The sequence below is a fragment of the Rhodamnia argentea genome, chromosome 4, assembly GCF_020921035.1.
Source record: "Rhodamnia argentea isolate NSW1041297 chromosome 4, ASM2092103v1, whole genome shotgun sequence".
NCBI classification, from domain to species: Eukaryota; Viridiplantae; Streptophyta; class Magnoliopsida; order Myrtales; family Myrtaceae; genus Rhodamnia; species Rhodamnia argentea.
In genome coordinates, this window is record NC_063153.1 from 15135062 (window position 1) to 15270849 (window position 135788).

Consider the following 135788-nt stretch of genomic DNA (forward strand, 5'->3'; position numbering starts at 1 on the left):
ATTCTCAATCCGGTCTAATTCTATCTAGAAATTGAAAACCAGGCCACTTGATCTTAGAACTAAATCGACTAGTCCAACAGAACCTATAGACGCCGAGCTCGCTAGCCAAGTCGAGGGCCCAACCCGTTAAAATATGTCTCAAGTTTGAGCCCAAAGCAAAAATCTAAATATTGTAAATTAAATATTTTCTATTTTGTCTTGATATCAAGTTAGACTCGTCCAAGCAAAATAGAGAAGGAATATATTGTCGGATTAATATTCGGATTCTGTAGATTTTGAATGGGACTAAATCTGCTTTTGAAATCCATCAATATCTATCCTTTTGAGTTGTTGGAGCCGGTCAACGAAAGTAAAAAAAGCAAAGTTGACTTCGTTGGCCGAATTCTGATGGGACTCCTTGGCCAAGTGGGACTCCATGCATTTATAAATATATTTCTTGAGGATAGTGAGGTAAGCCTTGCAGAGAAGTTGCAAGTGATGCCGTGAGCGCTTAAAAGCCAAAATGGAAGCACCGCATACGTGAGTGCTTGGAGCGCTGCTGTTGATTTGCAGAAAGACTTCATCGTGGGCTTTCGAAGTTTCAAGAATTACATCGGAAACAATTGGTGTTAAAGCTGATTAAATCTTGAAGTTAGATTTGTGTAATTTCTTTGCAAGATTGAAAGATTATTTCATTAGAAATTGAGGACTAAACATTATGTGTCTTATTGGATGTAATTGGGACTAGAAAATATTGAGATTTTTTGAGTAACTCGAGTGTGGTTTGTAATTTTCGTGTATCGATTGATCTATAGTGGAATTCATTGCTGCTCTCCTCGTGGACGTAGGTCTCTACGATCAAACCACGTACATCCGGTATCCGATTTATTTTCTTGTTCTGTCTATTTATTGTTCGATCGCTTGTTCCGTGCAACACAACCGATGAAGAAGTAGAGGAGAATGGCCACATGAGGGTTGGGGTGGGAGGTGAACTACCGGGCGAGTGGGAGGCGGACGCAGAGGGTGGGGATGATGGGGACGTTGCTGAAGTGACTAATGTTGCGAACATTCTCAACACTCTGCGGGAGTTTGGGGTGGGGAGGGGAAGGGTCTGGCCAAAGGGGTGGGCGGAGAGGAGAGGGTTAAGGAGGGGGAGGTCCTTGAGAGTGACCAACACGGTGAGGGCGAGTCTACGAAGGGAGAGCTGGTAGGTCCAGGTGCGGAATAGTAGCAAGCGTGGAGGTGGAGACTCCATACACTTCTCCAGTATAGAGCTTCAGCTTTTTCATCTCTCTCTCTCTCTCCCACACCAACATTAGCGGAGATCACCGAATCCTTGGAAGCTTGCCGAGCCGCCCGAATCGTAATCCGAACAACGAGAAGAGAGTTCGATCCCGTGACGTGACCATGGGAACTCTTCGACTCGTTCACTGGTCTTTGCTCTCGAGCGTGGATTTGCATCAGTGGATGCTTGCTTTTGGCATATCTGTCCTCATCCGCCGGCCCGCATAGCTTCGAGCGCCATCCCCGTGGCGCCACGATCGCTTGGATCGAGACTTGTTTGAGGCAGTCCATGGTTGTTTGTACAAAAATGGTACATCTTCCTTATCCCACGTCAAAAAGATGGGACGGAGCACGAGAACTTATGAGTGAAAGGCTTTTCTAGTCTTTTAATTGAAGATAACAGGTTAAGTGAGTTGGGCGTGCGATAATGCATTAAAACCGGCACTAATTCAACGATCATTAATATTTTTTATTAAATTTTGAAAGTATGGTAATAAATTAATTGTTGTGTCTTAGCGAAGCAATGCGACTATTACTTAATTAATTGTTATATCCTAATGAAGCAAGGCGACTATTCACAAAGGAGTTACAGTTTTTTTTCATTATTTTTAATTTTTAATTTTTAATTATGTCTAATGGTTATTATGGGATCTTTGAGCTTATGAAGATGTGTCCGAATTTATGGTTTTTTGATATGAAGAGTTGTGTCCAAATCTTAGTTTTTTCCAACACGAAAAATTCTATTCTTTTCCCTTACCAAAAAAAAAAAATTCTATTCTTTTCGGAATAGCACGAAACATTGTGTTCTTTTCGCTGTTATATATTCAACGATTTTGTTCAATATTCAACAACTTCGACTTCTATTTTCGTTTCTCTAAAAAGAAATACAGCCATTGTTTCTAATTATTTCACTTGAGAGTTCATATGATGTTCTCATTCCTAGACTTTGTTGTATCCTAGGCAATTTTTACCGATAATCTTTAACAACGTTGTGGGGTCTAATGATTCCTCAAAAAGAGTATTATCACGTTTCAATGTCTAATTCTATTTTTTTATTCCTGGAAATATCTCCCAACAATCGACGGGATCAATCTCGATCTAAGGCTGTGAGGACTCAGGGATAGCCTCCATTGCCAATCACGAGGAGGTGGCAGCAAAGAGAAGAGATGGATGAGAGAGAGAGAGAGAGCTCCCTCAAGTTGACCCCAAATTATACTCATACACCAAAAATTATATTTATATCCGTGTGACACACTTATCATTGAGCACCATTAAAAATCCGACTAAACAGACGCCGAAAAGCAAACCGGATCGATATAACTCCCACATAGCTTAAGTGAGATAAAAGCGACGTTATTTTGACCAAAAAATCATATGATTGAACTTTGACAGAGGATCAATGTGTCACATAGACACAAGTTCGGGATTTTTTTTGTCAAAAAAAAAAAGTTAAAGGCAAATGCGTCACAATAAGCATACTTTGGGGTTTATGATGTCACAAAAATGCTCATGATAAATGTATTATAACGAGTATATATGAAATTTTTGACGACTCTCGGAATAGTTTGGGTATTTCCGTCAATTCTAACTTTCAAGTCGTGTGTGGAATCAATATAGGAATCTATATTGATGCAGCGCCGGCCGTCCTATATATAATGGGAATAAATAGGAAGAGTCGTTCAAACATTACCCAGTGAGGGCCTATGCCTCATAAGATAAAAAAGCAGAAATTAATAATTCCACTAAAACTCGTCTAACAAACCTCGCTCGCCGTCTCTCCATTCGTTGACCGATAACGAACACGTGGCAGGCCCATTCCCCTGTTTCCGCCCGCACACGATAATACCTCCTCCGAGAGCCCGGACTCCAACCTACTCTATCAAATTCGACTCAATCCCCTATATATCCGGATAGCGGATACGGACATCACTCCATATTTGCAGGCGCTCCACTTGGGAACCTTCGCTCGCCCGCTCTTCCACAGCCAGTCTCCGACCGCCACGCCCGATCATGGCTCCGATCGCTGTTGGCAACACCATTCCCGACGGCACGCTGGCCTACTTCGACGAGCAGGACCAGCTCCAGAAGGTCTCCGTGCACTCCCTCGCCGCCGGCAAGAAGGTCGTCCTCTTCGCCGTCCCCGGCGCCTTCACTCCGACTTGCAGGTGAGACCGCGGGTGTTTCCTTCGTCTCCTCCGGTTCTTTCCCGGTCGCCTGTCTGATTTTGCCATTTCCCCGTGCCGTCGCCCGTTTGCGGTTGTGTTCGGAGGGAAGGACAAAAAGGGGTAAATCGCAGAGTGAATGGTTGAATATTTTAGCTGAATCAACAATATCATCTTTCGGTTTCTAGAATTTTCTACGATTCTCGAGTAGTGGAACGGGTATTTGATGCGACTAACTTTGTACGATCATTGCGAGCCTGTTGGATGTTTGGACTGAAGCAAGTCATACTTCGTCAGGACTTCAATTTGTTTGGAAAATATTGCATTATGATACTATAATTTTTTTTTGTTTTGGTCGGAATACTATAATTTTGTTGACCTGTTCAATTAACGATGATTTTTTCGGAGTAAGTGACGCTGGGATTGTAACTAGCGATTTGAAACTCAGACTATACTCTCTTTTTGTCGTATTTGTTTTACGCTCAATGGTTGTAGTAGGTAGGGGATATTCCGCCCCGTGATAGTCGAAGAAGCAATTGTCATGTAGCTTCGATTTTTGCAGTTTGAAGCACGTGCCGGGCTTCGTTGAGAAGGCAGAGCTGCTAAAATCCAAGGGTGTGGATGAGATTCTGTGTCTCAGCGGTATATTCTTCATCTTTTTTGTCTCTTTGCCATTTCTTTCAATTTTTTTTCGGAGTATCTAGATGATCATTCCTCGTATTTGTCGTCTAATATCGTCATTTCTTGCTATAACGACCGATGCTCCGTTTAAAGGTTAAGCATAATTGGTTTGGCATGTTTTCGTCCTTATGATTGAGTAAATGGAGTGCAGTGCATCTGCTGGTCATTGACGGGGTAAAGAAGCTTATCTTCAAAGACTCGTCAACTATAGTGGCTTCAGCAAATATCAAGAATCATAATCTAATGATAAAGGGGATCAGGGGACTGTACTGGTTTCTGGAGATTACAGGGAAATGGGAAAGGGACTCTGGTGTGTTTTCCAGTAGTTGGAGTGTTAATGTGTTGACTTTGAGTGGTAGGTATGAGGCATAGTTGACCATTTCTTTTGGCATCGCTTTCTTCGCCCAATGGCTTGTCAAATTATTAGTTGGCAGTATTACCGATTTGACTATGAGCGGTTGTTACAAGGCATCAGTGAGTAGATGACCATTTCGATCCCATTGCATAAGATCCGCATGCCGCCCGTGACAATCCATTAAATAGTTAGAATTTGCCCTGGATAACTAAACCCATTTGCCTTGTGGTCAAAAGAGATGCTCACTATCTTCAGGATCATCTTGGCCCGGAGTCTTCTTAGCAATTTTTAAAATAGATTACTGATTGTGCACCCTCTCTCTGAGTGGGCCATGTGGTTTTACATTTCACTTGAACGTTTATGCTTATGAATTAGATGCTGTATTGCTAATGACATGGTCAGTTCAATATCCTGCTTGGGGAACAACTATAGAAAGATAGTCCAAAAAAGAAAGTTTCTGGGTCCTAGGTCAATTCAAGATCCTGCTTGGGGAACAACTATAGAAAGCTAATCCAAAAAGAAGAAAGTTTCTGGGTCCTAATGCTATCGTATCAGTTTCTCTTTACTGCACTTCTGAATCTGCACCCCCTACCAAGGATATGTGGCTGTGTGAATTCCATAGTTGATTTCATAGTTCAGTGGCTAGATGTCGTATGGAGTCTATCAAAGAGCTTGCGCATTGTCTAGTTAATAAATTATGTTGGATTTAGAGCAGATGGCAGTCTTAGGTAGTTCAGTCCTACTGGTTTTTTTCCCCTGAAACCCGTGATGCTCATTTTGGTCCTACTTTTCAGTGAATGACTCATTTGTGATGAAGGCGTGGGCAAAAACTTACCCCGAGAACAAGCATGTCAAGTTCTTGGCAGATGGTGCAGCGAAATACACCCACGCCCTTGGCCTCGAGCTTGACCTAAGTGATAAAGGGCTTGGTATTCGCTCCAAGAGATATGCTCTCTTGGTCGAGGATCTCAAGGTGAAGGCAGCCAACATCGAATCCGGGGGAGAGTTCACTGTCTCCGGTGCTGATGAAATCCTCAAAGCACTCTGAGTGTTTTGCATCTCTCGGCATCACGGCTTCAGCATCTTTGAGCTTTGTGTTTATTGTGGCACGGTTGTTTGATTACACCAAACCCGGGATATAGCCGGTTTATATGTCTTGACTCTTGTGTTACGTGGTTGTATGGACGCTATGGAATAATGATCCAGTTCTCATCCTCTCGTCTTCTAGTTTGTTTTCCTCCCTTCTGGATTGAGTTAGGTGGGAAGTTGGACGCTATGGAATAATGATCTGGTTCTCATCCTCTCGTCTTCTAGTTTGTTTTCCTCCCTTCTGGAATGAGTTATAGGTGGGAAGTTTTATGTCAGACATGAGCTAGGGCCAACACGCATGACGTCGGTTGAGAAAATTATAGAATATCAAATAATGCATATAAGACATCAATGATATTAAAGGAAGTGTCGAGTAGAATTATTTTAATTTTAGTACGAGGGTGGGATCTTCTATTTTGAGGGTGGCGAAATTAACCCTTTCTAAAAGGGAAACTTTAAAAAAAAAACTTGAAGTGTTTTTATTTTTTCAAATAAGGGCATGAACTGGATATTATTTTAAATAATGGCTTGAACCGCCCTCATTATATTAAAAAAGGACTTAAAGTGTATATTATTTCAAATGAAGGCTTGCAATGATTATATTAATCTCAAAATGAGGGCTTAAGCTACTTTGATTAAGGGTATTTTGGTCATTTATTATTTTTAATTTATTCTTCCTTTTTTGTTTTTTTAAAGATTTTGAAAAAAAAGTAAAAAAAGAAAAGAAAAGGAAACACACAGAAGTCCTCCCGCCTGTGGCCGGGTGGTGGGTCGCCGACGCCTCGACAGAGGCCGGCAACCCCATCGACCATCGGCGAGAGCCACAACCCTCTCCCGGATCTAGGTGAGGGTCGATGGCCATCGGCCGTGATCGAATCGGGATAGACGGCACCCTTCGACCTACCCTCGGTCCTAGTCGTTGGCCGTAGCCCTTATAGATGGTCGGCGGGGTCGCCGACGACCCTACGGCCGGTGGGGCGGTGGCCATAGGTGGGAGGTCAATCTACCCACTTGTGTTTTTACCTTTTTTTTTAAAAAAAAATTAATTTTTTGTTTTAATTTAATTTAACAAAAAAATAGATTAAATTTACAATTTTAAAAAAATACTCTTGATCGGTCAAAAAAATTTAACTAGCCAGCCGGCCGACAAGATGAGGCCCTTATTTGAAATAACCATACCACTTTAGGCTCTTTTTTGAGATAATAATAGTTCTTGAGATCTTTATTTAAAATAAAATTCACTTCAGGCCTTTATTTAAGAAAATAAAGACACTTAGGGTCCTTTTTTTTAATTTTTCCCCTTTCTAAAATTGTTAAATTGGGGCACGGCTCCTCATTCTCTATGACTCATATTTATCTTGATTTTTTTTTTTATATTTTGTTTTGCCCTTTTCGATTTTCCCCGCTTCTTTTCCTCGTTTTCTTCTTCCTCACGACAGCCGTGCAACACTTTGCCAATCGCCGATGATGTCCAACCCCACCCATTTGCCTTCAGACTTCACTCGCCCTCCTCTCTCTTCTCCCTCCTTCACTAGTTTTTTTTTTTTTTTTAAGTTTGACTAATCTCGTCTAACGTGGCAGTCTCCTCATCCGACAGGACCGCTGCACATTCGAGGCACGCAAATATTTTGGTCTTCAAGATAGTAGTAATAGAATACCCAAAGTATGATGCAATTGGATTCGAGTCTTTAGCAAAAAAAGTGACAAAGATGCTTGTCATTGAGCGACCCCCTATGGGCTCAAAAAAAGGGGCTACATGACAACGATTTTGTTTTAAAAATAAATTTCTGATTAGAAATAGATTTTTCTATTTTTATTTTTGAATGCGTTTTTGAGCAAAAAAAAACGTGTTTGATAACGATGTAAAATTTCTGATCCTAGAATAGAAGTTCGTTTGACAACGGTTGAAAATTTCTATTTTTAGAAATTATTATTTACTATTTAAAAATAAAAAAATATATATTATTTATATTTTACTTCGGAGGCCGGCGGTAGTGGGTAGCGGCCATCGGCGGAGGTCAACAATGATTGGCGGCGGCCGGCGATGGGTGGTGGTGGACGGCAGAGGTTGGTCGTAGGCGGTGATTAGCGGCGGACGGTGGTCGATGGCAACAGGATCGGCGACGACGGGTGGTGGGTGGTGGTGACGGTCCGTGGGGGGCGACGACAGACGGCAATGAGTGGCGATCGACGGCGGTCGAGCGAGGACAATGGTTGGCGGTAGCAAAGGTCGGTGGTGGGCAATGGTTGGCGACGGTGGCCAACGATGGTCAGAGTTGTGGGTGGAGGTCGGCCGCAATGGTTGGCGGGGGCCGACGTTGAGGCGGGGGCTAATGGGTGGTGGTCGGCGATGGGAGTTCGAGGGCAATGGTTGGTAGTGGCGAAGGTTGGTAGTGGGTGATGGTTGGCGTAGCGGGAGGAGGTTAATAGAGGCCGGCGATGGTTGAGGCGATCGGCGAAGGGTGGTGGTCAACGGTGGCGCGGTCGGCAGCCGGTGGTAGGTGGCGGCGGGGGGTGGTGGTCAGCGGCGGCGAGTACTTAAAAAAAAGTGAGGGATTATTATTTTTTAGTTCTGTTTTTTGAAGAAGCTAAAAATTTTTGTTTTCGATTTTCCTTTTAAATTTATTTTTGAAATAAAATTTTGTTTTAGAAATAAAAAATAGAAATAATTTATCAAACAAGTTTCTATTTCAAATCTATTTTAAAAATAAATTTAGAATAGAAATAGAGAAGTGAAATGGTTATTATCCGTGACCTTGCTCGGTTTATACAGGTACTCGATGAATTTACCAAATGCGAGAATGGGCACTAGAGCCGTTTGAGAGAGGGACCCACTCACTCACTCCATTTTGAAAAAAGAAGATTTTTCTGTTGGATTTTCAAATTCATCGAGAGGGACCAGAAAAAGTGCCAGCGACAGCACTCTCTCTCTCTCTCTCTCTCTCTCTCTCTCAACATGGCCGCATTGTTAATGCATTTTTCTTGAGACTACAAGACGAACACTCTGCAGCACTGTAGCTGCCTATTTTCTCCTACCTCCTCTTACAACCTTTTCTGTCGTTCCCTCTTTCCTGTCTGTCTTCTTCATTCGGCTGGATTTGGGACCTCTTCTTGCACAGCTCCAGTGGGGGTTTTTCTTGTGGGGAAGAAAGATGAGCGCCTCCAAGTTCATCAAGTGCGTCACTGTTGGGGATGGAGCTGTGGGCAAGACTTGCATGCTCATTTGCTACACCAGCAACAGGTTCCCTAGTGTAAGTCCTCCTTTCTTCCATTTCTTCAAGGAGAAAAAAGAAGAGATTTTGGAAGGATTTTGCATGTGGGTTTTAGGTGTTTTCAATGTGCACGGGAACTTTCAGTTGATTTTCCTTTCTTTTCGTTTTCTTCTCAGCTCTAGGTTTTCTGATTGAGAGGGAAAAAGAAAGAAGCTATTGAGTGCAGATTGCAGAGGGAGATTCATACTTTGAATAGATTTTTATTGGGTTTCTTTCTTGTTTCTTTTGATGACAGGATTACATACCCACAGTGTTTGATAACTTCAGTGCAAATGTGGCTGTGGATGGGAACGTTGTGAACTTGGGATTGTGGGATACTGCAGGTGCTCACAGTTTACTTCTTTCTTCTCTGTTTATTTTTTTGGATTCTTATTTGAGTGTTGCTCAAAATGGGTTCATCTCTGTTGGGTTCTTGAAATTTTTCCAGGTCAGGAAGATTATAGCCGGTTGAGACCGTTGAGCTACAGAGGAGCAGATGTCTTCGTGTTGGCTTTTTCACTAATTAGTAGAGCAAGCTATGAAAATGTTCTAAAGAAGGTAGTAATTCGCACGCTTATGCCTTTATGCTACTTTCTTTTCTTTCCCTTTCCCACTTTTTCTCTTTTGGAGTTTGCTTTGGTGCATACTGCTTTCTAGATGGTGCTCTACAGAAGAAAAGGCTTTTCTTTCCCTTTCCCAGTGGCAATATATTCTTCTCTCCATGTTTAATCAGCTTTGTTTAGTAAGTTTGCGTGAGCCTGACCATTTACTTTATTGTTTACTTATGAGTTTGCTTGCTCATTCTTACAGTGGATGCCTGAGCTAAGAAGATTCGCACCAAATGTTCCTGTTGTTCTTGTGGGAACAAAACTCGGTAGGCCTCACCTGAGAGATCACGGGCTCCACAATTCCAGCTGAACAAAAAAACGTTGATCTTTTCTGGCTCATGATTGTTCCAATTTAAAACAAGCTAAAGGTTCTTTCCCATTTTTCCATCAGATCTTCGCGATGACAGAGGATATGTAGCTGATAACATGGGATATAATTTTATTACAACTGCTCAGGTGAAAAGCTATGGCATTTACATTAAGCAATGTATGATTTTCTTTAATTGACGAAGCTCATGAGGCTTTTGATATACAGGGTGAAGAGCTCCGGAGGCAAATTGGCGCCGCGGCTTATATTGAGTGCAGCTCTAAGACTCAACAGGTCCTTGTTATTGACAAGAATTGGAAACATCTGTCACTTGGAAGATAAAATGATCTCCGGTCTTTTGGTTCATAATACTGCCCGTAACTAACAACAATTACTGTTTCCATGTTCAGAATGTCAAAGCAGTCTTCGACACTGCAATCAAGGTGGTGCTTCAGCCTCCTCGGAGGAAGGAAGTGACAAGAACTGAAAGCCGCAGGAGGTCGGGCTCTGTGATAGCGTACGCACTCTACAACTCTTTTTATTGCTTCAATCTGTGAGCTATCGCCTTGCAGTGAGAAGTTCTCAGTTTGTGATGCTATGTTTTAATCGAGAAGCATACTTTGTCACCTAGATGACAATTCATATTACTCAGTGAAGCCAGTTTAGTGCATTTGGACATGCAATATTTTGTGGTGAGAAACAGATATTTTCAACAGCAGTCTTTCCTTTGTTGTAAGTTTTGTTAGAACTGATTGAAAGAATCACATAAAAGTGCCTTGACCGCTAATCTTATTCATAGTCAAGATGTGTGCTTTAGTAGAGCCAATGAAGAAAAACAACCATTGTCGTCTATGGATCATGAACTGAGAGATGTTATTTCTGCCTGAAAGCACAGTGACAAAGAAATTTCAGTGTTTTGGGCATCTTCAGTTATATACCACTGGTCCATTACCAGTTTGAGTCAAAAAATCGGTATGTAATCTTCTCAAGACCACTGTTACATTGCAGCGAGCCTTGAATTTTTGTATAATGCTAAATGCGAAGATGACGATGCAAGCTACCTCTTTGATCGACAGTTCTTAATTTTCTGCCGTTGGCATTGACAGAAAATGTTCTTAAGCTTCTGTCACTAAGATGTGAATCTGTTTCTGCTTACCTCGTCATTTCACGTGACCAGACGCATTCCATCCAGCACAACTTTGCTCGCTCAATGCCTTCACAAAATTTGCAGACAGTGATTGTTCTGTTGAACGCTCGCTTTCTTTTTGCTGCAGGAGTATTATGTGTGGAGGCTGTGTTGCATAATGTGTTCCTAGAGGAGGTCAACGTCCTACAAATGCTTTTTGGGGGCTGCTGAGGAGGTCGGATTCTTAGAGGTTCAACCTCAGCATATTTAAGTACATGCGCCAACTGTGTTTCTTTATAGCTGCACCCTTTGCTGTAGGCCTCAGCTCGAAGCATCAATCTTATTTGAATCTTGGAGGTCACTGTTGATTCTTCATGTGCCTTGGCTTCCAACTGCTGTTCCTAGTGTAATCTCAATTAGCAAAGTGTCTGAAAATATATCCTGGAATTCTGATCCACTGATAACTATTAGATCTATTGTGTTTTGGTTCTTCCAATTTTATTAGTGTCAACATATTTCTGGCCCTTCGCATGCTGTTTGTTCTCTGGGGGCTACCGTGAACTGTTATTTAACAACATTTACGTAAAGATTGACTCGGAACAAAGCTAACCGACCATTACAGATAGGACTTTTGCCCCTCGGGTTGCAGTTCTTTTGCTGAAACGCAGAGAGCCGTGACGGGGTGGGGAGACATTGTTTAAGAAGTGCAAGCACCTTCAATCCACGCCCATGCAAACCTCCGTTCAGACCTTTTCCTGCCTCAGCGCCGAAAGGAAGATTCGCGATCGTAGATCAATGTCCGGTAAGAATGCGTAAAAATTTGCAGCCTCAACTACACATGATCCCATCCCAAACACCAGCACAGAAGGTCAGTGTGTTCTTGATCATGTTGGTCCAACCTCTTCAATCTCTAGCTTCATGTCTACGAGGCCCATGAAAGGAAGCATCATGGAGGAAATTGCTTCGCCTACTTACATTTTACAGACAATAATGCACTAGCCGACCAATTAATATGTACATTTATCTCTGTAAGGTTCAATTTCAATATGAGTTTCGAATATTTGAATCAATGAGCGACGGCACCATGGACTTCTTAATGGATTTGCTCGAATGTGTAGGTCGAACCAGGTTGGGCTAGGCTCCATATCGGCTCCAATTCTAATTTGATGTATAACACTTTCAATTTCAAAGGCCTAATTCCCTAAAAATAACCCTAACTTTGGATCTAGTCTCAAATCTGTTTCTGAATTTTTTTATCTAAATTTTTTTTTTCAAACTTTAGGTCTAATATCAAATTTTTCCAAATTATTTTTTTTCTTTGAAAAGACCTTAATCTTTAGGTCCATACCCAAATCTACCCCGAATTTTCTTTTTGTCTAAGAGAAAAATCACTATTTTTACTCTAATCTTGAATCCGCCCCATTCAACACTCTGTTCAAAATCGCCACTAGTCATCCCTAATTTTCATATACTAGAACAGTTTTATTTTAGAGAACTTTGACAATTTTTATTAGGGTGGATTTGTTATCCACGTGAAATGCCACGTTGATACACACTTATCCCCCAATCACTTCGTTGATGTGGATTTGTTATGGTCGTGAAAATGTCACGTCAAGTTGAGATTAAACCACGAGGAAGATTTGAGAATAAATTGAAAGTTGGTGATATTTTTTAGACAAAACAAAATTCGTGGTAGATTTGAGATTGAACCTAAAATTTGATAATTTTTTTTCGAGACAAAAAAGAAAATTGGGATGAATTTGAGACTGAATCTAAAATTTGATTTTTTTTTAAAGGAATTAGACCCAATTCCAAAGCGTAGAAGATACATTAACTTTCATTTCAAATGAGTGAACAACATAACCGAGCCGGCGGCAGACTCATAAGCAGATCGATCAATCAATTAAGGGGAAAAAAGGGCAAAAGAATTCCACGACTACCATTGGTCAGTGACGCATAGAACATACAAAGATCAGTAACTCTAGCAAACCGTCCCGAAGCATCAACCCTCTCGAAGAGATCACAGGGAAAAAGAACCAAAGCCCTCCAAAAACCTTCAGCAATGGCGTCTTCGAAGGTCGTCTCCAGGTTATCCTCTCGATTACGCCCTCTGTCTCTCAAGCTCAACCACTCCCCGCCCTCTCCCCCAGCTCCGCTCCAGTCCTCCGTTTCCCCTTCTTCCAGGCGCTTTTCTCGCGCCTTCTCACGGTAAAATGCCTCAAATCTGCACTCGCTGCACGAGCATTCGCGTCCATTTTTGACGCAGGAGAGGCAAAGCATCCGTCTTTTCGCTACTCCTGTACCGAGCATTCGTGTTGATTTCCGGGGTCGTCTCCAGATTCACCGTTTGTTTGTTTGTGATGATTTGTGGTGTTAGGTTGCCCCTGGAGTTGAGCGGCGGCGTCGAATCCTTGATGCCTCTCCACAGCGCTATCGCCTCGGCGAGGCTCCAGTCGAGCTTGGCAATGGAGTCCCAGAGTTGGGGATTAGTGCCTCAAGGTGCAGTTACACTATCGTACTATACGTTCTTAAGTGATGTTTCGGTTGTGTGGTAACTGGTGAATTTTGGATTTTGATTGCCCGTGTGAGACGAATGGTGAAAACACTGAGTTGCTCTGAGCTAAGCAATTTTGATGTATGTCTTGTGGTTTTGGTTCTCTAGGCATTGTCCAATTAGATAGTTTAGATTGTTACAGTAACCAGATAGCATGTCATCTCTTTAGAACTTATTTTTCGGTGTTGGCAATGTCTATAAGGACCGCAAAAGTTCATTTGGGATGAGAAAGGATCTAGTTGCATGGTGTGGTTGTGATAGAGTCAAACATGATCCGCCTTGTCCATAGAGTGCTTTGCCTCTTCAGTTGTAAATGGGGCGTATTGTTGAAAAAATAAAGGTTTCCATCTTTTGAAATGAATGATATTGATGGTGACAAATCAAATCTGAAGTAAATGTTTACATCTGACTATAAGCAATAGTGCACTTGATAATCTAGAAATGGCTTGTGGATGTGCAAGTTTTTTGGAAATACTGAGCAGCGTGCTGAGCTTCTTCATCTACTTAAAATAGATGTACGATTCAGTCACTTTGGCTACTTGTTTCCTTCAATGTACTTAGCCCCCTTTTGTTCTGTCTTTTGAATTTCTCTTACTTTGTTTGCTGCTTTCACATGGTGCCCAAGGCTTCTGGATGATATAGATAATTGGAATGACACTATTTAGTGTTTTACTGGGTGATATTCATCTTTTAATAACAGTTTTAAATTTTGAAAACTTCAAAGTCTGTTTTGAAAGAAGTCCAGGCAGGCCGTATTGCATGATATGGAGATGTCTTTGTGACTGTTAAACTTAAGTAGCTTGTTTAGGCAAATTATTTAATAGTTCCTCTCTGGCCAAAGGAAAAACATTTGTAGTTTCTCGGCATTGGCCTTGCACTTTCCTAACCTGGTGGGAGATGGCATTTGATCCATACTCTTTTCAACAGCATCAAGTTTACTCTGTTTATGGTTAAAGCTTTTGTTCTCTGCCTTTGAGTATCCTCGCTGGAGCTTTGCTCATCTGATCCATAAAAAGAGATGAATCTGTTTGACTGTGATTTTAGGCTTTTTTTTTTTCACCATAACCTGAAAGTCTTTCTAATATTGATCAGATATCTTGTCCAACTAGAGGCACATGCATCACTCATTTTAGTGCAGAGCATCTAGAAATTTATTATGAAGGGTTACATTAACCTGGTGGAGATAGAATTTGATCTATACTCGTTTCAGTAACATCAAGTTTCCTTGGTATATAGTTAGGCTTTTGCTCAATTTCATTGATAGATAAAGTTTTGCCGCTCGTTGAAATGATGTTAGAACTGCCAATGGAATCATCTCTGCTCTTTTCTACGAGTTATTGGAACCAGGAGAGTTTGATATGGTTCAAGATTAATCATACATAAAAAAATAATTCTAGTATATTGATCGTTGGAACTATTGTTTTGCATGCATGCTTGTTTAAAATGTCAACTCAGTCAGGCTATGTGAAAAAAAATCTTGATAGTTTCTTGTAACTGATCAGAGAAAACAAGAGCAACTTATGTTGTTATGAGATGTTCTCTGCCTCTGTATGTCCTGGCTGGAGCTTGCTTTTCTGGCCAATGGAAGAGATAAATCTGTTAAAATGTAATTTTTAGGCTGTTCTTTTTCTTGCATTCCTTTTAATCCGAAAACTATAATATAATCTTGCCCTCTAGACGTAAATTGATCAGATATCTTGTCTAACTAGAGGCACATGCTTCTGTCATTTTTGTGCAGAGCATTTGGAAATGATTATGTGGTTATTTGTATCATGTAATTGAAATAGAGTTGGCCATTCTCGTAGAACATGAATCATTCTTAACAATACTTTTCTCTGTCCATCTTGCAGGAATTTCAATGCCTTTATGACAGTCTATGAGAGCAGCAACTCTTTGAGGCAGCCAGTTTTTCTTGGTTAGGGACTCAGATTGCATGTTGAGGCTTTTTATTGAGTTTAGTTTAAACAGTTCGAACTAATGAACCGTGCCGGTAACTTCTACGAAGATCTGTGTCTCTTCCTCACCATCAATCATCATGCTCCTTCAAGTCCTATGCAGAAATGATGCATGAGGATCTGGTTTGGCTTTGATAAGGAATGAGCATAACTTTATCCGAACTGCCAAATCATTATTGTAGAATTTTGTCTTTCTTTTCCTTCCATTACGGGAATATCTGTCATTTTCCAATAGCTCAATTTGTATGGTCACTGGTTATTTTTTTTTTTTGCTCACTGGTCATTGAACATATAGGTTTCGGCACAATTTTAGGTGACATATTTTAGCAGAGTTGAATATTATACGTAATCGGATGGGCGCAGAAATATTCGTTAAAGAGAACCTGTCCGAACTTCTCTGCTGTAAAGCTAGATAGTTCAAGGTAACTCATCTTACTCTACTTGGCAATGAATAGTTCATATAATGCTCTCAAATAGAATTCATGCTACTGCTCCCTTTCCCCTTTCTTTTTCCATTGTAAGAGGTTGCATCTCCATATAATCATGTTTCTTTCGGTGAAAAATAATTTGTCATTATTTCAGTTAATTAAGTCCTATGCCAATTCATTTTTTTGGCTAGCTAGATCATTATGTCATTCATTTTATATCCTGTTTTTCTTATTCAAGAAAGAACGTCTCATTGCCATTTGAAAGAAGTCTGCTAAAAATTTCTTTTGGTGAAAAGTAACTTATCTTACTTCAGTTAATTAAGTCCTATGGCAATACATCTTTTTAGCTAGATCATCAGTATGTCATTACCATTTTATATTCTGTTTTCTTTTTCAAAAAAGAACATCTCATTGCCATTTGAGAAAAGACTGCTAAAACTTTCTTTGGAATTACTGTATCTAAGCTGCCAAGATTGGGAAATGCTTGCCCAAGCATACAGGAGTCTCTCTCTCTCTCTCTCTCTCTGGGCACCGATGGTTGTCTCATAACTAAGAAATCTTCCTTATATTTGTATTTTAACCATCTTAGTTATTGACTCGGATTTTTGAAATTGCAATTGTTAAACAGTCTCTGAAAATTAACTAATGCAGTGAAGATAAATGCGTGGTTACTGCTATCTATATCCCCCTCCTACACAAAAATTAGGATTTCGCATACTCATTAGCCAATCACTAATAAAGTTCTCCAGCTAATCAGTTACATCGATAGCTTTCAGTCCAATAAGGAGACCGAGAAGAGGGAGAACAGAAGTACAGACACTATAAAGAATGAATTGGACATCAAGACTTCCCTTGGGGGATGTACCAGTCCCTAAAAATTCTACACAATCTGCATATTTACATTTGATATGCTGTCGCTGTATTCTACACATTCAAAATCTGAATCGCTCTCGGTTGCCTTTTCCTCTTTTTCATCTCTCCTTGTTCTCATCAGTGCCGATCTGTCGGGCTTCTTAGGCCACTCAAGTTCTCAAGCTTCTCTAAATAGGAAACCTTCTTTACATTAGGACCATGTGGTGATCTACTCACAATATGTCCCTCACCATCTACAACAAAACTTTCTAAATTGCTTATTGAGTTTTCCCTCTTCATTATGCTCCCTTCCTTCCCGAATTTCCAGCCCATGAAGTCAGACAGTGTCTTCGAATTCGGTGTTTCTGCAGTTTGCAAGGCCTCTACCTCTTCCTCGTCATTTAAGGGTGACTGGTCAGGTTCTGCTAGTGATGGATTTTGAGCCACAGAGTCTGCGTAAAGGACATCCTCTATTCTCGAAATTACTGTGAATGCCAAGCTCTCTATGACTCTTGAGTAACTCTCTAGGATTGACTGTCCCACATCCTGTCGATATTAGATGGTTTTAGCAAGGAGAAGGTAATGCAAGAGCTTTAAACAAAAGTATTGGCCTGAAAACATAGTTTCTAGTTGTAATGTGAGCGAATGTATGGATAAACTTGCAGAGCCAGAGGTACTGGTGAACCAATGAGAGTATGTGTGATGGTACAATAAGTGGGTCTTAGTAATTTTTCCTAAGACGGTGTAGTTTCTGTTAAGGAAATCTCTTTCGATGATGGCGCTGCCCTGTGGATTGTCTCTAGTGATTTTACTGCTCAGGAGATTTTGTCCTTTACCTTGTTAAATTGGATTTTTGAGGTGTCGAGAGACGACTGAGGTATCCCAGGGAACCGCTGTTTGAGGAGGAGGAGGATGGTCTCAGCTCGCTCTTCAAAGAGTTCCCTCTTCTCCAAGCTTATAGCTGATCCCCATGTTGACTTCCCATCCTTCTGGTGCATCTTCCGCATCCAGATCACAATGGAGGCCTCGATCTTGTCCTTGAGGTCCAGGACTTTGTGTTCTGTTGATAAGTCCATGGTGGACAAGAATTGATCAGGATCAAAGTACTCCACTGTGATGCACTTGTAGATTGAATCACCAAGGCTTGCTCTCCCATTCTGCCAAAAAATAGTTGCGATTTCTTAGTTTAGATCATTTGAACCGGAGAAGATGCTTGCACAATGTAGCCAATAGGATCAGCATGTTGATCTTTTGCCTTCTGATAACGAATTACTAATCTTATGCACTGCGAGGTGATATACTACTACGTGTCTGTTGTACCTTAGGAAGGGATTCGATGTAGTCCTCGGGAATTGACATTTCTGATAATACTTGAGCATTGATGGCCATTGCTGCTTTTAGAACTTGGTTCACTGATTCCTTCTGGAACAGCAGCCATTTCCGCGAGCCATCAGATAAGCCATTTGGAGGAACTTCGACAGTCGGTAGCCACCATTTTTCGTCTTCCCTCTGTGCTTTCCCTTTCTCAGATTCATTGGCATTTCTAGAGACATACGAGAACTCATTCTGACCTCCAAAATTGTCCAGATAGCCCTGTTCAGGAACATAAGAAACCGTGTTAATACAGCTTTGAAGATATTTTTCTTCCTCCTTTCTTAGCAAGTCAAGCCATTGCAGGAACTGACTAGTAGCATGGCATCGAGCTTGCGCAGCGCTGGGATGTTCATGTGCAGATCGTTTCTTTGTCGCGTTATCATTACCTGCAAATTGGGATTGCACTAGTCAGGATTGTTTGACAAAGAGATCTTTGTTCGTTTTTCAAACAATGCATTTCCGAGAGAGAGAGATGACCTCCATGTTGGTTCCATCTTGGGACTTTTGCGTGGAGGGAACAAATTCGACAATGTGATCGGTCACGGACAAAAGCCAGTCGATTTCTTTTCTCCATCTAGCCTTCCTCTCTGGAGACATCGGCTCTAACCGACGTTGCTCTCCGAAAATGGAAGCTGCATTACCACAAAACAAAGCATGAATTGCCATGTATTTCACCTCTTATCGCCCGATTGTGATGAATTTCCGATGCTTTAGGTCTCCTTGTAGCAGGTGCCATTTCCCAATTTTAAAAGCAGAAGCCCAAAATTGAAAATCTGTCAGAGAAAGAATTGAAAATACCAGCAAGATTCGTGATTGCATTTGACAGAGCCAAAGCCGAAGAAACACCCTTTCCACCACCAGACATGTCCTCACCCAGGAGCAGCTTGGCGAATCTTTCCTTCATCAGCTCCATGTCTGCAAGAAAAAATAACCAAAAGTTTATCCAAATCACTAGTTTTTCATTTTTACCTTGGTTTATCATTTACCCTGATATTTCAGACTGAATTTGTCGAGAAGTCAATGATATAGGCCAATTCAGATTGGTCAATAGAGGGAAGAAGTTAAATTGTGGGCATGTCTATATTCTGTGCTTATATGTTTTATATACCTGATGGTGATGCCTTGGAGGGTGAGCTAGCTGTTCTTGCCTCATCTCCTTCAAGGCCCGAAACAGGATCGTTACTCCGATCGAAAACCCAACCAATGTCTTGGTTCTCCATCAGTTCCGCGACTCTCGAGCCTTGGCTTCTGAATTGAAGCCCGTCCGCTACTCCGCTGTCGAGAACCGCATTGCCTTGGTTGTGTCGGTCGAATATGCGCTTGAAATGGAAGGACTTTGACTTCTGCATGCTACGCTCGTGTTCGAGGGCCCGAACCATTGATGACTCGATCTAAGGAAAGAATTGAAAGGACCCGCAGAATCCAAAAGAGATGGGGGATGATAGAAAGTGGAGAGAATGGAGGGGAAACACAGGAGGTGGAAAGGAGGAACAAGTATGGAGATGTGGTCTTGTTTTTGCTGATCTCTTGCAGAGAGTTGTGGATTAGAGAACTGAATTGGTTGTCTGAATGTGGATGAAAATGGACGTGGGGTGCATGTTTTTTTTCTTTTGATGGTCTTTCAGGAGGGACACTGACTTTGTGGGAGGGTTGGTTTTGGGAATGGATGGATGGGAGGGTCAATGCTTACCAAGAAGCCCGGCAAAGACATTCATCCACAACTAAAATAAGAAACCTCTTCCCAGCGTTTACCTCTTCGTGCTTATCTTGTCGTCACTAAGTAAATTCTCACTATTAGTCTTGTCTGAATTTTTATGTAGCATTTATATATTTTGCTCTCTCTCTCTCTCTCTCTCTCTCTCTCTCTCTCTCTCCCCAATGAAAAAGGCAATTTATCGTGTCAATGGCAATTAGTTGATTTATTATTGTAGATGGAACTTTGTTAAACGAAAATGCATGATAATGGTGTAGTTCGTTTGAATTCGGCAGGTGATATGCTAAAGTTATCGACCTTTATGCGAAATACCGACATTATTTTCAGTGACTTATCGGCATTTATTCTATTGAGTCACTAACCAATTTTAAGCTACCAATTCTTATTTGAATTACTTATTTACCCTCCATCAATTGTTTCAACATGATTAGCTTTTGCAGCAATCAACTAACTTTTATTTGGATACTTTATGAACTTTTAAAATCAATTACTATCTTTATTTGTGAAATGTGATGCATGCCCTACTTTTTTTTTCCATTAAGAAACCGACAGTTTAGATTACTAACTCTTCACTAACTTTTATCTGCATATTCACGAACATTTTATATCAAATTACCGTCCTTATTTGTGATACCAATTTCTTTTCTAATAAGTTAAAAAGTTGTCTAAGATTACTAACTCTTGCTTGAGTTAATTGCCAGAGTTTATTTTGATCGTTCTACAATTACTAAGTAACGTTTTAAAGTTACTAACTCTTGTGTCAAATTACCAAACTTAACTCAAGCTATTTACCAAACCATTTTCCTATCAAGTGACCAACTTTACTTGAGTCACTTGCTAATATTATTTGGTCGTTTAAAAAATTACCCACTTTTAGAACGACTGCCAACTTTTGTTTATTTACGTCAACATTCTTAAGTTATCAACTCTTATGTAAAATTCTGATAAAAAAAAATCTTATGTAAAATAACGACTTTAATTTGAGTTACTTATCAACTTTTTTCAATTAAATTATTATCAACTCTCTTATATGATTCACAGAACAATATTTATTTGGTTGTTTGAGATTACCAACTTTTGTAACTACTTGTCAACTTGTATTTACAAAGCCTACGAGCCTTCTTAACTTACCAAGTCTTATATCAAATTGCTAGTCAATTACCAGCATTTATTTGGTCGTTTTCGAATTAACAACTTCCGCAATAACTTATCGACCATTTCTTCTTTAACGTCTGCCTCACTTTTTAGTTCCATCCTAATAATTCCTCTAATCATTCGCAAGAAATTCTTTTGGCCAACAGCATTAGAAAGCTTGAATTTGCAAACCCTTTTCCAAACTATTTGGATTCTATAGCTTTAAAAACTATAGCATAGAATCAGATACTGTCTAAATGGCTAGCTAAAAAGACCAAAAATATTGGGAGTGTACTTATGTCCAGATTCTTGTATTTGAAGCCACGTTACTTGTCATATGATGTGTTGGGGAGAATTGTCCAAAAAGTCCTAAATTTGTTGCACTTTTATCAATTCAGTCCTAAACATTTTAATTTTGTTAATTGAATCCTAAACATTTTTACATTTTGCCAGTTGAGTCCGTTCTGTCAATTTTATTTGGAATTCAACGATGTGGACACCAGTCATCCTACATTCATATTTTTTTCGTTTTTTCCTTCCTTTCTTTTTCCTTTTGCAGGCGGTCGCCCATTGGCCACAAGCAATGGCCAAGCCGGCTGGCCACACCGGGGCGAGGGTCGCCATCACCAGCCACGGATGAGGCCCGATGAGGGCTCTCGTTGCCAAACTCGGCAAGATCTAGCCTTGGCAAGGCTAACCCTCACCGGGGTTCGCCGGATATGGCTAGGGAAACTCTCCACGCGAGGTCAGCCCGCCTGTCCCAACCTTCCCGAGAGTGAACCGCCAAAGAAAGGCTAATAGATTACTAAACCAAAAGACTTAACTCGGGCTCTTCCAAACCCATACTAATTTAGAACTTTAGGGTCAATTAACATGAAAGATCGATTTAATGAGAAGTCACCTCTAATCGATTCTTGATGGTCGATTAGAAGACACCCAAGTAAAATATGGAAGAGTACTTCACTTCCACCAATCATATATTAAATGGATTTTGGGACTTGATTACACTAACTATTTAGTTAGTTGCCCTTTTGGTGCCTAAACTTGATTATTTATTTCCTAAAATGTCGAGACAGTTTTTTTACCAATTATGAGTCCAAAAGTTCTTATCCACTAACGTGTCTAGGCAATTTTTTTTTGGGTTTATTATGTCCTAACCATGCTAAAAGGAAAAGAACAATCAATGTATTGAAAATGCGCAATCAAGTAAAATCAAAATGTAAATGTGCAAACATCGACCTAGGATTTGTCTCTAAGAACATCCAATATCCTATTGTAAAGCCCTAAGAACTTATTCAATTTTAGTCCAATTTTCATCCAAGACTTTTCATATTGTTTATGCTAAGCCTAAAATGTTCATTAAAATCCCAAACTAATAGACGAATATAAAAATAATTATAAACTAGAATTCACACTAAAAATCTAGCAAAACTAATCAAAATCTAATTTCTAATTTTTTTTAATTCTGTAAATTTTTAATTTTTTGGGAAATTTTCAGTTTTTAATTTTTGTAATTTTTCTGGAAAATGATACGGATCGGGCCAGTAGACCCGACCCATGCCGTTAAGATCCGACCCGGACCTTAAGGGTCCGGGTTGGTCTAAGGCTCAGACCGGCCTTAAGGCCTGGTCTGAAAAAGGGCCTATTCAGGCCCACATTTATTCAGCCCAACTACACAATAAACGAGGCCCGGCCTAATCCCCAGACCCGATCCAACCCAAATTTCAACCCACTTTACTTCTTCTTTTTCTATTTTCTATTACTTTTTTTTTTTGTATTTTTCTATTTATTTCTATTTTTATTTTCTGTATTCTCCTTTGGTCTTCTCCTTCCACGAGTGTTCTTCTGCCCTGATGGTCCACCGAGAATCACCACCGAGACTCCGACGTGAGCTCGCCGGAGCCACCTTTCCTCCTGCCACCATCGCTTACGGACCAACACTTCTGGTCACCGCCGTTAACCTACCTTCGCCATCGTCCATTCACAGCCACCGCCGGACCACACTTCCGGTCACGATTCTACTCATCAAACAATTGACGCCAGCAACCAGACAAACATTTCCCAATCAACAACCAACATTTGCAGCATACACATATTCATATCAGAGAAAGGAAGTAGTGAGCTGACGCGGTGGGACTTCAACCCAAGGCATCACCGGAGGACGCACGAAAACTCCATTCGCGTGCGATCGGCGTCGGACACCATGGAAACCATGCCAAAGAAGTCGAGCAAACGCGTATTCAGTCGCAATTCAACAGTCGACGAGGCAATCGTGGATCAACCTAGCTCTAAACGTCAACCATACGAGCACAGCTTTGGCATTTCACTCAAGCATCTTATCAAACAAGTGACATGCTGTTTTGAATGCAAGTTCCAGATTCGAACTCAGTGCAGTCCTCGGCTATTCATCACGAATCAACCTCAGTTTGCCATGGTTCACTCATGAGCTCATCAATCGAATTCAGCGTTTTTTCACTCAGGCAAAAGTAGGACACAGCGACACGTACTGACGACGCTTAACCTGGCATGGGGACAAGAAGAAGCCGCCGGAAGTCGGCCACGGCGGGGAGCGGGGATGGCTGAACTCTCTGTCGAAGGAGCCTTCTCTCTCCTTTTCCTCCCTCTCTCGCTTAGCTTTCCTATTTTGATCTTATCCATACTCTAACCGAGTTACAGCTCAGCACTCTTGGTATTTCTTCAGCCCCCGCCGGTGACGCACAGCTCCGATGACCGTTTTTCCTCTCACGGTCACAGCTCGCTCAAGCTTCGTCCGTCCAGTCGGGCGAGAGAGAAGAGCTCGGCTTCGCTTGGGCTGGGCCTGGAAAAATGCTGGAACATGGCCATAATAGAAATGAGATTGAAGAGAATGGATGATGGGCTGGATTAACATAGATAGGCCCAGTTGTGAGGTAAATGGGCCAATCCATGGTGGGCCGGTCCCGCGGGCTATTCTGTTTGCCAGTCTATGGGGCCCTATTTTTTATTTTTTATTTTTTTGTATTTTCATTTATTTATCAACCAAAAATAGGTGTCACCCCCGCCTGGCCGGCCATCACATGTGGCGGGTGGCCGACCACCGGCAAAAGAAAGAAGAAATGGGAAAAAAATAAATCAAAAATAAAAAAATAAATCAGAATAAAATAAAATAATATTAAAATTTATTAACTTTAGCGCCGGTTGTGCCACATAAGAAGATTGGAGTTTACATTAGCAATTTCCAATCAAAATTGAATGGATAAATTCAATTAGTAAAATTAAAAAGTTTAGGACTGAATTGGCAAAAGTGCAATGGGTTTATGACTTGCACTTTTCCCATATGTGCTTAATTAACTTTCTGCTTCCTACTTAGAATGTTTTATGCATATATTTTTGCACTTTGTCTCCACATGTGAATATGGAACCCATGACTACTATGTGCTTGAAATGGAAGTCATCTTAAAGCCTGGTCAAAATTAAAAAAAAAAGGAAGAAAAAGAAACGCAGGGTTGGTGTGATGCTCGAAGACTCCATCATGTCAGACATTGCGATTCATGAATCCATCAGTTGACGCTTCGATGGAGAATTCAAGAAGCGGCATTCATTCCCAGATTGATTTCTGCTGAAATTTTTAGGACACGAACACGTTGATTGACGACACTGACCCTGTTGAAATTTCTGTTGATCTGTCTGAAGAAAAGATCAATGTCTCTTTGATGCTTGAATAATACTCTGGGAAAGGTTTTCCATTTTTTGTTTGTTGTTATGAAAAAAGGAACTCCTTTGCCTTTACGTTTCCTCTCAGTGCGCTAAAGTGTTTACTTTTACATAGAGACCCGCCATCATGTGCAAGTGCAGTAACAATCATGGACAGAGGCAAGATTTTCTTAGAAACTATACATTTGGTAATTCAAAGCGAAAGTCCAAAAGCCTTTAAATGTTGATTACCATAATTTTTTTTCCTTATCTAAGAAATCCTAAGGTAGGTCCGAATTCCCCCCAAACTTGATTGATAATATTGATCACAATAGGTGAGATTCGTCTGAACTCAAATCTAGGCGGATCGAATTTATCGTAATAATAAATCACGTGAGATGATCGACCTAGGATTACACATGGTTCATGCAAAATCTTTTTTTCTTGATTGTCCGATTAGCAAGCTCGACGTGGCCTCTTCGATTTTATTGCATCAGTTCACATGTGTCATTATCACCGGAAAAATTGGAGTTGGCATCTTCCTCTATTTTCTTTATGCCTCCTATCAAAGCCACCCTTACCAATTGGAATGCTCCGCATGAAAAGATTTTTCGGTACTTTCCGAATGCGACATTGCATTTTCATTCATCCAAAATGTAGCAAGAAGCATTTGCGTTGCATTAACCAATAGCATTTCATTCCCAACAAAATACGAAATTTTGCCACGAAAGTCTCCATCCATCACCAGTAAACTATTATACAAAAGATGCTACTAGCCTAACAGTCTTTAGTTATTTCTGATAACATAATTTTTCAATCAATAATTGTTTTATGCGAAAAAATAAAATAATAATGTGTGGATCTACGATTAAAATTGTACCGTTCTTAGCACAATTATCAGCTAAGCATTTTCCTTGTACAAATCATTTCACCCTGAGCAAAATGCAGTAGGTAAATATTGATGATGACCGCCCAACAGCACAGACCATTGCCTCTGAGCTTTTTGGCTAAGCAACCTCGCAGCACAAGCATTACTGGCATTCAATCCCAACAACCATATCGAACGAGCCATCGACAGCATCAACTTGAGACGCCATTAAAATGGAGGGCCCTGTTAAATACCCCGACACTAGTCGCCATCACTGGTGACTCGGGTCCATAGCTCAGTGACGAATCAATGCGCTCTCTCACTTCACTTTCCCTTTCGGTAACTCTCTATAACTTCTTTCGTGGGATTGTAAAGAGAACCCCATGTTCTTGTTCTTCTCTTGAGCTCGTTGATGCAGAGGTTTAAGCTTTTATCTTTTCCTTATTCTGGGAAGGAACTTGCAAATTTCAAGAATTTCTGCACTTGGAAGTGATTAGTTCCCATCAAGAAGTTACTTGAAGCCACGGATTGTCTTGGGTAGTCGCCGATTCGCCATCTTTCTCGGAACTCCCCAACCAAATCGTGTTTCGCAAGATGGTGCAGCTACACTCCGATTCTGATGTCACGAGTCTAGACCCATCCTCTCCAAGATCCCCAAAGCGCGCAGTTTACTACTACCAAAGCCCTTCAAGAGAGTCCAATGATGGGGATAAATCGTCCGTGGTGCATGCTACCCCTGCATATAACAGCCCCATGGAGTCTCCTTCTCATCCCTGCCATTCTCGGGGCTCTTCGGAGAGCCGGTTTTCAGGGCCGTTTCGGTCCTCTTATTGGACCAAAGGGAGTAATGGGAGGAAGAGGAATGAGAAGGGTTGGCCTGAGTGTGACGTGATCCAGGAGGAAGGTGATTATAGGGATGTGTTTGGGGATAATGGGCTTTCAAGAAGGTTTCAGGTTCTGATGGGCGTTCTTGGATTTGTGGTGATTTTTAGTGTTTTTTGCTTGATCATTTGGAGTGCTAGCAGGCCTTACAAAGCTCAGATCGGTGTTAAGGTTTGCTTAATGTATATGTTTTTTAAATAACATTTGGTTTCTATTCAGTTGAGTGATTCTGCAACTAGACACATGCTATATTTTGTTACTGGATATCTTGTCTGGTTTAATATATTGGTCGTATTCTAGATTCAGAAGCTTAGACTATTGATCGAGTTCATGTTTTAATTAGTACCAATATGGTTTAATTTAGGGAGACTCCTGCATTGTTTTAGTAATTGAAGACGGAATCAAACAGCTAATGTTTGTATCTCACATTTCCATAACTTGGGAAGAGCTATTAAGCCTGACCATTTGTTCAATTTGAGTTTCAGTAGGAATTGAGTTCTCAAATCTGGAATTGCAGAGAGTAGAATGTACAGCAATAGCATCTCTTGTGGTTTTTCCCAGGACAAAACACAAGATCTCGCGTTTGTACTGTCTTTGGGAACTGAAGATGTTGTTTATCTGGTGGATGAGTGTAAATTGTCCAATTACTTGTGTTGATTGTCCATTTTCATAATCTATTGCCTTTTCCTTTTGCAGGAAGCAAATTTTAAAATGTTAGCAAAGCACGTACTCTTCTTGGCATGATTTATTAGTTGCTTTTGAAGGTTTTAATTTTTTTTTAACTAAAGATGGAGAAAGAAGGGAATGATTCTTCCCCCATCCATTGAAGTGCTAACAAAAGGAAGAGGCTCTCTGTTTGTCATATCTCCAAAACCATTGTCTACTCTGGATCGAATTTATGTCCTTTAAATGTGACACATGAGGCTTTTTCCTTTCTATCCTCTCTCTCTCTCTCTCTCTCTCCCACGCGCATGGACGCACCCCCCAAAGACTCAAAGCAGAGTTTTTTCACTAAAATGCAGTAATAATTGGTGGATGCTGAATCTATGTTTCAGTTCCAGCAATTTGGATTTGGATTTTTTTGGCACTTCCCTTGTTTTTATAGTTTGTTGGATAAAACTAGTCACTCCTTTGATAATCAGTGAGGCTTTTCCCATTGGTAAGTGCTTGAATGTGAAAATCTTCGAGCATGTAACTTTGCAGGAATTAGCTGTCTGGGAATGTGGGACTTCTTAGACATCCACTTGTTTTAGGTTGCCATTACAATTCTTATGTCAAGCTTAAGATTCTTAAAAGTGTTCATTAAGAGGGCTACCTGCAAATTTTACCTTGGATTTGAGAGTGCGGAATTTGGTTTCTGGCTTTCCAGTTTCTTCTCAAAAAGGTTGCTTTGCCAGAAAACACTTTCTGGATTCTGATCTTCGGATCATTTCAACTCTGTGGACAATGAGTTTTTGAGCTTTGTTTCCATATTTGTTCACATGTTAATCATTTCTTTGTGCAAAAAATGGAGTAAAGAAGATTTTGCTTGTCATTATTGTCTTGGAAGTGTGTACTTTGAGATGTCTTTTGCTTCTGTCGACTGTCTTCTGTCTAGACCACTCACCAGAAGGATAAAGATATTTCAGTATTTTCATCATTCTCTCTCTCTCTCTCTTCCTACAGAGCCTCACAGTGCATAACTTCTATGTTGGGGAAGGATCAGATTCAACCGGAGTCCCGACTAAGATGGTGACAATGAATTGTTCAATGAGGATGACCGTGTATAATGAGGCCACATTTTTTGGCATTCATGTCACCTCTACACCTGTCAATGTTATGTTCTCGAAGATAGCAATTGCAACCGGTCAGGTAAGAATTCCCAACTTCTTCTCGTGCATGTATTTCAATCACATGGCTATTATAATGCTGACAAGATATAGGCGGCGTTCCTAAAAGTGAATTTACCTGTTGTCTTTCTTGCTCCAAGATACATTCATGATTGACTCCATTTCTTAGCCAAAGACAGGAAGCATTCTTGCTCTTTCTCGGCACATGAAACATGTTGACTTGCCTCAACCGCTACTTGCTAATGTGGAGACATTGCTTGATTACAGCTTAGGAAGTACTATCAACCAAGAAAGAGCCATAGGACAGTGGCCGTGGTCCTTGAAGGGGATAAAGTTCCGCTTTATGGAGCTGGGGCGAGTCTAACCATTTCTGATGGCAACGGAGAAGTTCCGTTGACCTTAGTATTTGAAGTCCGGTCGCAAGGGAACGTGGTAGGAAAGCTTGTCAGGTCAAAGCATCGAAAGCGTATATCTTGCTCTCTTGTTGTGAACCCTCATAGCAACAGAATCATCAAGTTTAAGGAGGATTCATGTACGTATGACTGATCAGTCTAGATCAAACCACAATTCCTTAAGGGAAGGGCTCGGTGTGACAGTGAGGGAACTCATTCTAGCTATCAGCTTTGCTTGCTTTCGGTTATCTGTTTTAACTTGTCCTTTTAGAGGTAAAAAAACAAAGTGTTCTACAGATACATAGCTTCCAATGGGAGTGAGAAATGTGCCGGTGCTTAATTTGTATTGTAAAGCAGAAAATGCTGTATCAGGGGTCGAATGTGTTTGGAATATAAGCATTGAAGATTTTTGTGTGCTCACTTCTATGTTGCAATTATGACATCATAGTTCCAAATATTTGCAATCTCTTTGGCTTAATTAGCTCATGAGAATCTCGCGGGGCGGCTGAACCCTCTGGCTGATCACAAACGCTGATCACATACGATAGCACTTCTGATGTTACGGTTCCATTTTTCTCATTGTGACATCAATTTTTCTCTGTTTGAACCCTACCAATTGATAGTTACAAGAGGCATGGACAAGAAAAGAAATGAAAGTTACTTTTACCTAAAGAATCGTATACTGAAAAAGGAGAAAGATAATGACAGAAGTGTTTATACTATTGAAAACAAACAAACAATGACACTCTTCCTTCATTGAGGGGAAGCCTCAGGCTGAATCTTCTGTTCAGATGGTGAAATGGTCTCTTGCTTGTCAACAGCGCAGCCTGTTTCAAGAACTGTTCCTCCAATTCTATTGGGTGGCCAGTAGCGAAATATTGATCTTCCTATTATGTTCTTTGCCGGAAGCGGCCCCCTACACAGATAATCCAACATATTACCAAAAAGAGGACGGCCTTTGGGCTTAACGTCATGAAAAATGATTAAGACTTCAGAGGATGGGGTGGTCTTACCATACATGCGAATCATAACTGTTGTTACGATTATCTCCCATTACAAACACTGAGTTCTCTGGTACACGCTGCCAAATAGATTATCCAGTTATAGAAGTCAGGTACAAAAAGTTAGTTCCAAAGAACCAGCTAAAAGACTAGGATTGGATTCCTATCTAGAGGAAAGAGAGATTTAAGTTGATTCAAAAGAGCACTAACGATCATTGTACTCACAATAGGTGTCATGGTGTATGACGGTGGTTCCATAACGAAACCCTCGTTTCCCTCAACTCCATTTACAAAAAGTTTTCCTGCACGAACCTGAAATAATAGCAAGCAAATCAAACCCCAGTCCTGGAAGTGCAGAGAAGGCGAAGAGAATATATTGAATCAGGTGAGTGAATCCCTTTGCTTAAGATACAGTTTACTTCGCATGCATTATCAGGGCCACTAAGTCCAGGTGAATCCCTAACGCAAGAAACTTAAGTTTTTTACAGAAAAAGGGGCGGGAGAAAATGACAAAATATGTAAATGCCCAATTCGTATGAGGCATCAAAGAACCCACCACAACCATGCCATCAAACATTATGCAAGGAGATTGAGATGATCTCCAACTACTCCTTGATCTCTCACACATAGAACACAGAATATAAGAATCCACATTCATCATTTAGCAGCCTCACCTCAACAACATCACCTGCCTTTGCAACAACTCTTTTGATGAAAACATCATCATCAGTATATCCTACGTCTTGAAGAACTGGCGGACTTTTGAAAATCACTATGTCATTAGCACATGGCTTTCTAAAGTAGTATGAAACCTGGAAGACACAAGTAAAGCAACATTAAGATAAGTAAACACCAAACTATTCTATCACAGACCTGCCCGCACGCTCTAGCTTCCTATGTCAACTTAACTACCTTCTCTAGAAGTCTGAATACAATCAATCAACACGCCCAGCAAGCTCCGCTTAACGATGCAAGGACCCTTGTAAAAAATTTTCCAGCCAATATTACTAACTGCAACACTAAAACATCAACCATATCTCATACAGACACAACATATTGCTTAGAAATTTCCTTTTTTTTGCCCTGCTACTACTTATGTTTTTCACTTGGTGACTCTCCCAGTTTTGTTACTACGCTAAATAATCATCATGTTGATAGCCAAAACGCAATATTTTCTCATTCGCATTCCCTGGGAAATCGTTCGCCTATCAGCAATAGCACAGCTCAAAGTCTCAAACACTCAGCTCCAAGCAGTAACTCAACCACTGACAAACAACATCCTTCAAGTTACACTAAACCATGAACTACAAAAACAGCAAGAGCAACTTTACTCATCCCATGGACAAACAAAATGACAGAGATAAACTTCGAACCAATACCTTCTCCGCAACAATCCGATCACCAACATCGAAAGTAGGATACATGGACAACGAGGGGATGTACCTAGGCTCCGCCACGAACGACCTGAACGCCAGCGAGATGGCAAGCGCTACGAAGACCGTCTTCGCGTCGTCGGGGGTGACATTCAACCAATCCGGCAGAATCCCGCCCTGCTCCTCCACTTCCTCGTCATCCCCGCCGCCGCCTCCGCCCCTCCGCCACCCACCGCCCCCGCCGCCGGAAGCGTCGAGCGCCGACTCGGTCTCTTCGCCGGAGTCCTTGAGCGCCTTGCAATTGAGGCGGCGAATCCGAGCTCCGGCGCGGGAGGGAATGAAGGAGGAGGCGAAATGCGCGAGATTGGGGCCGGCGGGTCTGGAAATTGGAAGGTTGACTGGTATTGAAAGGTGGAGAGGAGCGACATTGGCGGTTTCGATGAGAGCAGAGAGATTTGGCGAAGTGAAATTAGGGTTTTGGAGGGATAAAGGAGAGAGCAAGCGCGCACACACCATCTCTCTCTGTCTCTGTCTGTGTCTCTCTCAAGCAGAGCTTTCTGGGATATTGAAGTTTTTTCCAGTTTGTTAAGGTAGAAGTTAGAAGACAGGTTTCTCTTTTAACGATTTCTTCTTCTTTTTTTTTTTTACTTTCATTACTTTTCTTCTAAATGGATTTCGGAAGAATTAGGAAAAATAACAGATAATTTTACACGTTGGTGTACGTATACTTTGAGAGATTTTAAATATCTCCCGCTAAATAAAAGAGAAATTCTAGTACTAAAAATTTTATATGATTTTATACGGCGAAGGCACCAAATATTTTAATTGATAATCCTTTACAACCCTCTCGATAAAATAGAATAGTCAATTTTTTAGCGAGCTCAAAATAGATCTTCTCGTATATTTATCTGTGTCATGATACGAATAATTCTATCATGCCCTTCTTTGAAAATAATGAATACACTGATATCCTTATTTGAAATAATATTCACTTCATGCCTTTATTTAAAAAAAAATTAAAAACACTACGAGCCTTTATTTGAAATTTTCCCGATACTTCATTACCATCAAATGAAAAGAAGATATCCGTCACCATTAAAGTAGTGCTGACTACCTTGTTCTACCCGGAAGAATGATGAATTACAGTAAGAACAACTATATTACTTTCAATAGTGCAAAATGTCTGGCCTTGAAGGTCCACACTGTATACAATGATAACAGATGCTCCATAACAATTACGTGCAAATTGAATCACAGCACCGCAACAACCAAAGAGGGAGATAAACAGAGGCTGGGTCGAAAGCTCTTGCATCCTCGATATCTACAGCTTGTAGAGAAGGCATCAAATACGACATCGCAGCCAAAATCCTATGGAGAGAAGGGTGTCGGCATCATCAGGGCGATCCAGTCAATGAAACACCACCATCCTGTACGAACTCACAAAGTGACCACAAGGGCTGACCCGACTCCGATGCTGCTTCCTGCATTGAGGCGGTTGTACCCTGAACAAACACGTGTTCTTCAGAAGTACAGATTTCGTCGCCTTCCACATTTTCGAGGATGAAGAAATGTGACCTTTCGGAGGAATTGTGCTTCCAATGGCTGTGGCGGGCAATCCATCTTTGTCGTGTATCACCGAGCCCAATGGGGGCAGAGGATCGGAGTAAGAAGCACGAAGCTTGTGCTTTTGATATATCCTCTCCAAGCTCTGCATAGCTATACTATCCTTCTTGGTTTTCGCCAGGTTGTCTAGTTTATCCTTGTAATTGTTCACGACTCTTTTGGCCTCAGGCACTAGACCGATCGCTCGCCACGCATCCGCCACCAGCTGGATAGTGCTCGACTCAGGAAACACGCCCTTCTCTTCCATTGTTTCAAGCAAATCTTCGGCCTTCCATGGCTGTTTTGCTTCTGCATATCCCCAGATAAGGGTCTCAAAGGTTTTCAAGTTTGGGCAAATGCCGGCCTCGCACATGTTCTTGTACACCCTCATTGCGTGCTCCATTTTGCTGACCGTGCACCATCCGCTGATGATGGTAGTGAAGATCACGACATTTGGGAAGAATCCACATTTCGCCATGGAAGTCAGCTGTGACTCGGCCTTCTCGGGTTCTCTGGCACGCGCATAGCCTTTGGCTAGGATGCTAAATGCATGGATGTCAGGTTCTATCCCGGCCTTCACCATGTCATTGAAGATTTCTTGGCATTTGTCCATAAGTCCCGCTGAGCTCCAAGCATTCATTATAGTGCTGAATGTTACGACATCTGGTTTTACCCCAAATTCTTGCATCAATGTCAGGGCCTGATCACAATTTATGAAAGTGAGTCTCGTCAACAACCACTTACGTTATGTTTATGCTTCTCTGTAACATTTCAGCTTAGTGAAAGATTCAGGAAGTGCAAAGGCAATTCGCTTTGTATATTCACAGGTAAGACTTCATCAAGATGCCAAATGAAATGGTTTATCAAATTCTTTGACAACTCCAATGTCCTAGAGTTTTCACGGATGTCCAATGGCATTACATAGAGAGGCAAACAGATCAACAATATGATGTGTTAAATAAGACTCACCTGATCTACGCCATGAGTGTCAGTAATGTCCAGGAATCCTTTAATAAGTGAATTGAAGACAACAAGATTCGGATGCACGCCGAGACCTTTCATTCTGTGCATGAACCTCATGGCTTCCGCCATGTTACCTTCTTTACAATAACCGCTTACGATGATGCCACACGTACGCTCGTTTGGCGTGATGTTGTTGTTCTGCATCTCAAGTATCATACCCTCAGCCTTGCTCGTCTCTCCGTTCTGCGCATAAGCCCTGGCCAACGTGTTGAAAGTGACAACATCGGGTTGCATGCCAGAGCCGACCATTCTGTATACGACATTCCATGCTTCCATGATATTCTTCTTGTTACACCAGGCTTTGACAAGAATGTTGTATGTCCTTTCATTCGGTTTCAAATTCACCTCTCTCTTCATAAGCTCTATTAGTTTCCATGCTTCTTCGGGCTTACCCACAATTCCGTACCCTTTAATTAGAGTATTAAATGTGCTTGTCGTAGGCCTACATTCACTGTCCTTCATTTTCCGGAATGCTTTCAGGGCTTCCCCAATCTTTCCAGATTCAGATAAAGCATTGATCACAGAGTTGAAGAATATCGCATCGGGCTTCAAGCCGCTGCTCCTCCACCTTAGAGATAAGTGCAGTGATGGAGTCGAAGCGCTTCTGAAGGGCAAAAGCTGCCAGGAGAGTGGTGTATGTTACAAGAGTCGGTCTGTGCCCTTCTTCTGTTAAACTATCAAAAATGGAATAAGCCTCTTGAGGTTTCTTCCTTTCTATCAAGATGTTCATCAGCTTAGTTCTCGAACGAACCATCCTGCAACTGTTGTTTCCCAAGCAGACGAGGCAGCAGGATTGGTTTTGTGAGCTACTTGAACTTGAAACCGATTGAAAGTGATTGTCCTCATGAAGAAGCCTTTTCTGTAAAATAATTACATTTGAAAAGACCATAATTTAAGCAACATGTTATAGCAACAAAACAAGGCGTAATGATTTGTTTCTGAGAACCGAAATCAGGGCATGCAGAGAAATAGTGAAGTCAGTCGGTGAGAAAGAGTTAAGGTGATATACCATGATTGGAGACGATTCAACTTGCTTCTCGCTCAAAATGGTTCCCTCCTGCTGTTTGTTCATGTTCACAAAATGGCAGTACACACCGTGACCTGGTTATTCTGAATCCACCCAGCCGGCTGTTGAGCTTACTGGTGTACCAATGCATGCCTACTCCGATTCATGTGCGCACTACTAGAAATTGTCTCCAAATTTCCAACCTAGTACGGCGACTAGTGTGAGAATTATATTAAATGATCCTATCTGAGACAGTCCGTGCAATGAACATAAAGTTAGTAACCAAGCAAATAATAGTTGATGTTTTTCTCAGCATCTTGGAATTAACGTAAGAGGCCCTCCTAAAAAGAACTTCCAATAAAGGAATCTCCGGGACAATTAATCGTCAAATTGTGACATTTGCAGGGCAGATGGTCAAAATCCAAATGGCAAGACAAAAGCCCTGGTGACATACTGAATATAGCAACAACCAAACATACTTGGACACAGCCTAAAAGCTAAATGCAAGAGGGCCTAATTGGATAGTTTAAAAGAAGGCATAAACACAGTAAACTCACGATCAGATGAGAATAATGCCAATTCACCAAGCGCCAAATGAAAAATGAAGACAACGGGACCGAGTTCGTTTTTCCTTCAAGAATTTGTAATCCGTGAATATGCTATAAGACTCGGAAAATTGTGAAATTCTACTTCACTAACATAGAAAGAGAAGTTCAGAATTTCTCCAAACTTAATACACGATTACACACATAAACACCAATAATCCGGAAGGAGATCATTGCTCATTTTGACAGTATTACCCAAAAAAGAATTCCCCGGCTTCTATTAAACGTGAAAGTCCAAATGATAACAAGAACCATCATAGCCATCGATGCCTTAAAGCTCAGCAAACTCATATCCACATTCACCTCAACATCATCCCCACTACTTCCGCAGCCTCAGAAAGCGCAGCTAAGTGACAGAACACAAAGGAATGCCATTTTACCGGAGCCCCCAAATTCAAAAAAAAGAAAAGATAAAACGAAGTAACAATTCCACTACAACAAGCATTAAGAACAACCCACAAAACCAGTCGAAATCACCCGGCAAGCCCCATTACTGTTTCCAAGATCATCACTTGCCTGAGTGATGATTTCGCATGTAAAGCATCCATACAAGCCATGATCAAAGAAGATTGAGAAAAGCAGAGTACTGGGCAGTTACCTGTTGAGCTGAGAAGAAGCAGACAGAGACAGACAGACAGAGGACAGAGGCGGAGGTTGAAGATTGGCATGCATGGCCTCTTATTAACAGAGGACATGGAGCAGGATAATCAGATTTCGCAGAAGAAAAAGAAATTGGTGGGCGGCGAAACGCTGGAGCCGGGAGCGTGTGTTGCCGGATCCACCGGAGATTCTTATCCACAAATATTTATCGGCATAAGATATTTCTTTGCATAAATTCTGAGGCTGCCAAAACTTGAACAAGGAGCAGGTGCTGACGTGTGTGTCGAAATGGGGAGAGGAAATTGTTCCACGCCGGTTTATAATGCTACGAGAAAATTTTCCTTTTTTCTTTTTCTTTTTCTTTTTCAAGAAAGTGAAGATACAATTCACATCTAATTGGCGGCCTAATTTTCTGAAAAACCCACAATTTTAGATTTAGTTTTAAATCTGTCCCGAATTTTTTTTTTTATCTCAAAAAATTCCAAACGTTAAGTCTAGCCCAAATATACCACGAACTTTTTTTTTTTAGAAAAAACCCAAAACTTTAGATCATATCTCAAATCTACCCCGAACTTTTATTTGTTTGAGGAAAAAATCACAAATTTCTAATGTCAAATCTGCCCCCATTAACTTTTTTTTTTTAGAAAAAACCCAAAACTTTAGATCATATCTCAAATCTACCCCGAACTTTTATTTGTTTGAGAAAAAAATCACAAATTTCTAATGTCAAATCTGCCCCCATTAACTATTGGTCCAAAAATTGATGTTATTTGTTCAAATTTTCATATCCTATAATGGTTTTATTTTTGAGAATTTCAATAATTTTTATTGAGATGGATTTGTTATCCACATAGAAATGCCATGTCTGTCTGTACTTATCACCCCATTACTTTGATATGGATTTTTTATCGACTTGAAAATGTCACGTCAAGTTAAGACTGAATTACTGATTAGATTTGAGAAGAGATTGAAAGTTTTTTATTTTTTTTAGACAAAATAAAATTTAGGATTGATTTGAGACCGACCTAAAGTTGGGGTTTTTTTTTTTTTCGAGATAGAAAAAAGTTTGGTGCAGATTGGAACAAGACCTAAAGTTAAGGGTTTTTTGGGAACTAGGCCTCTAATTGACTCATTAGCATATCTTATTTGTTTAATAAAGTAGAGTCATTTTATCTTTGTCAAGACCAATCTAGCGTTTGCTTTTTAGCTGCTTTTTCTCTTCTTCTTCGTTTTTTCGTATTGCCCGAGTTTGATTTGTGCACATGCCCCCGTTAACCCCTCTGACCATCGAGTCGAGTGCCTCGGCACGGCGACCCTTCGATTGTTGACCACTTGTGCACCGTCGCGGTTATTGTACATTTGACTTGCTTTATAGTCAAGTTGAGTCGAGCTTTCGAAAGAACGAAAAAAAAAACTTGCAAATAGGTCAAGGCTTAACTTTTGAGCTTAAAAAGTTTATTCATACCAACTACCAAATGAAGTAAATTACGGGGAATGGAAATATGTTTGTTCTTACGGAGAATTACAAGCTTGGATACTTTAATTGATGGGTAGGTTAAGTCGTATATTAAATCTAAAATTTGTTGCTCAGGTCCACCCATAACTTAGAAATGTTAATGTCTCTTCCTTTGGAAAAGTGTTAAAAAGTCCTAAACTTATTACATTAGTACCAATTCAATCCTAAACCTTTTATTAGTGCCAATTCGGTACTAAACAATTTTTATTAGTGCTAATTCAGTCATAAACCTTTCATTGATGTCAATTCAGTTTCTAAATATTTTTCATTTGTGCAAATTCAATCATAAATCTTTTGCATTTGTGCTAATTGAGTCAATCAAGCCAATTTTGATTGGAAACTCTTGGCGTGAATGCTCGGTTTCCTATTGTGCAGCTAAACATTATTGCGCAAATTCAATCGTAAATATTTTATAATACTATTTTAATATTATATATTTTTAACAAATATTTTGGTTTTTTCTTCTTCTTTTTTTCTATATCATTAACATTAAAAATAATAAGATAGTATGAAAAAAATATCAATGGTCGTTTTGTCATGGTGGGTACCTATCATTACGTTGGACTTTCATTTCATAATAAACCATAAATTAATATTTCAAATAAAAACGTCACGGGAAATTTTTAACTAAAACCATGTCGACGTGGTATTAAAGTGTTCTTTCAAAAAAAAATTGTCCTACGAAATTTATACACTTTTAATTTCCAATATATAAATTTTTATAGTCATATTTCGAATATGGCGGCTCTATTAACATAAATGCAAAAGGCAATTTCATTTTTCTGATTTCAAGTATAAACATAAAATTTTTATGACTAAATTGATATCGATAAAAATTTTAGGACTGAATTAATACGAAAGCAATATTTTTAGAATTGTTAGACACTTTTCCCTTTCTTCGTCAAACAAATAGGCGTGGCAAAAGGACAGGGACTGTTTGCTTAGACGTGACCGATTGATGCTTTGGGCCTTGTCAGCTGGGTTGGCTTGAATGGGTCGTACAAGTCGTCAAAGCCACGATCAAGTCCAACAAGTGCAACTGGCTCCAAAATATTCGACCGACCGTGTTGCATCGAACCCCCGACTAGAGGCATAATGACAATTATTCTCTTTTTCGGACTCTATTTCTAATTAAAAATATATATTTTTTATTTGTACTCCCTGAATGATTTTTTGAGTAGAGACATGCAAAGTTTAGGACTGAATTGATATAAATACAAAATTTTTGTTCCTAAATCGATATAAAAATTTAGAACGAATTAGGATGATAACAATAGGTTTAAAATTGTTGGACACTTTTGTCTTTTTTTTTCAAACGAATAGGCCTGGCAAAAAGAAAGGGAGTGTTTTCTTAGACGTGCCCGATTGATGCTTTGGGCCCTGTCAGCTGGGTTGGCTTGAATGGGTCCTACAAGTCGTCAAAGCCACGATCAAGTCCAATATAGTGCAACTGGCTCCAAAATAGTCGACCTACCGTGATGCAGCAAACATACGACTAGAGGCATAGAGACAATTATTCTCTTTTCATTTTTTTTATTTAATGAGTTTATGGTAGAGAAATTTTGAAAGGCAATATAAATTTACATCGGCGACAGGGACGAAGATTGGCGAACAGATGCCAAACCGACAAGGGGGCGAATAGGAGACCAACGAGTGCGCATATGAAAGGGACGCATGAAAGGCGATCATCAACCATCGATCGGCCACCAAAGGCCCGGGCCCGGAGACCTATGGTAGCCGATCGTGACCTATGGACGGCAGAGAGACGTGAGAGGGAGGGAGTGGGCAATGAAAAGAAATTTTATTTCCATTTATGCTCCAAAAATAGAAAAAGTAGAAAGTTTCTACTTTCTACTACTTTATTTATGTTCCAAACTTATTTCGGAGCCAAAAATTTGTCTCAAAAATAGAAAAATGATAATGTGTTACCAAACAAATTTTTATTCAAAATCTGTCCCTCAAAATAGAAAAACAGGAAAATAAAACCGTTGTCATGCACGCCTTAAAAATATATTTTTTTGTCAAAAGTAACATTTCATTTTATTCACTCCCTCGGGATATAAGCAACAAATATCGTAGGTCACGTCAATCCAATGGGGCCACATGGTCTCTTGTGTTTCAGCGTTATGGTCACCATTCTTATGCGGATGAACTTTATCAACCACCTCATTGAAAGATCATGAATGCACCCCAAGATTTCGCAGCAATCAAGGCCACCAGCGCATAATTGGCTTGAAGGTTCTACCATTACGCTTGTCCAATATATAAAGTTTATTTGGAACAAATTTTTGGATATATCAATAGAGCTTTTTGAACCTACCCTAGCCGTTCTCGCCTGACTCGATTGGCATGTATTTTTGTCCAATCTCATCCAAAAATGATAAGTAAGATCATCGCACGTTAATCTAGTGATCGGATAATCCCAGCTCGGCCAAATTGAACTTGGAACCGGAAACGCAGAACTAAGGGTGCGAGTACGATAGCACTTCTGGAGCAAAATTTCGTTTGGTAACGCGACTTTTGAATCGGAAATTAGTTTGGTTACTCAATTTTATTTTTCTACTTCTAATGCTTCATAAGTAGCTTTGAAGCCACTTGAGAAAGTAAAAAAAAAAAAAATTACTTATGTCTAAAAGTAAAAAAAAATCAACTTCTGGTCATATGTTGATTCGAAGTGTTGCCACACGCGTGCTAAATTTGAATTAATAAGCATTGATTTTCGAGGGGGCACACATGTGCATGGGAATTTCACGGGGTAGACCATATCCAAGAGATACAGAACTCTATCGGTAACGGTAAATAAAATCTTGTAAACGATTGTTGGATGAGTAATGCATTCGAGAACTAGGTTTTTTAAATTAATTTTAAGCGGGAACAATCACTATAATCATGTGAAGAGACCAAAAAAAAAAAAAGGAAACTTTTTCTGTACTATTAATGTGAGTGGTGCCTAATTATCCCCTCAAAATCAACCAACCGTATTTTTAGTATGACCCGACAAAAACTAATCTCTAATTTTTCTTTTTTTAATTTTTTTTACTAATTAAAGCCAACGAGATGGGACCCACAACTTCACTAAATAGTTGCAGAAAAGGCCAAAAAAAAAAAAAAAAAAGCTTTAGCCACTAATCTTGATTTGACGTTAATACGTCTCTTTCTCCGGTCAGCGGAATGGCAACTCTAAACAAGATTTGCAGAGCCTGCTCTCTCTCTCTCAATAAATAAATAAGCGATAGCTCAAAGCTCTCTTGTCTTTCTCTCAAGATATGTTGAAGGCGTGGAAATGGTACCAGAGCTGCCTATCGGTTCACCCCGTGAAGACGCAGGTCATCAGCTCCGGCGTCTTGTGGGGCGTCGGCGACGTCGCCGCCCAGTACATCACCCATTCCACCGCCAGGAAGCGCCTCCAGATTTCCGTGAGTTCGTCGTCTCGTCCGTTGCGGTTTCTTTTTTCTTTATCTTTATTGTTTTCGGCGCTCTGATGATGTGGTTATCCTCTATTTGCATTCTCTCGTCTGGATTTCGTTCGATTGCGCTTCGGTATTTTGTGCGCATGTGTTTGCTTTGGTCGGATTATCTGGTAAGCGCTTTCGTGGGCCACTTCGCGGCGGCGATGGTTCTGCGAATGGTGTCGTGCTGCGCGGAGCATTGTTTTAGCTAATATTTGGTCAAGAAAATTGAGGTTTGGTTGCCATTTCATTCCCTCCCGAGGGGAATTGTTTTGAGGTGAAGTAGATATATCGACCGCCAGATATGAGCTACTGAAGAGGTTTTTCTCCATTTGACATTTGATGTCCAATTCTGAGTTGCATCTGCTAATTAGAGCTTTCCTCTTCTTCTTTTTTTTCGTCACTATCATGTATTCGTGGTGTTGGCAGTCAAGGATTAGTTAGTTACTTTGCAAAGGAGAGGATAATTGACTCTAGGAGTTTTTAATCCATAACTAGGTTTTCCTTTCAATGCTGAAACAGACTTTTCTCTGGATTATGGCACCGTCTCGACGGATTATGGGAGAAGTCTAAGTTAATGGTTTCGGGTAAGTAGACATCATATTCACGGCAACCACAGTGCCTGTCATCTTTCAGAAGGGCTCAAGATATAATGTCAGCTCACCTATTACTTATGGGACCACAACTGTTTCACAAGCTCTATGGTTGATATTTCTCAACCGATCAATTGTTGAATGTATAGATAATATCAGGTTTCTCTCTATGTTGGGCAATTTAAATTTGGAAGGTCAACTTTGCAAAGCCATTGAAAGGAACGTGTGGTCTCAAATTAAATGATAATTGCACTCTTTGAAGTTAAAACTAAGGTGACGATAACAAGAAGAAATCACTGAGAAACTTGAGGATCAGAAGCGTATTAGACCCTTGTAGTTCTTTCTTCTCTGAAAAAGTTTACCTTTTATAGATGCATGAAAGTAGAAGCTTCCCTTCTCTCCATTGAGGTTTTTTTTTTAACCACATGACATAGAGGCTACATGATCCTGCTAAGATAGTTCACTTCCGCAAATGTAGCTTTCAGTGGCAGCTGAAAGAATGTAAAATTGGGCTGTAACTGGGAGATGGCATCTTCCATGCTTTACCATGTATAGATTAAGTTCTATGTGTTGAACTGTCTTTATCCAATTTGTTAAATCTGGATGTAGAATAGTTGTACTTGTTGTTTGGGACCATACTCTCATCAGACACAGTCCTGCTGTTAGAAATTTTTAGGTCAAGAGATAGTGTATTTCTTGCTGCGGTATTCTCGTGTTGTTTTTGTATGTCAATCATAGCAACCTGGATGTTAAATGACAAATGCGATGTTGACTTGAGATCATGCAGCCTAAAGTTCCAATTAAACCAATTGATGACCCCATTTCTTGTTTGCTTGGTAGTCAAGAAACTACTGTTGTGTGCTGGAACTAAAAAAAAATGGTTTCAGTGTCTTAACATTCACAGTAAATCTTGACCCAAGCAATCAAAGTAGATCTTTCCTAGATCCTTCTATTTTCTGTATTATCCCCCATTAGAAAAGTTTGTTTCTTTTAATCACAGCCAGGACCTGGAGTCAATAAATTTGGCCATATAAGATGTCTAATTAGATGCAGTTACACTGAAGGCTGCAGCATCTACTTTGCATTATGTTAATTTCCTCTCTCCTTCTCCATGGACATGGTCCACATGCATCTTCAGGTTGATGTAATTTCATCAGAAGGCTATTAAGTCAGCTCCTATGCTTGAGATTGTTTGCATTTTAGCCCTCCGTATGAGTGGTAAGCTCAAGCTGCACTTAGAAATTGAAGAACTTTAAATATTTAAAAAAAAAACAATTTAGTGAATCTCTATGCCTTGTCTCTAGCTTTATAGGATAATTAATAAAAATCCTTGTTTACGCATCATTTTCCAATTTTGTTGTCTCACAATCTTTTGCAATGCCAAGGTTATGAATTTATTGGATATCGCTGCTTTATGTACTGATTGAGCACTTCAATACTTTTTTGGGTTCCGCAATTGTCTCCTTAGTCTTTGCTGAATCCTCTTTCACTGTTTCTAATGGGCTTAGCTTCAATGTCTAGCTTATGATTATTGTTGCCCTGGCAATGACAAGCCCTGCTTAGTTTGTCCTGACATATCTTTGTTCGCTGGGAAGACCATAACCTTTGTGTAAATTTACAGGAAACAGATGCTAAATTCAAAGTTAACTGGAAACGCACAGCTGTTACAAGTTTGTTTGGGTTCGGCTTTGTAGGCCCTTTAGGCCATTTGTGGTTAGTTTTTATCATGTTGCTTGTTCTATTAAGCTATTTACCAACCTGTCATTCGCGTTTCCACTTTTGCTTTTATTGTCTAGGGTTTGGCTTTTTTAATACTGAATACCCCGAATCTTTAAACAAATAGACTTATGGACACTTTAGGCCGGTTAATATCATGTGGAATTTTTTCATTATGTTGTAAAATCATTTTTTTCTTCCATTTTTGCCATAAAGTCAAATAAGTAATTTTTGCTTAACAAAAGACAGGTGAAAGTGGCCCTTAGCTTTGCGATACCACGACAACGTAAGTCTGGAACTCACAAATTAAGCATGATGGCATTGAGAGCAATTGTTTCATACAAAATGTCATTCTGGGGGAATTTTGATTGTGTGTTGGCATTACTGGATTTCGTGTTTATGTATGGAAGTTTAATCAGCCATTCAACATTGTGGAAGCAGGGAAAAATTTTGATGCTAGGTCATTGCAGCATGTATGGAAGATTATGATTCTCACGGAAGACAGAACTGGACTGCAATATTCATTTATGGTGGACTGCCTATATTAGTTCCAGGGATGAAAGCTAGCTAGCTTATCATCACATTTTACTTGCTATAGGATACACGTGTTAATTTTTTAATGTGGGTTGAGATAAACTAAGATGACCGATGAGCCTGTGCATCTATGAATAAGAATTTTGTACATTAGTAAGCAAAGAAGTGGTAAGGCCTGCATTTGACAATGTTGTTCTCTTCTAGGTATGATGGGCTCGACAGATTCATAAGACTCAGGTTGCAATTACCACCAAATTCTGCCAAGTTTGTTGCTGCTAAAGTGGCAATGGATGGGATCATCTTTGGGCCCTTTGACTTGCTTGTTTTCTTCAGTTACATGGGATTTGCTGCCGGTAAAAATGTCGCTCAAGTGAAGGAAGACTTGAAGAGGGACTTCCTCCCGGCTTTGATTTTGGAGGGTGGAGTTTGGCCACTCGTTCAAGTCGCCAACTTCCGATACGTCCCCGTCAGATATCAGCTCCTCTACGTCAATATGTTCTGCTTGCTAGATAGCGCTTTCTTGTCATGGCTCGAGCAACAGAAGGACGCTCCTTGGAAGCAGTGGTTCACATCTTTTCACTCCTTGAAGGAAGGAGGAGGAGGTCAGGGCAGATGACGAGGATGTTCTCTGACTCTTCAGTTGTGCCCGAGCGGCGAGCGAGCGGCGCAGGTGATTTATACGTGTCCCAAGGAAGCACGTCCAAGTTTGTGCATTACAAAGCTGTCAATGGAGGGGCCATCAATCCAATCTCTCCAGTTCACAAATGCTAATTGGCTCTTACTTCTGATGAGATACAGAGTCTGATTTCCGCCCTCCACAGAACAGAATGAAATCATGAATCTTCCATAAGAGCAGGGACATATATTGACATTGTTGTATTCATCGCTGTAGATCTCAATCTGGATATGAACATGCCAAGTACGGTAGTCGTCACGGCAATAATATCTGCTCTTTTTTTTTTTAATACTATGTCTGTTGTTAATTTATGTGGATAGCTCGTTTTGATGCTCTTGAATGAACGCTGTCCCAGTGGCAAAGGGTAATGTTCAAGGCTCCCTTGGTTTAGTAGAAAATGAACTAGCAAATAAAAAATTTGAAAAACATTTTTTAAAAAATAATCATTTATATTGTTTAAATTAATTAATCAATAAAAATATTTTATTGTCGATAATAATTTAAATTTAAATAATTTCGTGGATGATGAAAATATTTGTTTATTTTTAAAAGTGTTTCAAGGTACCCTTTTTAAATATTTTTGCAACAAATGAACATAATTTTTTTTTACTGAAGTCCACGAAATTCGAATTGATAAAAAAAAAAAAAAGATAAAGGGAGAAGTATGTAAGTTTTCATTGTACTATAGCTTATTGTTTGACAAATGTTTTCGAAATATCAACAAGAATAAAATGCAAAGAATGGATAAAGAAACACTATAACGTGTTTCAATTCTAATCGGTATATGTCTTATGCGATTTAAATTGTTCCTTTCTAATTCTTTCGCTCTATATCTATCTAGCAGAATATTGAATTCTAAACTTCCAAAATTGCATTTTATATGTCCAATTTACAAATCCATTTTTGTTTTTTTTGGTTAGTTTTACACACAATGGCTTATAATTCCAAACATACAAGGAAAAATTCCAAATAGGGACCTGAAATGCTTTCATTTTCTCAAATAAGGACCCGAAGTTGATCTTATTTCAAATAAAGGATCTAAAGTGCCATCATTATTTTAAAATTTTAAATATTGGCTTGAAGTATATATTGTTTCAAACAACGGCATGAAGTGATTATATCAATATGAAAAATGGCTTCTCACTAGTTGACCGGGGGCATTTTTGCCATTTTATTTTTTTAAAAAATAATTTTTTGTTTAGTTATTTCTTTTTGGTTTTCTAAAAATTAAAAGAAAAACTAAAAAAATAAATACATGCAAGAGGGGCTACCTCCCGGATGGGGCCTCCACAACTAGGAGAGGGTCACGACCCTCTCCCGGATCTAGGTCATTGCCGACCCTTGCCCAAGTCCGGGAAGGGCCACGGCCCTCGCCAAGGTCCGGCAACCCTTTCCCTCTCCCTCTTGTGGTGAGGGCTTGCTACCGAGTCCTCACGGGAGGCGGCCCTTCTCACTTGCGATTCCTCTATTTAAAAAAAAAAAATTAAAAAAAATTGAATTAAAATTATATTTTAATGAAAATGCCATTGATCAACCGGCGGGTTCAAACCCTTCTATGAAACATGCATAACCATTTTAGGCCTTTATTTGAAACAAAGGTTACTTTAGGCCCTTTAAGTGGAATTTTCCCAACATCCAATTTAAGAAATTTGTGAACATTAATTTTTATTCGTCCCCCTTCATCGCGGATTTATGAAAGAATGCAAAACAGGGGCGCGGAAGGTAGCCCTTCTCACGTGTGATTCCTCTATTTTTTTGTTAAAATAATAATAAAAATAATTGAATTAAAATTATATTTTAATGAAAATGTTTCAAATTGATAAAAACCGGGAACAAAGAAACAAGTTTTTTGTTTCCAAAAGTGTTCCCTTTTCGAAAAGTGTTCGGAACATTTGGGAACCATTTTTACGTTTTCCAAAGTGCCTTTATTTGAAATAAATAGGGCACTTCATGCTTTTTATTTGAAACGAAAAAAAAATTGTTACTTTAGTGCCCTTTTAAAGTTTTGGAATATTTTATAACCCAACATCCAATTTAAGAAATTTGTGAACATTTTAAATTTTTTTTATTACGTCCCCCTTCATCGCGGAACATTTATAGAAAGAATGTTTCTTTTTTAAAAGTTTTTAAAAAAAAAAACACCATACACATACTAAGGGTTTGGCGGTGATTCCGTTCCCAAAAAATGATTGCTCAAAATCACTTTTTCTGGATGATTTTTTGAGAATCAAAACTTTGGTAACCGTTTAAAATTTTTGTTCTTGGAATAGAAACGTTTGGTAGTTTCACAAAATTAATTTTTCATTTAAATCAAATAATTATATAATACATTTGATGGCAAAAGGGAAAATAATCAAATAGTGATTATGGAAAAAAAAAAAAAATGTAAATGTAGTTTGCCATTTTCATGAGTAAAGTGTTTATTTTTGAAAAGTAATTCTTACATTTAAAAATTTGTCTAAACTTTGTTTGTTAATTAATTTTTATTGATTACCCAAAAAAGTTTCCTGTTTTGCATCTTGTAATTACAAATGAACTTTGTAATAATATTTTTTTCTTCACCCGATTTGACAAAATTTTTCGAAAAATGGAGATTTAGTTGACGACGCGGAGGGTTGGGCCCAATCTTAATAATAATAAAAAAGTAAAAGTTGAAAAAAAATAATAGGAAATAAAAAATAAAAATTAATTAGAATAAAAAATAAAATAGCTTAAAATTTGAAAAAAAAATGTGTATTAGAGGTCCCTTTAATATAAAAAATAAATTAGATTTAAAATTTTTCTAAAAACTAATTTTTAAATATAAATATAATTTAAATTGAATTTAAAAATAGGCTTAAAATTTTACAAAAAAAACTAATTTAAAAAAAAAATAAAAAAAAAAAAAAGGGGGGGGATGACGAGAATTTTTTTCAAAATTTTAGCTATTTTCAATCTAAATTTTTTTAATTATTTTTAAATTATTAAATTAAAAATCTAAATATTTTTATTTCCATTTCTTAAATTTTTAAATTTTTTATTAAATTTTCCTTAAAAAAATTTTAATTTAAGAACATTAGTTTTTACAATTTTTAAAATTGAATTTTAATTTATTTTAATTTATGTAAGTTGAAAATACGTGGACTTTTTTTTTAAAAATAACATTTTATATTAAAATTTTAATTATAAGTATGATGGATAAGTCATAAGTATATTGTGTAAAAAACCTAAAAGTGTTCCAAATACCTTTTTTTGCTTTTGAAAAGTGGTCCAAAAGTGTCTCACCGGAATCAATGCTTTTTTCATTTGCTATGCTGAATCAAACAAGCTCTAAGTGGCCCGTGCGGGCACCGGATCTCTACAGAGTTTTCGCTATCGAATCGAGAAGACAACAAGTACGACCGTCCACCATTTTGGGCGTTAACCCCAGCAAGACCAATAGCATATCCCCCACTCGCCGGAGCTCAAAGTCTCTCTCCCTTTCACTCTGTTGCATTTTCACTGCCTGCGATCTTCCTTCTCCTTCCGATGTCGCCAATCCTCGGCCAGAACAATCGGCCTCCGGCGACTCCACCGTCCCCCTGACAACCGCCGCCCCCCCTCCCCCGGACCCGCCATGACCGCTTCTCGAGCCCCTCTGCCACTCGCTCTCCTCCTAGCCCTCCTCTCCGTCTCTCTCCTCCCCTTCATCCCCACTCCCCAGCCTCCCCAAACCCTAGCTCCCACCGCCAACCATGCGGGCGCCAACCACATCGTCCGATTCACCCGCTACGATCGCGCCGAGGATCACCGCTCCTACCTCGAGGCGAGGGTGCGGTCTCCCGGCTGGCGATGGGTCGAGAGGCGGAACCCGGCGTCCGGGTACCCGACCGACTTCGGGCTGGTGTCGATTGAGGAAGGGCCGGCGAGGGAGGGCTTGATCGGGGAGATTGGGAGGCTAGGGCTGGTCAAGGATGTGAGCCTGGATTTGAGCTACGGGCGAGGGTTGCTTGGAGAGAGCGGCGAGAGAGTTGGGGCGTTCGTCGATGGGATGAAGCGGCCGGGCAAGATTTTCACGTCCATGTCGTTTAGCGAGGGCGAGGGGGAGTACTACACTGCGATCAGCAACTCTTCGATAAGCTGGAGACGGCATCTGTTGGCCTCGGTGGGATGCATTTTGTTGTTCGGCGAAATAAAATCGCGTTTTCTAGGTTTCTGGTTTGCTCAATCTAATTAAGCGAATGTGGGAGTAAGCGTAATGTGACGAATTATGTGTTTAGCTAGCTAAATTCTGTCAGTTTAATAACTGTTGTCTGGATGCTGGGATCGAATTGTTCACTCGATCTGATTAATGTAACTGCTGTCGAGATCCTGAAGATACTCTTATCTTTTGTGCTTTGCTTATTTGGTTTAGACCAGCAGATTTTGGCGTTTGACCAGATAGTATCACAGATTTCTTGTGTGTTTCAGATTGAAAATGGGGATTTTTATACTTCCATCTTTGGCAGAATCTTTGTAAATCCCAGTATATTTTCAAACTTAATACTTTGTTTCCTGGTTTCCATGAATAAGTGTTCTGACTTTGCGATACCTGGATTTTTTTCCCCGTTTCTTTGGAGCAGAACATGCATGATAGTTATTTCTGGATGTCCTCTTTGCTTATTTACGTGGCCTAATACCTGTTTTTTTTTTTCCTATTTTAAATTTCTTGTTGTTTAGAGATCTCAAGTCACATCCATGTTTGGAGCCAGCACACTTTGGGAAAAAGGTTATACTGGTAAAAAAGTTAAAATGGCAATATTTGACACCGGTATTCGGGCTGATCATCCACATTTCCGCAATATAAAGGTACTCATTTTGATGGAACTTGTTCTTGGTTGCTAAGCATTAGTTTCCACAGGTGAAGCGAATGGAATGTTGCAGTGTGCGGAGAGTGGATGTTCAATTTCTTAAGCTCCATCCCTGGTATTGCCACTGACATCAAATTTGGTTGACTATTAGGAGCGCACAAATTGGACCAACGAGGATACTTTGAATGACAATCTTGGACATGGGACATTTGTTGCCGGTGTCATTGCTGGTGTAGATGCAGAGTGCTTAGGATTTGCACCTGATACTGAAATTTATGCTTTTCGCGTGTTCACAGATGCACAGGTAATTCTTCTTTTGGATCATTGGTGGCTAAAAATTTAATTGAGTTGTTGCTTGCATAAATGCATAATGGATTAGAGCGAAGTGCCAACTTATTAGCATAGTTTTTGGGAACATTGAAGAATTGGGCGTCTGTTTGGCTAATCGGGGACCACATTGTTTTATCAGCCCCCACATAGGAATATTGTGGCATATGTAGTGTACCGTTATATGTTATTTGCAAGATGATGATAATTGTGTATTCAGCCTACTGCAGGTATCATACACATCATGGTTTCTGGACGCGTTTAACTATGCTATTGCTACAAAAATGGATGTGCTAAATTTGAGCATAGGTGGACCTGATTACCTGGATCTCCCGTTTGTGGAGAAGGTAGGCTCTTGTTATATGTCCAGAACATTTAATTACAGTGACAGGATGCCGGAATCATTATGGGCTTTTCATGTGGGTTTGTAGAAATTAGAGTAGCCTGGGCTAGTTGATGTCCTTTGTCTGGATCAATTTTTTAGTTGTGTTAATAATTGAATTAAGGACTTTTTAGTACTTCTGCTGAAAAAGGTTTATCAATTTATGCTTTAAATGTCCAAACTGCCCTCCCATTTGCTTTTTCATGTTTCAAAGGTTGATCAGTCTTGCTTAATTGTTTAGATTTAATTTTCAGAATTCTTTGTACGCCATTTCCTGCTTTGCAAACATTTCCACTGTCATGAACATGAGTTTCTCAGTAGTGAACTTTGTTTAAATCTACCCTCAGATTTTAGCATACTTGCCTAGTATATATGCGGTGTAGGTTATCGACTTAATCCGTTTTCCAGGTTTGGGAAATTACAGCAAACAACATAATAATGGTTTCAGCAATAGGAAATGATGGACCACTTTATGGCACTTTGAACAACCCAGCTGATCAGAGTGACGTAATTGGTGTTGGTGGTATTGATTACAGCGACCATATAGCCTCATTTTCCTCACGTGGCATGAGTACTTGGGAGATTCCTCACGGGTAATTGATGTTACTTACTTCAAATTACTTAAGAATTGGTCTACTGTCTTTTTCTATTTGGTTTTGCTCGGACAACTTAATTGGATTAATGAAGGAAAGAATCATGTGGATTGCACTTGCTTTGGATAGTTTACAAGAGCTGTTTTGTTTCTCAATGCTTGAGATCAGTTTACCATTAGGTCTTTAGTGAGCATAGTTTTCATCATGTTATCCGTAGTTCACATCTCAATTCAAGTCCTTGTTTGCATGAGTAGTAGTCAAATGGTGGCTCCACATGGTTCATGTCATATGCAATTGACGACATTAGTGAATTGAGTCCCAATCTGTCAGCCAACTCTTCCTAATATGCTTCTGTCTAAAGAACTGTTTGGTGACTGAATAATGATGCAAAAGTAAATAAGCATGTCTTCTTGAGCTCGCTGAAATCAATTGTTCTTTTGTTGTGTGGAATTCGTTATGAAAATGCTAATATTGGGGGTTCTTAACTACTAAGGCAATTTTTATGATCTTGTTGGTGAGCAGGACTTTTTTAGTTTGCGCTCTTTTATAATAATTTTTTTTATCTCTGCAGAAAGCAAGAATAAAAATAGTTTCCCATTCCCATAAATCTTTTTTTAAATGTATTTGATACATAAAAAAGGATAATTCTGCACTTGAATGAAAGTCATGAAAATATGTTTTGTGGGGGGGAGGGAGAACTGCAATAGTGGTCCTTGTCTTATCATTTAGAATAAGCACAACAAAAGCAATTAATAGTTATTTTCTCTCTCAAAATTTGAGATGTACAAGCCGATTCAATTGTTTTTTGGTTCACAACGGTTTCCAAATTTTCACCATTTTATGTCCTGTATTAACCAAAAAGGAAATAAAGTCGAAATTTCCAAAATTCCAATTGGACTTCATTGTTCTTTGGGACTTCTGGGCCTAACAGCAGTTGATGGGAGGCAGAATTGATGAATGTATTGCTTGATTTAGTGCTCCTTTGCAATTAATTGAAAAGTTGAAAGTGAAGTTCTGTGCATGCTTTCTGGAGAGGTTCTATACCTTATGAGTTGCCCTTGGCTTGTTCTAGATTTTTAAATGGTTTCGTTACTTTGCAGTTATGGTCGAGTAAAGCCTGATGTCGTTGCATATGGAAGGGAGATCATGGGGTCCAAGATCAGTACTGGCTGTAAAAGCTTATCTGGAACTAGCGTGGCAAGTCCTGTAGTTGCTGGTGTGGTATGCTTGCTTGTTAGTGTTATTCCTGAAAGCAAGAGAAAGGAGATTTTAAATCCAGCGAGCATGAAACAAGCACTTGTGGAAGGAGCTGCAAAGCTTTCTGGTCCTAACATGTATGAACAGGGTGCTGGAAGAGTCGCTTTGTAAGTTTGCATAAATACCCTGTCTGGATGTTGTTTTCTTGTGTTAGTTAAAGAACTCCTCTAGCAGTCTTTGCTTTTTATATTATTAACTCTAATTTGGAGCTTCTCAGGTTAGAATCATATGAAATACTGAAAAGCTACCAACCTCGGGCAAGCATCTTCCCCAGCGTTCTTGATTTTTCAGATTGTCCTTATTCCTGGCCCTTTTGTCGTCAACCTCTCTATGCGGGGGCAATGCCTGTAATTTTTAATGCCACCATTCTAAATGGTATGGGTGTAATTGGCTATGTTGACGGACCACCAATTTGGCATCCTTCAGATGAGGAAGGGAATCTTTTAAGTATTCATTTTTCATATTCACAAGTCATATGGCCTTGGACTGGGTATCTGGCCTTGCACATGCAGATCAAGGAAGAAGGAGCCCAGTATTCTGGAGAGATAGAAGGGAATGTAACTGTTAAGGTGTACAGTCCTCCTTCTCAAGGTGAGAAGAGTCCTCGAAGTAGCACCTGCGTTCTTCAATTAAGACTAAAAGTGGTTCCAACTCCACCAAGGTCAAAACGTATTCTCTGGGATCAGTTTCACAGTATAAAGTATCCTCCAGGTTACATTCCTAGAGACTCTTTGGATGTTCGCAATGACATTCTCGACTGGCATGGGGATCACCTTCATACAAATTTCCACCTGGTGTTCAACATGTTGCGTGATTCTGGGTACTATGTAGAAACACTTGGCTCACCTCTTACTTGCTTTGACGCTCACCAGTATGGAACACTTCTATTGGTGGATCTTGAAGATGAATACTTTGAAGAAGAAATCGAGAAGCTGAGGGGTGATGTAATTAACTCTGGATTGGGGTTGGCTGTGTTTGCAGACTGGTATAATGTCGACACGATGGTGAAGATGAGGTTTTTTGATGATAACACGAGGAGCTGGTGGACACCAGTAACTGGAGGTGCTAATGTTCCAGCACTGAATGATCTTTTAGCTCCATTTGGAATTGCTTTTGGAGATAAGATATTGAATGGCGATTTTTCTATGGATGGCGAACAGAGCCGTTATGCATCTGGAACTGATATAGTTAAGTTCCCCAGAGGTGGCTATGTGCACAGCTTTCCTTTCCAAGATAGTTCAGAGAGTGGGGCTACTCAAAATGTACTTTTGTCTGCGGGAATGACCAAGGTAACGGTTGAGCTTTCATTCTTAGTCTGTATGCTATATGTATGCCAAAGGTTAGTTTACCAAGTGGAAATCATATCACTGCAACATTTACATCAAATGACATTCTACTGCAAAACGTTTTTGTGCTTTTCCTGTGAGTGCTTTTCTTCTTGCCATTTGAAGGAGGAAATTTTCTAAATGCAAAATCTTTTTCTGGTTTTGTTCTTGCCATGAGGAGTAGGGAGTGTTCTGAAACTCTTAGACCGTTACTGGAATCCTTGAGTTTCATATATAGTTGACTTAGTAAGTGCCCTATGATAATCAGCTTTCACATCTTTCTGCGGTGACAATCGGAATGATATTAAATAGTGTCCAGCTGTAATAATAGGTTGAGTTATAGTTTGCTTCAAGTTAAATTGTACTGCGGTTTCTGCTTTTAAACCTTGGAACCTACATTATGATACTGAATCTTATGGAACTTTTGTTGATATATACCAGGCAGACTCCCCAATTCTTGGCCTTGTTGAGGTTGGACAAGGTCAGGTTGCAGTTTATGGAGACTCCAACTGCTTGGACAGTAGTCACATGGTTACCAATTGTTACTGGCTTCTAAGGAAAATGCTCGATTTCACCAGTGGGAACATCAGAGATCCTATGCTTTTCTCGCCATCGGTGAAACAAGATAATCCTTTGTACATAGATGACAATCAACTGCCTTCTCGCAGAACTGATGTTAATTTCTCCTCGTATTCTTCTGTTGTGGGGAAGGAGTTAATCTGCAGGAGGGACTCCAGATTTGAAGTATGGGGTACAAAGGGCTACAATTTACAGGTTAGAGGAAGAAATAGAAGACTTCCAGGTTATCCAGTTATCGATTTGGGAAGGGGTCTCAATTCCACAGCTGAGGTTTTCCCTAAGACTCGTCCCAAGTCGAGAGAGAAGAGAAAGGGCGACTCCAGCGGGAATGGGTACTTGGGTCTATTCTATAGAGATGAGGTGAAAAACTTAACTCATCCTTGAATTTCTTCCATCATCATGTTGGTGACTTGGAAAGGTGCTTAGAACCATAATCTATTGCCGCATGTTGATGTTATTGTTTTCCCAATGCAGCTTGATATGCCCGTGCTAGTTCCTAGTCATTGGCTTGCTCCTGCGGTAATTGCAGTTGCAGGTCAGTGCAATTAGCTCTGTACATCCAAGTACCTGAAAAAAGTGCATTACCATACAGTTGTCCTATGTTTAATTGGCTCGTTTTCTGTTTACCAGGAATCCTCCTATTTTTTAGTTTCTGGAGAATTCGCCAGAAGCGGCGTCGACGAAGAAAGGGATCTGGCTCTGTTCGGATGGCAAATCTGTGATAGAAAGATAAAAGTTTTGATAGAATTTCTCTTTGTAGACGCACAAACGAGATCCTTTAGTGTAACAATCATTCATCCCAGAAGAGAGTTCTCTTATCGTAGGAATTAGTTTCTCGAGAAGTACATAGAAATTTTTTTTCCGCGTTGTGCAAGGTTATGGATGCTTTTCTGGTGGCACAAATTTTCCGGCAGTAATGAAATGTTGGATGCAATTTGAGGCTTTGCTCTACTATTAAATCGATCGGTTGGTACGGATCCGAGCCGTCAGCCAATTTCTTCTTTCTCCCTCTGCTAACTGTTAATGACGATGTCAACGTTCGGGTGAGTCGTTTGGAGTCGTCCATAGTAGGTACGTCAGGAGCGTGCCCTCTTGTCTCAAGGTCTCAGCTATGTAATGACCCGTGAGCAAGTGCTCGCCATCCCAACTGCAGGAGTCGATTGGCGGGACAGCGATCTAATCTGCATCCTGACTTTGTTTTCTTGTTTTAGTTTTACAAAAAGCAACCAGAACCTCGTATTCGCGAACCTTTGGCAAAATCAGCTAGGATAGAGATTTCAGGATCAGAATACGAGTCATGATGATTGATCTTCAGACTGTAAATCACACGTGATTCCTAAATCTTTTCGAGAACAGACATGGCTGCGGTGCGAAGAATTGCGATGGAGTCCTTAAAAACATTTTGCAGGGTCAAGATCGCAATATTGAACGAGGCTCACGTGAGTTCTAAGTTGGCATCGTGCCGGAGAAGGGTTAGATTGGAAAAGCAATGACCGCCAGTGAGATGGAAAAGAAGTGTACATCTCTTGGAACATCTGAATAATCAAAATAGACAGGATTGCATGACCCATAGCCTTCAGATTCTTGAGATAATACACAACCATTTTCACACCGCATGACTTTGGAACCGATGAAACTGCAAATGTATTTTGCTAAACTGATGAACATTGCTAGTGATATACACGGCACTCCCGACAACCGGCAGTGAACTGACGATTCACAGTCAGCAGAAGTAAAATGATGGCCATCTTTTGCAAGTCTTGTCTTGAGAGATCAGCAAATCCAAACTCTAAAGCTCTTCAACATTCACAACCGGAAGAACGCTGCTGCTGTCCACCGCCCACATCAATAGTGTCAGGAAGGTAGCTGCATCAAAACAGAATTCAGGAATAAGCATTTTATTCTCGGTAATGTGTTGATACATATATAATGGAACTTCAATTGATGTTGATATGTCTATCATGGAACTTCGATTGATGTATGAAAATACGCCACAGAACAGCACGTCACATTTCCAGTAACTTTAATCACAGATTATTAATTTAGATGACTTCAGAGGTTCGCCATCAAATCCATAATGAAAAGGCACTGTCTAATCAAAACCAAGTTGATTCTAAAGGTAACGGTGGTGAGAAACTTCTCGTTCAGCAGCAATCTGATTCTTGAGCTCAAATTCATGAAAAAGAGGCCAGAAAACATGGTAGCTGTTTTGACACGCAGCATTTGATGGATCATAATAGTCTAAGGTGTCACTGAAGTAATCAGTACATATACAAGAAACTAAATGTGGAAAAAAAAAGAGACATGCAGACATTTTTGCAATGTACTCACAGTTCTTCTTCAGGCTCATTCTTAAGAGCATTCTTGGCTATACATTGGAAAGCTGCTTCAACATTAAAACCTTCTTTTGCAGAAGTTTCAAAATAAGAGATGTTTCCCTTAGAGGCACACCATGCTTTCGCTTTCTTCTCAGATACCTGGTTGGTGGAAAGATTGATTCATGGTGAGTGCCACTTCAAAACAAGTAAAGCTACCAGTAGAAATGTAAATAATCTTGTGGGGAAGGGTTGATTTGTGATAAGTGCTACTACAAATGACAAGTTCATTAATTTGTTCGTTAGGGTCACCCCAGCAGAAATGTAAATAATCTGCAAGCCACATTTCCTAAGACCTAATAGCATTTTTCCGTAGTATCAAATTATATCCATGCTGTTAGGACTTGTGAAGAGACATCTCACCACACGACTGTTGCCACTGTCAATGTCAATCTTGTTCCCCAACACAACAAATGGAAAGTTCTCAGGGTCAGAAGGGCTGGCCTGAAAACACCAACAAAAGTTATATTATCGTATCTAGTACCATGAACACACAGATGTGAACGTGTAAGACAGCTACCTGAATGAGAAACTCCTCTCTCCAGTGGTTAAGGTTGTCGAACGATTTCATCACATTCACATCATATACAAGAACACAACAGTCAGCTCCACGGTAAAAAGCAACACCGAGACTTTGGAACCGTTCCTGCCCCGCTGTATCCCATATCTGAAGGTATTAACACCATGAGTATCACAGAGAAATGTCCTGGGTATACGGGTTGCTATCATGCCAAATGTTCTATGTAATGACTTTCAACAAAGCATGCGGCTTCCTCAGAACGACTTCACATATCCACTTATGTTGCCTATATTGCGGAGTTTGCGAGGTCATCTAACAAGGTGCAAACACTCTAGAGAGGACATGGCAATCAGAGAATTGGAAGTTGGACAACTCTCCCAAGTCCTGACTACTAAAACTATCATCAAAAAGGTTTTATAGTCCTAAGAGCCCTCCCGACTCCTCCAACTTTGATAAAACTAGCTTTAAACTCTCGAGAGAGGAATGAGGATACTACAATCAAAGAAAGAAAATAGACAAAGCTCCTCCAAGTTCTTCTTGATTATAATACTTATCCAACTTCCACTACTATCACAATCCCAACATGGAAACAAATGGCGGGATTGCAACTGCACATTCTCTAAAACACGATATTTCCCAAAAGCGGGCATTCGTTTCCTTTGATAATGGAGTGTCTATCTTCTAGATGGCCAGACTGGCAAATAGAAGCACAACCACAGGACTAGTTATACTTCACGATCCTAGACATCAAATTCTTCCAAGAAAATGCCGGGCAGGTAAGCAACTAGCATCATAACAATTCACCTGGCTGAATGGCTTACACAGCTTATCTTTGGTTTATTTTCAAGACACCTCCTAGGAAACTAAAGCAGGAAAAAGTAAATTTTGAGCACCAAGGAATCATGCGACAGACCTACATATCGTCTAGCCAATATCGAGCTCAAAGAAAATAAAATTATGCTGTTCTCTGTCCAGCGACTATAGCAGAATTGAAACTCAGCTATATAGTTGCTACAAGTTAAAGAATACTAATGTTGCAGCGCATAATGAATTACACAAATTTGCAAGTAATATCCGTCAAATAAGAAGCTACAAGCCATGGTGAAACTATGAAACTAAATGTCAACATCTAGATGCAAAGAGAGAGAAATTCATAATTTGATACTCTGCTTCATGTCTCACTTGCAAAGTGAAAAGTCTATCCTCAAACTGGACTTCCTTGGTAAGGAAATCTGCCCCGATGGTTGCTTTGTACTGATTACTGAACTTTCGGTTCACATATCTAGAAGCAGAGTAAAAGGGTAACGCAAAGGATTTAAAAAAGCACGTTTTAGTACGAGCTGAGATTGAAATAACAAACTGAACAGATCAACATTCGAGGATACTGATTCATCAAAGATGTCTTTCCAACCCTGCAAAAATAAAAAAGGACCAAAATTTAAAGTAATAAAACAAATTAAGAACAATAGATTTGCATAAAACGATGCAACGAGAAACCCAGAACAAGCTCTCATTGCTTGAAACGACAAGTGAAACAATCTTAAGATTCACTCAGTCGCCACGACCGCAGCGTAAAATCCAATTCTATCCTGATTTGGCATATGCCCATCTAATTATCTCACCACTCAAACACCCTGCAACATCATATTCATCTAAAACAATAACAATAGCTTCGAACGTGGTTCGGGTTCCATTTGCAACAAATCTTTTCGGATGGACATTTAACCTTGTCGCCAGCATAAATTTTGGACACACGAATTCCCATTAACCTCAAAATTCCAGCAAATGAATAGTACAAACAAGTTGAGCCTGACAAGTTCAAAACTTCCTACTTTCCTTTTACCTCCGATCTTCCCTGTCAAGAACCAGAGCTACATGAACAGGATTTCCCATCCCATCGACCTTCGGATTTTCCTTGGGCCTCAAACAGAAAACACACAACACTAACAACGAAAGAAGAAGAAACAAAGGAACAAGGGGGTGATTAGCAACATACCCGCTGTCACCAAGGATTATGACCTTGAGAAGCATGCGTCTCCGAGAAGCCATTTTGCGAATTCAGAGAATCTGCGCGCAACCCTCTCTCTCTATCTCTCTCTGGTGATCAATAGGTGTTCTCTTTTTTCGGGCCAGTGATCAAGGGATGTTCAAAGGGCTTCCTTTGGGATCGTGCATTTACAGATATTTTTCCAGAAATCTAAATGTCGTTGGGCAAAGTTCTATTTTTTATTTAAAGAATCGAAAATAGAACAGGATGTGCAGCTCCGAGATTCGCTGTTTTTGGAGCTGGACTCCAATATTCTCAATATGGACGAATTTATAATTTTCATTATTATTTAGTTAAGGGGAAAAAAAAACCGACCACAAAGACCAGAAAGCAATGATTGGACATCATATGGCAACTACTGGTCTTTGTACAGGTCATCAGCGATAGAACAATGGCAAGAACCTCACGGCTAATAAAAAACAAACAAACGTATAAAACATTAAAACACATCTGACCCATTATTACTTACATAAACTAAAATACAATTCGCATGTCCCTAAACAAAATCCCACGTTCAAAGGACCAAAAAGGCTCCTCCTTTGCAACCTCGTTTTAGCTTTTGGATTTTTTTTTTTTTTGGGTCGAATAGCTGTTGGAAATTAAGTGGTAACGTATCGTGGGAAAAATACACAACATTGTTTGTCATAACAAAAAATAATAATAATAACACGAATAAAGCGCTAACAACTTCAATAATGATCAACTCAATGAGTAAATGATATAAAATTACAAATCAAATTGCTATAAAATTGTGATAAAATTATACAGGAGGTAGGGTACAGCTAATCAAACTTTTTAAGGTGATTAGTTCTTACCAATAGTGCTGAGCAGTTTCACGAATTATGCCTTCAAAGATACAACACCTTAAACTTGTTTGTATTAGTACTATACGATACGAACATAACTATATCGAACACTTCTCGAAACCGATACACTTAGAGAACAACTACAATAAAAATGAGAGGAGAACTTCAAGGAGTTCTTCAAGTGAAAACAACTGCAAAAAACGGAAAGGACAAAAACTCAAAAGTCATGTTGGTTATGCTCACATTTGTTAAACCATTAAAGAAACGCGTGAATTAAAGAAATGCGTGAATTTAAGAGACAGTATCTCACTTTGCTCACCTTCGTTGATCCATTAACCCACCACAATTACAACATTATCAAGAGTAGAGGTACGTAGGAGCTCATTGGTAAAACGTGGGATATGTTTTTAGTACTTCTCCCCAAGTACATCAATTATACAGCTAACTTAGTATAATTGACGAACCATATTGGCCAATTAATATGCATCTCAATCGACTTATGTCTAAATCCTAAAGCTCCCATTTTTTACCAGCCAAACTTCTTCACATCTCAGTGCAAAGTAACATGGTTGTTACAAAAGAAGAAGTATTCATCTTTCCAAAGTGTTGCTTAATGACTTTATTACTACATGCATAATTACTTTAATACTGTGCAAGTTTAAAGTAATTTCTTTGCCTTCGACTCATTGCACCCATTGAAAACTTTGTCTCGATCCATCGCTATTTACGGATACTAGTTACTATTGATTTTCCACTTATGTGCCTCAAGCACAAGAATTGAAACTCGAAATGATCTTATTCCTCTCCCTTTCTCTTTTTCGACGATTCGTGCGTGATACAATAGTTCCCTTTTGTTGAAGATAGATCGTGTCCTTTTCAGTTATTTTTATAACAAGAAAGCATGTTATGGGCAATTTTGTTTCGAAAGTATAGATTTGTCTTTGTCACTTTTAACTTAAATATCACACTGTAAAATGCCCAATTTTTCGAAAGGGAAGAAGAAATGACGTGATAAATCTCCTTAGCAAAGTTATTTACTTTAGAGGGCTCTGCATATATATAGGTCACTGTCGTTGCCACATTGTCTGAATTTGATCTTCCTTGGAGTCTTGAATATCATAATGCCTTCCCACCGGTTTTATCTCCACTAATTTGCTCTTCACCATATGGGAAAGTGATTCGACCTCCTTATCATGTCAGTCACATCACTCACATGCTTTGTGCCTTACTAATGAATCTAGAACAAGAAACACAATATGTGAACTTGACTTAGGCCAACGTCTATGTAAGGCTTTTCCTTCTTTTAAGGTATTCTCCTTGTCCTCCTTTGGTTTCTTTCCTTTTGAGTCAAAGAAGACCAGGCCCAAGCTTTCGGACAAAAGGCGGACAGAGAGGTCCAATAAGCCAACAAATACCAATCTGCAAATCACCATCATTGATTCGTTTTTCTCTCAAGCCACGTGCATGAAACGTTATCAAAAAGGACTGTGAGCTGGCCATCTGCTCCTCTAGCCCAAAGAAGTCTACCATTTTGTCCCCTTCAATGATTCTAAACCATCTTGCACAAAACTTTCCTTTTGACTCTATTGGATAGAGTGCTTGCTTTTTCTCCATGGCATATTTGGGTTTGCGGGTCACTGCCCATTAAATTAGACTCACTTCCGAAAGGAAAAATTTTGTTCAGCTCTTGATGTTTTAGTTTTGATTAGTCCTAATCACAAATGAACGAACAATTAAATCCACATTGAAGTTCAGGATGCAACAGAAGACGTCGACGCGTTCATCGGAAATGCTAAAAGTTTTGAAACCCAATGCTACCGAGCTACAACTTATCCACGCGTTACATCACCATGAATCACTTCAACCAACCACAAAGAAAAGGGTAAATTGGATATGAAACCAATTGCACCAGATATGTTGGCAGGTCTTTCTTAATAGTGAGAGCTTGCCAACTCCAAGTAGCATCTGTCCATCCACTCCAACAACCTATTCTGACATAAGTTTCTTTTTCTGTTGGGACAAGACAGAGAAAGCAAAGAAACAACTTTGGTATTTGATGAATGACAGCTATGGCACCATCATTCCACTTAGAGGACAACCTCAAGAAAAAAAAATCTAACATCTTGGTGTACATTTAAATCCCCTCACAAGACAAACCAAAAACTTGAAAACTTGAAAACCAATTCAAGCAACTTCTGTTTCACTCTACCAAAATACAATACGAACAGAAAAAATAGCAAGTTCAACCACAAAGGAATCATCAATTACTTACACGTAAAAATCAAAGAATCGGCCAACAAGTCATTTTTCTTATACTCTCAATGCTAATTACATTGTAAAAGTTGTTAAATTCAAATTGAGAGGACGGGGAAAAAACTATGTCAATACTTGAAAATCACATGCCTGTCTTGCAATCCCAGGTGGAGCATAAAAAAAATGAGGTGTAGAAACTATACAAGGCCACGACATGTGAGCTCAAGAGCCTCCGCTGAAACCTCGACTGTCTCTCTTCATCCTTCCCATCTCCATTTCCTGGGTTGTTTGGCGGGTACTGGTAGGATTCTCACTGCTCGAGCCAGATATGTACTTGCCATATTCACTCGTAGCTTCACTGTACTCACTGCTCCCGTACTCTTGGCTAGCTAATGCCATCTTCCTGAACTTTTTGAGGTCTTCATTGTATTGGCTGGTGTCATAGTCCGAGCTCCCATAGGAACCATAGAGGGCACTGTGCCCGGGTCTGATACCTTCATTAAGGTCAGAGAGAGATACATCCCCTTCGAGGGCCCGAACAATCTGTTCATTTTTTCACAAGCAGATCGTCAGAATTCCTATTTCCAGACACCGTAACAGATTTTATATGAACTTGACATGAGTCCACGAACAAAAAGAACTGTCATTAGTCATGAATGTAGCAAGTGGCATCTACAAGAGATATTAAGCTCAGGGTACTGGAATATTACCTGACTCATTCTTGGTCGACGCCGTGCCGAATGACGAACGCCAGCGGCAGCGCAAGCCACCATACGAGCCATCTCATTGTGGTTATAATTGTTCTGCAGCCTAGGATCAACAAGAGAGTCGAAGTTTTCATCTTCCAGAGCTCGTGTGAGCTGAGGCCTCGCCTGTAAATCATAACAATGATTCTATTTCAACATTGCGATTCTGATGACTAAAAACGCTGAATTTCAAATCCCAGCCAAGACCCCACAAAGAAGTGAGGGTCACTTAGATAGCATGGGCTATAGTTGTGAATATGAGAATTGCATGACTCACCCAATCAACCAGACTATCATCCATAAAAGTATGGGTCTGGTCCACAGGTCTGCGACCAGTAATCAACTCCAAGAGCATGACCCCATAGGAGAAAACATCTGATTTTTCTGTTAGTTTCCCACTCGAGGCGTATTCCGGAGCAAGATACCTACAAGTGAGAAGCACATGAGCAGCGAAAAAGATGATTAATATACGCCTTAATCCAACGCAAGCCATGAACACATTTCAACTAGATAACCTATAGAAGTAACTAAAAACTGCGCTTCAATGAATGAAGCAAAAAATGAACTAACGAGCAATCGCTCATTTTACGAACATGCTGAAACATCTAAGACAGACTAAGCAACCAGCTCACATCCCAGTCTTTCGAATCAAAATATAAACGGCACAAATCTTACCCAAAGGTGCCCATCACTCTGGTAGACACATGAGTATTTGTTTCGGAAGTAAATTTTGCAAGTCCAAAATCCGCAACCTGAGAGCAGAAAAGCATTCAGAATTCAGGGGGGGTGCAATCTACTTGCTCTGAAATTTTAACTGACTGCATATGGAAACATCAACACCAACTCTAAATTTATTGAATAAGTTCGTTTTTACCTTTGCCTCAAACTTGAAGTCCACAAGTATGTTTGATGCCTTGATATCACGATGAATGATCTTAGGATGACCTGCACAACAAATGTTTCTCATGTATATAAGAGTAAAGCCCTAGAATTCACAGTTTTAATCAACAACTGATTGAATATAGATAAAATGGAAACAATACATAAAAAACTTACAATCCTCATGAAGATATGCTAGTCCTTTGGCCGAACCCAAAGCAATTTTCAGTCTAGTTGGCCAATCCATGGTCGGGCGTCCCTTTCCTGCAACAACCATTGTCCATCAGAATCCTTTCCATTAAAAGCACAAAGCACAAAGTTCTCCAATTAATTTTCCCTTTCTTTTTTCACATAACCCCAGATGCTAACTAAAATACCGAACAAACGAAGAAGAAGAGGGGGCGACATACACTCACAACATAAATTGGATTGAAAAATCCAAACTCACCATGTAAGTGGAACTCCATAGTGTTGTTAGGCACAAACTCATACACGAGCATGCGCTGGGATCCGGCCATGCAGTATCCAACCAAAGACACAAGATGCTTGTGATGAACTCGGCTGATTATTTCAACTTCAGCTTGAAACTCACGCTCTCCCTGTCCGCTCCCTGCCTTCAGTTGCTTCACCGCTACTTCTTTTCCGTTGGGAAGGACCCCACGGTGTACGTACCCAAAACCTCCTTGTCCGAGTAGATTTGCATCTGAGAAGCCATTAGTCGCCATCGCCAGTTCCTCATAAGTGAACGTGCTTTTGGAGAAACCGAGAGAAACTCCAGGGGATGGAGGAGGATATGCATGTTCAGGCCCTGAATAGTTGGAGCCAGAGCCTCCACTGCTGCTCATAAAAGGAGGTGGAGGCGGAGGTGTCGGACTAGGACCACGAGCAGGTGAATGCAGCGGGCGTGACGCAACTGCTGGAGGAGGATTAGGCTTTGGCATCATGGTGACAACATGGTCAGCAGGCGGCGGAGCATTTTGTTGCCAATGTCGGGGCGGGCCGCCATAAGGATCAGCTGGTGATCAGCAAAAATAACTACAGATTCAGCCAATGCACTAAAACTCCTACTTCATGCGACGCTAGACTTGAATGCTATCAAACAGATTGCATCGCCCGACATCCTAGCTTCATATTATGATGAAGTCACTCGTAGGCAATCAAATGCATGCGGTGGTCTCTTATCCTCGATGGTTTTGCTCTTTATTACAAGATTAAACATCACATGCAGGAAAGATAAAGCTCGAATTGAGTGGCAAAGACAAACATTTTCCGCTCGTCAACCGAGCTGGCTACCTCAATAAAATCACCAAGTATTTGACGATCGAATATGCATTCTAGCAGTCACATTGATCGAATTCTGCATTCGAATGCCTAAGTCAACATTGGGGTGACCTCTACTTGTGTTGTGAAGAATGAAACCTAGCTGAGTTGAGAATGACATTCTCGAGCAAAATTTCACAGATCTGAGTCCGATCCACAGCAACCAAAATACTAAAATGTCCAATGTCTAACGCGTAGTAATGAATTTCGTTAAGGGAAAAAAGAAAGAGGATGAAGACAAAAGATGTCACCTTTAGGACCGTGAGGAGGTGGAGGGGGCAGATAATACTCCTCATCACGGTCTCTTCTCCTCTTCTTCTTGCAACATATAAACAGCAAGGTCATCACCGCCAGCACCACCACTCCACCAATGGCAATCCCCACCACGAGCCCCGTCGATATGGTGGACCCAGACGGAGGAGACGCGGCGGAAGGAGGCGGAGGCGGGCTCTTGGCCGTGGGCGTCGTGGAGCTCGTCGGCGGCGGAGGAGGACTTTTGGCAGCCGGAGGGGAGGGCGTACCCGAGGAGGACGGCGGGGGAGGGGACGGGGAGGGGGAGGCGGGGAGGACCCGGAGGAAGCCGGCGGCGGAGGGGACGCTGGCGGGGAGGTGGCGGGGAGGGTGTGAGGAGGCGGCGGGGAGGGCGTGGCCGGTGGCGGCGCGGAGGGGGTGGCCGGGGGTGGGGCTGAGGGAGTAGCGGGGGGCGGGGCCGCGGGGGTGGCCGGGGGCGGGGCGGAGGGGGTGGCCGGGGGCGGCGCGGTGGAGTTGGTCCCCGCCGGGGGTGAAGGCGAGGAACCCGGAGCTGGGGCCGACATCGCCTTCAGAGGAGGAGATGGAATGGAATGCGGAGGAAAACCCAGAAAAGGAAGGGAAGCGAAAAAGAGGAAAAGAGGAGGGAGGGTGGGGTTGTTTTCTTGAGGGAACCGAGAGAAGGAAGCGAAACGCAAGGTGCTCTGCTCTGCTCTGCTCGACAATGGAGAGGAGAGAGAGAGAGAAGAGGGCGCTGCGTCGCTTCGCTTTATCTCTCTCTTTCTCTGTGTCTGTCCCAGAGTTCAATCCAAGTGTCCTTCTCTCACCAGAGAGAGATTTCAGAGAGCTGTGTGAATTTGAATGGGATTCTTTGCATTCACATCACATGCGTGCACAGAGAGAGAGAGAGAGGAATGATGAGTGATGTCCAGTGGGGACAACTCTTTTTTTTTTATCGAAAGTGGGGACAATTGAAATGAAATGGTGGTTGGGGGGACCCACACACGACCCAGTACCCGCCCGCCCCGCGTAATTACCCGGATTTACGCGTCCGACCGACCCTCTCAAAAAAATATATATATTTATTTATTTATTTCTTTCGCCTCCCTCGATTGGCGCGAATGGGGCCGGCCCTGTTCTTCACTTTTGTTCTTCGGGGGTTCGAATTGCAAAAAATTAGGGTTCATGATTGGGGGTTGGTCTCCTACGATGGCGAGGAGCTGTCGATCTCATGGTCGAATTCCACCGCCGCTCTCCCCCCCTCTTCCGCCTCCGGACAAAAAATAAAATACATCCGCACCTCCGCTCCGCTCCGACCCGTTTTCGCCGTTTTCCATCATCCCCGTCCGGATTTCTCTCGAATTGGGGGCAGGCACACGTGTCGCGGGCAAAAACGAAAACCAATTCGGGAAAAATCTTTATTGACAGCTGCTTCGTGAAAAAATTACCAAAAATGAAAAAAATGGGGAGGTGTGCTGAGATCACGAGAGAGATCGGATTTGACATTCGTTCCCAAGGTTAAAAAAGCTGGCGAGGAATTGACCAGAGATCCTCTCCATATTTACCGCGCAGCCCTCGTAATTACCGATAATTATCGAAATGGCCCGCAAGATGAAAGAGAAAGGATTAAAGAGAAATTGAAAGGTGGAGGTGACTTTTGGTTTTTGGTTGGGTGATGCAATTCCAACGTCCCTTTCTTTCCAATTCGACACGGCTTGGGTTGGGTGAGACTTCTAGTTCTTTGCTAATTTTCTTCCCGAATTGGAGATTCGAGTCTCTATTTTGGTCACTGATGGTGGCCCGGTGGGGGGATGATCTTCAATCACGCCGCCCATTCTGGCATGCGATCGATGCAATTGAAGCTTTTATATCGATCCCGAAATCCGCAATAGCGTAGCACCGCTTGTGCCGTTCTTTCCACCCTTTTGCCTTCGTTTTTACGTCCCGACCTTTTGGCCTGCTCCAAAGCCAATCCGGTGTTGGGGGACCGATTCGATTGCCCTGGTAAGAAATTTCAAGAACCGGCCTTGACCTGTTCGTATTCCCCGGCAGGAAATAATAATGTCAAGCACTCCAACCCAAAGCTGGCCATTATGGTGTCTTAAACGAGTACTTTTTTTTTTTTTTTTGCAAAAGAACAAATATGATAAGAGCAATTAAATAAAACATAAGAACAGAAAAATGAGTAGACCGGTTCCCTGATCGACCTTAATACTGGCTCTGGTAAGATAGAATGTAAATTCTAGAGTTTTAACCCATAATTCGATCCATTCCGGATCCGATCACCCCTAACAACCGGTTACCCTCCAAAATTTGGAAATAGGAGTACCTTCAATCTTATTCAATCCGTTCTGCACCTGAATCATGCAGACCACGAATTGAGCAAAGATCAGCCAGCACCCTAAAATCTAATTAATGTGGATTATGATGCAGCAGGTCAGCATTAGGTGGTTCTCTGATTTTTAAGTTCAATTTCCCCCAATCTTGTTCAATCTCTGACGGTAGCGGCTACTCCAAGTAAAAGGCAAAGACAGCTGGAATCAAACGGGTGACGATATGTCCACGAAGATGTGGACATTTCCCCCTTAATAAAATATGGCTAAGTCCTCCCAACTTGCTTCGTATTTTACTAAAAGCTTAATAACATGCAAATTTTATTATAATTTTTTGAATTTTTAGGTGTGTTAATTTCTTTTGACCAAAAAAGCGTTTTTTCTTCATCAATATATAAAAAAAAAAAGGGTTAGCGGTGACATACCGCACCGAATTCGTTAGGAGAAATAATCTTACTTAATTCTCTTGCATACGAACAAGGATCCCATTGAAATGATTGAGATGTTTAAGTAAAAGTTCGAGAAAGATGGGATCTTTGGAGATATGCCTGGCCATTTGGTTACCTTACCAATAACGGAATATTTATTTCTTTTATAAATATTTAAGTAATTTTTTAATCACCCGTCTCCAATCAACTCTCGTATTTAGGCATGTAGCCCTCTATCTAGATGTCAAAATACACTGTATCGTACAATCACCGTGGCACGGCGAGCGCCGTCAATGGCCAAATCTAGCCACGACTAGGGCGGGCGAGGGCCGTGACCCTTGCCGGCCCTAAGCTAGACGGGCCCGCCTACCTTCGAAGCCAAAAAGGAGAAAATTAATGTTTAATATAGAATTACTAAAATGTTATTAAAAATTATCCGTCGTTAGTGCCTGCCATGCCACGCGAGACGGTCCACGCCCATGTCAATGATTTATTGCCAATAGGATTGGATCGGCAAAAGGTGAACGGGTTTAGAATCGAATTGGCAAACTCAAAAGGTTTATGACTAAATTTGCAAAAGAGCGAAAGATTTCGGACTTTTTTTGATAATTTTTCCAGATGTTTAGAACCACACATTACATATTTGTAATCGACAAATTACAAAGCAGTCGAACACGACATTTGCATATGTGCTTTTTGCAAGGAAGCAATGCTTTGATCAAAGGAGAAAAAAAAAGTGGAAAACCCATTTATTTTTTGAAGTGCAAAAAAAAAAAAAAAAAAAAGAGTCGCCGATTTTTCCAATGTATATATTTTCCCGGGCAGTTATACAATAGCAAATTATTAAAAGACAAAAATGCCCTTTGGTCTATTTCCAAGCATCTTGAGAAGACCCCTACAGCTTTATATGTCTAGTGGGTAACTCTCTAACTTCTTTGGAAGTCAAACTTTTCCACCTTCGAATTCGGAATGGCTCATTGGTCAATTTGCTGGCCGATATTTATTTATTTTAAATTCAGGGGAAAATGAATTATTTTTCCCACCATTAATAAAAAGAAAAAGGGACTCTGTATTTTGTGACCAGGAAACATCTGCATTATTTTTGCATGTCGTCGTATCAAAATAATAATAATAATAATAATAATAATAATAATAATAATGCCAATGTTTGCAAAATGTATATATTTTAATGTTCAAGGAAAAAGAGAGAATAAATGGAATTAAGAAAAAAAATGGGAAAAAAAAACAGAGAGAAAATAAATATATTTTTTTTGGTCGGACAGAGAGAAAATATTCAAACGTGTAAAAAAGCGGCAGGCTGTCTGACTTTGGTGTGGGTGGGGCCCGGTGGAGGGGGACCACGAGAAGTTGCACATGGGATGGCCATGCTCTCTCTCTCATAATTAGAGGCGTGACATTCGCTGTTTTGACTGAATACTAAAAAAAAAACAAAAGGATGATAATAAAAAATGAAAAGAAATTTTTTTTTAATCCTAGATTAGCTCAATCCAGTCCAGCTATATGTTTCAAAGTTTTATTGGCATTTTGATGCCAACGGATACTAAGCCATCCTCCCTAGACGCTTTTCGAAATCGCTTCAAAATTAAGGATTTTCTCGTCGGGGCGTTTTGCCCTTTTTTCTTGCGCATTCGACACTTCATGCGTTAGACTAAGCCAATCCGCACGGACGTAGATACTTGTTTCACGAGTTTGTTGGTTAGCGTCGCTGACAATATATGCTTTTAATCCATTGCCCGAACTTTTCTTTACGTTTCTTAAATGCTCGGTCGGCGTTGAACCAACTCTCTCTTTTCCCGTCCTTTGGGCAAGAGAACGCATTGATATTGATTCCATAGCGTCTGCCGAAATCTTATCGCAAAGCCCACGTATCAGTAGCTCGAAATTAAGCTACCGATTCACAAATTAACAATCACTTACCCTTGCTGCTCTTTGAGCTCAAATCGTACCGTTTCAAATCCTGAAATCGGAGACCGACCGTCTCGGTTTAATTCGAGCTCTGCAGGAAGATAGCCACGTGCAATGGGAGATTGAAGCCTTAATATTAGATGCCCCGGCCCAACCAGCAAATTTCAAGTGGATGTCGGTGGCCCACTGCGGAAGAGCCCAGGACCACTTTATTGGTTGCCTCAATAAAGTGGTGTGTTTTCTGCCCCAAAAAAAAAAAAAATCCTGAAATCAAAGCAGCTACCCAATTGCTTTATGACATCCCAAACATAGGGCGCCACCTCATGCAGCCTCGCCTGAGGTCGTCCGATGCTAGACTAGTGTGCCGACAGCTGGATGACAAATCCGTCGAATGAAAGAATATAAAAAATGAAAGAAAATAAATTAAAAAGAAAATGTGGGTGTCAATAAAAGGCGCGCGGAGCTGATCTCTTGGCTCGAGGCCGCCGGCCTGCGACAGCCACCGCGCCAGAAAAGGCCGGAAAATTAGGTAAATTTAAAGGCTGGGTGGGGTCGGGCTGGTTCAGTTTTGGGCTTTTTGATATCCCTACTTCCGATGATATGACTCCAATTCCACGAGCCAAAGCCCCGATCTGTTCTTCACCGGTCGAATAGACCAATTTGGGCAATCAAGTCACAGGGGCTACCGAGCAAAAAATAATTGGGTTCATTAACATCACGAATTAAGTACAATCGGTCAGAAGATAGGCTCAAGCCCAATTTTTACCTTTTGCTATTGAGGCCCAGTTTAGGGTTGTTTTGCGATAGTATGGGCTAAAAAAAAGACAAAATCGGTGGCCCATATATAATCCATGAGACATGTCTTATTAGGATGTCTTGGAGAATTCTTGCTTGATAGCATTGGAACGACGTTCGTTAAAGGTCGTCTGACCGATCTCCTTACCCTTTTTGGCTAGCGGATTTCGTGTCAATCAGCATCCTTATGACACGGTAATTCAGATCGAGCTCATGTCATCATGATATGTCGCGATCTAGTGAGGCGGGCGCTTGTATTTTCAATAGAATATTTTTCAAACTTTTGTTTGATTCTGTTTGAGCTGTGATCATGAGTGAAGCCCGTGAGTTTTTCCATGGAATATCCTCATCTATATGTTTTGTAGTCTATGAGTTTTTCTTCAGGCTTCTGCTGAACTTTGTTGGTAGTTGCCAGTTTTTATGCTATGAGGAAAATAGAGATTGGAATTGCTCGAATAAATCCTTTTGCAACTAAGCTTTGAGTAGCATAATGAATTTGTAATCTACAAAAGGAGGCAAAGTTGGCTAATTCTTGCTGTTGGTTACCAATGTTACTATTTGAACTAAGTAAGGTTTAGTACAGTCCCTTCCTCTATTATCTTTAAATATTACATGTGCTAGAGAATCTCCTCTTCTTTCGTCTCCAAGATTATGGGTTGCGACTTGGAGGAGTCCTTTATATGGCTGGGCAATTTTAAATGGGGTTTTAGAGTAGCAGACCCTATTTAAATTTTACTTTTATTTTGTTATGGAATATTGAGCAATTAAAGCTTGGGCAGACACTTTGACTTGTGGGACAATTCTAAATTGTCGCTTAAGATCGCTTAATTTGGAGGCAAGTTCACTTAATTAATTTTTGTTCGGCTCGTGTAGTTATGCTGTAACTCTGAATGATTAACCCACCTTCTGCATTCGGGTCAAATTTGACACGAAGTTTTGACCTGACATTTAGAAATTTCGCATCTTAGCAGTAGCCCTTGATTTCTCCATGTGCTTTTACTTTTTAAAAAAAAAAAAAAAAAACCAGAACCAGACTGCGACAGCAAGACACATCCTTTTCTGAAATATGTGTGCTGTCTACCGTTGTAATGTAAACCGCTCATGTCCATTTTTTTCTTCTTCAGGGATCAATATTGATGTGCATTGGGCCATGATTAGTCCATTAAATTCCACTTTCAATACTCACGAGCTCAGAGTCTTTAATTTAGGCTTTCAGTTGAATGGAAGAAAATGAAAAAGGGAAAAAAAAAAAAAATTAAAAAAAAAAAAAAAGAAAAAAAAAAAAAAAAAAAAAAAAAAAAAAAAAAAAAAAAAAAAAAACATCGACGAAGGTCGATAATGCGATTTATGCCTTTAGTTTGCGTCTGAGGGATTTTTCCATGGCAACAAACCCAATATCCTTCGATGCACTTGAGATCAGGCTTATAATTTTGGCTTACTTGATTATTCCTTGTGAGTCTGGCAGTACTGATGCTGCTGTTTTTGCTTTTTGCCTGGATGTCAATGAATCAGTTTAGAGAAAGTGGCATGAGTGTTCAATAAATTTGGATTTTTCTGGCCCTAGCATGGCACAGAGGGATTTCGCATAACTGCATTTAGAAATAGAATCGTTCACGAAATAAAGTTTCTTGGTCACAAGTTGACGATGTTACGTCCATCGAAGTTCCTGACGTCCAAGAATTGCTGCGAACTGCAAACTTTTGGTCAATATGAATCTTCATTGTAGCTTCTTTGTTATTATACTTATTATAAGAGTTTTGAATTAAAATAAAACATTATAAGAAACTTATTCCTCTTTTTACAAATTGAGCGACACTGATTTAAAAAAGTTCAAAGTCAAATTTGTTAACAGTTTGACAAAAAAAAAAAAATCTTTGTGAAGATGTGAGTTTGCATTTCTCAAATAAAATTTGTTTCAACTCAACAAGCAAATTAAAAAGCCTAAGTGATTCGTTCCAAACAACACCTTCCCAAAGTTTCTTTTCAAAGTAACTTGGCATGTGGTACCAAACGATCTTTGATTTAAATTTTGGCCATAGGCTTTGCCTTTGCTATAACTTGTCCGCCTTTCAACGCAGCCACTATCCGACTCGATCCGATCGACCCTATTAGCCATACACAACACTTTAAAAAATAATACGTTTTTCTTGATAGACTTGTCTTGCTGTTCTTTCCCGTAATTTCTACTTGGGAGGACAGAGCTTGAATCTGATTTACACCTAAAAAAAAAAAAAAAAACTCTTTCCTTCCATGATTTGTCCTATGACCTGTACAGAAACAAATCTTTCGATGGCTACTCTCTCATTAAACAAATCTCGAAACTTTATTAACACACGTCCTTCTCGACTTCACCCTAGTGTGAACATGCCAAGATTCCTCCTCCCTCAACACATCATAAGGTAACAGATGGCCACCCCATCTGCATGCAGTTGTCGCCATCCATGCCGACTCGTGCCCCGCCAGCTTGTCTATCCCGGTCTTTCGAGAAGTAAAACAACATTAAAAGGCTAGAGTTAATATCGGGAAAAGCCTTAAACTAATACATTCGTGATAAATTTATCTTTCGTTGTTTTCTATCAAATTTTAGTATCAGATTGTTGAGGTGAAAGACACGTCGCAGTTAATGAATGTATCAGTTGGGAGGTTTTTACCATCCTTTTGTCACGTTAAAAATTTGAGATATTTCGTGATATTAAATATAATTTACCCGAAAGTAACGCAGAGTAAATTTATCGTTGGAGTATAAGCTAATTTGATTTTTTTTTTTTGTGATAAAAGAAATTAATATAAAATCAATTTGTGAAAAGCTGTACCGTTTTGCGTTGGGTCCGGATCGCCATCGATGCTTTTGCTGATCGTCATCATCAAACCCAGTTGGTGCTGTTCCAGAGGCGTGTGTTGCCCACATGCCCACCTTGCTTTTTGCTTTTTGTGTCCCCAGAGGCAAAGTGGCTTTTCTCCTCCAAAAAAGCATTTTAAAAAGCAGGTTGATGAACATCCCAGCCAAAAGATTTGATTTCACCATTTTGATAAATTTTAAGATTCGATTAATTTTTATAGAAATTTTACGTCTCAATTACACTTTACGAAAGTTTTAGCAATGAACTGCACTTTTATGATAAGTTTTAGGACTTTCAACACTTTCATCTCTAAAAAAATAAACACTTCTTGAAATTCAAATATCGAATGATTATAACCACTTATTGAACTAGTAATATGATGGAATTGGTAGACCGTGTTGATTTCTTTTTACACTGTAAAGAAGATTTACTTAGAAGAGTTTTGAGAAAATTTGGTTTAATTCTCCATAAATCGAGCAATGATTTGGATTTAAGATGGTGACATTTTATAATTATGCCTATCTGTTCTTCACTCCATGATTGTGCCTACTTTCTCACCTACACATTTGGTGGAGCAAAAGATCATGCACTGCCGATCACTTCATAGTCAATTTAACATCCAAGAATATTTCAGTCTCGATCAATCTTTTCTCATGTAATGATTGATGGAGAAGTGAATTTACATGTCGGTCATATGCTAACATGGTGCGACCGACTAATCACATTGTTCACGTAACATGCTTGTCATTACGCATAACATTTAAAATTAAAAATTATTCGCTTCAAAATTGGATCGTTACACTATGTTGTTGTCACCATAGAATAACCGCTCGGTGAAATACCTTTTCGTGATTGATGGGGGCCGGGAATCGTTTCTTGTGTACTCTTAAAACCCTTCGAGCATTTGATTAATCTTCATTTACGGGAGTGTGGTCGTGATTGTACTCTTGCCCTCTGCGTATGAGGAGCGGTTCGTCCTCGGGTGATGTTAAGAGACCGAACACACGAAACGTCCGAGATTCTAGGGCATTTGATGGTTTTCAAACTCGAGTAGCCCGACCTCTACGGTCGTACCCTTGAATTATCCAATGAACAAGATATGCAAATGTGACGATTTTTACACATTGCTTGAGCGAGGAAGACAAGACGTAGACATTTACTAAATCTTCTGTGGTTTGTCTCCTTGCATACTTGTCTAGACCCCTTGCATTTCCTTGTCCGTAAACATTTGTTATTCCGTCATAATGCGCCGTGAGTTTTGACTCAAACAGTGATTAGAAACCCAAATGGATACAACTTAAGGAGGGTCAAGACAAAACACTTAATGTATAAAAGGCTAAAACCGACTCTCTCTCTCTCTCTTCCCCCATATGATCATCTTCCTCGGAAACCCTGTTCTTGAAGACTCGCAGTCTTCCCAGAACCAACCCAAGCTTACCTCTTGGCCCATTTCAACCTCCACTCATGCAGGATTCACTCAAACACTTGTACGATCCTCTTGTTCCCGAGTCAGACCCTGTTTTTTCTGAAGAGGATCTCACGAGCCCAAAGAAAACAGTCCGGTTCCAAGAGCGTAGAGCGGCGGCGGAGGAAGGTGGTGGTCGCCGGAAGCCTCGCCTGAACAGATATGCTCTGGGTGGTGCCGTCTTGGCCTCCACCAACTCTATCTTGCTGGGCTACGGTGAGTTCTCAGGACAAACTGTCTCCATTGTATTACTTTCTGTATGCACGTAACGTCTTGATCCTGCCCCAAACAGACAGAAAAGGTCCATGGTACGATGAATTAGTGTATTTAGATTGGTCTACCACCTGTTTGATGGAAAGCGAAGCCATGGTTGAACTTGATGCTGAATATTTGTGGGATATAAATGTGCACAGATATTGGGGTGATGAGTGGAGCAGTGCTATTCATCAGAGAGAGCCTCATGATCACACCAGCCCAGGTTGAGATCTTGGTGGGTTCGCTCAATGTGGTCTCGCTGATTGGATCTCTCGCCTCTGGCCGGACGTCCGATTTGATCGGCCGGCGGTACACAATAGTCCTTGCCGCCTCCACTTTCCTAATCGGTGCGCTTCTGATGGGCCTTGCTCCATCCTTCACGTTTCTAATGGCTGGGAGGGTGGTTGCAGGCATCGGTGTAGGGTACGCCCTCGTGATTGGCCCAGTCTATGCTGCCGAGATCTCTCCAGCGATGACCCGGGGATTCCTATCTTCATTGCCTGAAGTCTTTATCAATGTTGGGATTTTACTTGGTTATGTATCCAACTACGCCTTATCGGGCCTACCAGTTGACATAAGTTGGAGGCTCATGCTCGGGTTAGCTGGGGTGCCCGCCATCGCAATCGGGGCAGGCGTCATGACGATGCCGGAGTCACCGAGGTGGCTGGTCATGGAGGGCAGATTCGAAGAGGCAAAGAGGGTGCTGATCAAGACATCAGAAGATGAGGCAGAAGCTGAATTGAGGCTCAATCAGATGAAGAGCAACATAGGAGTTGATGGTTCCACGGGCCCTGTTTCAGCCCGGTGGCACGGGCAGGGCGTCTGGAAGGAGCTCCTCTGGAGGCCCACGAGGCCCGTCCGCCGGATTCTCATAGCGGCCATCGGACTTAACTTCTTCATGCAGGCGTCGGGGAACGACGCCGTCGTGTACTTTAGTCCAGAAGTCTTCCAAGATGCCGGGATTAGCGACAACCAACAGCTGTTAGGGGTGACTATCATCATGGGACTTGCCAAGACATTCTTTGCCTTTGTTTCCGCTCTTTTCTTGGACCATTTTGGTAGGAGGCCTCTCTTGATGTTGGGCTCGACTGGGATGGCAGTCTCCCTTGCGGGCCTGGGCCTGGGCTCGAAGTTCCTCGAGCGATCCGGGAGCAAGCCGACGTGGGCCATCACTCTGTGCGTGGTGGCCGTCTGCGCGGATGTCTCGTTCTTTTCGATAGGGCTCGGGCCCATCACTTGGGTCTACTCGTCCGAGATATTCCCGACGAGGCTGCGGGCCCAGGGCACAAGCCTGGCCATAGCGGTGAACCGGGTGGTGAGCGGCGTGGTGGCGATGTCATTTCTGAGCATTTCGAGGGAGATAACGTTCGGGGGCATGTTCTTTGTGCTTGCGGGAATCATGGGGTTTGCGACCGTGTTCTTTTATTTCTTCTTGCCCGAGACCAAAGGCAAGAGCTTGGAAGAGATTTGGGCTCTTTTTGAGAAGGAAGACACTGTAAGCTCTCACAAAATTGAGATTGAGCAAGCGTAGTTTTTCATGTGAGAAGTTTCTTGGGCTTGGAATTTATTGCTTGAAGAGAGGGGGGCTTGTGTGTTTGCTTTGTAATATATACATATGTACTAAACATTCCTTTCTTTCTTTTGTAGATGGGGAGTATGATATTACAAGTGACAATAACATTTCAATACTATCGACGATTCGAGTGGTCGAAAAATCCAATGTAACATTAACTTAAAATTAACGGTCCGACATGTCTCGGTGATAAAGTGAAGCCAAGAAAACAAGAGATAAATGATGCAATTTCATAATTATTTACAAATTCATTTTGTTTTTCAAACCTTAATCCCTCGTTCTCTCTCTTTCTCTCTCCTCCATCTTCGGTCACTGCCGACCTCTATCTTAGGCCCCCGTAGCGCTGCCATCATCTGTCAATCTTTTTGCTTGGTAGGCAAAGAACTTGTTTGTTGCAGTTTTTCACTTGTTGGGGAGCCACTTTCTCTTTGCGAAATGCACTAATGGCTTGCTAGTGAGAAACTTCTGTTTTTGGTTGGTTCTTTCCAGTTTGGTCAACAAATTTCGATGACTTGGGACTTGTGTGAGATTCAACCATTGTTGCTGTATACAGAGGGTAATCCTAAAGGTAGTCCATTTAGCAATGAAAACCACCTTCCACGGATTGGTTGAGTGAGAAAGGGTGGCACAGTTTCGGTAGTTCAAATGAACCTGTCTTTGTAATGATCGAGTCTTATCGGTCTCTATTTGTGTGTATTGGTAAGTCCGTCAACTCTCATCCTCGGGCCATCACCCCTAGAGCTGTCAAACGGGTGGGTTAGGTCGGGTCGAGTAGAAAATGGTCCGACCCAAATTAACCCATTTAATCAAGTTTGACCCATTTTCATATTCGACCCGACTTATATTATCAAAACATTTTCATATTTAATCCAATCTAGGAAAATTTGTATCTTATACATTTTTTGAAAAAACATATTCCTAAAATATCGTGGAGATATTTTTTTTCCCTTGTAAGGCTGGAGAGGTCTTTGTGGTAATATCGAGGCCGGGACGCCAAGCCCGGTAATATCAACATCAAGCCCCAAGTCCTTAGAGCCGAAGCCTAGATTCATTGAGGGTCATCACTTTTAAAATTTTAAAATTTTCTTTTTTTTCTTTTCTCTTCTTTCTACCTTCTTCCTCCACCGATCCCCGACCCTCAGCGAAGGCCGGCTAGCCCACGATTTTGTGTCATTGTCTCTCCTCAAGGCTCTTGATCGATTCAGATGGCGCCGCTAGCCATGGGTAACTCTGTATCTAAGGTTGCCCATGATGGTGAAGCCGATTTTGTGGCTCAAGGTGGTGGATCCGTTCGTTTGTTCCCTAGGTCGGTCGACTTGGCAATTTTTCCTTAGATGAAGTCGATTAAGTTAGAAGTGTCACGTTGGACTTCAATTTTTCTTTTGAAAAAAAGGATTGGTCGAAATAAGAAGTTTAATGAAAAAAGCCACCTAGGAGTTTTTGACCGAATATGTCACCGGTAAACGTTCTTTCATCGATGCGGGACTCAAGTGAATGCCAAATATGGCCTCAAAGTAAGGGTTATAGAAGAGTTGCAGCACTGAAGCGAGCGAGTGCGAAAATTATAGCATTTATAGTGTCGTTTTGCCTCAAATTAAGCATTATTCACTTTTTCTTGGCTACTTAATGTGCCAGTTGGCAGAGGGTAATGATCTTCTTCTCCTTTATAATTACAAGTGAGGTTTGTACCAGAAACAACTATGGCGTACGTGTAAATGTCGGGAATGAAGTAGCTCATGCATTATGCACATATGGATTGTTATGTCGCGGTGTTTTTAACTTGACCAATTGCATTTAGAAGTAAGATTTCGCAGACGAACGAATGCTGGTGTGGAAGAACCGATTCCGTGAATACATGTTAAGGATGGGTGTGGGGCTTGAGGAATCTGTGCCCCACGAGGTAGGGTGAGCAAGAGAAAAAAAAATTGGATCGGACCGAACCGAGACCCAATTGATTCTAGGTGATTCCCGCGAGAACTGATCCGGTTTCTGGTTCCTACTATGGAACCACCCACTATATTGTTTACGCTAACTCTTATTATTCATTCTCGCTCTGTCATCAGGTATTTTGCAGACAAATCTATGTCGGCAAACGATCAAGCACATGTAACTACAACATTTTAGAACGAGAAACAGCATTCCATTCCATGCACATCTAGTCTTCAACAAAGTAATCAATTGTATGTCAACAAACTAAAAAAGGAAGTACCAGAGCGAACCAGCCATATCGATTAGCACATCGGCATCATTATCAGCAATAGCCAGACCAGAAAATTGCACGGTCAAAAGAGGACAAAACGCAAAAGTAGAAGCAGACAGTTTAGGAAACTTTGCCAAAAATGACAGACCTAATACTCCTCTCCACTTCTCATTCGCCACGCAGGACGGCTAACGCTGATTGGATATCCACGTAAGAGTTTTTTTTTTTTTTTTTTTGTGGCTAAGTTAGCTGGAAGGACTAAATTAGCTCTAGGTCAAAATGTTTATGACTAAACTGGCACTAATAAAATGTTTATGACTAAATCGACACTAATAAAAAAAAGAAGGTTTAGCACTTTTCCGACACTTTTCTCGAAGATGCCGAGACTCGTTCATCGGTAAGAATTCTACGTTGAGGCCGGGAGACATGGTCTCGAATCTCAACAGCCACATTTCTTTGTATATACATATAATTATGAAGCCTTAGAACTATTTAAAGTGAAACTCATCCGACATAGAAAACAGTAATCCGTTTTAAGCTACAAACAACATTGATCTTGCTAGTGAAAACTTCTCTCGTGTTCCCCATGTTCTTGTCCCACTGCACATTCCTTTCATGGCCTTCTCAATTTCGAATGCTGAAGACGAGAGCCCACCATCTTCTCTCAACATCACCTTCATTGAAACACAATTTTTTAGTTTGTGCAGCAGGTGTTAGGATGCACGCATGAGTTGTATTAGAGAAGTCCCACATCGGATAATTGATATAGTGTAAAGCGGTTAATATATCCTAGTTAGCCCGCAACTCATTAACTTAAACTTTTGAGTAAATGTGTGTCAAACTGGATATCTTGACGGGTTCGGACGTGGGCTCCCTCTTGGCGATCTGCGCTTCCAATAGCAGGTCCTTCTACCGTGAGGCATCACCTTGAATGGGGCGAAGGTAGCCCCGCCTTGCCACAAGAATCTGCCCCATTTGTGTAATTTTACTTAATTATTCGTGATACTAAACAATAAACAATAAGTAAAGTCAATTATGAAATGAAATATAAAAAAGACTTAAGAGGACAATTCTTTTCCATATTTCCATCTTTCTCAACCGTCGCTTATCAATTTGGAGCTTGTTTAGTAAAGATTTGACTCTACCTTATGACCTATTTTTTGAATTATGTTTCTCAGGTAGGCATGTCTGAAAATTCTAAATATATCCTCTCATCCATTTGACACCGAAGGTAGGATCTTGGCCCAACTTTTCCACCTCAGGAAAGTTTGGCAACTCGGTTCGGCCCTGGTCCAGCGTCCTAAACATCGTACCTTGGCTCGTTAATAGGGCGGGCGAGCCTATTTAGCGCGTTCGCCCGATAGACGCGTTTCGAGTCCCTTTCTCTCGCACGAGGCGACGAACTTGGGACCGGGACCGCCGATTCACTTTCAAGATCCACTCAGGGGGCAATAATACACTAAAGCAGATCCACATCACCCCTTTGGGACAATCTTTCTCCTTTGACAAGATCCAAAGAGATGGAAAAGAAGGGAAAAATCCAAAGCCCCTTTCGATCTCGACGGGGACGGGTCGGTCCCCGAAGCCGGATCCCATCCCCCGCCCATGTAAAAATCCCGGTCGCCCTCGTACTTTTAGAGGACGAATTGACGACGCTGTCCTCCACTTTGGCACTTGGTTACAAGAGACTTGTCGCAGCATGCCGTCTTTCAGAGGGACTGGTCCACCCCAACGTTTGGCATTGACTGGCTGCGCATTAAAGACATCGTCTTGAGAGCAACCCTTCTTCCATCTATTGGAATCTCGCAAAAAAAAAAAAAAAGGTTGCTCCTTTATGAGTGAGGTTGTGAGGTCTTTATTAGTGAATAATCATTGCAAGGAGGCAACCCGAATGTGCCAAGTGAGCATATCCGTCCGATGGGTGGATCGGATAAGAAATGGTTCGACTCAAATCGACCCATTTAAAATGTTTTCATACGGTGCAAATATAAGGGGCTCATACCCAAATTGAGATGAGAGAATAGAGCGAGCGAACGTAAGATCGAGAGAAGATAAGAGAGAGTGACGAGAGAGTTATGGAGGTAGATTGGATCTAAGTGAGTTGCGAACCTATTTAACCCTTATATTATTATTTTTTTCGTCATTATGAACTCATTTATGATACGTTTACTAAATAAAACTAATTTATAACCCGTTAAGCATGAGCTAAGAAATGGGCCAATGACCTAATTTTAACAGGTCCTCTTTTTTGGTGATCAGCCGAGAGCTACTCCGGCGAGCATGTAAGCTCGATGCATCTCGGTCATCCAACAATGTCGATCTCGCATGGAAGTCCGTGTGATTTGACGAGTCGGATAAAGCGAGTTCACGTGGGCATGGCTGCATGCAACAATTTTTAAGTCTAAAGCTTTTCTCTCTCTTGTTCTCACATCCTTTATGTTTTTTCTCCCTAGTTTTTTCTTCGGAAGCTGCTAGGCTGATGGTTCCCCGTCCCACGGTCAATGGTCGGGCACAAAATTGTTTTGTGGAAATCGGAAGGCTTCCTCCTGCCGTTTCAATTTTTGACTCCAATATTTCCTTTTTCTTTTTAACTTTTATGTTTCCTTATTGTAAGTTGAAATTGAGAGACAAAATCATAAGGGCCAGACAACCAATTTTCTTGAATACGAAGAAAGAAAAAATTAATTAGGTACCAGAATATAACTAATTACAAGTAGAAAAACATTATTACTTATTGATCGTTAAATAAGACCCGTTGAGTCGTTTTCTTAAACATTATCGCTATAATTCGTTTCCATAAATAAGACAAGAAAATAATTCTCTTCCTTATAATTTTTCTTGTATGAAAAAAAAATGTTTTTTCCATGTAATAAAAAATTGGGAAACCTGTTAAATAATTCTCCCATTTTGATGATGGAAAACGATGGGCTTGAGCTGCTCTCAGTCTCAGCGGAGCATTTTGCTTTTGCTTTTGCTTTTGCTTTTTCATGCAATCTGGCTCGGCTCCCTCTCGACATATATCTCTGCAACTGCACCCACCTAACATCTCCATTTCACTCTCTGCTCCCTTTCTCTCTCTCTCCATCGCTTGCAGTTTCCTTCATTCTTTCTGTGTGCGACTGTGAGAGTGACGAAGCACAAATCGGCTGCAATGGACGACCCAAAAGCGCCAACTTCCGCCGCTTCTGATCCCAAGAAGCCGCCCGGGGCGAACAAGTACGTTCTGCGCTGCACCATCTTGGCCTCCATGAACTCAATCCTCTTGGGCTACGGTGGGTATCGACTTTCGTCCCTTCGCTTTCACGAATTGAGAGGCAGATTTTGTTTCTCGAGCCCGAAGTTCAAATTCTAGTTGGGAATGTTGAAATGAGTTGGGGGGGTTTCTGTTTTTCTCTGTGTTGATCGAATCGCTCCTTGGTTTTGAGGAATGGTTGTGAATTGGCGTGTTGGGTAGCGTAAGACGGTCGGAATTGTTTGCAATTTCTGTTCAGAATCTTGGGGAATCATTCCAAGGCGAGATGGTTATTGTCGTTTGGTTTTTGCAGACATCGGGGTGATGAGCGGCTCCGTGGTCTTGATCAAAGAGTACCTCGGAATCACGTACGTCCAAGTCCAATTCCTCGTGGGCATACTCAACGTCTGCTCCCTGATCGGCTCTCTAGCCTCCGGCAAGACCTCCGACCTCATCGGGCGGCGCTACACCGTCGTCGTCGCCGCGGCCACCTTCCTGATCGGCGCCCTGTTGATGGGCCTTGCCCCGTCGTACCCATACCTTGTGGCGGGACGGGTCGTGGCCGGCATTGGGGTGGGGTACTCCCTCATGATCGCGCCGCTCTACACGGCCGAGATTGCCCCGGCCTCGGTGAGGGGGATGCTCACATCCCTCCCGGAGTTCTTCATCGTGGCCGGGATCTTGCTCGGGTACGTCTGCAATTACGCCCTCGCTGGCCTTCCCGAGCGGTTCAACTGGAGGCTAATGCTTGGGATGGCCGGGGTACCAGCGGTCGGCCTCGGGTCAAGCGTCATTTTCATGCCCGAATCGCCTCGGTGGCTCGTCATGAAAGGCAGGATTGAGGAGGCAAAGAGGGTGTTGCTAAAGACTTCAAGGGATGAGGAAGAGGCTGAATCAAGACTCCAGGAGATCAACCAAGCTGCTCTTGATGATGCCAATTTGGCCTCTTCAAAAGGTCGGAGCGGGCATGCGGTATGGAGGGAATTCCTCCATCCCTCGCCCGCCCTCCGCCGGATCCTCATCACCGCGATCGGGATGAACTTCTTCATGCAAGCCTCCGGGAACGACGCCGTGATCATTTACACCCCCGAAGTGTTCCGAGCCGCCGGGATCCACAACAAGAAGAAGCTGTTCGGCATCAACGTGATCATGGGCTGCACCAAGGCCGCCTTCGTGATGGTCTCCGCCCTGTTCTTGGACCGGTTTGGGAGGCGCCCGCTCCTGCTACTGGGCTCGGTGGGGATGGCCTGCTCCCTGGCGGCCCTGGGCCTGGGCTCGACATTCCTCGAGCACGCGGGGAGCAAGCCGGTCTGGGCCATGGTGGTGAGCATCGTGGCGGTGTGCGCGGACGTCTCCTTCTTCTCAATCGGGCTCGGGCCCATCACCTGGGTGTACTCGTCGGAGGTGTTCCCGCTCCGGCTGCGGGCACAGGGCACGGCCCTGGCGATCTCAGTGAACCGGCTGATGAGCGGGGCGGTGTCCATGTCGTTCCTGAGCGTCAGCAACCGGATAACGTTCGGGGGCACGTTCTTCGTGCTCTGCGGGGTGATGGTGGTGGCGAGCCTGTTCTTCTACTGCTTCTTGCCGGAGACGAAGGGCAAGACATTGGAAGAGATGGGTGCTCTGTTCGAGGACAAGAGGGAGGAAGGTGATGAGCCTAAGGCAAAGGAGATGACACAGTTGTAGTGCATGTGAAGTAGAAGGTGCTTCTTAATACGTCTCTTTTCAGATAATATGGGGCTTGCGTGATGATATATTTAGATTAAAGTAATGACAAATTACAGCACTAAGTTTTAAGTGTGGAGACTGGAACTGTCTCATATATTAATGATGTGAATGGCAATAAATAGTATTTTATTTCGTGAAACATTATGGTTTTTTGCATGGTCATTCAATTTGATGTGTTTAAGGTGATACACTTAAGGATCGAAGATGTCTAATTAGAGGCACAGAAGGGGAAAATTATCAAAAAAGTCCTAAATCTTTTGAAAACTTGTATATTCAGTCCTAAACCTTTCAATTGTGTCAATTTAGTACTAAACCTTTTAACGATTTGCCAATTCAGTCCTAAACCTTTCAATAGTTTCAATTTAATCCAAAATCTTTTTAAATTATGCTAATTTAGTTCCAAATCTTTTGAAGTTTTGCCATTTTAGTCCTATACTTATTATTTGAGTAATTGATCGAAATGACTAAATTGACAATTCGTTAAAATATTTGGGACTAGTTTGGTAAATCACTAAAATGTTTAGTACTAAATTAGTATAATTTAAAGGTTTAGGACTAAACCGACAAGTTGTCAAAAGGTTTAGGATTAAATTGGTACAAATGTAATAGGTGTAAGATTTTTGGGCAATTTTCTTGATAGAGAGAGATTTTCTCTTCTGGGTGGTCTTATCGAAATATTTCTTTTTTTTTTGTTTTAATCCCTGCGATTAGTCCATTTGATTTCCTTAATTGTCGTATCGATTTCTTGTTTAGTTTTCCTCGCCGGAAATTCGATTCAATTTCTATTCCCCCAATTGTTTTTTTGCCAAGTGTCGTGCCTACAAAGGATACCCAAAATCCTTCAGATTGCCTAATTAAGATTTGTAAGATAGGATTAGGCAATGATTTTGCTCTAAATTTATGTTGCCAGCCTTGCGTTTTAGTCTCGAATTCGGGAAACCTTTCCGAGGTCGATGAATACGATGGTTCAGACTGAGCGCAATTGGAACGGAATGAATTGGCCTTGGCCCACTTAATTCGGTAGAAACCGTCATCTTCCATGAATTAATGCCGAAGGATTATGGAGTAGGTTGGGGGACGATGGGGACCGACATGGTACGAGGTAGAACATGCATGCATGGGGAAAGATGAAAGATCTGTGCGCGACGAAGAATCGGTAGAAGATAAGCAATCGACCAGCAACTCCCGTGCTCAAGGCCATCGCCGGCAACAACCGCAATCGCCACCCTCCTCTAGGGCCATCATGGCCGTCGACAAGCAAACCCAACGCTCCCTGCTCCGTTCGTCCCTTCCCGAGGTCCAGAAACCGGTCGAGAACGCAAACCACAAGTTGTTGGCGCCGGCGTCGCTCGGGGTTGGTGGTGGTAAACAGGGCGGTGAAGGAGGAAGATGTGCTATATCGAGACCCAACCCAAAAAGGCCCGAAAATTTCGGCTCGGGTATTTATAACAAACCTTATATTGATGCTCTTTCTTCGTGTGCTCATTGATGTTAATCGCAAGACCTACTTGGAGGTGGGAAGTTCAATCCCTACTTCCGGCGCTAGGGTGTAAAGTGACGCTTCTTAAATATTTCTTTAGTTACAAGAACACAAAAGCAATTGATGAATGGGGCTAGGGCCACCCGCTATATCCCCTCTAGTCGCCTGTGTTCGTATAATTCTACTGAAATTCAAGTCGTTAATTTCTTCGTTTGCCTGGATTTTTTCTTATCCAGAGTCGCCACCACAGGACCTGTTTTCCCTTTAATTAGAAGCCAAAGAACTCCTTTCGATAAAAGATATTTCGTTGCAGGAGTAATTCCGACGAAACGGCTCCCTGAAACTAACCTGCCGGTGTAGCAAAACTGCCTTCATCACCATGAAAACTATAGCCTTGTTGCATATCGGGAAAGTATTCAGAAAAGACCTTTATCAAAGCACAGAAGAGAAAACATGGCGGCATCATCTTCCTCGTCTTCTCCGATAGTGTCAAGCGAAGACATTTTCAACCGCAGCTTTCCTGCGTGCAATCTAAACCTTTGGAAGTTTCCGTGACTTCTCAGGTTATTTCCAAATCTCAACGAGACAGCGCCTTTTGTGGCTGCTGATAAATTTAGCAGCTTGTTGGGTTTCTTTCTTTGTCGTGGCATTAGTTCTATCGGATCGATCCTAACACGACCACGAACCCTAAACTTTGGTGACATCGAACATGATTCACGAAAACGTTACCAAAGTCGAGGGCTTTTCTATTGTGCCGTACGACTTATGCTGCGATATTTCCGTGCACGATACCGACCGACGAGCAGTAATGGTTGATGCGAACCATTGGATTACAAAGTATGTCGGCCGACGGGTCAAAATATCGCACTAGATTTGGCACGATGGGTAAAACCTAAACTTTTTAATAATTGCCTCCGTATGTCGATATCTGTAATATCCGGAGGTAAAGGGTATCGGATTATAAGCTATTCTCGGACCTTAAGCTTTCGCGTAAAAGATTATGATTTATAGGTCATTTGGTGGGTAGAAATGCACTTCAATTTGGATAGAAAAATTCATACTAGACAAATTCAAAGAATGGATCATCGGTGAGCTTATTTTGCAAAAAGTAAACGATTTAAAAAATATTTTTTAAAAAATTAATTACTTATATCGATTATAAAGCCAAATGAACGAGCAAAAAATATTCCCATAATCAATGAACGATTAATAGGATAGAACCACATTGCAAACATTTGCAGTTTACGAATTTTTCTTTTTCCTTTTGCACGAATGGTAAAGCATTGAATCAATCATCCGAATGTTGATGAGCGAAAAAAAAAAAAAATAATCTCAAACCCAAAGTCAATCTATTGATAATTGAAATATTAATCTCTTTGCTAGTTTTGAATTGGAATAATATCGCTACAGAATATGAATGTTACTAAGTAGGTTTTAATAGCATAAGTGATGACGATCATGTTTCTAACTATTCATAAACTCGATTTCCTCAAATCAATATATGTAAAGTATAGGCTATGTGTAAAAGAGAGGAAGGGATTTTTTTTTTTTGGGCAAAACATTTATGGGTTTTCACATTATCATTCAATTTGATGTGTTTAAGGTGATATACTTCGAGATTAAGCATATCTAATTAGAGGCAAAGGGAGATCTTTGCTCCCGTGTGATCCTATCGAAACATTTTCGTTGGTTTTGTCGTCCTCAATTAGACCTTCTAATTTCCCTCATTGTGGTACCTAATTGTTATTTACATTTCTCTCGTCCGAACTTCGATTCAATTTCTATTCCACTATTGTTATTACGCCAAGCGTCGTGCCTACAAAGGTACCATTCCCAGTCCGTCAGATTGCTTGATCAAGATTGGTAACATAGCGTTAGGGAGTGATAAAGCTCGATTGGTGGATCCCTCTTTCCTCGTGCACATCACTTGACATGCATTGCGCCGTGATCCGTCGGAATAAACTTTTGTTGCCCGATCCATGGTGCAATGGTCCGACTCTCTCTCTCTCTCACTCTCCGATAGGAAAGCTTCGGGCGCTTCGTCCTAGTCCGTGCCGGTCCACGAAGAGGAAGACGAGCAAGAGCGGATCGACGAGCTTCAGTATTTGGACCCTGAGCTAGAGTAGCAGCATGTCGGGATTACATGTCCAAGGGGCATTTCGCCAAATTCGATGACGGGTCAGCGGCGATCCGAGGACGATACTTGGTCTTGCATCATCGTGGTCCTCACCTTCTGGTTCTTTGGTGTGTATCGGCTCTGTAATTGGTTCACGTCTTGAGTATCTGAATTATTTCTTTGGGATTGCGTGACTAGCCTTTCAAATGCTTGGCGCTTTTCTTTGTCGATTTCCACTGTCGTTTGTGTTTATCTAGTGGAAAGCCAAGACGCATAATCATGCTTGGAATTTTTGCAGTGACTACGACTCTTTGTCGCGACATGTTTTGCCCTTTCCCGATGGTCCTTGCAGTGACTACGGCTCTTTGTCGTGATCTGTTTTTCCCTTTCCCAATGGTCCAATAGGTTTAGAGGTATTGCCATCAATCAATGGCGTGAACTCTTCTAAGTTCTATCTCGCGTGACGTTGAATTTCGTTTTTGTGAAGAGCGACCTGAAAAGTTATTAGAAATTGCCACTAGCCTCTAGAGGTTGACTAAAAATCAATCGAGAAATGAGAGGGTTGTCTCGATTTATACGCAACCAGAGAATCAAAGTCCAATGACTTGTTTATGCTAACTAGCTAATCAGCATCCTTTCGATACATAACCGGTCGATATATCCTAAAGTGATCACACATTAAGCTATTATTTAAAGCCTACCAAGTATCTAACCAATGTTAGATGATCATGCAAAATGTTTTTATGTCATTTTCATGTAATTGTTAGCTTAATCAGTACCATAAAATTAAGAAAGCAATTAACAAGCAATTTATCGAAATGCGATCTTGTAAATAAACACTCAAGTATTAAAAACAGCTAAATACCGACTGAAATAGAAACATGAAAACCAATCATAATTAGTTACAATTCCAAATACCAAACCCAAGACACGATCGACCGTACAATAAATCATATTGGACTGGAGTGGACATCGGTCGATTGCCACCACTAAGCCCCGGTGGGCCGTCATCTTTGTGAACATCGCTATCGATCACCACACCGGAATATCGATCTCATGCATATGAGCATTTACAACATGCATTCACTCAAAGCAAATAATCAGTAAAGTTAGGTCGATTGAAGGATAAATCGGGCATCTCGCATTTAAACCTTAACCACTATGCTAATCTAATTGCCTACGCATGTGTCGCAAATCAAATCAATCACCCAAACGTGCAAAGTCTAACTAACCTATGCGAATGAAACATAGGAATCAATCAGTAATCAACAACATAAAAGCCTAATTAGACAAAACAGAAAAACAAAGGCATTTTCTTATCCATTTTTGAAATTTTCTGAATTTTTAGTAATAAAAACGAATCAGGTCGAGTCGGGTCGGGTCAACCCAACTCATCAGTTGGACTGAACTTAGATCGCCACGGTCTGAGTCTTACGCGGACTGGGCTCAAACCATGAGCCCAGCCCAAACTGTACAACTCAAAATTCATATTACAAAGACTACGGCAACAAACCAATCTCTTACATTTATAATAAAGACAAATGAACGAATAAGAAATATTTTCATAATCAACGAACAATTAATAGGATCGGATCACATTGAAAGCATTTGCAGTTTACTCTTCTTCCTCTTTTCATGTGCACGGACGGTATAGCATTGAATTCGAATCGTTAGAACGTCGATTAGCCAAAAAAGAAAAATTTGAATCATCAGGACGTGACCATAGGACTCCTTGGGCTTAGGGATTACCGATAAATTAACAACGAAATCGAAAAAAAAAAAATTTTCTCAAACCCTAAGTCAATCTGTCGATTTCTGCGGCATCACACGTATTAGCACCAGCGCAATATTCCATTCGAATGGAGCATTTCGCTTAATCCAAATGACAACATTGATTTATTACTTTCCCTCGAGATTGTCACATAATCTCCGGCACTTTATATCTTACTTTCAAATTAAATTAAATTAACCATGAAAGTAATCAAAGCCAATGATTCATGAACGGCCAGACATATCCACCTCATCATTCGAGATAAACAAGAGGACCTCCAGTACCACATCCTAGTTAAGAGCTTCCTTTAAGGTTTGAACCCGAAAAACCGAGCTATTGAAGTCATTGCATGGTTGAGCAGAAACCTGAAAAAGGCCGATTTATTTATTATTGAGTGTGAACCCATGAATGATTTCCATAAGACTATTTTACTTTATTGCTTTTTTTTAGCTGTTTGCGATTTATTTATTATTGACGTATGAACCCATGAATGATTTGCCCGACAAGACTGATTTTCGGGACTATATTAACTTTGACACTTGCGTATTGCCAAATTACAAATTGAATAGCCTAAATATTTAACGTCGTCCCATGATGAATTTTTGCGGTGGGTCGATTACGTAATCTCTTGGATAATAATACAAAACTCGGTCAAGCAAATTGGTTATATATTTTTTTTTTTTTTGAACGTAACATCAAGAAAATGCTGGGAATGTGTATGTCGACATAGATTGAACAGGAACCATAATGGATTGACCTTTTGAAATCACCTGATGATTAAAGACAAAGAAAATAGGAGCTCGTGACCCTTTAAGACTTTGAAAGCTTTCTCAATTTGCACATTTATCTAAAGACATTGCAATGCAGGCATCATTTTCTCGGGCTTTGATTTCAAAGGTCGATAGGAAAAATCAAACCAGAAAGTGGACAAGAAAGCCCACGACAAAATAATACGCTAAACAATCTTAATTTGTAATTGGGAAATGGGCGTACGAGGATGAAAGTGATGTGTCTGATCTAAGATTCGCCAATGCAAAACGTCTCCTCCTACCGACAATTTTTTTTTTTAATTATTCGATACAAGGAAGAAGACGACAAGAAGCTAGGGCAAAAGATGAATATCGATGTACAGCAAGCACGTAGGGAAAAAAATCAATATAGAAATTAGTGAAATATCGTATGATTGTGATGCTATAAATGGATTTCGCATGTGCTCTTAACGGGGTTTAATGGTTTTCAAAGACCATAGCGGTGTGCGCGTTTGTCCGAATCAGAATCAGGGAGTTAGAGTACGATTCTTTACGTTTAATATGAGATAGTAATCCAAAAAAATCGTTAATATTTTATACGGCGGCTAATTCAATCCTAACTCTTTCTGATTTTGTTAATTTAGTTATAAACCTTTTGACAATCTACCAATTCAGTCTAGACCTTTCAATTATGTCAATTTAGTTATAATTTTTTTAAAAATCTTGCCGATTTAGTCGTAAACTTAATATTTGGATAATAGGCCAAGAGGACTAGATTGACAAATTGTCCAAAGATTTAAAACAAAATTGACAAATCGTTAAAGAGTTCTGGATTAAATTGCCACAATTGAAAGATTTAAGACTAAATTGACAAATCGTCAAAAGTTTTAGGACTAAATTGGCAAATTTGAATTGTTTAGGATTGAGTTGGCCGTTATACAATAGTTTTATGAATTTTTGGATAAATTTTCATGTCTAATTTCACCAATCTACGAGGGATGAGTTTCATCTATACTTCCCTACACACGTCGAATGTATTTGTCATCTTTTTTGAACTTCAGGCTTCCATCTAGTCCGATAATAGGGATAGTCGAAGCAATAATACTATTCACCCTTCTCACAATACACAAAACAAATTTAGAATTTCTATTGACTAAATCTCCATATAAAAATTTTGAGAAAATAAATTCAACTGTCAAAATTAAAACTTGAATCAGCCTAATTTACATAACTTGTAGCATCGATAAAGTCTACTTGATGCCATGGGAATCCAGGTTAACTCGAAAATCAAACTCATGACCATCCAAAAACCGAAATTTATGTGAAAATTTTAAATATATTGGATTTGTTTGAATAATTTTTTTTACCTCACTATTTTCTTATCTTTTTGTACAACTCCACCTTTTTCCACCATGCTAGCCAACTTTCAAATTTTTTTTTTCTTTCGAACGGTAACAATTTGAAACGTCATTAAAATTAGGTTAAAATACACGCGTGGTTACTAGTTTCGCCTTTCATTCATTGTATCTATAATTGCTAAAAATGTTTTCGATGATCACACTACGAAAGAAAAAAATTGAGTTTTACATTGAAGTAATTATTCAAAGTGTTGAAATGTTCACACGCGTAATCTTTTTTATTTTTTTTTTGTAATGTTGTCGGAATATTTAGAATTTTTTGTCAGATTTCCTTTCCAAATTCGCTCCATGATAGTTTGGGGTTGCCAATTCCTATGTTTTTAGAGAGTTTGCTCTTCATTTTTTTAATATTTTTTAGAGATTTTTTTTTTTGAAGATTTTTAGAGAGTTTTTTTTTTTCCCAGTTATTATCAGTTCTTGAAGCATGGTCACCCTCTGATTATAAAGTCAGCAACCTAAGGGGGAAATAGAAAGTCTTCCTATCCATCTCTCTTTCTTTCTTTCAATATACAATGGGTTTGCGAGCGAAGAAGCTGCGATTCCCGCGCATGTTCCGGTCCTCCTTCGCCGCCTCCTGCAGCACCCGAACCGTCGCCCAAGTCGTCCACCGATCCGTCCTCATTCCCCGGCCCTCCTCGCCCCGCGATTCCACCCGGACCATCTTCAGCGACTCCGACGGCCCCCGATTCCCGCGCCGAACCTCGTCCGAGCGGTATCCACCGTCCGTCCTCAGGGACGACGACTACCTCGGCCGCCGGTGCCCTCCCTCGATGCCTATCACTCCCTTCATGAGAAGACTACCCCAGCCGCCGGTGCCCTCCCCCGTAGAAAATAATTCCAGAAGTCGGGTCAGACCCACCGAGAAGACCGAGACCGAGACCGGAAGGCGACGGTGGCGACGGAGGAGAAAGAGAAGTGCCCGTACAGCTCGTCAACCACGTCGCAGGAGGACTGGTTCAGCGGCGACGACGGCGGCGAGAGCGGCTCGCCCCCTCCACCTCCCGCTCCCTCTCCCCGGACTCGTCGGAGACCCGCCGCCGGAGGAGGGGCCGCGCGGCCGGATCCGGGGCGCTTCCGCTGGCCGGCGGGGGGATCAAGGACAGCTTCGCGGTGGTGAAGCGGTCGAGTGACCCGCGTGGGGACTTCCGGCGGTCGATGGTGGAGATGATAGTGGAGAAGGAGATGTTCGGCGCGGAGGAGCTGCAGAAGCTGCTGGAGTGCTTCCTGGCGCTGAACTCGCACCACCACCACCGGGTGATCCTGCTGGCGTTCGCCGAGATTTGGGAGGCCCTGTTCTCGAGCCGGTCGTGAGGAAGATGACGGCGACAACGACCCTGCGTTTTACTCTTTCGCATATTTCCTTTTTGGGTGTCATCGCGTGTAGAGAGATATCTTAGTTAGCGTTCTAACTTGGTAGATTGACCAATCGATCCAGTAGGATCATCACCGTAATTTTGCATGTATATTCCTATCACCATCTTTCCGATTCTTGAAGTCTTCGTTTCATATCCTTTTTTGCCGTTAATTGGTCAAATTGAAAAGCTGTCTTGCATGGCTTTTACCCATCATCCTCCTCACCATGGACGGGTGACGACTTCTTCCTCCTTAAGGAGTTTGCAATCGAGGAGGGTCAAACCCCGGAGCACCACCTCTTAAAGTGACAACTTCGCAGATATATCGAAAAATTATCTCGAATTTCACTTCAACTACCACTTATTCGAGGAATGCGAATGATATTGGCGAAACTAGAGATCTGTGAATGGTCATCGGGATTGAAAAAAATGAATGATTTCCTAGGCAAACTAACGTTTGCTTCCCTTTTGTACCAACCCTAAATGGACAAAACACACGCATATGGTCGCATAATCAAATAATCAAGTACATGTGTGTATTTTATATTGCCAAGTGAAGACAATTGAAAGTCTATTGAGAGGCAAGTGAATATGAGAAATAAGGGCACCACCGAACCACCCTACGCAAGTGAAAAGACCAAAAAAAGCCTGCATGCTTTGACAAATGATTTAAAGTTTTAAACAGCTGGTCTTCATCTTATTTAAATGCATTCCTATGCTTAGGCCTTCCCCGACAAACTTATTAGCATTAACACAAGATGATCCTAAATTACACAAATAAAGGGGAAAAAATATTCTCATCATGAGTTATTTACTATGGGATGCATAGAAAAAAAAAACCCTCGTTCGAGTTCATATAAAAGCCAATTAATCTTTAGCTGGATTTCGTCCGTAGAGAGATTAGACACTCGCAACAAATTAATCTAACTCTTTTAATAATATGACGATTTTGGTGCCAAGAGATATAACATCTTTTTCTTTTTGTTTGAGCACAGAAGAGATCCGGTAATGGGAGCGGTACCTCTAAAATAACTCACTCATAAATCAAGAAAAAAGACAATTCAGATTACGCATGGACCAAGAAAATAAACATTTTGTGGAGCCCCCGCCGACTGTTTTAAAACTTCAAGCAAGATAGATGGAAACTTTGTTCAATATTTGAAATATTACAATGCTCCCATAGAAGGACTCTCTGCTAGCACAACGGTATTCGGGGGCGACCGTGAGAATAGCAATAAGTCGTGAGTTGTCAAAATCTTAAAAGAGTGAATCCAGCAATAATTTTTCATTAGTTGTTATCTTCCATTTTGTGTGACCTAAAATAAATTATTAACATAAGAGTCACTCAAAGACGGTTATATAATCAATTTTCCCCGCATAAATATGCAATAAGCGAAGCAAACCGGGCGTCTAGAAAGACTAGAACTCGAAACCTCCTACTCTAATGCCATGGTAAATTTGATGAGATCACGATCGATTATTTAAAAAAAAAAAACTTAAATTGATAAATGGAGGCGTGATTTATCATTTAAATATTCTAACACAAAACGGGTCTACTTAGCATTCGGAAGATATCTCCTAAAAAGACTAAACTATCTTATCTTATTACTACGCACGACAAAGGATCGGTTCGGATCTCTATGGGTCTTCCATGAGAACAAGCAAGCTTACCAATCATTTTAAAACCTAAGTTGAGTTTCGCATACGCTACGCCTACCTTCGGTTGTACCGAACATCACCCCGTAAAATATGCATCGTGGGGATCCAGAGCGCACCAGCTGCTACTAAATTTAGACGCAAGTGCTACGCATCAAAGACCTAATTTGTTCCACACCAATATGGCGCACGGTTTTCCCATCTTTCTTTTTTCTTATTATATGACGAATTATGAGTAGAACTATCGATCATGTCGACCCAAATAATCAATTTCGGCCGTTGGATCTTGACTTTTCCTGCCTGCGGCGTAGAAAACTGTTGATTCGAGAAGGGCGTCGACGACAAGATTAGCGGAATGGATAGAGACGAGACAGCCAACTGCTCCGGTTTTCTTCCGCAAAGCAGTTTGCAGGTGGAGCGGAAGAGACAAAACGTGGTGTCGGGGCGTGTTAGGTGCATCCAAGATTTAATAACATTTGCAAATTAAACTATAAGTTTTTTTTTTAAAGAAATTAAACTATAAGTTCGTATCCCGACTAAACATCAAAACTATGGAGTTTGTAACAAAGCAGAATTAACCTACCTACCACCACACACCAGCGTTTGGGCAAAGAGCTTCGTGCTTGGATCTTCTGAGTTTCATGCCACACCTTCGTGATCTACCTCCACACACACACCACTGTTGAGAAAGTCTTGTCTTTGTCTGTGGGATCGTCGATGACCTCTTGGTGCCCCATAAGATGTGTAAGGCTGTAATGTTGCATAAGCCGTGACCCCGGTTTAGGAGTTCGAATCGGATAAAGGAAATCCGGTAATGCTATAACGTCGCATAGCCACGGAATTGGCAGGAGATGGTGGTGGTCATAGAATTAACGCCGGTGGTTAGGTAGGTGGCTGCTTGCGAAAGTAGCACGAGGAGATGAGGTGAACTTCAAGAGATAATTATTCGTTGTGGAATGACATGTGAGATTTCGTGGGATCATTGTCTACTGTTCTAAAAACTGAAAAATGTCAAATGAATGTCTGGTTTACTATTTAAATACCACAACATGCCAAAAAAACAAAAAAAATCCTTTTGGCTATTTGATTTCGCAATATCCATCAATAATTGAGAACGAAGAACTTATCATTAGTAAGGTTCTTCAAATATACCGATTTTGTATATTATATGCGATAGCGCTGCAAGTGAACCACATTAGCCCATAACATTTGGCGTGAGCATCACTCCTAATTCAACCCCGGAATAGGACTGAACCAGACCGGTCAAGGCCGGAGGAACCAGCCTTGACCGGTTCAAGTCTCGATTGAGGTCCTGCACTATTAGTTCTAACTGGGAATTGGTCTTGCAAGGTCAATTCCTGGGTGGAACCTACACTGAACCTGTCTAGCGCAGGATCTAAGTTTTAAGTTTCTCATTCGGCTTTTTCTAATTTTTCACTTTCTCACTTCAAATTTGGCTCTGTCAACTATCTAGTTTCTCTCATTTCAGATTTGAGTTCTCTTTGTCCAGTGGTGCCGATTAATCTTTCTCTCTTTCATTTCGCTTGACTGTCTTACATCCTCACTCTGTGCACGTTACAATCCAAAGCCTCATTTCCCCTCCACGACCCCCACTCGATGAAAGCGTGCTCCCCCTTGGTGTCATTGATCCAGAGCACAAAGTTGTGGGCAGACGAAAAGCTTGCTGTAGCCTAGCCTTAGACGTGGATCTCGCAATGGTCCTTGCAGGAGAAGACACAGAGTCAGCCAGACCAAAACCTGATGATGGAATTGAGGCCTCGTGTCGCCAGATCTCGATTTGCGACGCCCTCCTAATCGTCGATCATGTTAAGCAAGTCATCCCAAATCAGCTTTGCATCCGGTGAGCTAACATTTGAGTTGGCCGAGTCGAGATATAGTTTGAGTCACAAGGTTGGTTTTCAATTTTAGGGGGGGGGGGGGAACCTAACTCACCTCGAGAATCGATCAACTCTAGATAGCATAGTGTATAATCTCGCACAATATTTTGGCCTTGCACTATGACGTCTTTCTATTTCTATCGACCCCCTTTATGGGTGAACGTATTGTTGCAGACCTCGATGCTAATAATACGACTGCTTTTTGCGGGCCTAATTGAGGTTACCTATCTGTGATCGAGCCCAATCAAGAGGCCCAAATTTCGGTCGGGAGACCATTTCTTGATCCACATGGAAGTGCGTTTCTTCCGATTTGTAGCGATGGAACAAAGGCTGATGTAACTGTCAACGTCATCCGAAAGTATCTAGAATCGATCCCTCATGAAAAAATCAACTCGCGTCAACCATGCTATAAGAATTCTAATTCAAACTTAACTAGATTCAAGGTCCCGTTTGTTTCGCGAAAAACAGATGATTTAGAAAATATTTTCCTAAAAACGATTGCTTGTATTAGGTGAAATGATTAGCCAACGAGAAATATTTTCACTATTAACAACAATTTATGTCCTAATATTTTCGTGGACGACAAAAATGATTCACCCGTTCATTTTAGTGTGCGGGAAGAACGATCGCTTTTATAAAAATATTTTTCAAATCATTTATTTTTCGCAAAACAAACGGAGCCTAAATATGAACAATATTAGTACTTATAACTTATCAATTAGAAGTATTACTAGAAGAAAACATAGCTCACAGTTAAAGAGTTCCACAAGGAAGACATGCGGATAAAGGCATGTTGTGTTCGAACATTAAAATGTCAATGTGAATGACGTCGAGTTCCAAGCGATTATTGCTCAGATGAGATCAACTTTCATGTAGAACATTCAACAATAAGTAGATGTGGGGAGCCAAGTCTCGAATAAGCCCTTCAACTAAGAGTGATCGGTTCCAAGAACTGTACATTGCATATTAGGAACATGAAACCTATTCTGTTAGAAATCGCATTTCATTCTTAGAACATAGAATTTGTCTGCTCTTTCTTTCTCTGTTTCTTTTTTTTTTTTTTGATTTAGTTGCTTAACTATAAGCATTATTTTCGTGAAACAGTAAATTAGGACACCCCCAATGGCCTTTTTATGTAGGAATGGTCAATTTCATTATTATTATTATATATGTGTATGTATATATACTCAAAAGTGCTCGATTAAGAGACTTGTGGTTTCGCTTTGAACCGGTTCACAAATTTTTTTTACAAGGAACCGAACCGGTTTTCATGTGGACCGGTTTGAAATCGGCCGGGCAAGGGCGGTTCGGAATGACACCCGACTCATTCCGTGCTGCTAGGGTTTACTGGTGCCTCGTTTATAAACGTGGGGTGAGGCCTCCTCAAGGTTGCCGTCTTCCTTGTCGCATCCTCCGACAGTTGCGATGGACTGTATAAATCTCTGCTCGCTCTTCTCAGATGTTCTCTCCAACTCTCTCTGGCTGGTTTGATGCGGGATCTTCATTAAGATCAACAGGTATGCTCCTTAATCATCGTCGCACTTTCTCTTTCCTCCATGTGTCGTTCCATTTCGTTCGAGTAGGTCATGAGTGCTCCTTTTTCTGAGTTTACTTTTGGTCGCTACCGCCGCTCCTCGCCGCCGCCGCCAGCTCCTCATCGGCGCCCCCGAACCTCCACCTCTGGCTATGGCTGCTACCGCGACCTCAGATCCGAGGTTGCGAATTCTAAATCTGAATCTGAGGTCGGACGGCTCCGATTAGTCGGCCGCATCGGGTGCAAAGTGGGGTGGTGGGCCGATGGTGAGATGTCGGCGGCGGTTGGAGCTGAAAAGCTGGCCGGTGACGATGTTGTTGATGTCGGGGAAAGTGGCCCCTCTGTAGATAAATCCTTGCAACTGAACGTAATAAGCTAATTAGACACCATTCGCGAGGTGAGCTATTGGAGTTGATGCTAATGCTAATTAGTCATTAATATTCAGTTTTTGTCGTTTGAAACTTAAAACCTTTCAAAAAAAAGTAGAACCAAGTTTTAAGTTAGAATTTTAGTGCCTGACAATGCACATGACTTCCTATGATGCATTGCGCTCAGGCTGATATACTAGGATTTACAACTTCTTGAAGGAACGTCGTCGTCGTCCCTTTTTGTCTAAGAGCAGAGCAATCCCAGTGGTAATTTTTAATGAGTAATTAAGGGCAGAGTCAGATAAAAGAAGAAATGTATTGTCCAACATCCTTGCCTCGTTTTGTAGCCATCCTGCACTAATTCTTTTTGTCTCTGTGCTACTGCTTGCAGAAGATGCAACGTGTCTAGTTGGCTGGTCTTTAGCGGCTTGGACATTGACCCGGACCATCTCCAAGCTCTTAAAATAGACTAAGGTCTTGGTCAGTACTCTCTCAGAACTATGCTTCTAGCAGATGGTGTCTTGGTGAATTGGTTCAAATGATGGAGTACAAGAATGGCAGAGGACATGTAGTCTTGCCTATACTTTACAAAGTGGAAACAAAGGATGTGGAGCACCAATTGGGGATGTCAGCGGAGAGATTTTGGTCCCGTAAGAAGCATTTGGATGAAAAGGTTGTGGATGAATGGGAGGAAGTGTTCACAGAAATTACTTCCCTAAAAGGATGGGATTCCAGGAAAGATGTCAACAGGTACAATTTTACTTGAACCTTCTTTATTAGTGCATTGACTATTTGCCTTTCAATATATGACATGTGATAATATAGAGGTGAGAAATAGACAACTTCAATGAACTGGGGCAATCCATTCCAAAGTTAGCTTGTTCATGTGCTGTAATGAGGTTTATTATGCAATTATTGTAGCTTTGTACTTAACCTCTAATTCTACTTGGCAGATTCCAAGGAGACTTGGGAGAATTGGTTATCATAGAGGTTTTGAGTGAGTTACGGAAGGCCTTTGGACTAGTTTTTACCAAGCAACCGGTCGGAATCGACGGTCCTATGGAGGATGTCATGATACTTGTGTATTGTGCCCTTCTCTTGTTGGTATTAAGGGATGGGTGGTATTGGCAAGATAGCTTTCACTAAGGTCATCTACAACAAACTTGTTGATCAATTTGAACATCGTCTTGAATATTTGCATAACCGACTAACCTCGAGTGAAATTGAAGAAAGTTCTTATTTTCCTTGATGATGTGGATGATAATAATCACTTGAAGGTTTTGGTTGGATATCATAAGTGGTTTGGCTCGGGAAGTAGGATCATCATTACCACGAGAAGCAAAATTGTTCTTGATGGTGTTAAGCGGACATCAATCATGAACATGAGGTAGACGACTTCCCTTAGCTCTCGAGGTTATGGGTTTAAGTTTGTCAAAAAAAGTCCTCATTGTTCTTGATGATGTGGATAAATATGATCAGTTGAAGTTTTGGATGGAGATTATGAATGGTGTAGGTCTAGCAAAAGTCCTCATTCTCCTTGATGATGTGGATGATAATCATAGGTTTTAATTGGAGATTATAAGTGATTTGGTTTAGGAAGTAGGATTATCATTACTACGAGAAGCAAAATTGTTATTGATGATGCTAAGCGGACATTAAGCAGGAGATCATGAGTGGTATAGGTCCGGAAGAAAGTCCTCATTCTCCTTGATGATGTGGATGATAATGATCGATTTTGCTTGAAGATCATAAGCGGTTTGGTTCGGGAAGTAGGATTATCATTTTTACGAGAAGCAAAATTGTTAGGCGGACATCGAGCATGGACATGAGGTAGACGACTTCCTTAACTCTTGAGGTTGTACATTTAATTTTGTCAAAAAAAAAAAAAAACAATCATTGTTCTTGATGCTTGTATTTGTATTTGTATTGTTGAATGAATATCCTCCCATTTTTCTTGATCTTGTCGGGCTCCAAGAGAATAAACCATTGTATGGCTGGTCCAGTGAGGCTTTCTTGAAAAATTTGGGTCAATAGATGCACTTCAAGTATGAATAGTAGATAATAGATCAGTCTTTCATCTCATTTAGCGGACTTGTCTCCTCCAACTGAATTTGAGTTTCTCTCTGAAGAAGTTTTATCCAACGGCTTCCTGGTCATAGGATCAATTTTGTGCGGAAATAATATGCAGTTTTGGAAAGAAGTTGAAGATAAGCTACATATTATTACATTAGGAGCTATTGACCGAGAGATCTTGGTAGAGAAATTGCTCATCAAGAAGATTATAACAAATCTCAAAGCCATCGCAGGTTGTGGGTCTATGACGAAGCCTTTAAAGTGCTAGAGAATAATGAGGTAACAGTTATCTCCGTCTTTCTTTTGTTTCACCAGTTTAAGTCCTCTTTTTTCAAATGAATATTAATCTTTTTTCAAATAAATATTAATGCAGCTTCATTGAATTCCCTGGTTGTTTCTGAATTAAAGTGGATTGAGTGGAATGGATGTCCTTTTGTTGTGATTAATATGTATCTTGAGAATAGAATTTCAATCATGGTAAGAGAGGGAAAAAAAGCACTTGTGTCCTCTTATTGCTCTCTTTCTAATGTTACTCATTTTCAGTAGCCAACTCATAGGGGGTAAATGAAAACGTGTGGTATGATTGTGGATTCTGAAATATGAAATTTAGTTGAATTTTGCTGAGATTTCCTTATTTTTAGGATTTAGATATCGTTGTATGTGCAAAGTGAAATAATGTCACAGTACAAACATGTGCAAGAAAATTAAAGTCATAAAGTATATATGTGTATGGAAGTTACTTTTGATACTTGTGAGACATTTATATGTAAGTTTTGGTTGTTAAATTTCAGACGTATTTTGAGCGCTAAAAAGTTAAAAATGTTCTAAAAACAGTTATCTGTTCTTGTTTGGGTAAGGGTCCGGGTGTATGGACAAATTTTGGAAGTGTAAGTGTATAACATTTTCATTACTCAGTATTACTTATAGGGAATTGAAAATATTCAAGACAAAGGCGGAGAACAAGCTTGGACAAAATGTTGACCAAGATGGCCCGGTAACACTCTATTTGTGATTCATGTATTCGGCATATGCTCCAGCTGAATGATTGGGTTGTCCTATAAGTCAATAAATTGGAAGTAGATCAAGATTTCTTCATGCCATACAATTGTTAGAAATACCTTCTCTGCCAGCTAGGATGATTGAACTGAAATATCACTTGCGTAAGTCATTGTCATCTAATTTTTTGGCAGGTGAAGAACGAAATTCTTTTGGCGCAGCTCATTGTGGTTCACCTTCATATTTTTCGTGGTCTATATCATGCGAGTTATAGCAGTCCTTTAACGGGAGAAAAAAGTCCCTTTACTTATTCTTCTACTGCTCCTGCTTTCCCTTCTTCCCCGGGAGATGAAGAATGAAATGCTTTCGGCGCAACTCGTTGTGGTTCACCTTCATATCTTTCGACCCGAAATGCTTTCGGTGCAACTCGTTGTGGTTCACCTTCATATCTTTCGACCCGAAATGCTTTCGGTGCAACTCATTGTGGTTCACCTTCATTGTGGGCAAGTACGTTTCTCATTGTGGTTCACCTTCATATTTTTCGTGGTCTATGTCATGGGAGTTATAGCAGTCCTACTGAATTTGTTCGGTGTGCCGGTGGATCGATTGGCGGGTTCTCATTTTGACGAGCGAACGAATAAAGCGCATTTTGAGCTAAATTCCCATTCTAGTGGAAACTGATTTGCCTAGAGACTTTGAGGTACTCTTGCATGACAAACATTACAGGATAATTAATATGATGCCCTCTTTGAACTCCATTTATACTCGATTAAAAATTGTCAATGGTCATCATAGAATTGACAAAAGGATTTTTTCGAATATCAGGATCAGCGCAGCATAGATATGTGTTCATTCATGTAGAGCACTTTAGCTTTCGAGAGCCAAATTTTCAGATGCTTAGTACCAAGCAAGCAAGTCTCGAGTGTCCTTTTACTTTGCTTCTATCGAGGAAAAATTTCAGTGAGTTATGTCAGCAAAACGAAATAAGAGATTTGGAGTTTTTTCTTGATCACGCGACACCCAGCTCGCAATTGTCACTTTTCTCACGGAGAGATTGTAGTGATGTTTATGTCTTCCTATCACCATATGCATGTTTCTTGTCCTGGGAGTCGTTGGTCGTGGATTATTGGCATCTATCTTTTCCAATTCTGGAATACCAAACAAGTTTTCAAATTTCGAATGGAAACCGAATGTATGATACTCGACTGATCTCGAGAATTTGAATTCTAACAATCTGTCCACTCAAAATATGAGTCATGGTCATTTCACAAATGACTGAGTTGAGTATTGTGAGGGTGAAATTTCTATCTGATTTATGTGTCTTGCCCGTCGAAATTGAGGTTGCGCAAGCTCTCTAAGCTTGTCTCGCCCGGCTCGAGGTTATTTGTTCATCGATTGCTTCCAAATTCCAACTATCTCGGTTGGTCTCGACTCCCATGATCAATCGATTGCCCATCATCCATAACTGAAAAAGACTACTTTCGCTCCTTTAAAATAAAACCGAGGAGGATTAGTGAGCCAATTACAAGGTAAGGGTCTTAATTCGATGAATTTTTGTATTATCCAATCTACTTCTTGGTTTTGGTTAGCCTCTCTTAGACGGTGGACTACTTGAATGTCTTGATATTGACTGCCGAATTGTGAGGCTTAGACGTTGCATGAACCAGCAGTGTATGCTCGATCAATCCTTTACTCGACGACCCCAATCAATTACATGAATTGGAATTGACTGCGTAATTCTAATATTTACTAAGATTTAACTTCATTTACCCTGAAGGAGAAAACCTTAAAAGTAGAGAATTTCTACATTTGGGGACTTTCTGTCTTCTTTCATCGGCCTTGGACGTTGCCTCATTAGCCTAACCAAAATTAGATGTTGGAACTATCTTATACCCTAAGTAGCACCGACACGCGACATTACACGACATTACGACATGTCGACACGTCATGGCTTAAGAAATAGATAATTCCGATACTTTAGGATACATGTGTGTGTATATTATCACGTATATATAAAAATATCAGTGGTGAGTTTCTTCTTCTTCTTACGTTAGGGATTAACGATTAGGTTTTTTTTGTTGGGTATATTATTTTTGGATGGCTTAGTATATATATACATTTTGACCTTTAATTTATTGAAAATATTTAAAATTAACTTCGTGCGTGTCAAAATGACGTGTTGGGATGTTAGACTTTCGTGCTGCCGACGTGTTTGGAGCGCTAATCGCATGTCGATCGCATGTTAGAGAGTGTTGAGGAGTGTCCGATACGACATAGAGGCCCTCGAAACATGTTGGTGCTTCCTAGCCTATATCCCATCGTTGATCTAGATTAAGTTTTAGATACATAGCTCAAATCAAAAGCAATCTTGTTTCGAATGATGACCGTTCACCAAATTCATGGTGACTCGCCTACTATGTATTGAAAATAGAAAACGATCACGACGCTCAGTCCATAATTCAAGTCACAAACCTCTAATTCTCATTTGCATTAGAAAATGCATGAGATGGCGTTATCGAACTGTTTAGCAAATTCTCCATTTGTAGGATTGGGGTAGTAAATTGAGGAATTATTACGTCAAACTCTCGCTAGACAAAAGAGAAAAATGAGATTTGAACGCTTGCGATTTTCCTCAATGTTCACTTTATGATTGCTTTCAAACATGCGATGATAAATCTTAGATACTCATAAGATCACTCGTCCCTCGGACCTCTTCCTCGAGTTGGAGCATACATCTCTAATCCTTCCAACGAAGAATACGTATACATATATACTTTTATGCTGGCGGCGTACGTATTTTTTTTTTTTTAAAATCCTTATCAAAGAATACAAATTAACAAAGGCAAAAGAAATCATTGCAGCTATGAATTATTGCTGCGACTCGACCAAATAAATAATAGTTCAGGAGACCAACCCAACGGCGGTGAGTGTTTGTGCCCCTGCCCCCTGCAGACAAGTACCTAAATCACTCTCATCTGACGAATAGGATGTCTACACGTGTCCCAAAACAGTGTCGCACGTGGTCACGCGAGCCGAGGATTGGGCCCCCGTTCCCACCACCACGGCCCCTCGAGTCACGTGCACTGCCTTGGACACGTGCCTTGATTAGCCCCAAAGAAGGTTGGTGGGGCCCACGTGTGCAGTCACTATTTCACATTACCTTAAGCCTGACCCAATGTGGAAGGAGGAGGCCTTTTGTTTTTTTACCACGTTTACAGTGATTTTCAGTTACCAAACCGTGTAAATTTTTTTAGTTAGTAAATCTAAGATTCGGCCTGTAAATTTGGTCGGTTTAAGTGCGATTATGTTTTGGTACAGCTAGAAAGCTATTTCATCTTTTGCATTTCTTTATATGCAATTAATGGCGCTTTTCTTTCACATAAAAAGGGACATCGGGCTTGTTTCGAGTGAAGCTATTTTTTAAGGAAAATGCTTTCGGACTTTTCGTGTGTTTGGACACAAGAAAATGAATTTGTGAGCGGAAAATCTTTTCACTTAATGTGAAAAAGTCATTTTCGCTATCGGTATTCCAATGCAAACAACTGATCAAATATCTCTCTCTCTCTCTCTCTCTCTCTCTCTTTCTCTCAACAGTGATGGTAATTGTAATTTTTTCTTTTACCGTTCTTCGAAGTTATGGCCATAATGTTTTATTTTTTTGCTTTTGAAACCATTTACCGACCTTGAAAAACAACGATTATAATTTTTTACCGTTTTCTTTTGCTTCTCTATGTTGTCCTTCAAAATTGAAAATGAATTCATATCTGAGTTCAATCCTCGGAAGCTATCGATTTTACTGATTTTCATTGTGAACATGTAAATATGACTGATTTGGGCTTTGCGGTTTCTAAAATTCACGAGAAAGTGTTTGTCTTTGCTTTTGACACTTTTTGGCTGACTAGTTTGGTTGTTAATGAACACCATATGAATAAAGTTTTGATTAAAAGTAGGGAAAAAGCCACCAAAAATCCTAAATTATGTCTCATTGTGATATATTTATCCTAAATTTTTCTTTGTGACACAAAAAATCCTAAACTTATACGCATGTGACACATTTACCCCAAATTTATGCTCGTTGGACACGTTTACCCCAAACTTTTTATTGTGACACTAAAAACTCCAAACTTATAGGCATGTGACACATTTATCCCAAATTTTAAGGTAAATGTGTCACATAGATATAAGTTTAAGATTTTTGATGTCACAAAAAAAATATTTTTGGGTAAATATGTCACACGGATATAAGTTTAGGGCTTTTGATGTCACAATAAAAAGTTTAAGGTAAATGTGTCACATGAATAAAAGTTTGGGGTTTTTTGTATCACAAAAAAAAAAATGGGATAAATATGTTACGATTGACATAGTTCGGGGTTTTTGATGGTTTTTTCCCTTAAAAGTATGTGACTTACCCGTTAAACCGATTAGACCTATAGTACTTCTACCTTGATTACTTTGCTAAATAGCATATTGTGAGGTAGGTTATTCGGTTGATCGACTAAAAGTTCAAACTGTTAGATGCAAGTGTGCTTTAGTATTTAAATATTATAACAATATAGTTAAAAAACTATTCTAGCTAGAGGGATAACCGATTCAAATCCTAAGACTGTATTTGGTCATATAAATTTCTGATTAAAATTGGACTAGATAGGATAAGATAAAAAATTCAAACATTTTATCATATCCTATTTAGTGTTTGGTGAATTGCGGGGTCGGATAATCAAAGGCAAGGCGAGATTGAGATTGATTCTATTTTTTCGAAACATCGGGATGCTTTAGAAATTATCTAGTGATGAGTTCTAATGAGTAAGTTATTGTTAATAAAAAGTTTGTACCATCTAAATTCGAACATAGCATTGACGAAGCATACCGGGTAGAATTGGGGGTTTGATTTGGAGTCTAATCATTTGAGAAAGACCCGCTTGCCTTGCTCGGTGTCTTGTCGAGTGGGTAAATAAGTATCGAACAATCTAATTATTCAACAAATTTTCACAAGTTAAAGATGCACTCATGCAAGTCGTATAATAGAGCTACCTTGAACGTCGATGATGAACCTTGAGTTCTTCATAACATGTCGAGTCCCTCTCAAATGTTGAAAAGGTTCAAGAAGTTAAAAAACGAAGGATGTGATATCATATCATGTCAAACAATCGATTAAAGAACAAGGTCATAGAGATACCCGACTTTACGGTTGGATACCCTAGCGCCACCATAGAGGTGGCCACACTTGACGGTCACCATCACCAGAGAGGCGGCTCTGCATATATTATCGTATCTTCTCTCTTGAAGTTGTGATTGTAGGAAAAACCCGATTCTCCTTGTATTTGCTCTATTAAGAAATCTTATCCTCGTCTATCCTACACCCCCCAAGGATTTTTTTTATCATAGCTATTTCCTCTATATATCCTCATTTATCATACCAAACACAAGATAGGATTAAAATATATTCTATCATAGATTATATTCTGACAATCAAATGCAGCATAACAATTTTAACCAGAAAAATAATGAAAAAATTCCTAAATTTATTGCATTGATATCAATTCGGTCTTAAACCCTTCAATTGAACCAATTTAATAATAAACCTTTTGCATTTATATCAATTTCGATCGAAATTGATGACATGGTCGCCGGCCAACCTACGTGATACGACCGGCCTTTCGTGAGCAAATTTTACCAATTTTTAAATACTTTTCTTTTTCTCTTTTATTTCATTTTGGTTGGCAAGGGTTGCTAAGCCCTCGACTCCATTGCTTGGCGATGGTTGGCCTGGGTCAAGGCTGCAACCCTCGCCAACCAAAATGAAAAGAAAAAAATAAATACATAAATAAAAGAATACATTTCAAAAAATGGTAAAACTTGGATACCTATTGTGCCACGTACAACAACCAGCATCCTTGTTAATGATTTCTAGTTGAAATTGACCGGATTAACTAAATTGGTACAAATATAAAAGATTTAGGACTAAAGTAGTCAAATTGAAAGGTTTATGATTAAATTATTACCGATACAATAGATTTATGATTTTTTTTTTTGTACTTTTCTCAATTTTTACCGTAAAAAGTTCTTTTATGAATACATGAGATTTTGATTTTTTTTTTCTTTTTAGTTTTCAAGATAATAACAAAAGGCTGGAAAAACAATAAATACACAGGATAAATCATGTGATTGACCTCCAAAGAAAAAAATATTTATCGTCATCACTTAGTGGAAGAACAAAGAAAATGGATAAGGCGGCGTGGCCGGTCACTGCCGCGGCCACTTCTCCGAGGTACCTCGATTGCCATCCACTATCGACACCGCCGCCAAATCCACTCGAGCCATGTTGCTGGGGCAACACCGCCACAGCTCCGACGCCGCCGCCGCCGCCGCCGCCACCTCCGGCAGCCGGCGGAAGCGACCAATTAGCCATCGCAGGCTCGCATGCCACGCCAGCAACTCGACCAGCGCTCACGACCTCCCACCTCGGCATCCCCAGACTTCCATTAGCAGCGCGCCAGTTGGGCACAACAAAATTGGTCTCCTGCGGCGGTCGGGAATGGGTCTCGCCGCCATCTTTCTCTTCTTCATCTACGGCAGAATTGGCCACATCCAGCGCTCTGGTGAAGGAAGAAGGCGACGACGGCGACGGCGACGGCGACAGTGACGGTGGCGAGGATAAGTCAGAGGAAGAGGACGATTTCAACGATCCCCTTTTCTTTTCACACAGCAATTGCCTCGTCCTGTCTTTCTCAACCATCATCCTCAGAACCAACTGCGGGTCCTCCACGACCTTGTGCAGGAACTCCATCATCTGGTAGGGCCTCCGCTCCGTGGCCTCCAGCCTCTTGCTCATGCCTTGAAGCTCTTGCTCCAGCGTCCTTTGCTCTTGTCTCAGCCTGCTTATCTCCACGGCCACGTCGTCTTCATCCTCCACCTCCCCACAACTGTTCATCGACTGTGGATGCGCAGCAGAAGTGCTGCTGGGGTTGTGCTTCCTCCTCGCTATGCTGCTCAAAAGATGGGTTTGGCCCCTGAGGAAGTATTCACTGGCGAACTCCCACTTGTCCGGATCGACCTTCTTGAAACCCTAAACCGCATAAAGAACGAAGATGAATTTACTTTGGTTAAACTAAAACTCAATCTGTCGGTTTGGACATTTCGTGGAGCGCTTACGTAGGTGTTGAGCTGGCGAACGAAGCTGGAGAAGTTGCCGTGCTTGAAATAAGCGGGCAAGATCCTGAGAGAGAACTCGAGAGGGTCCGTCACGATGAAGCTGTTGTTGGCTCTGCCCCACCTGACCAGGCCATCCGTCGCCGGGTCGCTGACCATGTGGTAGGTCTTCGCGACGAACGGCGCCACCGCGTCGTCGCCTCCGCCCCCGCCGCCGCCGCCTCGTTCCATCTGTCGAGCTGCAAAACACAACTAGAAACCAAAGAAGAAGAAAGGGAAAAGGCAAGTTTTTTTTTTTTACCGGAACGGCGAAGCTCCGCTCGGAGTATTTATAGATAGCAAAGATCGCAGTCCTCAGTTGATGGAGGGGATAACGGTGGCTCAGATCTGAACGGCTCCGATTTTGTCGCCACGTGACACGGGACCCACGTGGCCGGAACCCCTTGCTCTCTCCCGCCTCTCTCTTTTATCAACGCCATCGTCACCGTCATGGTCCAACGCTCAGATACTTGCATTTGGAATGACTTCCCCCACGCGCGGATCTTCGCGTTTGGAGGCGCGTTGAAATATTAACATAAGGTAATTGTCCAAAAACTGTTTTTTGGACGCCATCGTCACCGTCACGTTACGATGATTTTTTTTCTCGAAAACGTTCTCCTTTCGGAAGGGATAATTGTCCAAAAAATTTGAAATTGTACGGCAGCCAATTCAGTTGTAAACATTTTAATTGTGCCAATTTAGTCCTAAATAGTTTGACGGCTTGTCAAATTAATCATAAACATCTTAATCTTATTGATTTGGTCATAAAATTTTTAACAATTGTCCAAATAATATGTGTAGGATTAAATTAGCAAAACTTCAAAAGAGTTAGTACCAAATAAATTAAATGAAAGGTTTGGGATTAGTTGACAAATCGACAAAATATTTAAGGCTAAATTTTGTATAATTAAAAGATTTTGGAGACCGAAATGATCATCGTACAATAGATTTTATAACTTTTTTTACAATTTTTCCTCTTTCGAAGGATAGAAGTCAACTCGATCAATTCGGTTAGTTTCGTGCGCCAGCGCAGATCGGCATCGCCCGTTACCGTTCGTGACGAACTAGGCCCGGCGAAGGTTATTCCATGGCCTAAGGCCTTTCTTCTTTTTTTTTTTTTTTTAATCGTCCCACACTCCAAAAAAGTGTTGCCCTAAAGTCCTTTTGCCCGCACCAAAACATGTTAGGGAAACTACAAACAATCGGCAATGATAGGTTGTTTGAGCCAACCTATGAGCACTCACTACTATATGGAGTAAAGAGAAATGCGACTTTTGACGTGTCGCGAGAATCAAGATGCTTGGCACTACGCCAAGATGGGTCATGGGGCTTATTAAAATATTTGGATAGGGGCAGGAAGATATTTTCTCAAAGTTAAGCTTTGTTTATTAAAAAGTTGCTCAAATTTCTAATTAGGGGAAAAGGGATGAGGACAAAGAAGTGGCAATCAATGTATAGCGGCTCTTCTCTAAGTGTTCTTAGAGGACAATCTTTAGGTGTACTTTAACAGTTTCAACATTGGTTTTTGGGAAAAGCATACATGGTTTGTCCTATGTCAATGCCAAGCCCCCATTATTCAGTTTACAATAAAGGTTAAGGATGGAGGAGGAGCGAGGTGTGAATATGCCCAACGCCCGCTCTAGGAATGGCTAGGGTTTCGAAAGAAAATGCCGTTCGCTCAATGGAGAAACGGAAACGAGTATAAAAAAATTTCGAGGGCCAACAACTGAAGCATTTGCTTTCAAAGTAGCAAGAATGAAGAGCAATAGCATCGATCGGTGTGAGAGAGTTGGAGCCGAAAAAGAGGATTCCTCGTCTCTTTCGCCCATTAAAAACTGTGCACAAGATTCTCATCTCACACGGCTCTTGAGTGATAAAATAAAGAAAATTGTTTATTTTAGATTACCTTTTTTCGTGTATGTATGACACGGAATCCATTTAATTTCTCAAAAGCATTACTAATACGCAACTTTTCGAGAAATCATTTATCAATGGTTGTGAACGACTAATTTGCTTAAACAAATTTCGACCTTGGTAATGGTTATTCTGTGTTAGTTCACGCCATAATTTCTTGCCTCATTGCTACGCCTAATCGAACTCTACATTCAAAAATCGATTGTCATCAAAAGGTATTGGGCGACATTAATCAAATTTTCCACGAATTTTCTAGCAGCAAATATATATATGTATGGGCATATGTTTGATTAGACTCAATATTGGCTATATTTGAAAAACCCAAAGATCATATTCGCGATTTTTTGAAGCTTCCGATCACTTCTTTCTTTTCCTACAAAATCCGTGAAAATAACACGGCATTTCAAAACGTCGAAAGTTCGATGGAAAGAAATATAACGGTCATGCTCATTGATGATTGCGGGGCTTTTATTTATGCTAATGTCGGGAATAAGACAACCTAAAAATGGACAACAAAATTCATTTTTTGTTTTGGAAAATGAGGGAGGATGAGAGAACAAAATAAGAGGGTTGGCGTAGGGGGCACGCGCCTGTAAAGAGCGTGGGGAGTGGGAAGAAGTACAAGAGAGGCAAGTGGGAACCAGTCAGGGAGCGCAAAAGAGCGGGCCCAACAGTGGCCTAAGATTCGGGTTGACATGGGAATCAGATTTGCTTTCTAGGGTCAGACCGACGTGTCAACGTACCGTATTGCCACGTGGCAGTTCATTTTGATTTGGATTTGGGCATACATAGCCTTTTCTTTTAGTCTTTTTTTTTTTTTCTTTTTCAGATTTTGTCTAGGTGACACAATAATTCACAAATCACTAGCGGGAAGAATGCGGATAGGGAGAAAATTATCCCAAAAATTTGTAAATATATTATATGGGGTCAATTCAGTCCTAAAATTTTTAACTCGACCACTTTAGGGATACCGGCACATTGAAAAAAAAAAAGAAAATTAAAATAAAAAAATTGATTAAAAAATAAAAAAAATTATTGACCTCGGAGCCAGCCACACCACTTACGTTGATTGGCACCGATTGGACCATCATATTTGCGATTTCTAGCTAAAATTAAACGGAAGGACAGTTTAAAACTAACTTGGTAAAAACTCAAGAGATTTAGAACTAATTGGTATAATTGAAAGGTAAATGATTAAATTGATGAATTGTTAAAAGGTTTGTAACTAAATTGGTACAATTAAATGGTTTGTGATTGAATTGACCGTCGTACAATATGTTTAAAGACTTTTTGGACAATTTTGTTGTGGATCGAGTTGTCGCGATTTCGTTTACTTAATAATTACTAGCAAAAGAGAGGTGTGCGTACATTCATGTGCGAGTTATCGTGCTCAAACTTGACATGCTAGATTTAGCTCAAAAAGACTAAATGTGTAAAAAATAAGGATAACAGATTATGTGATTTCACATATTATTTCCATGCTCATATTTCAAAATGTATAGGATATCAACATTGGAACTCACTTATCAAAGTTCATTCTCCGATTCATTTTCCCTTGACTCGACCATCTTGAGTAGAATTGGCGAGGAAAAACTATTACAATGGTAAAACCAGACGTCCGATGAACTTTCTTTACATTTTCTCGAATTATATAAGTCGAATAATCCACGTAAATTCCGTAACTCGCCAACTTTCTTCTTCTTCCGAGTTGTGAACTCGAGTCGACCCCTGACCTCGCCCTCGAACCACCTTTCTCCATGTTCACATTGTCATCTACTCCGCAATCGGACGGTGCATCGAACTTTTCTAATTAGGTTCAACAGCGCAGTGCTTGCTGATGCCATTGTGCACATCATTCAAAAAGTCCACACGAACTATAAAAAAAAGGGAGGGGTCTTGCCCCCACCGCAAAAGTTCAATTATTTCCTCGCGCGACACGTGTCTCGACGCCATTCGTCGTACATTCGCTTTCTTTGTGGCAACTCCAACAGTGGAAGCGTCCTCATCATGCGCCCTGGGGAGAAGGCAGCGCTGGCTTTTTTTGGCATCTTCAACAAGATTGTGATATTTGAGTCGCAATTAAATTTGGTATGGTTGGGCGGCCAATGGGATCGCTTGCGCAAGATTTGGCATGAGATCCTGACCCTCTGTTCCTGTCCTTTTCCTCCCCGATCTAGAGTTTGACGAACAACTCCTAAGCAAAAATGTCCAAAAATAATTTAGAGATGGCATGACCAATCATCTCCTGTTCGTCTCTCTCATTGGTCAGTCACTGTCAAGGTTAAACCGACTTCAATTGGTGAGGGAGAGCTTATCTCTGATCTTGATATTGATCCCCAAGCTTTCCCTTTTGGTGAGGGCAAGTGGGATGGGACAGGGATGATGGCTGTCTTGCAATCTGATGAATGTTGCATTGCACATAAGAGAACAAAGGAAAGGTCAAATGCTGGGGGACAAGGATCCGAGTTTATGAAGAGTGAAATTAAGATTTGAAAGAGACTTGGGACTTGAAGATTCATGGGTTTTCTTAACCGTGAAGATTGTCCTATTTGTTTTTGTTTTTTTGTCGCCAAAGGGGTGCATGATGCCTCGCGTCTCCCGTACTTCGACATTTGTTCTTTCGAGGACAGGACTATCTTCGTATCTGGACAATTTGGGAGTTGTGTTTCAGATGATGTCGCATGTCGAAGGGAACACCGAACAATTTTGGGTAAAAGTTGGAGCCTTAAATTGCTTTCGAGTGGTTGAGTCCTCGGCCAGCATGGTAGTTGGGTCCGGCAAGAAAGCGGTTTCGACTTATATATGGGGAATTTGATATGAACTTATCCTCTTTAACACCATAAATCACCCGTGAGATGCACCCGTGATACGGGCAAAATCATCATTAGGACCATCATACTAGCAGATCATCGGTTGACATAGCTAGCGTTGAAAAGAAGATTGTCGAGTTCAATTCCAATCCAATTACACTGTCTCACAACCCAACAACAGATTCATACAAGTATGAGTCAGCTTCCGTGCTTCCTTCGAAAGCCTATTTAATACTTAGTTATACGAACCTTTCATCGGTCCATACGTCCGACGCCAATCCATACAAATAGCATTTTTGTCGAGGCAACATTTCATGAATGGGAAATAACACAAATGGTTTCTTAAATTTGGCTTCATGTGCAATGTGATCTATGAACTTTTAATTTATTCAATATGATAATTCAACTTTTAATATATATTCAATTTAGTCCCTATACTATACGAAAATATTCAAAGTCTCCTTGAACTTGAATTAATAAAATGATAATATTGAATATCTTATAGTCTAGGAACTAACTTGAACATATACAAAAATATAGAGATCACATTGAATAAATTAAAAGTTTAGGAATGACATTCTACATTAAGCTAAAGTTCGAGGACCACATTGAAAAAATTCAAAATTCAAAGACCATATTGCACATCAAGCTAAATTTCAGGAACCATTTGTGCGATTATTCTTTTTTGAAGCATGCACTTTGGTTCACCTAACTTACAAATCAGGTAAGTCCCGCCAGATTTAATAGTTCAAATGAACTCGCAGCATATGTACTCAATCCAATCAGATTTTTACTTCAGATAACACCAAACTTTTTTACGCCACATTTCTAATCCGTCTATGGTTTGAGCTGAACTTCCGCCAGCCTCGTCGTGTCAGTGCCATTCCCTATCTTTTCCACAGATTTGGACGAATATAAATTTCCTCAAGTTCAGTCGAACAAAAGAGATGAACTTCAGCTCATTCGAACGACACTGTCGTTGCCCACCAAGAAATCACTCGCAAACTCATCCACTCTATATTTCATTTTCATGGCAGCTCAAAGGGTGCATAATTAACAGAAGAGGCAAATCAAGCTCCGTGTAACTTGCAAGTCGCGACACAATTAAGTTACTAAAAGCACGATAAGGAAGCAGAACACAAAACCGCATACCGACCTCAGATGATGCACCAGACTTGAAACTAACAAGCCCCTGCCAACCAGGACAACTAGCTGTCCTACTTCCGGTGAACTCACACACCGGGAGATACCAAAACACCGCGTTCATTTAGCCGCTTCTGAAATTGGGCCAGGCGCGTCTGTAGTTGCAGAATCCCTGCAGCCTTCTCCGAAAGAATGCAGCTTAGCTTAGATATGTAGTCATCCACAGGATTCCCTAGTTGATCAGCTTGAACCAGCAAGTTCATCTCCTGCATTAGAGCTTCGATGATAACAAATCTACATGCAGAGAGAAAAGGAAGAGACGAATGAATGTTACTTAGGGATTGACCTCTCTAACAATCTCTATTGTCTGCTCCACTTGCTGTCGATGAGCCATCACCAGATTTTCCTCTTCCTGGTATAAAATACAGCAACACTACAGTCGGTAATCAAGCGATGAATGCAGTAAAATTGAAAAATAATGGCTTCTATGAAATCACCTTCAGCAATGCATTTAGATCATCTTCCAAGTGAAGGCTGGTTGTGTCAAAATCTTGCAGCTCCCTTCCTTCAAGCTGAATTTCTGCTCTCCGTTTCTCCTCAATATCCGAAATTTGAGAAATCTCTACCTTGTTGATAGACATCCTTGATGGTTTCTCCAGCACATTGTAATCCGCAGAATAATCAGAGTCTTTCAAAATTGGGTCCTGCAGAAATCCTTTCTGTTGTTTATAAGCACCTGAATACAGTGAGTCTGACACGTTTCCTTCAAACCATCCCCCATCTGTACAATCCACATTGATTGGTGGAGAGGCTTCACGGTTCATCCGTTTGGGCTGAAGAAAATTTTTCTTTTCATTGGCAGTTTCATCCATGTTATTCTCAAAATTTGATTCAACCGCTGAAAGTGAACCAAGGGGGAAAGTAGTTGAGTCTCTAATGTTCACAGATGAAGACATCAGATCCTTTTTGGAACTGGTCCCTTTAGATAGACTCTTCACCCTGGAAAATTGATAAAGTCAGATAATTCAAGAGAAATTTTCCAAGATCTGTTCCTAAATGTCATTCAAGTACCTGTCAGCATATCTCAGTGTATTGAGAGTGTGTTCACACGATCCAGAGCCAGGTGAAATGCATGATATCATAACCGTTCGTGAATCACCAACAAATGAATCTCTAAGAACTTCAGTCAGCTTACTCCCTCTAAATGGTATGTGACCCTGGTCATTATCAAGAGCTCTGATGCATTCTTTCAGGGCGAGTAAGCTTTTGTTAATTTCAGCACCCTCCATTCTGCGGAAAAGTATCAAAGACAAATTATAATTCAGTTTTTATTTTATTTTTTATATAAAGTTTTAATTAGTTCGGCGTGCTAGTTTCTCTCCATATTTCAACCGAGAGGAGAATAGAGCATAGCCCAGAGATCTTCAAAAAATCCTGGGCTCTAAGCTGCAAATAAATCATATCACTACAAGAAGGAAGCAAGGAAGGTTAATGCCACATCCAACTGCAGGTTCTTTCATTTCGTTTGTTCAATTGGGACTTTTTTTTTTTCCTTAGTTTACGTTGAGGCATGGGGCTGGGAAAACAGAATGATCGCACCAAAGGACTGGTAACAAATCCCCTCTCAATTGTTAGGCTAAGTAAATCCAAGCAAAACACACCGTGTCTGTTTGTCATTGTCAGTAGTATCTGCACCTCGTTCACTTCCTGCAAGGTCTATAAAAGAAAGTTTTCCAATGAGCCGTGCGGGCTTTGAGTCCTTGCCATCAGCCGACCTTTTAATAGCAAGCTGAAGTATTGCATGTGACCGAGAGGACTCCTCATTTGCCCCAGTTGTGCCAGTACTTCTGGTGGCATTCCCTAACTCAATGAGCTCTCGGATTGTCTCAACATTTGACACTTTGAATTCTTGCAAACCAACAATGCACACTTGTTGTTTCCCATCCTCCCTCATGCAGAGTTTTCTGCAGAAGATAAAATTTAATTACCTTCAATTATGTCTCATTAAAGTACAACAAATTGAAAGAGCATACCTCCGGTCATTGAGAAGGTCAAAAAGCTTTCCTCCATATATCTCAAAGAAACTGACAAATAATTGAAGACCTTGGTTTTGGTATGTGTGATGCATCAGCCGCAATATATCTTGAGATGCTTTAAGGGGCAGTGGTTGCATGGTATACGTTTTTCCGCTTCCTAGAATAAATAAGATCAAGTTAATCTCATCAATAGTAATAAACAGGATGAGAAACAATCGACAAGCCTGAAAGTCAAAAGAACAAAACAAAGAAAACAACCAGGGAATGGTTACTGTGATGTTTAAGCGATTATAAACAGTTCGGCCACTTCAGAAGAACAAAAGAACTTGCCTGTCTGCCCATATGCAAAGCATGTAGCCTTTGTTCGGTTAAAAATCAAAGGAACTATTGGCTGCACAGTTTCAGAGTACACCTATACGGACACAAAATCGACATAGAAAAATTAGGGTCCTACACTGCAATCTCCACATATGAATTTTTGCACCATAGATATACTCACTTCATCATTAGAAACACTCTCATTTAGCACAGCGTCGAAGACAAATTCATGTTTCTCCACATATTCTGTCAAGTCAACCTGCGCGAAGAGAAGTGTGCTGAAATTAAAACATAATCAGGTCCTCAACTGCATAAGAGACCATATACTGCATTTCTGCCATGGGTAGAGGGTTAGAGGTAACTACTCAACAATCCAAAGTACAAAAAGCCAAAAAGTTACTGAAAAGAAGCTTTAACCAATACAACCAGCTGAAACTTACCTTAAGTTTAGTTTCCTGAACGGTGAGAGAACTCGAATTCAGTTCTATTGTAATAATGTCTTGCTCTTTCTTTGCTATTTCTTTTCGATTAAGTGGCCTCTTGCGTACCTGCACGCAAAGATTAACAATTGCGTATTGGAGCAGATGAGTAAAGTAAACTACATAAAAAAAAAAAAGTGTCAAACTTCATCTTATATTTAAGTCATCTAATTAGATGAAAGGTTCCAAATCTCTCTTTCCATCTATGCTATATGCATATGAAGACTAGGGAAACAAAATAGAACAGATCAATGCATTACATTGATATTGTGTAATGAGGCATACCACGACTTTGATCTTGGCAACATTATTGACCCTTTCTTTATCTGCTACGAAGCTCCTGAGAAGGTTGTTCTCGGGAAGAACATGGTCGTTGAGTTTGTCAGAAGAAACATGAGGCTCAAAGACAAAGCTTCCGCCATGAACAGGTTGATGAAGCGAGGGGTACTCATCATATAGGTTGGAGGAGACCTGAAAGACAGTGAAACACCTGGGTAAAAGTGCCATCCAAACTCGCACGAATTCGCCCGAAAGTGATCAACATTCAAGAAACGCTAGAGGTAAAAAATGGCAAATGGCAGTATTGCGATGTGTGGTCCTGCATAAATAGAACTCACTACACTACCAGCACATGATCGATGTCCCCATAAGATGCTCTGATTGTACTGTTCATCTCTCCAGAACGGAGCCCCAAGCAGGTAAATCATCAAGAAACACATGTAATAAGAAGGCGCGCATCACCTGAGGTAACAGCTCGGTATCAAAAGAATGGAGATCCAGCAATCCGGAGCCCAACAGACCGTGGGACGTCTGATCGTCCTCGTTCCTTCTCAAGCTCGAGGACCTCGAGTAAACCGGAGGCGTCCCGGGGTTCGACGACAGCAAGCTCCTGCTCGACCTCGAGCCGCGAGGCCCGACTCCAAAATCCTGCGCAGAGCTTCTCATTGTCACGGCGGGGAGGGATTAAAGGCGAGAAGAGACTTCGACGGAGAGTTGGAAAATGCGCGCGCGAGAGAGAAGCGTAAACCTGGCTGAGATTCGCGGACAGGAGCCATTTGCCGTGGAGGGAGGCGTCGATGAAGTTGTCGGAGTACTGGCGGTGGTGGTGCGCCGTCGAACCGGACCGCGACATCTGCCTGCCGACAGCGTTCATCTCCTCCGGTCTCCGACCAGTCGATCGATCACGATTCAACCTCCCTCTCTCTCTCTCTCTCTCTCTGTGGAAATCCGCCGGCCGTCGACGGAAGTGGCGAAACTGGACGGCGAGGTCTGTTACAATAAAAGCCCCCACCGAGAAGTGGAGTAGCTCAAAGAAGGAAGAAAGCTCGCCGGGGAGAGAGAGAGAGAGAGAGTGGTAGTTGTTGCAGTCTTGCACGAGAAGAGAGAGAGAGGACGGAGAGACAGAGACTTGCGAACTGGTTTTTGAAACGGAACGCCCGGGGATGGATTCGTACCGCACGCCTAGCTACGCGCCCCGGAGATTTCGAACGCTCCATCCGGTTTGAATTCGGGCCCATCGTGAGCCCCGCGGTTCGACAGGCCGACCCGGGGGAGTCGAGAGCCATGATGGGTTCTTCGACCGATCCGATTTCTAGCACCGACAATGCATGCCACTTCTTCATTTAGTGAGTTATTATCAAGGAAAAGCTGTCGACTACAATCGAAAATACTCTGCCAAAATCACCCGACGTTGTACATTCATTCCTAAAGCTCGCGGATTGATCGCTCGAGACTAGATGCTGAGTTCACTAGACATAGCGATGTTCACATTGTGGTGCATGTAATAATTGTTGATAGTTTTTTTTTTTTTGTGTAAAACAAATAAAAAAAAATACCTTGTCCTTTGTTGGAAAAGAAATGAGCATGTCAGGCAATATTGAAGACCATGGGTTAGAATGACAGATCTACTATACCCGATATCCTATTTGAGACCTTGTTATAATCTCAAAGTCTAATTCCATTTAAAAAAAAAAATCCTCCGAATTATTATTGTTATTATTATTATTATTTTTTTTTGCAAAACAAATCGACCCTCACATTAATTCAGATAAAAGAAACGAGCCTATTTTAGAAAACTTTTTTTGTACATGTTTTATTCCCACATATATTCCAAAGATCTTTAGCGGATGTTGGTATTTATTTATTTATTTATTTATCTTTATTTATTTCAATATTGTCATTTATTTATGTGCAGGCGCTGCGACTGGCCGGGAGGTGAGGGGGTCACGCTTTGCTGGGTTGGTGGAGGGCAGAAAGTCAATCGGGCTGGGCCCCTCTCCTCTCCTGCGCTGTTCCCGGTTGGCCCCACTCCAGTGCGTTGCGGATCTCGTCATGATGATGGTCCCGACGCCGCATCGCCGTCCGTTCGGCACCCCATCCGACGGACCCGCGCTCCAACCCCCACTCCCCGATCCCGACAGCTGTCCTTCTCTTGACCGAATTTAGCAAAAGGGATTACAATTAAAGGGGCAGGTGAGGGCTCCAAATCAAAAGCCCTCAAATCCTAAGAGAGATGATTACGGTCGGGAGGTTGGGGGGTAAAAAAAGGAGGTCGATTTTGAAATTTGAATGCCCCCGGCCTCTTACTCGGATAAAGATGATAAAAAAATTGCTAGTTTTACGGATGAGATTGGATTGAGGTCGGGTTGAGTCGAGTTTCAGGGCCCCGCAGGTTCTTGGGGTGTGATTGGATTGAGGTGGGGTCGAATTCATTCTTTATGTATTGACCGCTGGCTAATTGAGTTTTTAGGTACAGATTATTCAAAAAAAAATCCTAAATATATTGTACTTATGCTAATTTCATCATAAACCTTTTAATTTTGGTAATTTGGTCATAATTTTTTTTGACAATTTGTCAATTTAGTCGTACCGGTCAATTTTGATAAGAAAACGCTAATGTAGATAATTTTTTCTAATTTTTTTAATTTTATTTTTGACAAAAAAATTGTGCACGTCAAAGCCGATGAACGCTAACTAGACCGCCACGTGAGCATATTTTGACCGGAATGACTAAATTGACAAATCGTGTAAAGATTTATGACTAAACTTGCCAAATCAAAAGGTTTAACATACACAAGTATTATAGATTTAGAAAAATAAAATTTGGCAATATTTTCGAGTTTTTAGCATCTCGATTTGATGGATTTTCGACGCCAAGGGTCTCAAGTTCATTCAAAAGGTTGGATCTCTCCCAAAACTCAGATTCATTATATTTTTCCTCGTAAGAACGAAGAGACAGACGTTGAGATGGCCGAGTTGGTCTAAGGCGCCAGATTAAGGTTCTGGTCCGAAAGGGCGTGGGTTCAAATCCCACTCTCAACAATATTTTACATTTTTCAACTTTTTAATTTCTTTTTAGATTAAAGAAATGTAAGGTAATGTGTCGCCACAAGCCCTGAGATGCCACAGATGCCGATACCCTTTTTTGGTCATAAAAAAAAAATGCTAAATTGTGTCCCTTACAACATCAATACCCAAACTGTTTCTATCTCACAAAAACTCTTGAACTATCCCAATCATAACACTAATACCCAAACTTTTTTCTCGTATTAGTACAAGTTTGGAGTGTAGGTAACACGAAAAGAAATCTCAGAATATTGCTGTTGTAGTGGACAAAGATTAGTAATTTTGTTGGTAGCTAAGGACATTTTTGTGACATTGCTACAAGCTTGAGAGTTACAATGACAAAGAAAATTAATGTCTTGGAAAAACTTCGTGATAGAGAAAATTGATTTCCGCGAAATCATTTTTCGGAATCAAAGCTCAAAAATTTTTGCTCTAATTGTTTACGCTACCCATACAAACTTATCTTCAATCCTTAGGGATGTTTGAAGACGCACAAATTGCGTTTGGTCATCCAGATTTCTAGTCATAATGGGATTGGATATGATATGATAAGAAATCCAATGATTTTGTCATATCCCATCTCTTGTTTGGTGAACTAAGAATTTAAAGCCGGATAAGCAGAGGCAATGCACGAATGAGATCGATTCTATATTGCTGAAGCATTAGGATGGTTTAGAAATTATTCAATGATGAGTTATGATGAGCGAATTACAATTAAGCATAGGGTTTTGCCATCTAAATTTGGGCACAACAACAACGGAGGCGACCTTGTAGAAGCACGAGTCTTGATTTGGAGTCAAATTCTTTGAGAATAAGTTGATGGCCTTACTCGTGGTCTTGTTGAGTGAGTAAACAAGTGCCAAACAATTTAACAAAAAAAAAAAAAACTATTGCTGAACAATCTAATTATTAGGCCTCTAAGTTGAAGATGCACCGATGCAAGTCACCCAAGAGAGATACTTTGAAAGTCGACGATCAACCTCGAGTTCTTCATAATATGTTGAGATCCCCTTTCGAATGTTGAAAAGGTTCAAACGATTAAAAAATGAAGGATATAATCTCATATCACACCAAGTAAATCATTTAAAGAATAAGGTGGTGGAGATACCTGGGTTTGCGGCGAAAAACCCTAGCCTAGCATCGCCCGGAGATGGCCACACTTGATGGTCGCCACGATCGGAGAGGTAGTCCAACGTGGAAGAATGGTGGTGGTCGTGAGAAAAATCTAATTATGCTCTCTTGAGAAATCCTATCCTAATTTATCCCACTCCCGTTCCTAGAATAGTTTTATCCATGCTACATCCCTCATCCATCCCCCTTTTATTCTATCATAGACAATTACCAAATACAAGATATGATAAAACATATTATATATCCTATCTTGACTTATATCATGACGACCAAACGCAGCTGCAAAGGATTACAGTTAGAGAAGGAGGAACTTCTCCTTTTAAATTTAGATAAATGATTTTCCCAACTTTAAACATGCATATCTTTTTCAGCTATATATGATTTTTCTATTAGCAAACCAAAAGTGTGAAATTCCAGAAAATAAGTTTAGGAAAAATTTTTCGCTCAAACAAACATACTTATTCGATAAAAAAAAAAAAACACAAATACACGTACTGGTGTCTTAACGGATGTAGTTTAGGATTCTTAGTGGCAATTAACTATTTTAAAGGAAATTCAACGATCACATCTTGAATTTTACTTCTTCCCGCGCAATCCGAAAACCCACTCTGCTTAAATCGAAACCGAACTAAATTCCCACCTCCCACACGCAGAGTCGCAGGCAGAAGAAGGAAGAAGAAGAAGAAGATGGCGCAAGCAGCGAGGCTGAGCCTCCGGATGCAGAAGGAGCTGAAGCTCCTCCTCGCCGACCCTCCTCCTCGCGCTTCCTTCCCCTTCCTCTCTCCTCTCTCCGACCTCTCTTCCCTCTCCACCATCCTCGCCCGTAAGCCTCCGCTCTTCCCTTGCGCCCCCCGTTTTGTTTTTCTCCAGGTGTACGCCGCTGATCGCGCCGGGTGTTTGTTGGTTCCAGAAATCGAAGGGCCCGAAGGGTCCGTGTACGCCGACGGCGTCTTCAAGATCAAGATCCAGATTCCCGAGCGGTGCGTTGTTGGCTTTTTGATTTTGATTTGGTTTTTGCGAGACGAGAGAGTTGTCGTTGTTTGTTGAGTTGATTCGGGGCTTGTGGAATCTCAGCTACCCGTTTCAGCCTCCGAGCGTGACCTTTCAGACGCCGATTTACCACCCCAACATCGACAATGGAGGCAGGATTTGCCTCGACATTCTCAATCTTCCCCCGAAAGTGAGTCCCCTTTTATTATGCACAAAGACAGCCTAGGGTTTCTTATTCGAGATGCTTTGCTGCAACCTATAGTTTGTTCGTTCTGTCGCATTCGAATACTTTTTCCAGCATTCAACCATTGCTGGTTTTGGATGAAATTATTGGAGTAGTTGCTTGGTGCTTCCAGATTTCGAGGAATTTCATTTGCATCCGGTTGCAGGATAATCTTCCAACGATGGATATGTGTTAAGCTCTGAAAATTTGCTTGCTTTCCCCATGGTACAAGTACTTGTGCTTGGGGAGTTGCTTTCTAGGGAAATATTTTTTGACTGTTGCTCATTAGGTCGATCCACATGTGTGCATCTTTCAGTTCGGGAGCCTGAATTATTAGTCTTTCATTTGGTGCAAATTACCGTCTTTCAATGGCATTTTATTCTCACATACAGTAAAATTGTCGTTTGGCGAATTAGCACTTAAATTGAGTGCCGCATAGTATTCTTCTTTTGTTGATAAATGTGTCATACTGTTAACTGAGTTTTTCCTGCTAAACTGCACTGTAGCATGTCATGTTAATTCCACTATCTGTTTTGACGTCTGATGTATATAATTCAATCATTGTCTCTGACAAGAATCCGTTACAGGTGCATGGCATTAGCACACATTCTGTACTGAAAAGTCATCTATGCTTAACTGTCTTTTGCAATTTGTTCTGTACCTATCAACTACCAATGCTACTACATAGCAGTGCCTGGCACTGAGTTGCTGCTGTCACTGATTTGCATTGCTGATGGTTGGCATTGAGTTTGTATGAATTCGTTTGTTGTCTATTGAAATCATTATTAGTATGCTCCTATTGGTAACCAAACAGGGGGCGTGGCAACCATCACTTAACATTTCAACCATATTAACTAGTATTGGGTTATTACTCAGTGAACCAAATCCAGATGATGGTCTTATGTGTGAAGCGGTAAGTATCTCTGCTAAAAATATCTGCTGGTTACAAAGTGCCTTGAAGCTTGACATACATGCCTGAATGTGCAGAGCCGGGAATACAAGTATAACAGACAAGCTTTTGATGAAAAGGCAAGATCCATGACTCATAAATATGCCGTGGCTGGAGCTAGTGGAAGCATCCTTGACAATCCATGCATGGAACAAAACTCCAGTCCAAACTTGGTATCATGAACCTTCAACTTGATGTCACGGTTGACATCAATATTTTTATAATGAAACCACCTACTATCTGGGGCATTGGCTGGATGCTTACTGTTTACGCAAGTTCTTATGTGTTTTTATGGCTCTAAACAGAAAGAGAAAGACGTCCATGTTGAGTTTGAATCTGCAGCATCGTACTTGGTTTTCTTCTTCATTTACTGACTTATCTTGGCACTTCAATAAATTTGTGCTGCAGATGGAAGGTGACCGGAGTATGAGCAAAACTCATGACAAAGTCAATGAATTTGAAACTGGTAAAAAGAACCAAGGTGGATTCACTCGGAAGCTTTCATTGATATGCTCAAGCTCAAGCCAAAGAAAAGACGGTGATGGGGAAGAGAATGATGGGTATAATACTTGGGAGTCCTACTCTAATAGTGAGAACTGTTTGGATGTTGACAAAACAAGAGATGAGCATGGCATCCGAGAAGGAAGCAATCACAAAACTCCAGATGGAATGGCCCAGAACTCATCATTAACATTACAAGAAGATGTCTTCCAGGACAATCACGATGCTGGCGAGGAGACTGTGGTGCCTCGCTACCAGCCATTAAGCCCTCATTCTCTTCTTAGGACTTCAGATTCTTTTGTGGTGCAGTCCCACAAGCCTCTGTATCAATTTAGTACTGCAGACATGGAGATCGTGGATTGTACTTTAGAGAAACCATTTAGTGGGCAAATGCATCAATCCACAGCTTCAGGTTTGTGCCAGTCAGTCAGTGCTATTGAAGCAGAGATGCTCAAGATGCCTCGGTTATTGCCCTCAAAAGTCCTTAATTCATCAAAAAGTTTTACAGAAATGCCTCGAAATGGTAGGCAAACTGAAGTGGAGTCACGGAATGATTTGAGCAGCGATAAATGTGATGCCTCTGCTGGCACGAAACGTAAGAAGCTGTGTCTTGGTGGGAGGCAGCTTTCTCTCGGACTCAAGGGCTCGTACCAGAAAGGAGACGCAGAAGCTAAGGAGAATCTTGGTCTAACTGGCAAAGTAGAGCTTTCAGGACCCCTTGACATTTCTATGAAAAGTGTTGCGGGGGAGGAAGTCATCGTTGGGTCCTCTAACTCAACTGCAAGAGTGCAACACGCATATCAGTCATTTCTCTTGCCCTACAAGTGTCTCTAAAGATTGTTTCGACTCAAAGCTCGTGAAGCCAGACCATGGCCGAAGAATGAAGCCGTTAGATCGAGATCGAAATGTGAAATATGCTGAGGAAATTAATGAGAAGGGACCGAAAGAATTGCCCACACCAGATTCAGTGATTGTGTTGGATAGTGAAGATAGCGAGGATGAAGGGAAAGCATCATCGATGGCTAAATCAGTGCTAGCACGAAAGCGCATTGCCAATTCTAAACTCAGGGCATAGCAAGCTGCATGGTTCTAGCGCAGGACAATGACCTGTTGTTGTTTGTTGTGTTCTGATGGTAGTCTGGAAAGTTTTGAGAGGCTCAGAGGCTGCTACACTGCACAGACTTCAAAGGATTAACGCTTAGCACAGAAGAGGCATAGAAGGAGAAATTTATGCATATATATCTCGGAACAGAGTCCATAACCACTATTTGCACCATCTCTGATGCTAGCTGCTGATTCAGAATAGTTCTCATCTGCTGTCGGTGTCAAATTGTTGCGCGCTAATCGTGGAGTAACCTGATACCAAAGACAATGATATCAAATCTGGCAATCCCACAAACATGGCTCACGAAAATCTGAGACAGACGTGTTATCCCATGAACACGGCCCTTCCTTGGCCTTAACAAGGGATTGCTTTTAGTCTCTAGAAACCACAAATCTCTCCCATAAAATTTCTCAAGTTTCAGAAGTCTGATCCGTCCACGGAGTGGCAAGTATAGATCATACTCATGCGATCAATTCACGTTATCAAGCTAACATTGCCACTCTAAACATCTAATGGCACCAGACTTTTGAGGAAGAGGAGGGAAGTGTTTAGGAAGACATGGGAAACTTGTATGCTATAGAGAGAGATCATCCAAACTCGGTATCATTTTTGCAACTGAAGGATAAGTATCCTTTAGGAGTGGTGATGCCAAGGGTGGGTATCAGAAATCTTTAAAACAGAACCGTAGAACAATAAGACACTAAACCAATACACGAGTCACATGCATCTTTCATAAGGCGTTCTGACAAAGCGCAAGAGCAAGTTGCAGCCTTCCTCTGTCTCATGTAGCTTGACCCCCTTTCCATGAACTGAACCATCTGAATTGGTCACGGCCCAAAAATTACTGGGCTTCGACCATGGCATCAAATGACGATCCGCAGTTTCAGTCCTGAGTACCGAAAGACCGATTCAGTGGATTTGAGATAGGCAGTGCTGAAGGCGTGTGGTGTGCTCGGCGAGGGAGTGGGAGGAGAAGGAGAAGGAGAAGGAGAAGGAGAAGACGCTCTCCCGTGGAGTGAGGTGATGGCGTCGACGTGCCTCTCTGCGTCTGCAGTTCCCTCTCCTTCGTCACCTTTCGGCTTTCATATCGGGATTTGTGTTGTTTTGGCCCCTGCAGATGCTCTGTTCCTCACGTCGAGCTAGTCTCCACCCTCGAATAGCGGTGATCGTAAAGAAGAATCCTGAGAATGAAGAGAGGGCTTCGCCTGAGAAGCAGTAAGCAGAAGACTCCTCACAGTGACCAAACGTTGCTCAACCTTCCTACATTCTTTGCAAGCAACTGCTCAGTCTGTCCGTTTACAACTTACAAGTAGGTGTGCTCTATCCTGCCTACTCTAATACAATGAAAACTGAGAATATCGAAATACGTCTAGAAATTTCGCTGGATTTTAGATTCTGGTGTAGGATATTGATTTGTCTTACTTCTCAATGTATTGCTGCTATCATGTCTTCTACTTGAGACCTGACCCATGTTTGCATGCATCACTTAATGAGGAACTTAATGATCCCGTTAAAAAACTATCAAATTGCAAAAATTCATTAACTATTGGTTATTGCATAGTCCGTATCTCTGTGCCTAGTCGTAATTAGGAGGAGTCACACTAATATAGCCTCAACTTACCCACGAAATAGGAATTTTGGTAGGCCTCATATCATTATATACAAACTATCCGTAAAAAAAAAAAAAAAACTGTTGGAATACTAATCTGAAGTATGAAGGACTTTCTATCTCGCTTGCATTATTGATATAGATACATCATTGATGGAATAAAGATTCGACTTCCCACTGGATGATTCTCCAGATTCACTTTTCCCTATGCAGTATGCCGCTTGTTTTGGATCTGGTAGGGAAACGCTGTCATTTGTGATCATCGAAATAACGTCGGACATGGTCGGTCTATCCGTGGCACCCTCTTGAACACAGAGAAGACCAACATGGATGATTCTGATCAGTTCATTCTTCGGGCATGAGGAACCGAGAGATGGGTCCATCAGCTCCAAAATGGCACCTCGACTCCATAGGTCCCATGTCTGCAATAGGTTTAATAATCATAAAGAATGTCAGAACTGGCATCAAATTTGCGAGTGGAATAATCTGACATGTCTGAAGTTTGAACCACATACCTGTTCTAGGAGGCCAACAGGAGTGGATGATGTGAAAACAGTATTTTTCCTGCCAGTAACAATCTCCAGAAGTAGAACTCCAAAACTGAAGACATCAGACTTCACTGAGAATATTCCTTTCATGGCATACTCAGGAGACATGTAACCACTGCACGTTGTTACCCACCATAACAGAAAATGTGAAACATGTAAGAACTGTCCACTAGAGAATTATGAGAGAATTGTGCACGGTTGCTTAGAGATACAGTACTTACTATGTTCCGACTACCCTGTTGGTGTTAGCTCTGGATTCATTCTGCCCAAAAATCCTAGCCATCCCGAAATCTGATATCTTGGGGTTCATATCATCGTCGAGTAAAATGTTGCTGGCTTTTAAATCTCTGTGTATCACTTTAAGTCTTGAATACTTATGGAGATAAAGAAGCCCTTGTGCGACACCTTCGATTATACTCAGGCGTTTATTCCAGTCCAGCAATTTCCTTTTCACTGGATCTGTATACAGTTGGCAGTCAACAAAAGAATTATTTACGGCAATGGAAATCCGCTACGAATAACTATTTGAGAACCCGAATTGACCGGTCTATCTACTCACCGAAAAGAAATGAGTCCAAGCTTTTGTTTGGCATGTATTCATAGATCAGCATCTTCTCTTCCCCTTGGATGCAGCAACCGAGTAGCTTAACCAGGTTTGTGTGTTGAAGTTCAGCAATCAATGTAATTTCATTCATGAACTCCTCAAGCCCTTGTCCTGAATTTCTTGAGAGCCTTTTCACTGCAATTTGTTGTCCATCCAGCAGGGTACCCTGTGTATGGTAAACTTCTCAGCACTCACTGACCATCTATCAGATGGCATTTGGAATCATAGAATAGAGAGTCTTTTACCTTATGAACTGGTCCAAAACCTCCCTCTCCCAGCTTGTTAGCAGGTGCAAAGCAATCTGTCGCAGCATCTACTTCAGAAAAGCTATACTGATGAAAGTCACTGCGACTCGTTTTACTCCGTTTCAGCCTATTTGAGTTGCCGAATTTGTTAGAGGGCATCTTTTGCTGGTTTAGCAATGCATGGTCCCGCTTTGTTTCCAATTCTTCTGCAGATAAAACAGAGAGTATTTAGACTTGTACTCTACGTGTCCTACCTAGTAAAATATCGTCAAAAGAATCTAGAGTCCCAACCGTTGTTTTGCAGAAGCATCAGCTTTCTCCTTTTTAAGTATAGAAGATAACTCAATATTAGCATAGCCGCAGCTAGGACAGTGGCTGTGACCAACCATACCCACCACCTGTTTTTCCTTTTGCTCGTTGAACCTCCTTCAGCTGGAATCCATAGCACATCAGAATTAATTTAGTGAAAGCCGTTCCAAGTGCAATCCATTGCGGGTAGCTTTATTTAGTCCTATCATGCACCCATTTCATGGTAGGCAAGCTGCTCTAACAGGGGGCTCTCAGTTTGGAACTTCGTCGCAGTTAGGGTTTTGCATTAAAGTATCAGTTAGAGAGCTGACCTTTTAGAATTTAAAGAGCAAAACACAAGGCTAGAGAATATTACGATATGCACAGTGGATTCGAAACTTTCACATACCATTATTGACAGCCGAGGTAAGCACATAGAGAACATCAAAGTTATCATTTGGAACATATGTTCCTCCCCTGTTCCAAAACTCACATCCTGTTCCATCGGTAAAAAGACTCCCAAAAGCTATGCAAGAGCAATTGTTCCAGCACATGGAATGGCAATCACTCAGGGTCAAGCTCGAATTATTATCAGAAAAGAGCAATTCCCCTTTATTATAGTAGCCTCTCTGTGGCACAAACAGCTCCGAGCCATTCCTACAAGCTGACGGCTTTTGATCCACACACACAGCACCTGAGTAATTCCGGTTCGAGTTGCATGAACTGGTACTCGAGTAGAGCCAAGTAACTCCATCATTGGCCAGAGTAGACTGTACTATTTGCCCCCATAGATTAATTTCCCACCTTGTGATGGTGGAGCTCTTCTTCAAAGAGAAAGTGAAGTACTTCTCGTTTTCATCTGACACAAAACTGAACTCATATGCAGTCTTGTCTTGGGTCAGCTCGGGTGCCATCTGAAATCCTCCATCTTCCCATATTCCACTTGTCCAATATATCTCCTCGTGATGCCAAATCACTAGCTGGTTGGCACTTCCAGGATCCACGCCTAGACGGAAAGCTCCTGGAGCTGGGTCCCGGTCGCTTAGCCATGAGGTAAGCGTCCAGTTAGTCCCGGCTTTTATGTCTAAACCCAGCTTCATTCCTGGAAGTAGAGTGCTCGCTGGATGATCAAAACTCTGCCACAAAACCCTTCCCACTGTTCCATCAGAATTCACCTCCCTCAATAGCAAATTCCCGGTATCGAGCAAACTGAGCGTCACGTTAGTTGTCGCCGGATCATTGGAACTCACCACAATCGTCTGGCCACCATTTGCAGTTATCTTCAAACGTCCATCACTGTCCAAGTTCAGGACACCAGACGAATTGAAAATAGGGTTGTTCGGATTTGCCACCCAGACGGCGTCGGGATTATGCGGTAGTTTGCTGTACCATATTCCCAAGTAACGGTAACTTGAAGAGCCTGGGCTGAAGAAGCCTAGTTTGAACGTACCCTGTGGAGCAAGAAGGTGTTCCCAGTCCCTCAGCTGTTGGCCCTGCATCAGTTGGAATAGAATTTCTGCTCTGGAGGTGAACGAAAACAAGAGGACAAGGAAGAGGGTTCCAAGTTTCACCATCTTCTTCTGCAAGAAAGATGACCATTGATATCTTGCACGAGTTCTTACTTGCTTTAGGCTCTCATCTGGTTCAAGAATGCCAAATTGTCTTGGACAAGAGGCAAAGACAAAGGCCTAGGATTTTTCTTACTGTGGCTATTGCAAGATCTTTTTTCTTCTCTTGTTAGACTAATCTACACATATCCTTTGTAAATTTGGTGCTCATATTTCCAAAGTGGGGCACCTGAAAAAGTCATATTATAGTACATTAGGTGATAAGAAATGCTCACGTGGTTTGACTTTTTTTCCCCATTAATTCCCTTTCTGGCCGGGGTTATTTCATCACTCAGTGTCATCCTCACGCATTTAGACGTTGAACTTAAAACTGTAGACTTCGTACTGCGTTTACTTTGAAATACAGGAGCATGAGGGGCCCTGCAAAAATTTTCTAGAAGATTGCATATTCATCTACTTATTGCAGTATAGCGTATGGACAGAACCGAGTGGTTGAAGCTGAATTAGCGGACTCATTCATGCACGGTTGTCTGTTTATAGTCCAACTAGAGATTAAAAGGTGGGATATTCCAAGATTATGAGAAAAGCACATCTTTTTTTTAATAAATTAACTTAATGAGAGATTAATTATTTAGTGCTGCTCTTTTGCTGTTCTCTTCGTGTGGAGAACTAGCTAGGACAGTAGGACTAGGAATTGGATCTAATGGGGTTGCAGCTTGCAAGCAGACAGAATTGACCAAATCAAAATGTTGCCTTTTCTTCTTCTACCTGTCCAAGTGCATCTTTCCCTTTACTGAGTAGTCTCCAGCTGATATGTACCCGGGTAAAAGTGAACTTCTTCTGTCCTGTTAGGCTAATATATGTTTGTTGTGATCCATTGGTCAATGTTAGTAGATCAGTTTGACACATACAATGACCCGTTTTCCTGACAGTTTAAACTTTCAGGAAGAAGATTGTCTGAGAATAGATCTATCTCGAAGTTTAAGCAACTTGATGGAGATAAAAATAGTCCCCGAGAACTTGCCTGGGATCATGTCAATTTCTAGTTCAAAGCAGTTGCATTCGCGCTGTTTCTTCTCGCATTAGTTTCATGTTTCGTGTGTTTTGTGTCGAGAAGTATGTGCATATTCCATGAGAAAATCATTAACCCTAGGTGCACTGAAATCTGCTTGGTTTTTCAAAGTAGTGGCATTCACTATAGGACAGGAATGGGCTTGCTTCCAAGAGATCCGTGTGAAATCCTTATGATCGACAGTTACGATTGATCTCCCCGCATTTCCTTGCCCACGTTTTTGGCCTTTGTTAGTCATTATCATCGCGTAATAAACAGATGTGCGGAGCAGAATTCCAATCAAGATTTGGTGGAAAATTTGTGGAAGACAGAGAAGCAGCCAGAGAGAAGGAAGCATTTTCACGGTGTCTGCTTTGTTGAGGTCTCCGCATGGTTTCCACAATGTGAAAACTAGCGCGTCTGCTGATCCTCTTTCGGTGGAGAAGGATCTTGGCTTTAGTCGAACCTTCAAAATCATGTGAAAGATTCACAGCATAACCGGCGGGATACATGAGCCGACACATAATATGTTCACATGCTCCTCGAAGTACCCCGACATGTTTTTCCTTTGTACAGCGGTCAGGTAGTGTTCTAGACCGAATTAAGCCCACACCGTGGCGTGTTTGCCGTCACATAACTCGGGACATTTTTTTGTGGTTTTGTCGGACTTGCGATTGGGAGTTTTGGTTTCTACAATTTTTGGCCAGAGAGAAGCATTCCAGTTCGAAGTGATATATTGGGTTGGGATTGAATTTGATGGAGAAATCTTCACTCTGCTGTTCAAAGGTGGATATGGAACATTAATTTGTCCCCTACTGAAACTTTCCTCACTCCCTTTCGGTGACGCCTTGGTTTAATCGTGGCAGGCACTTGCATACAGAACAAGACCTGGTCAACTCTTTGAAAGTTCCTGAGCAGGTAGGTGAGACGAAGCTTTCAATGAACATTATCACTCATCATGGGAGGGCCGGGCTGTTCAGATTCTTAAACCTTGGTAGACAGGCTTGACTTGAGCTTTGCACATGTAATGAGTTACATTTTGGCCTTAGGGCCTCAACCTCTTGATACCTTTTGTCTGTTCCCATCTTGTGTTGATAACTTTTCACTCCATGGATCTGGATATCCCAGGTTCTCTCGCCTTGTTTTGCTCCCAACCTCTTTGCCATTGACAGTGCAATGGTTACATCGTGCGATCTAGTGGCGGGTGACGAGTAGGTCGCATGGCGTGTGGGTTGTCTCAACAGCTAGCCACAATAGTATTGGTCATTTCGATTCTCACTAGGGGTGATCAGTCCCTGGATGGTCTTGTCCCACCTAGGAACTGGATTGGAGGGGCTAGTTCCCAATTTCTGGAATTGGGAGTTGACCCACCTAGTGTTGGAACTGGTGGCATGTTCATTTTTTTATATTTGTTTAGTTATCGTTATATTTTCTCTTATATTTGATTTTCGTTTTGGGGGTGAAGTGGTGTTTCCTTTTCCTTGTAATAACAAACATGGAATCGGGAACAGGACCAAAATCATCGGTTTCAATTTTTTGGAATCGGGAATTGCCTAGAATCGGCCGGTTTTCGATTTGGGTGATTCCTTTTGCTCACTCCTAATTCTAGACCAATTCTGGACACAACCAATTGGTTTTGGGTCGGAACTGCATGGTTATCTGCTTCTTGTTTCATTAAAGAAAATCACCAACTTTGAATCATGGACTTTAAGAAGAAAACGCCTGAGCATTTGCCTAAGGCAGGTCTTCTTGTGTTTGAAAGCCATAACATCATAATTTTGTTTCAGACAAGGAAAAACAAGTTCAACCAGATCGCAGCCTACCCATTCACCAATCGCTTCGATTTTCTTTTCTAGGTCGAGAATCGATAGCAAGTCTACAAAAAATATATGCCTTTTCAAAATTCAAAAGTTAAGAGCGCACATGGCAACACTTCTGCTTTAGAATAAACTTCCGGCCAGAAGTTGATTTTCTACTTTTACTTCTGAAGAGGAGTAAAATTCTTTTACTTCTTCAAATGGCTTTAAAATTACTTCTGGAGCAAAAAAATGTTCCAAAATAAAAAAATGAAGTTGCATAATAAAATGGGTTTTTGCTCTAAAAATTACGTTACCAAACGGATTTCCGCTCTAAAAGCACATATAGAGCATAAATTGTACTCTGGAAGTGTTGTCATGTGCGCCCTGAGTTAATTAAGATCCGCATTGGAATTATGACCGACTTGTTACACCACATAAATCGCACCACCATTATATAAGCTACTTTCTGTTATGTCATGCGCACGTCGGATGCTGAAGTTTGAAAGTTATATTTGCAATAATTTTAGACTAGGGAGGTAGCGAATTAACTAGTATGTGTGATCGGTTTCCTAGCGATCCAATTCCAACCCGTAAACTAGACTAGAGGGGCTAGTTCCTAAATTTTTGAACCGGGAATCAACCCACTTGATCTTGAAATCGCATCGGACCGATCATCTGGTCCGATCTTGAATGGGCCAATGAAACTAGTGTAAGGGCACAAATAGTTGAGGGGTAAAGTGCACAAAGTTTAATAGTTTCCTTTTCCTTGTATTAATAGGTACCGAGCATTTCCTTTCCTTGTATTAATAGGTACCGAGCGTTTCCTTTCCCTTGTATTAGGACGAGAGAGTAACAAAGTTTGTGAATTAGGGCGAGCGAATTAGGTTTATTGATGGAGGGTCTACGAAGGTTTATGGCTTTTTAGTTTTTACGAATTTGTAAAAATTATAAAAATAATTTGATCCAATCCGGATGGTCTAGGTGAACGATTCCATACATAGAACCGGTGATCGGATCAATTGGAGCCGGAAATCTAACCAATACTTTTGAAAGCTGCTCAAAATCGATCGATTAGATTCGGTCCAGGCCATTTTTTTTGCTCACCTCTGTTAATCAGGCCAAGTACTAGCGTTTCTAGGACATCGACCTGTGCAATGAACCTATAAACCTTTCCATTTGTCTTTCCTCTTTACAAGACGCGCAGGCTTTTACCGACTCCACAGTCATCTGTCGAAAGATTCGCGCGTCCTGTAGCGACGACGCAGGTGTTCCACTGTTGCTTTTCACGGTGTCAAAACACGTGGAAAAAGAGGCGTCACATGATGAGCCGAAGAACTTCGGCTAATGTTTGTCTGGTAACATGGCGTGAACTTCTGTCGATGGAGCACCCGTGGTCCGAGTTCTGACGAGGAATGAACCTGTGATGCGACGAGTTTGGAATATAAATCTGTGGGCTCCAAAGACGATCGGGATCACACCCATTTGGCATTTTGCAGAGTAGAGAATCTGCCACGTGTGCACCGAGCCACGTGAAAACCTCTCATGAGAACCTCATCTCTTCACGTGTCATGTCGTCGTGCTACGAAGACGGACGACGTTCACATCGGTAATTTTCGACCAAAATTAATTGGATGGATTCAATTGGCAATACGTGAAAAAGTTTGTAACTCAATTCAAAATTTCTAATTGGATTAGAAAATAAAAGCAACAAATTTAAGATCTTTTCGGACAATTTTTTCATAGTCATTTAGATAGAGTTAGCCATCCTTATCCTCAAAGGTTAATAATTACTTATGCTTATTTTTAAAAAAATTATCAAAAAAGTCATAAACCTATTGTAATTGTGATAGTTCAATCCCAAACCTTTTTATTTCTAGTTGAATTCTAAACCCATTGCATTTGTATCAACTAGTCTATTCGGCCAATTTTAATCAAAAATTGTGGACGTGGAGCCGACGTGGCAATCTTGCATAATATCTTAATAATTTTTTTGAAATTATTTTTTTCTTGTTTTCATTGTTTATTGTTTTTTTCTTTGTTGACTAAGGGCCGGGCATTGGGCGAGGGCGCCACGACCCTCGTTGGCCCCCGGCGAGAGTGCTTCGGCCCACGGCTAATCTGGGCATGGCGGCCTCAACCAATGCCGGCGAGGGTTGGCTGGCGACCCTAGCCGTCCCTTAGCCAAAAAAGAAAAAAAGAAAAGGCAAAAATAATTAATAAAAATTGGTTGGATCATTGAATTGACAAAATGCGAAAAGGTTTAGGACTCAATTAGCAAAATTAAAAAGTTTAAGACAGATTGGTAAAGTGCAACACGTTGAATTTTTTTTGGACAATTTCTCCATATATGTTTAGATAGAGTTAGCCCATTGACTATAAGCCATCCTTATCCTCAACATAGTTTGATCAAACCCTAACAGATGAATACGTTTTTCTCCTCTTTGTAGACCCACTTCCTATAATTTATAGATGAATTAGTTGTTGATTTGTCACGAACTAACAACGTTGGACACCCTAAATAATATGAACATGAAAAGCTAAAAAATAAAAAATAAAAAATGAAGAAAGTCAAAAAGTCGCATTCTAAGTCTTACCTTCATGATTAGGTTTATCTTGGAGCCTAGAACCTACAATAATGCATACGTGGTCTGTCACACTATGGACAAAACCACATAGACTTAAAAATAATAACCACTCAATTCGAATCCTCTCTTCTGGCCTCGCCTATTGCATATTTATCATCCCAAGGTCCCCCATATCTTCACCATCTCTCTCTCTCTCTCTATCCTCCTATTTTTATCTTCATCCTTAAGGTTTTGAGCTTGGTTGTTCATTGGTCCCGGCTCCCAGCTACCCTCCAATGGCCTCCAAGCCTAGCATCAGCATAAGCACTTCCCCCAAAGGAGAGGCCCCGGCCGCCCTGCCGTCGAGCTCGCCGAAGGGCCAGTGCTTGTGCTCGCCCACCACGCACCAGGGCTCGTTCCGGTGCCGCCTCCACCGGTCAAGTTCCTCGGCCTGGATGAAGCGGTCCAACTCGATGCCGACGTCCAACAACAGCGCTGGCTCATCCGTCAGCTCCTTCTCTCCCAAGTCTGTGGATTC

The 135788-nt window shown here is 40.9% G+C and overlaps 19 protein-coding genes and 1 non-coding gene across 32 annotated transcripts; 12 read left to right on the forward strand and 8 right to left on the reverse strand.

The window, feature by feature from the left end:
• Positions 1-3190: 3190 nt before the first annotated feature.
• On the forward strand, positions 3191-5669 carry LOC115749185 (peroxiredoxin-2-like). Its single transcript, XM_030685893.2, has 3 exons — positions 3191-3428; positions 3988-4067; positions 5256-5669. Exons 1-3 carry the CDS (start codon positions 3274-3276, stop codon positions 5507-5509), a joined length of 489 nt encoding a protein of 162 aa, XP_030541753.1. The 5' UTR covers positions 3191-3273; the 3' UTR covers positions 5510-5669.
• A 2874-nt stretch (positions 5670-8543) lies between these two features.
• Positions 8544-11338, forward strand: LOC115749184 (rac-like GTP-binding protein ARAC7). 3 transcript variants are annotated; one of them, XM_030685891.2, is made up of 8 exons: positions 8544-8801; positions 9058-9145; positions 9250-9362; positions 9612-9675; positions 9801-9865; positions 9945-10010; positions 10127-10233; positions 10991-11338. In XM_030685891.2, the coding sequence occupies exons 1-8, from the start codon at positions 8703-8705 to the stop codon at positions 11019-11021; spliced, it is 633 nt and encodes a 210-aa protein (XP_030541751.2). In that variant the 5' UTR covers positions 8544-8702; the 3' UTR covers positions 11022-11338. The 3 variants fall into 3 exon arrangements, with proteins under 3 accessions (XP_030541751.2, XP_048133290.1, XP_030541752.2); XM_048277333.1 differs by having other exon boundaries at positions 10127-10215; XM_030685892.2 differs by having other exon boundaries at positions 9250-9359.
• A 1497-nt stretch (positions 11339-12835) lies between these two features.
• Positions 12836-15575, forward strand: LOC115749186 (protein NUCLEAR FUSION DEFECTIVE 6, mitochondrial-like). The gene is made up of 3 exons (XM_030685896.2): positions 12836-13050; positions 13220-13341; positions 15247-15575. Exons 1-3 carry the CDS (start codon positions 12905-12907, stop codon positions 15264-15266), a joined length of 288 nt encoding a protein of 95 aa, XP_030541756.2. The 5' UTR covers positions 12836-12904; the 3' UTR covers positions 15267-15575.
• Positions 15576-16496: 921 nt separating this feature from the next.
• On the reverse strand, positions 16497-19639 carry LOC115749179 (rho guanine nucleotide exchange factor 8-like). Its single transcript, XM_030685886.2, has 7 exons — positions 19114-19639; positions 18804-18920; positions 18483-18637; positions 18317-18391; positions 17952-18224; positions 17468-17788; positions 16497-17177 (listed from the first exon to the last, which is right to left on the reverse strand). The coding sequence occupies exons 1-7, from the start codon at positions 19382-19384 to the stop codon at positions 16770-16772; spliced, it is 1620 nt and encodes a 539-aa protein (XP_030541746.2). The 5' UTR covers positions 19385-19639; the 3' UTR covers positions 16497-16769.
• A 207-nt stretch (positions 19640-19846) lies between these two features.
• On the forward strand, positions 19847-44450 carry LOC115732661 (protein sym-1). 2 transcript variants are annotated; one of them, XM_048277228.1, is made up of 4 exons: positions 19847-19870; positions 40485-40638; positions 42886-42977; positions 43719-44450. In XM_048277228.1, the coding sequence occupies exons 2-4, from the start codon at positions 40489-40491 to the stop codon at positions 44128-44130; spliced, it is 654 nt and encodes a 217-aa protein (XP_048133185.1). In that variant the 5' UTR covers positions 19847-19870; positions 40485-40488; the 3' UTR covers positions 44131-44450. The 2 variants fall into 2 exon arrangements, with proteins under 2 accessions (XP_048133185.1, XP_048133184.1); XM_048277227.1 differs by lacking the exon at positions 19847-19870 and having other exon boundaries at positions 40417-40638.
• On the forward strand, positions 25750-28902 carry LOC115749183. Its single transcript, XM_030685890.2, has 3 exons — positions 25750-26446; positions 27941-28126; positions 28372-28902. The coding sequence occupies exons 1-3, from the start codon at positions 25988-25990 to the stop codon at positions 28648-28650; spliced, it is 924 nt and encodes a 307-aa protein (XP_030541750.2). The 5' UTR covers positions 25750-25987; the 3' UTR covers positions 28651-28902.
• LOC115749156 (chloroplast processing peptidase-like) lies at positions 29029-31453 on the reverse strand. The gene is made up of 5 exons (XM_030685858.2): positions 30877-31453; positions 30172-30309; positions 29723-29809; positions 29510-29577; positions 29029-29412 (listed from the first exon to the last, which is right to left on the reverse strand). Exons 1-5 carry the CDS (start codon positions 31384-31386, stop codon positions 29250-29252), a joined length of 966 nt encoding a protein of 321 aa, XP_030541718.2. The 5' UTR covers positions 31387-31453; the 3' UTR covers positions 29029-29249.
• Positions 32005-35178, reverse strand: LOC115732986 (pentatricopeptide repeat-containing protein At5g25630-like). Its single transcript, XM_030663667.2, is given in 4 exon segments — positions 32005-33172; positions 33442-34053; positions 34055-34354; positions 34505-35178. Coding segments are annotated over 4 exon segments (1869 nt in total). The 5' UTR covers positions 34568-35178; the 3' UTR covers positions 32005-32278.
• A 3107-nt stretch (positions 44451-47557) lies between the features above and the next one.
• On the forward strand, positions 47558-54455 carry LOC115749137 (subtilisin-like protease SBT6.1). 2 transcript variants are annotated; one of them, XM_030685837.2, is made up of 10 exons: positions 47558-48313; positions 48868-48996; positions 49150-49302; positions 49556-49672; positions 50116-50300; positions 51401-51664; positions 51775-52846; positions 53324-53821; positions 53936-53996; positions 54092-54455. In XM_030685837.2, exons 1-10 carry the CDS (start codon positions 47786-47788, stop codon positions 54181-54183), a joined length of 3099 nt encoding a protein of 1032 aa, XP_030541697.2. In that variant the 5' UTR covers positions 47558-47785; the 3' UTR covers positions 54184-54455. The 2 variants fall into 2 exon arrangements, with proteins under 2 accessions (XP_030541697.2, XP_048133257.1); XM_048277300.1 differs by lacking the exon at positions 47558-48313 and having other exon boundaries at positions 49546-49672.
• Positions 54456-54923: 468 nt separating this feature from the next.
• LOC115749138 (ras-related protein Rab7-like) lies at positions 54924-58631 on the reverse strand. Of its 2 annotated transcripts, none has more exons than XM_030685838.2 (7): positions 58353-58631; positions 57742-57768; positions 57539-57638; positions 56357-56503; positions 56200-56280; positions 55793-55938; positions 54924-55327 (listed from the first exon to the last, which is right to left on the reverse strand). In XM_030685838.2, the coding sequence occupies exons 1-7, from the start codon at positions 58403-58405 to the stop codon at positions 55261-55263; spliced, it is 621 nt and encodes a 206-aa protein (XP_030541698.1). In that variant the 5' UTR covers positions 58406-58631; the 3' UTR covers positions 54924-55260. The 2 variants fall into 2 exon arrangements, with proteins under 2 accessions (XP_030541698.1, XP_048133258.1); XM_048277301.1 differs by lacking the exon at positions 58353-58631 and adding an exon at positions 58200-58296.
• A 2859-nt stretch (positions 58632-61490) lies between these two features.
• On the reverse strand, positions 61491-65287 carry LOC115749158 (proline-rich receptor-like protein kinase PERK1). The gene is given in 9 exon segments (XM_030685861.2): positions 61491-62005; positions 62173-62334; positions 62486-62633; positions 62884-62960; positions 63083-63153; positions 63265-63351; positions 63536-64102; positions 64659-64971; positions 64974-65287. Coding segments are annotated over 9 exon segments (1995 nt in total). The 5' UTR covers positions 65223-65287; the 3' UTR covers positions 61491-61684.
• A 2084-nt stretch (positions 65288-67371) lies between these two features.
• LOC115749201 (probable polyol transporter 6) lies at positions 67372-83577 on the forward strand. The gene is made up of 3 exons (XM_030685926.2): positions 67372-67381; positions 81557-81743; positions 82017-83577. Exons 2-3 carry the CDS (start codon positions 81623-81625, stop codon positions 83387-83389), a joined length of 1494 nt encoding a protein of 497 aa, XP_030541786.2. The 5' UTR covers positions 67372-67381; positions 81557-81622; the 3' UTR covers positions 83390-83577.
• Positions 74177-76265, forward strand: LOC115749200 (probable polyol transporter 6). 2 transcript variants are annotated; one of them, XM_030685924.2, is made up of 3 exons: positions 74177-74402; positions 74435-74659; positions 74857-76265. In XM_030685924.2, exons 2-3 carry the CDS (start codon positions 74443-74445, stop codon positions 76227-76229), a joined length of 1590 nt encoding a protein of 529 aa, XP_030541784.2. In that variant the 5' UTR covers positions 74177-74402; positions 74435-74442; the 3' UTR covers positions 76230-76265. The 2 variants fall into 2 exon arrangements, with proteins under 2 accessions (XP_030541784.2, XP_030541785.2); XM_030685925.2 differs by having other exon boundaries at positions 74177-74659.
• Positions 83578-91477: 7900 nt separating the features above from the next.
• LOC115749203 (transcription repressor OFP8-like) lies at positions 91478-92276 on the forward strand. The gene is made up of 2 exons (XM_048278047.1): positions 91478-91808; positions 91912-92276. Exons 1-2 carry the CDS (start codon positions 91478-91480, stop codon positions 92274-92276), a joined length of 696 nt encoding a protein of 231 aa, XP_048134004.1.
• Positions 92277-97235: 4959 nt separating this feature from the next.
• On the forward strand, positions 97236-106935 carry LOC115749205. 4 transcript variants are annotated; one of them, XM_048277741.1, is made up of 5 exons: positions 97243-97388; positions 98165-98523; positions 100080-100125; positions 100237-100323; positions 100774-101035. In XM_048277741.1, exons 2-5 carry the CDS (start codon positions 98312-98314, stop codon positions 100825-100827), a joined length of 399 nt encoding a protein of 132 aa, XP_048133698.1. In that variant the 5' UTR covers positions 97243-97388; positions 98165-98311; the 3' UTR covers positions 100828-101035. The 4 variants fall into 4 exon arrangements, 1 of the variants encoding a protein (XP_048133698.1); XR_007198185.1 differs by lacking the exons at positions 97243-97388; positions 98165-98523; positions 100237-100323 and adding exons at positions 105445-105447; positions 106924-106935 and having other exon boundaries at positions 99612-100125; positions 100774-100907; XR_007198187.1 differs by lacking the exons at positions 98165-98523; positions 100237-100323 and having other exon boundaries at positions 97236-97388.
• A 36-nt stretch (positions 106936-106971) lies between these two features.
• Positions 106972-108297, reverse strand: LOC115749202 (heat stress transcription factor C-1-like). The gene is made up of 2 exons (XM_030685927.2): positions 107995-108297; positions 106972-107908 (listed from the first exon to the last, which is right to left on the reverse strand). The coding sequence occupies exons 1-2, from the start codon at positions 108220-108222 to the stop codon at positions 107000-107002; spliced, it is 1137 nt and encodes a 378-aa protein (XP_030541787.2). The 5' UTR covers positions 108223-108297; the 3' UTR covers positions 106972-106999.
• Positions 108298-113746: 5449 nt separating this feature from the next.
• LOC115749199 (kinesin-like protein KIN-13B) lies at positions 113747-118078 on the reverse strand. Its single transcript, XM_030685923.2, has 12 exons — positions 117758-118078; positions 117472-117657; positions 117016-117201; positions 116692-116799; positions 116433-116510; positions 116264-116345; positions 115931-116090; positions 115559-115861; positions 114969-115187; positions 114395-114896; positions 114244-114309; positions 113747-114163 (listed from the first exon to the last, which is right to left on the reverse strand). The coding sequence occupies exons 1-12, from the start codon at positions 117881-117883 to the stop codon at positions 113987-113989; spliced, it is 2193 nt and encodes a 730-aa protein (XP_030541783.2). The 5' UTR covers positions 117884-118078; the 3' UTR covers positions 113747-113986.
• A 1892-nt stretch (positions 118079-119970) lies between these two features.
• On the forward strand, positions 119971-120051 carry TRNAL-AAG. Its single transcript has one exon. It is a non-coding gene; the product is annotated as a tRNA-Leu (tRNA).
• A 1803-nt stretch (positions 120052-121854) lies between these two features.
• LOC115749220 lies at positions 121855-125373 on the forward strand. Of its 3 annotated transcripts, XM_030685951.2 has the most exons (6): positions 121855-122029; positions 122117-122186; positions 122281-122386; positions 123234-123332; positions 123407-123541; positions 123777-125373. In XM_030685951.2, the coding sequence occupies exons 1-6, from the start codon at positions 121894-121896 to the stop codon at positions 124701-124703; spliced, it is 1473 nt and encodes a 490-aa protein (XP_030541811.2). In that variant the 5' UTR covers positions 121855-121893; the 3' UTR covers positions 124704-125373. The 3 variants fall into 3 exon arrangements, with proteins under 3 accessions (XP_030541811.2, XP_030541809.2, XP_030541812.2); XM_030685949.2 differs by having other exon boundaries at positions 121855-122186; XM_030685952.2 differs by lacking the exon at positions 121855-122029 and having other exon boundaries at positions 122049-122186; positions 123209-123332.
• Positions 125374-125755: 382 nt separating this feature from the next.
• Positions 125756-130012, reverse strand: LOC115749194 (G-type lectin S-receptor-like serine/threonine-protein kinase CES101). 2 transcript variants are annotated; one of them, XR_004016304.2, is made up of 8 exons: positions 128678-130012; positions 128272-128412; positions 127981-128186; positions 127691-127901; positions 127353-127590; positions 127099-127246; positions 126642-127005; positions 125756-126323 (listed from the first exon to the last, which is right to left on the reverse strand). XR_004016304.2 is itself a non-coding variant. In XM_030685907.2 (7 exons), the coding sequence occupies exons 1-7, from the start codon at positions 129840-129842 to the stop codon at positions 126700-126702; spliced, it is 2415 nt and encodes an 804-aa protein (XP_030541767.1). In that variant the 5' UTR covers positions 129843-130012; the 3' UTR covers positions 126604-126699. The 2 variants fall into 2 exon arrangements, 1 of the variants encoding a protein (XP_030541767.1); XM_030685907.2 differs by lacking the exon at positions 125756-126323 and having other exon boundaries at positions 126604-127005.
• Positions 130013-135788: the final 5776 nt, after the last annotated feature.

Excerpts from the sequence above, each read along its gene's own strand:
- LOC115749156 (XM_030685858.2), bottom strand. The coding sequence starts at position 31,386 with ATGGTGTGTGCGCGCTTGCTCTCTCCTTTATCCCTCCAAAACCCTAAT. Across the intron at positions 30,310-30,876 it reads ATCGGATTGTTGCGGAGAAG|GTTTCATACTACTTTAGAAA; the intron begins GTATTGGTTCGA and ends TGTGTCTTCCAG. Across the intron at positions 29,413-29,509 it reads AGTTATGATTCGCATGTATG|GGGGCCGCTTCCGGCAAAGA; the intron begins GTAAGACCACCC and ends TTATCTGTGTAG.
- LOC115749138 (XM_030685838.2), bottom strand. The coding sequence starts at position 58,405 with ATGGCTTCTCGGAGACGCATGCTTCTCAAGGTCATAATCCTTGGTGAC. Across the intron at positions 55,939-56,199 it reads ACAGTGGCAACAGTCGTGTG|GTATCTGAGAAGAAAGCGAA; the intron begins GTGAGATGTCTC and ends TCCACCAACCAG. Across the intron at positions 55,328-55,792 it reads AATGAGCCTGAAGAAGAACT|CTACCTTCCTGACACTATTG; the intron begins GTGAGTACATTG and ends GTTTTGATGCAG.
- LOC115749205 (XM_048277741.1), top strand. The coding sequence starts at position 98,312 with ATGATGGAGTACAAGAATGGCAGAGGACATGTAGTCTTGCCTATACTT. Across the intron at positions 100,126-100,236 it reads AAGTGCTAGAGAATAATGAG|GTTGTTTCTGAATTAAAGTG; the intron begins GTAACAGTTATC and ends TTGAATTCCCTG. Across the intron at positions 100,324-100,773 it reads AGAATAGAATTTCAATCATG|GGAATTGAAAATATTCAAGA; the intron begins GTAAGAGAGGGA and ends TATTACTTATAG.
- LOC115749184 (XM_030685891.2), top strand. The coding sequence starts at position 8,703 with ATGAGCGCCTCCAAGTTCATCAAGTGCGTCACTGTTGGGGATGGAGCT. Across the intron at positions 10,011-10,126 it reads GCAGCTCTAAGACTCAACAG|AATGTCAAAGCAGTCTTCGA; the intron begins GTCCTTGTTATT and ends TTCCATGTTCAG. Across the intron at positions 10,234-10,990 it reads AGGTCGGGCTCTGTGATAGC|GAGTATTATGTGTGGAGGCT; the intron begins GTACGCACTCTA and ends TTTTTGCTGCAG.
- LOC115732661 (XM_048277228.1), top strand. The coding sequence starts at position 40,489 with ATGTTGAAGGCGTGGAAATGGTACCAGAGCTGCCTATCGGTTCACCCC. Across the intron at positions 40,639-42,885 it reads GGAAGCGCCTCCAGATTTCC|GAAACAGATGCTAAATTCAA; the intron begins GTGAGTTCGTCG and ends GTAAATTTACAG. Across the intron at positions 42,978-43,718 it reads GGCCCTTTAGGCCATTTGTG|GTATGATGGGCTCGACAGAT; the intron begins GTTAGTTTTTAT and ends GTTCTCTTCTAG.
- LOC115749194 (XM_030685907.2), bottom strand. The coding sequence starts at position 129,842 with ATGGTGAAACTTGGAACCCTCTTCCTTGTCCTCTTGTTTTCGTTCACC. Across the intron at positions 127,902-127,980 it reads GTTTTGGACCAGTTCATAAG|GGTACCCTGCTGGATGGACA; the intron begins GTAAAAGACTCT and ends TACCATACACAG. Across the intron at positions 127,591-127,690 it reads CTTGGACTCATTTCTTTTCG|ATCCAGTGAAAAGGAAATTG; the intron begins GTGAGTAGATAG and ends AACTGTATACAG.
- LOC115749220 (XM_030685949.2), top strand. The coding sequence starts at position 121,894 with ATGGCGCAAGCAGCGAGGCTGAGCCTCCGGATGCAGAAGGAGCTGAAG. Across the intron at positions 122,187-122,280 it reads AAGATCCAGATTCCCGAGCG|CTACCCGTTTCAGCCTCCGA; the intron begins GTGCGTTGTTGG and ends GTGGAATCTCAG. Across the intron at positions 123,333-123,406 it reads ATGGTCTTATGTGTGAAGCG|AGCCGGGAATACAAGTATAA; the intron begins GTAAGTATCTCT and ends CTGAATGTGCAG.
- LOC115749137 (XM_030685837.2), top strand. The coding sequence starts at position 47,786 with ATGACCGCTTCTCGAGCCCCTCTGCCACTCGCTCTCCTCCTAGCCCTC. Across the intron at positions 49,673-50,115 it reads ATCTCCCGTTTGTGGAGAAG|GTTTGGGAAATTACAGCAAA; the intron begins GTAGGCTCTTGT and ends TCCGTTTTCCAG. Across the intron at positions 53,822-53,935 it reads GTCTATTCTATAGAGATGAG|CTTGATATGCCCGTGCTAGT; the intron begins GTGAAAAACTTA and ends TTCCCAATGCAG.
- LOC115749201 (XM_030685926.2), top strand. The coding sequence starts at position 81,623 with ATGGACGACCCAAAAGCGCCAACTTCCGCCGCTTCTGATCCCAAGAAG. Across the intron at positions 81,744-82,016 it reads CTCAATCCTCTTGGGCTACG|ACATCGGGGTGATGAGCGGC; the intron begins GTGGGTATCGAC and ends TGGTTTTTGCAG.
- LOC115749200 (XM_030685925.2), top strand. The coding sequence starts at position 74,443 with ATGCAGGATTCACTCAAACACTTGTACGATCCTCTTGTTCCCGAGTCA. Across the intron at positions 74,660-74,856 it reads CTCTATCTTGCTGGGCTACG|ATATTGGGGTGATGAGTGGA; the intron begins GTGAGTTCTCAG and ends AAATGTGCACAG.
- LOC115749179 (XM_030685886.2), bottom strand. The coding sequence starts at position 19,384 with ATGGTTCGGGCCCTCGAACACGAGCGTAGCATGCAGAAGTCAAAGTCC. Across the intron at positions 18,392-18,482 it reads AAGATGGAACCAACATGGAG|GTAATGATAACGCGACAAAG; the intron begins GTCATCTCTCTC and ends CCCAATTTGCAG. Across the intron at positions 17,178-17,467 it reads CAAAAATCCAATTTAACAAG|GATGTGGGACAGTCAATCCT; the intron begins GTAAAGGACAAA and ends TAATATCGACAG.
- LOC115749199 (XM_030685923.2), bottom strand. The coding sequence starts at position 117,883 with ATGAACGCTGTCGGCAGGCAGATGTCGCGGTCCGGTTCGACGGCGCAC. Across the intron at positions 117,658-117,757 it reads TGTCCGCGAATCTCAGCCAG|GATTTTGGAGTCGGGCCTCG; the intron begins GTTTACGCTTCT and ends AGCTCTGCGCAG. Across the intron at positions 115,862-115,930 it reads GACCTTCTCAATGACCGGAG|AAAACTCTGCATGAGGGAGG; the intron begins GTATGCTCTTTC and ends TATCTTCTGCAG.
- LOC115749203 (XM_048278047.1), top strand. The coding sequence starts at position 91,478 with ATGGGTTTGCGAGCGAAGAAGCTGCGATTCCCGCGCATGTTCCGGTCC. Across the intron at positions 91,809-91,911 it reads CGTAGAAAATAATTCCAGAA|GAGGACTGGTTCAGCGGCGA; the intron begins GTCGGGTCAGAC and ends ACCACGTCGCAG.
- LOC115749183 (XM_030685890.2), top strand. The coding sequence starts at position 25,988 with ATGGTGCAGCTACACTCCGATTCTGATGTCACGAGTCTAGACCCATCC. Across the intron at positions 26,447-27,940 it reads AAGCTCAGATCGGTGTTAAG|AGCCTCACAGTGCATAACTT; the intron begins GTTTGCTTAATG and ends CTCTTCCTACAG. Across the intron at positions 28,127-28,371 it reads TAGCAATTGCAACCGGTCAG|CTTAGGAAGTACTATCAACC; the intron begins GTAAGAATTCCC and ends GCTTGATTACAG.
- LOC115749202 (XM_030685927.2), bottom strand. The coding sequence starts at position 108,222 with ATGGAACGAGGCGGCGGCGGCGGGGGCGGAGGCGACGACGCGGTGGCG. Across the intron at positions 107,909-107,994 it reads TTCGCCAGCTCAACACCTAC|GGTTTCAAGAAGGTCGATCC; the intron begins GTAAGCGCTCCA and ends TATGCGGTTTAG.
- LOC115749185 (XM_030685893.2), top strand. The coding sequence starts at position 3,274 with ATGGCTCCGATCGCTGTTGGCAACACCATTCCCGACGGCACGCTGGCC. Across the intron at positions 3,429-3,987 it reads GCCTTCACTCCGACTTGCAG|TTTGAAGCACGTGCCGGGCT; the intron begins GTGAGACCGCGG and ends CGATTTTTGCAG. Across the intron at positions 4,068-5,255 it reads TGAGATTCTGTGTCTCAGCG|TGAATGACTCATTTGTGATG; the intron begins GTATATTCTTCA and ends CCTACTTTTCAG.
- LOC115749186 (XM_030685896.2), top strand. The coding sequence starts at position 12,905 with ATGGCGTCTTCGAAGGTCGTCTCCAGGTTATCCTCTCGATTACGCCCT. Across the intron at positions 13,051-13,219 it reads TTTTCTCGCGCCTTCTCACG|GTTGCCCCTGGAGTTGAGCG; the intron begins GTAAAATGCCTC and ends TTGTGGTGTTAG. Across the intron at positions 13,342-15,246 it reads TTGGGGATTAGTGCCTCAAG|GAATTTCAATGCCTTTATGA; the intron begins GTGCAGTTACAC and ends TCCATCTTGCAG.